This window comes from Nannobrachium achirus, assembly GCF_963921795.1.
Source record: "Nannobrachium achirus genome assembly, chromosome: 14".
NCBI lineage: Eukaryota > Metazoa > Chordata > Actinopteri > Myctophiformes > Myctophidae > Nannobrachium > Nannobrachium achirus.
This window is the reverse complement of record NC_137821.1, coordinates 38,310,273-38,414,852: the sequence shown is the minus strand read 5'-3', so window position 1 is coordinate 38,414,852 and position 104,580 is coordinate 38,310,273. Positions and strand designations below refer to the sequence as shown.

Sequence of the window (104,580 nt, the reverse complement as noted above, 5' to 3'; positions counted from 1 at the left end):
TTGTTGGGTTGGAAGCGAGCCCACACTGTTTCGAAGGAACAGTATTTCTAGTTAGCATTTGTTTTTAGTTTTTTTTTTTTGAAACTTTTTTTCTTTACGGATTATATTGTTTTTTCTAGATAGATATTCATTTGCATTTGTTATATTGCTGTTGATGTACTGACATTTAACCTTGTTTATTATTGTGCTGTTTTATCTGCTTATTGTAAGTCGCTTTGGATTAAAAGCGACTGCTAAATGCCTAAACTTTAAACCATAGGAAGCACCATAGATCTGTGGTTCTCAACCTTTTTAGGCCGTGACCCCCAAAATTATCATATTTGAACTGGGGAGCCCATTACATTTTGTATAACACGGTTCTATTGTGAAAATAGCAGATCTACATGCTCACAACGCCTCTCGTTGCGAGGCGTTGTGAGCATGTAGATCGGCTATTTTCATCATTTCTTCCTCTAATATTTGACAATTTGGCCAATGAAGGAAGCATGTTCGTCCAAGTGTCATGAAGTTATTATGGGTAGGAAGTCAGAGCTTTTGGCAGGTTCCCCACATCTATTCAGCCTCCATGAATGACAAAGAATGCACATGAAAGTATTCCATATGAATAACCAGCTGTTTATTCTTTAATTAGATAAATGTACCTAGGCTACTATCTGTGTACATTAGGCCTAGCTGACCACAATGGAAACATGTCCCCAGGGCTTTTTATATAGCCTAATGTACATCTGACTGTACCTCGTGCTGTTTACATTTCTGACTAATTTAAGTATTCAATCAATCAGTCAAACAAACACATGTATGTGTAACTGCAACTGTTAGTATAATAAGGGACATTTTATTGTATCCTTCCTGCTACAGTTTAAAGATGACCCTTTCCTTTGATAGTGTGTTTTTTCATCCCATCTTAATTAACCCTACATGACTAACTATGTTGTAAATGGCAGAGGGACAGAGCTTTTCCTAACTCTTTGACACCTTTCCTTGACCTAAAATAGTCTTCCATGGCAGTAACATAAACGTGGGGTGAAGGCCATTCATTTTATTAATTCTAATGCAGTGGTTCCCCAACTTTTTCATGTCAAGGATGTTAGGACCCCCACATTGACATCTATTAGCGCACGGACCCCCATTTGAAAAGATATTCCAGGGACTGCAGAGTGAAGATGTTTGGCCACAGTGATTCTGTGATTCCCAACCATTTTGATTTCAAGGACCCTATCAGTTTGACATGCATTAGGCTACATTCGGACCATAGGTTCGGACCCCCATTAATGGCATTTCTATCTCCCTAATTTATAGAGTAGGCCCTAGGCTAAAATCAATGTTAATTCTACTCTAGTGTACAAATGGACCCGGTTCCATTTGCACACTCTCTGAGTTACATAATCTTGGGTCAATTTTGGTTCCTAACTGTCATTTAGCTGGGGACCCACTGGAACTCTCTCAAGAACCCCTGGGAGTCCCCAGACCCCATTTTGAGAACCAACATTATAATGACTTATTTTAACTTTTCACGTGCACACTCAACCACACGTGTCGAAAAACACACGCGCACACGGCTCACACACCATAGGGCACACACGCATGCATTTATACTTTGTCGTACGACAGTGTCGCGAGCCACAGATCTACAAGCCCACAACGCGTCGCCTCCGCCGCGCGCCGTGGGCTTGTAGATCTGCTACGTTGCCGCGCGACGCCGTCGTACGGCGAAGCGTACTCCATCACGGGAAGCGATATGGTCCCGCCTACCCCGCTCTAGGCATCCTCTGATTGGTTCATCGCGCTGTCTGTCAATCATACCGGTCGGTGTTGCTGATGAGAGGGGAGTTGAAACCGGGTGAAACTCAACTTTTTTCTCACGCACTTTTAAAGTCAATATCGAACACAACACACACATATTAACAAAACCCCACACCGACGGTCAGTAACGACTCAGCACGAACCCAAACGTTGGTAAGTGTTTATTTTTTGGCATTTTCAAGTGAACTAAGTCAACTTAAACGTGCATTCTCTCACTGATAATGTCACCTGTGTGTCATGCATGCTAGCTAACCTGACTAGTTGGTTTTAGATGGTGCAACCTAAATGGGTAGATTGAACTCATCACTAAAACCCCAACTGGACTGGTTGGTTTATTTAATCCTCATTTTAGTAGTCTATACTGTAAGTTATGGCTGTTATACCCAAACTAATGCACCAGTCTTAATGATCAATAATGATTACCTGCATATAGTGCATAATACCATTATCACAGAGTTGGTTGTATGGATCAATGGTTCTCAACCTTTTTTAATTTCAAGGATTTGGTTCCGTTTGTACGCTCCAAGAGTTACAAACCTGTAATGGTCCATTTGGTTCAATTTGTAGACTCTCATACAGTAGTTACAGAGAGACCTCTATAAGGGTCCATTTGGTTTGTATGTTCCCAAAGTTACAAATCTGCAAGGGTCCATTTGGTTCCATTTGTACACTCTCAGAGTTAGATTGGTAAGGGTCCATCCATTTGGTTGCTAACTATCTTTAATTTAGCTAGGAACCTAACCCAGCTGGAACCCCTTCAAGGACCCCTGGGGGTCCCCAGATTCCGCTTTGTGAACCACTGTGCATGTGACATTAAACTCATGGCTGCATGAGCTAAAACTAGAGTTTGACAATACCCTGTAAAAATAGGCTACTCTGATATGCCCTGTGTTAAATACTGTGACAATGCTGTTAATAAGCTTTTACAGTAACATGAAAAAAATAAAAATAAAAAAAAAACTCTTATGCCTCATTCACACTACAGATATATAGTTGAACGTTTAGCTTGGTAATTCAATGTAATCTCAATGGAAACCAGCTTTAAAGATACAGGAGACGCTCCAAGCAAAGCTTTGAAAGCTTTAAAGCTGGTTTCCATTGAGATTACATTGAATTACCAAGCTAAACGTTCAACTATATATCTGTAGTGTGAATGAGGCATTAAGCGTTATTCCCACCGGGAACAATAAAGATAACTATAAAGATAATAATTCTTCCAAGCGGTCCTTGGAAAAATGGGGGCTAGTGGGTTTTGGGGCGAGGATTCTGCCTAAAATGCTGTTGTCGGTATCGGTGAGTATGCCAGTCTATGCCATTCCCATACTGTATCTCACAATTTATCACATGACGATATGTCATTTACAGTAATCAATCATTTTGTATTTTGAATGCTTTAGTTGATTTTACATTACTGTTTTATGTGTTTATTATACATTTTTATTTTGTCCTAGATGGGTGGTTCTCAAAAACATTTTAATTTCAAGGACCCCCACAACTCTGAGAGTGTACAGTCGCTAAGAGTTTGGTTGCATTTGTACACTCTCAGAGTCACAGACCTGTAAAGGGTCCATTTGGAAACCCCAGGAACCCAGAGAGTCTCCTTTGAGAACCACTGTCCTAGATTATCTTTGAATTACACACTGGTAGCAGATCGGTGCTCTGTATCGACCTATACGCAAGTTAAGGGTATCGGGAAGGAAATAATCGGTATATACATAGGCCTGTCACAATTATTACATAATCGTCTAAATCGCAATTATTTCATTTATTTGACATAATCGTAATTATTTTGTCATAATCGTCATTAATACTTGTTCACATGTTGAAAATGTTTAATATGTTTTCAAACATTTTCAAAAATAGTGGAAATAGCAGATCTACAAGCTCACAACGCGTCGCATCGCTTGTAGTTCAATGTCCTTTTTTAAGTATAAAGTTGTCAAATACTGTATGCCAGTAATTTCTTTGTGTATTTACTAGGTTATGTGTCATATCTGCCATGAGCAACTTCAAAGCCTACAAGCCTAACAGAAATGTAATTGTCAACGACCGAAACACAATGACATCGTTAATCGCAATTATTTGAGTGACAATTAATGGTCATCATGTAAAATGTCATAATCGTGTTCAGGGACATGCTGGGCCCCTGATTCAGCCCGGGAAAAAGAGTTGTAGAGGCCCTCATTGCGCGCTATAGAGAGAGATTAAAACTAAATGACATTTTATTCAAAAGACTATGACTAAAACTAAATCAAAACTTGCTGTCAAAAACAACACTGTTTCACAGCCAGTTTGAATCATTTTATTGGCTTTACACACTTCGCTAATATTTATTTTAGCATCATCTTCTGCCTACTGTCATGTTATTTTCCAGTGACTGTAGCAGCTGACATTTTGATTGGACAGAGCCATGGACACGTCCACCAATGAGGAGGCTCTCCTGGCCCTGATGGAGAAGACTGGCTACAGCATGTTACAGGAGAACGGCCAGAGGAAGTTTGGTGGTCCACCCCCAGGTGTGTGTGTGTGTGTGTGTGTGTGTGTGTGTGTGTGTGTGTGTGTGTGTGTGTGCGTGTGTGCGTGCGTGCGTGCGTGCGTGCGTGCGTAATTTAAGCAGTGATTCTCAAACTTTTTTCATTGCAAGGACCTCCGGTTTACTAGTCTGGGATCACTTCACTTTTCGGGCTTGTAACCGGTCTGGAGAGGAAACCACAACACGTCATGTTATAGTACTCAAAGACTACAATTTGGCCGGAACTATCCACCGGAAACAGTTTTAACCCCAAATAATTCCCATGCGCTCAAGGACATACTTTTAGGGCCTACCTAATAAACTCCTTGATGCAGAGTAGTTTTGCTTTTTAAAAATTCGTTTGGTATATGCATCTTTTAGTCCAACTCGTAGCGACTGGAAAGACTACACTAGGCTACTCAAGCATTAATAGGGATTGGGGAAACAAACGGAGGGAACCAAATCAAAGCGACGCCGCTTCTTCTAGTGGTTTCCGCGTTGGGCGGAAACCAAACGGCCTGTTGTGAACAAACACCAGGCTTTCCTCCAGAAAGCCTGGTAGGCGAGGTTACCGGTTTACTAAAGCAATAAGCCACAAGAGGCGAGTGGTTACCGGGGTAGTATACACCGGCTGAGAGGCGTTGGGAAACACGAGGCGTCAGCCGAGTCTTTAGAAGCGCTTAGTGCCTAGAAGCACCCGCACGGCAGGATTTCTCTAGTTCTAACGCACCTGGCTTTGATATAAACTGATTCAAGGTGTGGGTTATTATAGTCTCATATACCACAGTAACCAACCAGCCAATCAGAATCAAGGAATGGAACTAGCCGTTTTAGAATGCATTAGGCCAGAGGTCTTCAACAGGGGGTCCTGCTCACAACGTCTCGCGCTGCGAGGCGTTGTGAGCTTGTAGATCGGCACATTTTTGGAACAGAAGTTTTGTGTAGAGGGAAAAGAAGAGCAGACTAATAGTAGGTATTGACAGTTCAAGTGGTTAAATATGAAAATACACATTAATCCAACCTACACAGATGATAGTGCTGTCAAGTCTAAACTGTAATAATCCATGTACATTTTTAATCTGCAACACAATTTTATACAATATGTAGTGGGGGTCCCTGCTTCATCTCTCTCAGAGCTAAGGGGTCCTTGGCCTCAAAACGTCGAAGACCCCTGCATTAGGCCAAGGAACCAAATTAACCAAAAACCCTTTCGGGTCCATTTGGTTCCATTTGTACATTCTTAATCATTCAGCCGCACCCCACTTTGGAAACCACTGGTGCAAAGCATTATGCTAAATAGGAATATTTAAACCTCTGGAAAAGTGGATTCAAGTAGTACAGCTAACTAACTGACTTCCTTATTCTGGGCCTTTCATAATAGAAACAAACATTCTGCGACGATAGCAGATCTATGAGCTCACAGCGTGTCGCAATTGTGAGCTTTTCAAACAACTTTTTTCGTGATATTTGGTGCAGAGGGGAAGAAAAAAGGAGGGGGCCAAATATAGACCCCTGGGGGACACTAATATCGTCTCTGTCGGGTGGAAACCTCATATGTCCAAAACAGTTACTTTTCAGTATTCAAATAAAAAAGAAATAGCAGTACAACCAAGTAAGGAGTTAATTTATCTCTAGTTTAATTTATCTCTAGCTCCATCTCTAGCGAGATGGAGCAGGGACGTCCCATTACATATTGTATAAAATTGTGCTGCAGATTAAACTTTTTCATTGATTTCATAGATCGTTTCATCCACTTGTTTGACAGCACTATCAATTTGGATTCATGTTAATGTGTATTTCCAGTTAAACTTTACTTTTCGTTGTGAGCTTATAATCTTATCACACAATGATTTTGCGGCACACCTGTAGTAACTCAGAGGACCCACCGAGGGGTCCCGGACCCCCTGTTGAAGACCCCTGTACGTTAATGTTTTGACCATAGACTGTAAAAAAAAAATATGGATGGTGTTAAGCCATTGGTTTCTATGCTGCGAAAATGACGCTTTTTTGTCCGTTATACGGGTGCCGCCATCATTGTATAAATCAACGTTCATTGGTAGAAATGGTACCATCTCGAATGCTATTGGCTGCCAACGGTCACATGCAACCGCAGGGATTCTTGGGAGAATGTGATGTCGAGCTTGCCAGATAAAGCACACAAAGAAGAACCATCACAAGCCTATGACCACAAGCCCCTCCTAGCATACCCTGCTTTAACATCAAATATAAGATAATTTGCGCCATACTTTCACAAAACGCATATCATGGTGATATGGCATGTTGGCTTTAAACTAGCAACAGAAACCATACATTATTTATGACAATGTTTATTAAGGTGAGAAAATCAAATGTAAAAGTTTGGGGGAATAGAATGGAATCCAATGGAGAACATATTGCTTCTGGTACGAGAACAGCGCAACTAGCGGCCAATCATAGGAACTTTCAGTTCTATGTTGCTTCATTTTAACCCATTTAGGCCTAGAATTATTGAATGCTTTAATCAGTGAAAAATAGCAGATATACAAGCTCTATTTTTGAAAATGTGTGCAAATCTTTGAATATATTATGTATTTTCAAAGTAACTCAAATTTTGCTTCTGGCTGGTCCCTGGAACTAAATATTTTGAGATGGGGGTCCGTGGCCAAATACTTATCATTTTGGGGGTCCTTCACATGAAAAGGTTTGAGAACCACTGACATAGTAGTCTCTCTAGAACAGACTAACTGAGCTCAGGGGCGTCACCACCATTCATTATGAGTACGACGGAACACCCCCACTTTCATAAAAACGTGAACTCATCCCCCCCACCTTTTTTGCCGGCCGAGCTACTTTCTTTTTTTTTTCTCCACTGCAAACTGGCTCTCTCATCAACACAAACGCAACCTCTCGTTACCGAAACTACAGCCAAGCGCTCCCAAACTCCTTGCCCATGTTGTATATTTTGAGATGAATTAGACTGAAAATGAATGACTAATCAGTACAGGCTGCCTGTCAACTAATTATTAGTTGAATACTCATGGCAAATATACCTCAGTTGACACAGTCGTTCAAATTACATTCTTTAGTTACATAATCAAACATTCCTCTTATTGTCAACTTTACACTAATTAGTCATCGTGATAATTTGTTTAGCTAAAAATCAACAACACATAAACTTCAACAAATATATGTTGACTTAAACAAACATACAATGAAACTGATTCACTGAGGCACTGTTAAACAAAAGAGGTGTTATCTCACCCTCTCTAGCAGAAGACCAATGAATATCAGCCTGGTTCCCATCACTGTCTCCATACATTCATTAGCCTACAGTGACATTAGAAATATGGGGTTATTAATATTGCCAGGCCCACTGGCCCCCACCATTGTGCTTACATTCCTTCCGGAAGCAGTCTCCCAGTTTCAATATAGAACCGCGAGGCTCCAGGCATATGTAAACAACATTGCATGCAACATTGACATCATGACAGTTTGTGCGGATAAAGTTTTTTTTTAAAAAGGTCTCTCTCTCTCCCTCCTTCCCCCTTGGAGACATATATTTCTTACAATGCTGCCGCTGTGTATGCAAAAAGCATGACTTATTTGCAAAACCGCTGTGCATTATTTTCTGTCAGTAATAGCCTATTGAATCTAACGTGGGAACAGAACAATCTTTGTAGTGTGTGTGTGTGTGTGTGTGTGTGTGTGAGACGTGTGTGTGTGTGTGTGAGACGTGCGTGCGTTAGGGCTGCACGATTTTGGGAAAAAACCTAATTGCGATTTTTCTGACTAATATTGCGATTGTGATTTTATTCGCGATATTTACAGGGGCTAAAGCAAAAAAAAAAATCCTAAGACGGAAATTTATTTTGACTTGACTAGCAAGTATTATGCTGCATTTTGACGATTTTGGTCATGTTATTAACATCACGGCCATGGCTACACCCCCCCACCCCCATTTTTTGTTTTCTCTTTTTTGGCAAATCTGCCCCGATCTCATAAATGGCCCCTAGGGACTCCTCAGGACGGAAATCCATCCCCAGGACGGAGAACCTTAACCCCTGTATTTATATATTTATTTCAAGGTAGGATAAGTGATAGTTTTTTTTTTGTTAAAAGGATGATATAATAAATTATTTTAACCATAGGAAAATCATTTCACTACCTTAGGTCAAGCTTCCGTTGAATATTTATTGTGTAATACATTTAAAAAATAAATTGATTATTATTAACTAGGCTAATTGGCAATCATGTAAATGGTTTGATTCAGTTCAGTTATATTTCCAAAAGATAACCTTTTATTTTGCTTTAGCAATATAAAACGTTTTTATATTCAGAAAAATCTCAGTAATAATGCCTCTCATTGTCAAGGAAATTATTTAACCAAAGAACATCATTTAAGCTTCCTTGAATATTTATTGTGTGTTTACATTTAAAAATGAATTGATTATCACTAACTAGGCAAATTGGCAAATGGTTTGATTCAGTTTAATTATATTTCCAAAAGATTCCCTTTTACTTTGCTTATTAGCAATATAAAACGTTTTTATATTCAGCAAAATGTCAGTAATGGTTTTGTCTGCCTCTCATTATTGTCAAGGAAGAAAGTAGCCTACTGTATGTCGCTGCCTTGCTTAAGTTTTATCAAGGCAAAAGAATGCACCCTAAGACACACACCATAAGTTTCACATGTGTGCGGGGGACAGAGGAGGGGCCGCCGCAGCAGTTGCACAGAAATTACTTTCACTTTCAGCTTACGACAAACGGGAGCATTTAATCTATGCACAAGGATTTAAGGATGTTATATTTATAATCATTACCAGAACATTCACTACCTGTGGCCATGGAGTAGACCTACTCCTCCGTTGGAAGGGATCATACACTGTTACGTGCTGTTAGACAGTGTCATGCCTTGGCTTGGCTCCTCTCCTCTGAGGATGATTGGAGCAACCCGTAATGCTAATCCTCGGTGCGGCGATGCGCGGGTATTTAGGAAGCATGATTTGATCATTGATTAGTCAGTCAATTATGAACGGATTTCTAAAATTAAAACGTCTGCATAATGCTTGGGAAGTCAACTTCGCAGAAAATCGCCAAAACCGCGGCCTTTGCGATTCGCTAATCGCGAGATTTCACATCGCGATTTCGGTTTGAAAACGATTAACCGTGCAGCTCTAGCGTGCGTGTGCTGTGTGCTAACTATGGAGCTGTTTGCTGCTCCTGGCTTGCTATACCATTGTGTGGGGAAAAATCACCCAAAACCCCAATGAAAATCGCCCGAAACCGCAATAAAAACACTCGAAACCGGATAAAAACCGCAATATTTCAATCATCCCCCCCCACTATCTAAAGTGGCGTTTCCATAAACTTATTCGAATTAGGGAAGCGAGTTATCAGAAATACGCATTAAGACAAAGCGAATTTAGCATGTTTCCATTTGCGGGTGTCATTCGAATTAGCGACGGTCGCAAGAGTTGATCAGGCTGATTTTTTTCAGACCGAACCTGAGCACTGCACCGTCTGCACGTCTGACTGCTGTGACTCGGTCGCTGTCTAGTAGTGGGAAGAAGGGATTATCAGTAATCATCATGGCCCCAAATAACTTTTAAATATTACAATTGGCGACGAGTCTCTTACGAAATTGGCAAGAGTTCCTCTCAATACATAAAGCTACCGATTCACCGGGAAAACCGCGGTCGCGTCGCTGCACAGTGCAAGTTTCAGCGTCCTCTGGAAGGTCAGGTGGCCGATCTGCAAGCTCACAACGCGGCGCGGAGACGTGGATGCGAGCTGCTGTGCCTGTGAGTTTGTAGATTGGGCACTTAAGGCACGCAACACCGTGGGATGAGGAAGGGTTCGCTCGCCACCGATGGCTTGAGGTGAAAACGGGAGGAATTTACACATGGTCCGTGTCACTCCGTGTGTAACAAACAACAGGTTTGTTTTGTGGGCTAACGCTATACCATGGACAAAGCGGCAGGGGAAATGGACCTAGAACGTCATAATCTATTCGCATTTATTGTCTGACCCGTTTCCATTCACTTAAGCGCATTTATTTTACTCGATAAAGGCTCAAAATCCTCCTCCTCCAAGCGGATAACTTTTTTTGCGGATAATGAAAGTTTATTCGCATTTTGAAGTGTTTCCATAAAAACATTTTGCGAATAAGCCGTTAATGCGCAAAAAGTGGCTTTATGGAAACGCCACTTAAGACCCTGTGACGCCCCTGACTGAGCTCCAGTTAAGTGAAAAGGACCTTTTCTTTGACGATGGCAAGCCAGATTTCTGACATAGATTTTTTTTTTTTTTTTTTAATCTTAGAAGGATTCAAAAGACACGTATAGAATCGGGTCAAAATTGAAATTTCCGCGATTTTTCAAAAATAGCAGATATACAAGCTCACAGCGCGGCACTCGGTGCCGCGCTGTGAGCTTGTATATCTGCTATTTTTCAATAGTTAAAGCATAAAATAATGATACACAACAGTGTGAATAATAATGACTTTTTCCACCCCCTTCTTGGGATTGCGGAGAGGGGCATTCATGTGCGCTTTTTTTGGTTGGGACTCTTAGCACTGGTCACTTCTTGACACTGACTTTTTGGACACTTTTTTTGGCTCTGCACTTTTTAGGTTTTTTAGGCTAAGCATTATTATTATTGTCTTGGTGCAGACACTTACTGTATGTATATATGTGTATATTTTTTGGCACTGCGTTGATAAGTAATTCCTTATGTTTGAATGAACTAGTCCTTACCCGTTCAAAGATATGAGCTCCGAAATGATGTGCAGTGTGTGGGTTATGGGGTGTGCACTGTGCACACAGTATATGAGGGATGGAAAGTAACTTTCTGGTGCTTGCATGATAATATGTAGGAGCATCAATGTAAGAAATACCCGTTTCGTTTAAAGGCTACAGAGATACTGTGTACCGATCTACATGACAACATCTGAAAGAGGGCCAGCCAACACCCCCCCCCCCCCCCCCCACCCACACACACACACACACACACGCACGCACGCACGCACGCACGCACGCACGCACGCACGCACGCACGCACACGCACGCACACACAGAGCTGGTTAAACATGTTGCCCCATGCTAGATGCAGAATAGATATGCCTCATGCTAGATGCAGAATAGGTGCTTGCATGCTAATATGTAGGAGCATCAATCTAAGAAATACCCGTTCCATTTAACGGCTACAGAGATACTGTGTACCGATCTGCATGATTTTTGGACAACATCTGTAACAGGGCCAGAACCCCCCCCCCCCCCCCCCCCCCCTGCACACACACACACACTCCCCCCCCCCCCGTGTGTGTGTGTGTGTGTGTGTGTGGGGGTTTGTGTGTGATTGTGCTAATGGCCTGAACAACAGCGCCCCTCCCTTAACATGTGTGGTCACAAAAGGTACTGTAGGCTAAATAGATATAGATCCACCATAAAAATGCTAATATACAGCATACGATTTGTGAAAGTGACAAACGGGCTTCACAGTTATGTCAGGTGTGTTCATATGCTAATGGTGATGCGATTTCAGATCAATTGCTCCAGCCACCGAGGAGAAACGCTGAGACAGACAGACAGACACTCACTCACTCACTCACTCAGACATTCGCAAAATTATAGTATAGATGGACAATTGTAAGTTCTTTGAGTTTGCAATATGCTTAGGAAAGCGCTTTAAAATTGCAATCCATTATGGAAACTTTAGGTACTACTATTCTTTTGTTGTGTTTTGTCTTTTTCTACTGATCTCAACACTTTATTTGTATATATTTTTTAACTTATAGTTGCTCTGTATGGTTGCTTCTCCTGTATTGTTGATTCACTTCTTTCTTGTTTGATTTTTTGTCGCTCGGCTGTACACAACAGTCCTTTTTCTTTTTCTTACTGTCCTGTAACTTGTAACCTTAACTGCTGTGTGACTCTGGGTGACTGAATTTCCCCCTTGGGATAATAAAGGTATCTATCTATCTATCTATCTATGTGTTCCCGTTTTAAATGGGTTAAATCCTGACGCCTGCCTGCCCCTCTGGGTGTGACTCTACTTCCAGGCTGGAAGGGGGGTCCTCCTCCGCGCGGCTGCGAGGTGTTCGTGGGGAAGCTTCCCAGGGACCTGTACGAGGACGAACTGGTGCCGCTGTTCGGCCAGGCGGGACACATCTACGAGTTCCGGCTCATGATGGAGTTCAGCGGGGAGAACCGCGGCTACGCCTTCGTCACATACACCACCAAGTAAGGGAGGGAGGGGGTGTGCAGGGTTCCCACGGTCATGAAATTCCTGGAAATATTTTGAATTTAGAAAAATATTTTTCCAGTACTGGAAAAGTTTTGGAATTGATCAAGGGTCCTGGAAGGTCCTGGAGAAAATAGCTATGCATTGTCTTTGGTTATTGATTTTGTTAATACCTCTGAAATGACAAATTAAACATTGGCCAAATTGTCAAATATTAGAGGCAGAAATTGTGAAAATAGCCGATCCACATCCTCGCAACACGAGGCGTTGTGAGCATGTAGATCTGCTATTTTCACAATAGAAACGTGTTATACAAAATTCCTCAATTCTTAGTGCTCGTCAGGGTGCCGGGTCCCCAGTTAAAATATGATTATTTCAGGGGTCACAGCCTGAAAAGGTTGAGAACCACTGGCATACACTACCTGTCTTTGGGCATTGCGCATAGGAGTAAGCGACTAGTTATTGAGCTGAATTATTGTTATATAGTCCTGGAAATCGGGTTAAATATTCTGGAAAAGTTTTGGAAAAGTTTTGGAAATTAATTGGTAAAAATGTGTGGGAACCCTGGGTGTGTGTGTGAGAGAGAGAAAGACAGAGACTAGGGACGGGACGATACGCGATATGATTATTTATCGTGATGAAAAAACACTCACGATAATCGTATCGTTGGAGATTTCATTTATCGCGTCGCGACGCGTTGTGAGCTTGTAGATCAGCTATTTTTTGGCAAATGTACCGCCCCAGGATAATGGATTTTGATTATCGCGATAATATCGTAAATCGTGATTTCTTTTGTCACAATAATCGTGATATGACATTTTCATATCGTCCCATCCCTAACAGAGACATTGTTACCGGTATGTAATCCGTTATCCGTAGGGCCTGGGCGATCGACAAAATCAACTATAACAATATTCAACGTATATTTCACCACTGAGTCTGTGTGTGTGTGTGTGTGTGTGTGTGTCTTTCACAGGGAGGCGGCTCAGAGGGCGATCCAGTTGTTGGACAACTACGAGGTCCGCCCGGGGAAGACCATCGGAGTGTGTGTGAGTCTGGACAACTGTCGTCTGTTCATCGGCTCCATCCCCAGGGACAAGAGGAAGGAGGAGATCCTGGAGGAGATGAGGAAGGTAGGGGACCATAACGTGAGCAGGTGAAAACACTCTAGTTTTTGAGTTTTTGATGATGGATGGATGGATGATGGATGGATGGATGGATGGATGGATGGATGGATGGATGGATGATGGATGGATGGAGGATGGATGGATGGATGGATGATGGAGGATGGATGGATGGATGGATGGATGGATGATGGATGGATGGATGGATGGATGGATGGATGGATGGATGGATGGATGGATGATGGATGGATGGAGGATGGATGGATGGATGGATGATGGATGGATGGATGGAGGATGGATGGATGGATGGATGGATGGATGGATGGATGATGGATGGATAGATGGAGGATGGATGGATGGATGGATGGATGGATGGATGGATGATGGATGGATGATGGATGATGGATGATGGATGGATGGATGAATTGATGATGGATGGATGGATGATGGATGGATGGATGGATGGATGGATTGATGATGGATGGATGGATGATGGATGGATGGATGGATGATGGTTGGATGGATGGATGGATGGATGGATGGATGGATGGATGGATGGATGATGGATGGATGATGGATGGATGGATGATGGATGGATGGATGAATTGATGATGGATGGATGGATGATGGATGGATGGATGGATGGATGGATGGATGATGGATGGATGGATGGATGGATGGATGGATGGATGATGGATGGATGGATGGATGATGGATGGATGGATGATGGATGATGGATGGATGGATGGATGGATGGATGGATGATGGATGGAGGGGGTCCTTCGCGATGTGGTCGCACAGGGCTTATCTTCCATTTAATCCGTCCCTGTTATATATACACTCATGTTTATGTGTGTGTGTGCGTGCTTGCGTGTGTGTGTGTGTGTGTGTGTGTGTGCGCGCGTGTGTGTGTGTGTTCCAGGTGACAGAGGGAGTGTTGGACGTCATCGTCTATCCTGGTGCATCAGACAAGTCCAAGCACCGAGGCTTTGCCTTCATCGAGTACGAGTCTCACAAAGCTGCAGCCATGGCCAGGAGGAAACTCATCCCTGGTAAACACTCACTGATATTCATTTACTATCTGCAAGGTTCTTACGGTCATGAAATTCCTGGAAATATTTTGAAATTAGAAAAATATTTTTCCAGTACTGGAAAAGTTTTGGAATTGATCAAATTGGAATTGAAAAATAGCTATGCATTGTCTTTGGTTATTGATTTTGTTAATACGTCCGAAATGACAAATTAAACATTGGCCAAATTGTCAAATATTAGAGGCAGAAATTGTGAAAATAGCAGATCTACATGCTCACAACGCCTCGCAACGCCGTTGCGAGGCGTTGTGAGCATGTAGATCGGCTATTTTCACAATAAACTTGTGTTATACAAAATTCCTCTACTCTTAGTGCTCGTCAGGATGCCGGGGTCCCCAGTTCAAATATGATTATTTTGTGGGTCACGGCCAGAAAAGGTTGAGAACCACTGCCATACACTACGTGTCTTTGGGCATTGCGCATAGGAGTAAGCGACCTGTTATTGAGCTGAATTATTGTTATATAGTCCTGGAAATCGGGTTAAATATTCTAGAAAAGTTTTGGAAAAGTTTTGGAAATGAATTGGTAAAGATGTGTGGGAACCCTGTATCTGTCTCTCTACTCTTTCTCCCTCTGTCATTCTGTCTTAATCACACGACAGTTCTCAAACCTTTTCATGTCAGGACCCCCCGAATTAATATGTATTTGTGCCACGGACCCCCATCTGAAAACGTTTTGAGATTCCAGAATACCAGATTTTTGCTAAATAGTTTTTAAATACCCATATGATTAAAGTTGTTGAACAGATTTTTATACTAAATTGAGTAAATTAACAACTGATTTTCATACCTAATTGAGTAATTTAACTGAGGACCCCCTGGAACCCCCCCAAGGTCTCTGGACCCCGTCTTTGAGAACCACTGCTTTGAACAACTAACTCTAGTCTGTCCATGTCCATCTCCCTGCAGTTGTTGTTAATGTCCACTAGGGAGCAGCACAATGCAGCTTTAACGTCCAGCAGCGTATGTGTGGGCTTTGGGAACTATTTATATAAAACAAAACTCTGTGGGGAAGGAAATGAGAAGCGAGAGTGTATAAATGAAAAGAACGAGAGACGCTGCCAGAGGGAGTGTAAAGGGAGAGAGAACTTGGAAGCGATGCGTATTATTGTGTGTGAGAGATTAGAGGATGAATGAGTTCCAAGTGTAAGAAACACTGGACAAAAGCATCAGAATGAGAGAGAGGGGGAGGGAGATGGAGTGTGTGTTGTTTGAACCAGTCTTTGCCACATGAAACCAAACATGCTGGGATGGATTGAGCCTCATTAAAACATGCCAGTGTTTTAATCATCTCGTGTGATGAACCTGATACGCACGTGCACGCGCACAAGCACACACACGCGCACACACGCACGCACGCACGCACGCACGCACGCACGCACGCACGCACGCACGCACGCACGCACACACGCACACACACACACACACACACACACACACACACACACACGACACACTTTAAGAGTCATTAGACAGTCACTTGCTTCCCTATACCAAGAGGTCACATGCTCATTAATTAAGGGCCATATGAAATATGTTTTATTATCAACCAAATTACCTTTAATCTTTTGGGGATTTGGAATGTATTCATTTATTCATTATATTTAATTATATTTACTTTTGGGGCTTTCCGATCCCATTTAGTCACTTAAGTCAATTAATTCCTCCCCACACACATTTCTGTTTGTGTCACTGCTCATGTATCCTACTGACTCACCTGCAGTGTTAATTTTGGCAGCAGATTTTTGATTTAGTTTTAGTTGCAGTCTTTTGAATAAAATGCAATTTCATATTTTAGTCATCTGAAATGTTTTAGTTTTAGTCGAGTTTCAGTCGACTAAATATCATAATATTTTAGTCGACTAAATGTACAGTTGATTTTGTCGACAAAACATTTTTGGCTGGCTTTGATGGTGTCGTAATGGCTGATTTTAGAACACTTGGTTATAGATCTGCTATTTTCAGAGTGCAACATCCGAGTGCAACCAAACATAAAAATGTCTTTTAGTTCTACTGGATCTCTTCTCCACTGGTCCCTACTGTGAAATTTCATAGTTTTAGTCATCATAGCTTAGTTTTTATTTTTTTATTTTGTAAACGAAAGTGTGAAGGACCCATTTCAGGGATTTGAACAAATTGTTCACGGGTCTTGCTAATGATTAGATTCTTAAGAACGAATCACTCATGAACAACACATCACTACTAGTAGCAGGGCTTGACATTAGGGAGCGTGTCGCTGTTACTACATGTCATCTTTTCGACACCCGACTCTAACGCTCACCCTAACCTCCATGGAGTGAGTCGCTAACCCTCCGGTCGAAATGATGGTCGTTTGAAAGAGCACGGTTTCCCCTGACATTAACCTTTTGAGGCACATTGTCCCCCGTTTGGAAATCAGTTCAGGCATTCATGTGATAGCAGCCATAATTGTTTTCTTCAAATGTAAACAAACACGGCTGCCATGTTTGAAAGATGGGGTTGGTCTGGGGGTCAAACATGCAATTTCGCGATCACGATCATGCCTAGTAGATAGTAGGAAGTAAAAAAAAAAGAAAACTACAGGAATAACTCAGGAAACTCGGGAGGGGGCAGCAAATGGGTTAATTGTTTGGGGGACCCCAGGCCCCCACCTTTTCCCCCTCTACACCAAATCTCTTTGCCAAAAATAAGCGATCTACAACCAGTCTTGTTCGTCGAGTGTTCACCCCTGAATAGGGTGGTCCATGTGGTTGGATCCAACGCTTTGTTTTAGTTCTTAGACCATACATAGGCAACTGGCGGCCCGGGGGCTACATGCGGCCCCCACCATTGCTTAATGCGGCCCGTGGGTTAATACCGGAATACTGATATATTATTGATTTCACCTGTTACACTTCCAAACATAACCTGCTTTAATTCCTTCAGTCTATATAGTATAGTATAGTAGTATTAAAGTGTCCTTTTTTATGTCCAATGTATTTGTATTTAAGTTCATAAAGTTAACATTACATGCATGAGTATATAACTAAATGCGTTTGAAATTAAATCAAAATGTTACATTTCAGGATTCCAATTTAAAAAAATTACAAAAAAATTAATAAATCAGGATTTCAATTCAAAAGAAGCAAAAATAGCCGATCTACAAGCTCAAGTAGAGCTTGTAGATCTGCTATTTTTGCTTCTTTTGTATGAGATACTAGAATGACAAAGTAGGACGTAGCAATATGCAATGTGGCCCTCTGGAGTGAAGGTGGAAATATAGTGGCCCTCGCCATCATCAAAGTTGGCCCACCCCTGTCTTAGACAATGGAGGCGTGGACGTTTTTTCTGTCTGTAACTCTAAAACAATTTCACTTGTGAACTGTGATGGCACCAGCTCCAGGTTCATTGATAAAGCAATTATGTGTTAAATATAGTGACGGCTGACGGGAAACGCTTTTGTCAAATAGATAATAGAGGTATTGATTTCTCCCGCTGTTGTTCTACCTGGTTGTAATTACTTTTCTGTACTGTCCCTCACCGCTTTCATTGAGTTTATAGTTCATTCATGCACTCAAAGCATTGGAAAATGTACCCTAAATGATCCACTCCAGTGGTTTTCCTTTAGTCCATTAAGAAACGAATGTTTCTGTATTAGGTGTGCGTGCGTGCGTGCGTGCATGCGTGTGTGTGTGTGTGTGCGTGTGCGTGTGCGTGTGCGTGCGCGTGTGTGTGTGTGCATGTGCATGCGTGCGTGTGGCAAAAAGAAGTGCTCTTCCTTCTAGACAGTATTAAGAGCCAATACACAAGTGCAAAAGTCTTTATTTGCAGCCCCCCTGCTACTTAGTACTTACTGTGTCCAACACTGTTGTTTACTGTCATTTCAATTCAATTCATCCCCTGCAACTCCAAATCTTGCTAATCAATGAGGAGGACAACACCAAATGCACCGAAATGAGCAATGTTGTATAGGCTACAAAGAAATATGAACACATACATAATCACCTTACTTCATTGCCAGTGAAAATAATCACCAAATGTTGATGTTATATATATTTTTTTATTGCAGCACAACTGCCAACTATCTCTCCCACTATTGGTAGTGTTGCTGCTTTCATTTCAAAGTATGATGTACGGTGGTTCCTTTTTTTGCTTATCATGTAGATTCAAAATTATCGTAAAGTTTTAACAACACTGTCTATCATTGCACTCCTCCATAGGTTAAACACATCTACTATTGCTTGCATGTCCATTGTCAATTCCCCAAACACACCCTGACAACACAGAAAGGCTACTTTTTTTTTTATTTTGTTTTTATTACATTACATATTGCTGCTCCTACATTTTTCCTGATGCTCCTACATGCAATGCAACACTCTGCACGACTGCTACACCAATGGGTCTCTAAATGGAAGAGAGACTTAATTAGTGTCATTGGTAAGACCTGTGAAGGAAGTAAGGAAGTGGTCCAGTTTCTTTCCTTTGGCTGCTACGGTAGCTCCCAAACGGTGTCCAACAAGTGTTGGATCTTCCAGAAATCTGCTCCATTCCCATTGAAATGCATTGGAGGAATCCACTCTCATAGGTAGCAGTGTTAATTTTGATGCAAAACGCATCACTAGTACATGCTGAAATACTAAAATATCTCAAAACACAGATTGAACACAAAAAATAACTAAATAAGGATTGTGTTGATCGTCTCCCAAACAACAATAAAATAAGATTGGGTTGTTCCAGAGGTGAAATGGCCCTTTAATTATACCTAAGTAAACAAATCGGAGCATTTTCTTTCCACTACTGCATATCCCTTGGCAGAGTCAATCACTGTCAAAGCCTATGCAAATGGCACCCACTACCCGGTGCCTCTGTGCTTAGCACTCAGCATCAAGGGATGGATTGGGGTTAAGTGCCTGTGCGACATACTGTACGAGAGTCATGTTCTTGTGCATCAAGCTGCCTCTCTCTCCGCTCTACAGACAGCAGATACGGCAGGCTCTTGACCTAATGGGCAACATGGCTCCAGAACTGCCGGCTCCCAAGGCCACTCACTTTGACTTACGCCTGTGTCATTAAATAATGGAAAGTCGTAACTGGGAATGGTAATCTAGCGACGGACTGTGAAAAGAGCATGGCACAAAGCAAGGTTGTTGTGTGTGTATGTGCGTTAGAGAGGTCGTATTTGTTGTTCGTTGAGGAAACACCTACAGTAAGCAGCTTCAAATGAATGATTAATGCAGCAGCTAAATGTTTCACGTATTAGCTCAATTATTTATGTATTAGCTGAATTATTCACCCATTAGCCAAACGATTCATGCACATGTATATTCCTCTGTGTGTGTGTGTGTGTGTGTGTGTGTGTGTGTGTGTGTGTGTGTTTGTGTGTGTGTGTGTGTGTGTGTGTGTGTGTGTGTGTGTGTGTGTGTGTGTGTGTGTGTGTGTGTGTGTGTGTGTGTGTGTGTGTGTGTGTGTGTGCGTGCGTGCGTGCGTGCGTGCGTGCGTGCGTGCGTGCGTGCGTGCGTCTGTGTGTGCGTGTGTGTGTGCGTGTGTGTGTGTGTGTGAGAGTGTTTCTTGGCTGGCGTGTTCTGTTTGTATTTGTTTTTCTCTGCTGAGATTAATGTATGTATGTCGTCTCTTGTTGGGGGGACACCATTATAAACTCTAACTTTTCAGGATTCAGCAAAAAAAAACAAAAAGTAGCAGATCTACAAGCTCAAAGCGTGGCATGAAGCGTCACGTTTCTAAGATCCAAGAAAGCCTTTCGGCTTGTTTACATAGGAAACCTTGATTATGTTTCTCATATAACATTGAATGACAGGTAGATAAAAAAAAAAGAAAAAAAAAGTGTTCATTAAAAATATATAAAATAAATCAAATCAAACTAAATTGGAATATGGAGGATAAGACGTTTCTGCCCGACAGCAACGATGTATTAACTGTATGCGTGCATGCGTGCGTGTGTTGACGTAGAAATCCTACTTAATTTATGGACTCCACAGCGGCATTGAAACTCTCAAAGGATCAGCAAACCTTGACTCAGAAACGATGTTAAAAGATAATAGAAAATATGTATTTACAGCGCTGTAACAGTCACACACATGTACATACGTCCTACACCAAGACACAGACAAGACAGACTGCCTTGCCCTCTCTCTCACAGACTGTTCATTATTAATTTGCCAAAACAAAAACATCACTATTCCTTCTCTCTCCTGAGCTCATTAAACTCCAAGAACGTATCTCTTTCTCACAGCCATAAAACAAGGAGGCACTGACTGGCTGCCAGCTGTGACCTTCCATGCTACTGTATACTCCCCTGCCATAATAATATAATTGCACCTCATCAGTGTGTGTGTGTGTGTGTGTGTGTGTGTGTGTGTGTGTGTGTGTGTGTGTGTGTGTGTGTGTGTGTGTGTGTGTGTGTGTGTGTGTGTGTGTGTGTGTGTGTGTGTGTGTGCGTGCGTGTGTGTGTGTGGTTCCAGGGGCCTTCCAGCTGTGGGGTCACACCATCCAGGTGGACTGGGCGGAGCCGGAGAGAGACGTGGATGAGGAGACCATGCAGCGCGTCAAAGTGCTCTACGTACGTCCACCAGCATTACATGTACAGTATTATCCTTACTGTCGGGCAGAGACCTCGTATCTCCAAGTTTAGAATTTGTACGTTTTTCTTTTCGCAAAGTAAAGCCCTGCTTCATCATACAGGGCCGTCGCACAAAAGTAATGAAAACAGCTGATCTACAAGCACACAACGCCTTGTGTGCTTGTAGATCGTCTGTTTTCACCAGTTTAGATAATTTAAAAAAAAATGATAAATACAAAACGAACGGTTTTGGACATACAAGGTTTCCATCCGACTACGACGATATGCACGACATGCACTGTGTCATGCATACATTCCTTCTAAATCCCATGCTTGATGTTCCAATGTCTGTGCTTTTGTGTGTCTCTGATTGTGCGTGTGCGTGCACTGTTTGTCACAGTCTAGTGAATTCCAGACAGCAGGGAGAATCAATGTGAGAATCAATTATTACACACACAAGACACATGCGCGCATCCAACCAGCAGGACACTTACATAGATTAAGGGATTTAGATTGGGTATGCATTATTGCGTATTATTATTTTATGCTTTAACTATTGAAAAATAGCAGATATACAAGCTCACAGCTGCGAGCTGGTAGATCTGCTATTTTTGAAAAATCGTGAAAATTTGATTTTTTTTTTGATTTTTTGTCTTTTGAATCTTTCTAAGGTTTTTTTTGAAAAACCTATGTTTCTATGTCAGTGGTTCTCAAACTCATTCATGTCAAGGACCCCTAGAATTATATGTACTGACCCCCGTCTCAAAATATTTTGTATCAGGGACCCTCCAGAAGCAAATATTTGAGTTACAAATGTTCACTTTAAAAATTAGATATTCAAAGATTTGCACTCGGTGCCGCGCTGTGAGCCTGTATATCTGCTATGTTTCAATAGTTCAAGCATTGAATAATTCTAGGCCTAAATGGGTTAAGGGATTATATCTGATTGCGTGCATGGTGAGCAACTGTGGCGTTTTCTGGTGTAATGCCTCCTTTAAATGCTTAATGAATTAACCGAGGGAGGGTGTTTGCCGACTGACTCGTAAAAAATGAAAATGCCAAGTCATTCTCTGCCCTCTGCACCTAAAAACGAATGGTATAAATATGCCAGATTGTGTAGTCGTATTCTATATCAGTAGTTCTCAAACCTTTGTGTGCCTAGGATCCCCAAATTGATGTGTATTTGGCCATGGATCCCCCCATTATCAAATGGATAATGTTTTGTGAAGCATTTTTCAAACAGTTCCAGGATTTCTTTCAAAAATACTCAAAAACAGCAAATGTACAAGTTTGCTGCGTTGCATGAAGCGACACGCTGTGAGCTTGTACATCTGCTATTTTTGAGAGTTTTCTGAAAAAAAGCTGGCGTTTACATTTAGAGTTTTCTGGAAAAAAAATGATTTGAGCTCTATATATAAATCTCCCGGTTCTATTGGGCTAATGGCCATCAGTTCAGTTCATGTCATCGACATGCTGTTTGTACCTCTGGCTTTGATTGCTGTGTCTCAACATTGGCAGTTTCCCAAAGCGATTTTAGCCCATTGTAGCTCACGCATGGTCGTAGAGTTGTTCCCATGTTCCCTTGTTTACATGGGTTCGGGCAGAGCGACTTATTTAGTCCCCTACAACTACACCAACATTCAGATTTCACAAAGTGCTTAATAAAGTCTCACTCCTGTCTAAATACGGTACGGCATTCTATAATTACCCGTATCCTCCAAGGTTCTTTAATAAGAAGCATTTTTATCCGATCACGTTCTGTTTTCCCATGTATTTCCTGGCGTTCCCCAATGCGCACCAACCTCATTGAGATAAACAGACGATCGGATAAAAAGGCTTCTTATTAAAGAAAACGGGGGATACGGGTAATTATAGAAAGCCCTACCGTATTTAGACAGGTGTGAGACTTTATTAAGCACTTTGTTTGTGAAATCTGAATGATGGTGTAGTTGTAGGGGGCTAAATAAGTCGCTCTGCCCAGAGCATGAGCGGAGTGGAGTGCGAGCGGTGCGGGGAGCGGAGCGTTCCGTTTTTTAGTTGAGCGTAAGCGAGCGACTTTTATAATGGGTCTGAGCGCCGACCCTCCTCCGCTCCGAGCCGATCCTGTTGGGGCCGCGCGCCGCATGTTTCCAACAAAACAGTGGCGAGTGGAAAGCTCTCCACTTCTCCATCAAAGCCGAGGCTCACGTTAGCGCAGCCATTTGTGTTGGGAACACACTGGCAAAGGAGAAAGTGTTTCGGACTTGGTAGCAAACTACTTTTTTGACTCTGATTGGCGGCCCTGAGTGGAGCGTGGAGCGAGCGCGGAGCGAGAGATGCGAAAATCAAGTTGAGCGACGGAGCGGTGGGGAGCGGAGCGGCCCAGTGGCCGACCAGAGCAACGAGCGAGTGGGACAAGAGCCCTTTGGAGTGCGGAGCGACTTTTGTCATCGCTCCACTCTGCGCGTGTGCTCTGCTGCCCGAACCCATGTAAACACGGGAACATGACGGTCGGGGCTTGGTCTCTACGACCATGTGTGAGCTACGATGGGCTTACGATGGGCTAAAATCGCTTTGGGAAACCCGGACAAAATCTGTGCAGCGGTTCTCAACCTGTGGGTCGGCCGGTCGGGACCCCCAGGGGGTCCCCAAATTATTTTGGGGGGGTCCCCAGATGATTAACCTAATGTGCAACATTGTTTTCTCGCTCAACAGTAAACAAACCATCATAAAGTTTAAGTGTATAGAGGGTATCTGCACATTTCTAAAGTGACAATTTAAGGACGTTTTAATATCTCTGAAATGACAAATTATACATTGGCCAAACTGTCAAATATTAGAGTCAGAAATTGTGAAAATAGCAGATCTACATGCTCACAACGCCTCGCAACACGAGGCGTTGTGAGCATGTAGATCGGCTATTTTCACAATAGAACCCTGTTATACAAAATGTAATGTCTCAACTCTTAGTGGTCGTCAGGGTGGGGGGTCCCCGGTTAAAAATATGATCATTTTGGGGGTTGCGGCCTGAAAAGGTTGAGAACCACTGTGTTAGTGGAGGCTGCTGGCTGAATGCTTTACAACAGGTCACGACAGGTCATTACCTTAGCTTTTTTTATCAATTTGACACATAGACCGCTGTCCTTTTTATTTGATTACTTTTTTTGGTCTATCGATTTTTTTATCACTTTTTTGCACCCCTTGATGGTATTTCTCATCTCTTTATTATCACTGGTGGAAGGTCAGCTTCGGTAGAATATCAGTTAAGGACCCCACGACACAGGCCAAGAAATCTTCATTATTTGATCCCACTTACCACGTTACTCCTGGGAAAATGGTATACGCTGAGGACCGTCGACCAATCGATATCACAGATATGGATTGGCGTTTACAGTTGACCCAGTGGGACTACGTTATCAGTGAAAGCTTGAGACGGTCTTGCCATCGACTCGAGGAGGTGATGAAGAAACAGGCTGTGGGAAGTAGTGCATTTTGAAAACTGAAGATTTAAACTATAGCGGCTGTACAGTAGATTAGGGGTCTTCAACGTTTTCAGGCCAGGGACCCCTTAGCTGAGAGAACGACGAGGCAGGGACCCCCACTACATATTGTATAAATGTGTGATGCAGATTTTCATTGATTTCAAAGATTCCTAGACTTGTTTGACAGCACTGTTATCAGTCGATGTTGGATTCGTGTTAATGTGTATTTTCAGACATTTAATCACTTAAATTGTCGATACTTTGTAAACTTGACCTTTCACTCGGTGCTTGGTCTGCTTTTTTTTACCTCCACACCCAACCTATTTTCCTAAAATAGCCGATCTACAAGCTCTCAACGCCTCGCAGCGCGAGGCGTTGAGAGCTTGTACTGTAGATCTGCTATTTTAGGCCAAAGTTCTCCTCAGAATAGGGATGCGAGGGTTCAAGTTGTTAATCTAAAATAATGATCCTATCACATAAAGATTTGGCGGTCCCCCTGTAGTAACTCTGAGGACCCCCTGTTGAAGACACCTGCTGTAGATGTAATACTAATATACATATACAAATATATATAATACAAATATCAATATTGAACAACAACATGACTTATTTATATGCAAAAAAGATTAGTTTGTTTTGCAATTTAGCTTGCGAGAGTCAACAGGTTTGTCTCCATTTCTCCCCCAGCCACCAGTGAGAGCCACCTGCTGCATTGGTTCTCAAAGCCTCCTTGCGGGGGCTGTTAATACTGCATCACAATAATTTAAACCCCTTTATCCATATGTTCGACAAATACCTTTTTTAACACAAATCCTCTCTTCTAGGGGGTCCCTGTTACATAACCTTTTCAAATGGGTGGTCTGCGGCCAAATATATCAATTTGATATATACACATACACACTTTTTGTCATTCTTGGGGCAGATACTGTAGATATGTTCGGAAACGCACAAGAATTAAGTGATAAAAAACTAAAACTAAACGCTAACGTTGATTTCTGGTACCAGTATGTCACGCACGCACGCACGCACGCACACATGCACGCACACACACACACACACACAGAACGGTTCTCGAGATACGCGGATTACATACACGCACACAGGCACGCTCACAGAGACTTCTCGCATTTATTGTAAGATTAAACATGGATCAGTATTCCACATACAGTATTAAACATGGATCAGTATTCCACATACAGTATTAAACATGGATCAGTGATGAAAATAGACTAAGATAGCTCATCCAACATCCTGAGGCGTACTGATGACTTCCAAGTGACTTCATACACTAACAGCTATATTTTTGTCCATGCCTTACCCCTTATCCCTAAACTTCTTTGCCTTTTTTTTTTATTTTTTTTTTACAATTTTCAACTTCAAATAGCCAATCTAATTTACATCGACATGGTGTGAGCTTGTAGATCAGCTATTTGAACTCCCTCCCCTCCCCTCTCGTTTATGGGCTATGGAAAGGCTATGGGGAAATATAATGCATTAACAACAAAGTTATTTTCCATCAGACAACTAGAGTGGAGTAGAGTAAAGAGAATAGAATAGAGCAGAACAAAACAAAACAGAATAGAAGAGATAACCAGAGCAGAGTTGAAAGGAATGGAACAGATAAACAGAAATGGAGCCTTTACAGTGCCGCTTTTGGTCTCAAGACTTCGACTTTCATACTTGAGTTCTTCAAAACAATAAAATATAAAGTTCGAGTTCTTTAAAATTCTAAAATATAAAGTTCTTTGATACGAGTAAGCTTAAACAGGATGTAGCTATCAGCTATGCCTAAAGCACTCTCTCGTCCTCTCTGTCTAAAATATGGAGATACTGTACAGTATAGGGGTGTAACGATTCAGGTACCTGACGATTCGATTCGATTACGATTCAGAGGGCTACGATTCGATTAAATAGCGATTATTGATTATCACGATTCATCACGATTCCAATACGTGATTTATTTCACCCGTTCAACGACACACGCTCGTCAGAGCAGCACTACTACAGCTGAGTGGAGTGAGTGAGAGAGAGAGAGCGGGGAGAGCAGAGGAGAGGATGTTACGCATGGGAACCCAGAGGCTAGAATGAGCGCAGAATTATGATGTGGAGGAGGCAAGGGGTGCGTTTATATGCACATTCAGAATGGCATTCAGAATGAACTTATTCTGAATAGAGCTTCATACCCAAACGTTTACATGGGACCTGAATACAAGTATCCCTCATTCCACTGCCGTTTACATGACCAAAGGATTCATTCGGAATAGAACTTTGGGCATGCGCGAAGTAGGCCTACTTCAGGTCGGAGAAGGGGGGGGGGGGGGGGCAGTTCAGACAGCAGTTCATTCCGAATGGAGCGTTTATATGACAAATGTACCACTTATATTCTGAATGACTGCTCATTCAGAATAGAAATGCTCATATAAACGTTTAGGAATGGCCATTCCGGTCTGACCGGAATGAATTTTCATTCTGGTCTGAAGAGGTGGTTTATGCCGTTTCAATCGGGATACATTTGTCATATATATTCATTGACTTCAGCTCAGCTTTCAATACTATCTCCCCAAATAAACTGTTTTTCAAATTGCAGGACATGAACATCAACCCGGCAATAAACTACTGGATCCTAGACTTCCTCAGAAACAGAACCCAAACTGTCAAAATACATAACCGGATGTCCCACCCACTGACCCTAAGCACTGGCGCACCCCAGGGGTGCGTCCTTTCCCCCTGGTTCTTCTCCCTTTTCACAAACCAACTTACCTCCCTGGACAACTCAGTTAAAATATATAAATACGCGGACGACACTACTATTCTTGGCCTCATCAAGAATAACGACGAATCAACATACAGACGAGAAGTGGAGAGAGTAGCAACATGGTGCTCTATCAACAACCTCCTGCTCAATACCTCCAAAACCACTGAAATAGCCATAGACTTCAGGACTGCAAACATGACCCTCAAATCTCCACTGACAATATCCAATCAACCCATTACCCTCGCAGACTCTTTCAAATTTCTCGGAACCCACATCAGCAATAAACTAAAATGGGACCTCAACATCACCACCATCACCAAGAAAGCTCAGCAGCGACTGTACTTCCTCAGGCAACTGAGGAAGTACAGGGTGAACCAACAACTGTTGCTCCGCTTTTACTCTGCCATTATACAAAGCATCATCACCTCATCTATCACTGTCTGGTATGGTTCAGCTGATCAATTCTCAAAATCCAACCTACAGCGTATTATTAACAAGGCAGCAAAAATCATTGGTTGTGACCTCCCCACTCTGGACTCTATATATACTTCCCGAACCATCACTCGTGCCAGTAAGATAATTAAGGACCCCTCCCACCCAGCCCACCGTCTGTTTTATCTCCTACCATCAGGGAAACGCTACGGATCAATCCATGCCAAGACCTCCCGCTTCAAAAACAGTTTTTACCCTACAGCCATACGAACTCTAAACTCCCTCAGTACCCCACTCCCTCTCCCTCCTCACACTAGCTAAATGGTTGTCTGTCCCTTTTCTGTTTTTCATGTTTTTATTGTTGGTTGTGGTAATGGTGCAAATGTCTACATGTATTTGTTTTTGTTCCTTGTTTTTGTCAGAGCTGCAACGTTATATGTACTGAAACTAAATACCACCAACCTGGTTGTGTGGCAATAAAAGTAACTTGAACTTGAACTTGATATAAACGCTCCATTCGGAATGAACTGCTGTCTGAACTGCCCCCCCCCCCCCCTCTCCGACCTGAAATAGGCCTACTTTGCGCATGCCCAAAGTTCTATTCCGAATGAATCCTTTGGTCATGTAAACGACAGTGGAATGAGGGATACTTGTATTCAGGTCCCATGTAAACGTTTGGGTATGAAGCTCTATTCGGAATAAGTTCATTCTGAATGCCATTCTGAATGTGCATATAAACTCACCCAATGAGTAGTAAACAAAATAAACTTTACTGAGTAAGGTGGCACAAAACAGAGTACAACAAAAAGCGGAGCACTTACAGTACGGAAACTCAGGACCGTAAAACAACAAAACGAGGTACGCCTCACAGGGCAGGAGAAACAACAACTCAAAGCCTCGCAGGGCAAAAACGGCAGGAGGAACCCGGGGAGCTAGGAGAGCGAGTTCAAATGCAAAAGTCCAACAGAGCAAGTCGAAAACAGAGTAGCGTCTTAACACGGTTAATGCAAGCGTGAAGAGTGATTCACACAGGCCAACTTAAGTAGCAGCACAGAAACAATAATCAGAGAACCAGGTACAGCTGTGTGTAACAATCAGTCAATGAGCCAAAAACAAGTCAGAGGAGGGGGAAAAACGACAGGGGGCGCTGAGGGACAGTGCAGGGCACAACAGAGGAGGCTTTATATGCCGATGGAGCCGGTCGAATTCGTCTTTTCTGTCGTCTTCATGTGTTTGTTTTGATTCAGTGAGTGCGTAGACCAGTGTGTTACACCGTAAAGTAAACGGTCCGGTACGGCGCTGCAGGCTAAGATTAGTTCCACCCAAAAAAAAATGTCCACCCTCGATTTTTGAAATGTGTGAATCGATTCGAATCGATTCGGTTCGCGATTAATTGGTGAATCGATAATTTTTTTCCACCCTTACTGTACAGTAGGAGCTTTCTGCCCGACAGCAACGAAATAAAGCTTTCGCCTGTCTCTCTCTCTCTCTGTGTGTGTGTGTGTGTGTGTGTGTGTGTGTGTGTGTGTGCGTGCGTGCGCGCTGCAGGTGCGCAACCTGATGCTGGCCACCACGGAGGAGACCCTGCGTCAGCAGTTCTCCAGGCTGAAGCCCGGCTCGGTGGAGCGCGTCAAGAAGCTGAGCGACTACGCCTTCGTCCACTACCGCGACAGAGAGGACGCCCTGAGGGCCCTGCACCTCATGGACCGCCACAACATAGACGGAGCCTGCATACAGGTCAGCGACTATTAGTCACAACTATTACTTAACTGTCTAATCGCAATGATTTGACATAATTGTCTTAATTGTTTCCATGTTGAAAAATGTTCATGTATTTTCAAACATTTTCAAAAATAGTGGAAATAGCAGACCTACAAGCTCACAACGTGTCACATCGCGACTCATTGTGAGCTTGTAGATCGGCTATTTCCACTATCAATGTCCTTTTTTTTAAGAGCAAAGTTAGTCAAATATGTAATTTCTTTGTATATTTAGGTTATGTCACATCTGCCATGTGCAACTTCAAAGCCTCCAAGCCAAACAGGAATGCAATTGTCAGCAACAAAAACTTGAGTGACAATTAATCGTCATGTAAAATGTCATAATCGTGACAGCCCTAGCGAGCACCGTTGCCCCTATCCATGCCAAACTTTGCAAACACACTCCTTGGCTGCCAAACCACAACCTGCACCCCTCATTTCTTACATGGCCCTCTTCTAGCGCCACCATGAGGCCGATTCTTGCAAAATATATTTTTGGACACTGCTCCTAAAAGTTTTGCCCTAAAATCACGCAAATCGGTACAGTCTACAGTCATGTCATCAACATGGATCTGTCCCATTTAGCGCCACCATCAGGCCGATTTTTTCAAACACATTTTTGGACACTGCTCCTACACATTTTGCCCTAAAATCACACAAAGCAGTACACAGTATGTCTAGAGTCATGTCTAGAGTCATCAGGCGATTTTTATCTCCCGATTAGGGAGTCTTACTGGTATTCTGATCTGTTTGCTAATCCAGGTCAGCCTGGCCAAACCGGCCAATAGCAACAAGGGTGAAGGAGGCGGAGCCAGGAGCTGGGGGGGGCGGGGCTACCTGGGCAACCGTACATCAGCAGGTCAGTGTTGCCATGTCTGCTTGTTATAAGACACCTTGGGCTTGTTTTAGTTTTTCATTTCTTCCGTGTAAAAATTGATTCATTAAACCCCATTAAGACCTGGAACAACTTTAACCGTTATTTTACGCTTTAACTACTGAAAAAATAGCAGATCTACAAGCTCACAGCACGGCACCGAGTGCCGCGCTGCAAGCTTGTAGATCTTGTAGATCTGTTTTTTTTTTTTTTTTTTTTTATGGTTTTTCTCTGAATATATGTTTTTTTTAAAACATATCAAATGAATGCATATGTCCACTTGGTCCAGGAGGAGGAGGTGCCTCACGGGGAGAAGATGGAGGGATGACGGGAGGAGGTCAAGGAGACAGACCACGGAGGCCGCAGTCCCTGCCGCCGCGTCTGGGGGGCTCTGTGTGCTACGGAGCAGAAGGTGAGGAGGGAGGTGGGTGTGTGTGTGTGTGTGTGTGAGTGTGTGTGTGTGTGTGTGTGTGAGTGTGAGTGTGAGTGTGAGTGTGTGTGATTTAGAGTAGTGGCTTTCCTTTTTTCTTTTTGAGCGGTGGAACACCGTCTCCAATGTGCAAGAGAGAGAGAAGAATTTGCCTGAAAAATTGCAGCTGACTTCAAAGCAGTGTGTTGGGTTTAGCAGCACAGCATATCGTCTCGGTCGGATGGAAACCTCATATGTCCAAAACTGTTACTTTTAAGGATTCAAATTCAAACGCATCAAAAAGGTTGCCGATCGACACGCTTGAAACGCGCCGCCTATGGATCTGCTACGTTTGATGCTTTTGTGTGACAATAATAATAATCTTTATTGTCCCAGAAGGGAAATGTGTCTTCACAAGTCTGTTCAAACAAAAAAACAACACACAACCATATAACATAACACAAACATATCACAAAGACAGATCATCAGGTCCCCACTAGGGCTGTCACAATTATTACATAATCGTCTAATCGCTATCATTTGACATAATCGCGATTATTTTTCATAATCGTCATAATCGTTTCCATGTTGAAAAATGTCATATATTTTTTTAAGTAAAAAAATAGTGGAAATAGCAGATCTACAAGCTCACATGTGAGCTTGTAGATCGGCTATTTCCACCATCAACGTTACTTTTTTTAAGTATAAAGTTGTCAAATATGTCAGTAATTTCTTTGTATATTTAGGTTGTGTGTCATATCTGCCATGTGCAACTTCAAAGCCTTCAAAGCCAAACAGAAATGTAATTGTCAACGACAAAAACACAATTAAATCGTTAATCGCAATTATTTGAGAGAAAATTAATCGTCATGTAAAATGTCATAATCATGACAGCCCTAGTCCCCACTATGCACATAAAACCGCCCTAGCGGGGGCGAGGCAGTTTGTTTAGTGCAGCAATTATCTCCTGCTAAACCGAACCTTGGTTCTGTATCTTCGCCCAGTGGCATGAGGTCGAAGTAGCGATACAGAGGATGATCAGTGTCATTTATTATTGAGAGTGCTAAGCGGGTGATGGCCTTATTGTTCATATCAGCCAGTGTGGGAGTGGGAAGAAATGATCTTGGAAGCAATATGGGTAATACTGTATAGTAGGACAATCATTTACAAAACTTTGGAGATAAGAGGATTCTGCAGGACAGCAATGATATGCCTGTTAAACCAACTGCTATCAGAATGTTTACTAAAGTGCACAACCAGCAGAAGTCTATGCAGGCAAACTAATCAAGCGTACAGTATAGTGTTCAGTTCATTCAGTTCCTTCAGCGGACTGGGACCACGGCCAGGGACCATAGTTCTTGTCGTTGAAATTGTAATGTAATATTAGGAAGACAGGTTTGGCACAGTTGTGCTGCTGACGCTGACTGATGGTAATAACTGAAAAAATTGTTCCCATCAAAGTGTTTCTCTGAAGCTTCTCTGATGTCTCAGCAATAATCTAAGCAAACGGTTTTCCCAGACACTGGGTCGGGAAACATGCTTTTACATTGCCAAAGCAAGTGTCACAATATAATGTAAAGATTTGAAAATGGGGAACGTATACAGTACAGTATTCAGTTGGTACAGCATTGTGTAAACATCTGTCTATAGCTATGTCACATTGTGGGTTTTTTATACAGTACATCTTATACAGTATATACTTGTTGAAACAAATAGCAGCAATATTTTGCAGGCGCTTTCACGCTACAGCATCACACAATATATTTTTGTATCCACAAGTTTCCCCGGGGGTTTACTGGAGACTATCAGGACCAAACTTCCGGGTTTAACAGCAGACATACAAGCTCACGTCGCGTCGCAGATGCAACCCGTTGTGAGCTTGTAAATCGGCGGCGGAACCTCGATGCAGACGTTTGCGCAATGCACTATGGGGCGTTGGAAACTCGTGGATAGTACAGTAGGTAGACAGGAAACAGAGAGAGAGAGAGAGAGAAACGGGGAGTGACATGCAGCAAAGGTTGTCGGGATCGGGATTCAAACCCGCGACCTGCTGTCAGGCATTAGATCCATTGTGGTATGCACCTCGACCGCTAGGCCTGCGGGCGCCCCTTGAGCTCTGTTTCTGAACTGTTTAGTTTGAGTACTTGATCATACTACAGTCACACAAAGTAGATCTGCTTCTATAGTGTTCATCCTGAGAAGTACCGGTAACAGTTTTGGTTTAGAGCCGACAGAGATAATAATACTGTATACTGTATATAATTTCATATATGAATCATCCAGAAGAGAAAGGGGTGGGTTTAAAAGCGATACTAAAAACAACACACAATATCCCTGCAAGGCCCGAATTAATTTCTACTGGCCATTTTTTTTTTTTAAATCAGATGGTGTTGTAGGAGTCCTAATCACAGGAAAATGTAATTTAAAAAAATGTATAATGTTTTTGTAAGGTTTTATAGCCATAAATCATAAATCATAAATCATGCTCTAATTTGCATTTTGGGGATATTTTTCACAATATTAACATATGCACGTGTTCTAGACATTCTAATGATCACGAAAAAAAATATTACAGGCATTTTACTTATGTTTTTGTGAGGAATAGCTTCAGTTAAAAAGTGAGATGTTGTTCGTCCAGACGCTGGAATTCCAACTTCTCTGGGAGGTGTGAATGTCAGTCTCTGTGGGGGGTATTTATATGCAAATATCGTGGCCAATGGCATTGTAATACTAAACAATAGGATTTAATGGTGATGTTAATGTGAAAAAAGAACAGGAAAACTAATTATAACATTTTTTAAAAAATGATTTAAAAAACGTTGCCAAAAAGCAACGCTGGGCCTTGCAGGGATATATAGAGTTGCGTGAGTTGAGAGAGATTCCAAGGCGGAGGTTCAAACCCATTAATCTAGGTCTGAGTGCCGACAGAATGAACAAACGTGCGGACCTACGATTGTTTGGGGGCAGCCCTATATTATAATGATATACACTAGCTGTGTGTCATATCTGGTAATGTCCTGGAAAAGGATTCACTGAAGAGCGTGGGGACAGTGAACATGCCCACAACCGCTATATCAATTCAGCAAAGGACTGAGCAAAAAGAACAAAACAAACACTAAATCCATGTCGTTTAGAAAAATACAATACAGCAAGGGAAAAAACAAACACTATTTATATCCCACAACCGGAGGGCCTGCACTGGCTGGGCAACAGCTGAGGGAGTGGGATACTTGCATAGAATCAATGCATGCCGTTTCAAAGGGGGAAACCTGCTCATCTAAAACAATATTGAATGGAACCTGCATTGATGTTGATAAATTATAGTACAGAGCAACTTGGTTCACATGCTGCACACCTATTTACTTACCTGACTATTGAGACGATTGGACAGGAACGGCCACACAGTAACTGTAGACGTGTTTCTTAAACCTCTCTGATTTCTCTTAATAGACATTCATTCATTCATTCATTCATTCATTCAAATGGATTTGGATCCCCATCCAGAATAAATGGGGGTACATTTATTGTAATCAAATTATTGTCTTAGGAATGTGACAAATACAACACAATATTATTGAACTCAAGTCTCCATGGCGTGAGTAATCAATAGAAAAAAAGTCATTTTGGGGGTGAACTACTCCTGTAAGGATATTTCAGAGTGACAACACCTAGTAGTTCATTTTCAATGAAAGGCACCCTGGTTTAGATGAAGAGGTAGGAGTAGCCGTCTGACACACACGCATACATGCTCCTCACACATACTCTCTCTCTCTCTCTCTCTCTCACACACTCACACACACACGCGCACGCACGCACGCACGCACGCACGCACGCACACACACACACACACACACACACACACACACACACACACACACACGTCCCGTGCCAACCCGAGTTGAACTGGGTGGGTTTCAACAAGTTGACAACCCCACGACCTGCAAAGAAACAGAGTGTGCTGTTTTCTTTATTTTTTTTTTAACCTCGTACAGTTTCAGTTCCCGCACCAGTTGAGTTGGATGACATGTAACGCAGTAACGCAGCCATTTACATCACAGCAACTATAACAGCGTTACTGAATCGGAAAAGCTTACGTGTTACCATAGGCGATTTTAAGGGGTGTCCTAGGGTGCACGTGCACCGCCAGGCGGCCATTTTGATTTTTTTTTTTTGAAAAATAATTTATTTTTATTTATTTTTTTAAATAAAAAAAAAATATATATATATATTTTTTTTTGTAATGTAACTTTATTTTATAATTATTAAATAAAACAGTGATCGTGATTTGTAAAATGTGCGCAAAAAGAGAGGTGGAGGGGCAAGTATTTCAGCTTGCTTGCTTGCAATGTAAGACCTATCAGCTTGCTTGGCGACGGCGCTGTTGGCAGACTTGGCAGGCACTGTGGGTGGGCTGTGAGATTAACACCTGTGCTGGCCGGCTCTGATATGATGACCCACAATTCCTTGATTTCCTTATCTGTTTCCGCCCGCCTAAAACAATATGGATACAGCGGCAGAGCAGCAATAATGGCGAAACGAACTATAAATACAAAGACAATTGACCAATTCTTTATAAAAAAGAGCAAACCCAGTGCCACAACCGATAATTCATCATCAGGAAATGTGAACACGGGTTCACTCGACACTGACAGTAATGCTAATGAACGCGAACCAGAGGAGGTGGACGGAGCTTGCAGCAGCAGTGATCCAGCCACCGACATCACTGTGGAAGGCTCGCCGTTGCCGGAGGCCGGGGCCCCGGTTCCTCCACAGCAAGCAAGCCCCACTCCAGACTCAACTGTTGTTACCCCAGGCCCAGACCCAGAGGAGCCAAATGAAGCCAACTTTGTTCATGAAAGAGACCCTTGCCATGGCCCGGATAAAGCTAAGCAGTTTTTGGCTTTGGGTCCATATCAGCCAGAAGATGTAGAATGTCCATTAAAGACCGCTGGCGAAAAACAACGCAAATTCAGAAAGGAGTGGTTTAAAGATTTTGCCTGGCTGGAGTATAGCGTGCGCCATGACCGGGCGTTCTGCTTTCCATGTCGGGCCTTTGGTTCTGAGAACACCGAGCAAGCTTTCAGGAGGACAGGTAAATAAAGACACATCTCTGTTTACACAATGCTGTTGTACTCCCTCCAAGTGCATAGTCTATTATGTTCCCTTTTTTCAACTGTTTCGTTATATTGCTTTAATGCTTTGGCAATGTAATCTATGTTTTCTCATGCCAATGAAGCTAATTTAATTTGAATTGAATTTAACAGGGTTTTACAGGGTTTCAGGGCTAAACAAACTTTTCGTGACCATTCTACAAGAGAGAACCACATTGATGCCTCGGGCAGATGGCAGGGATACCTGGCGTCGCTGGAGAAGGGAAGCGTCGCGTCAAAATTGGATACCCAGAGACGGGCATTATTAGAAGACAACCGTGACTATTTACAAGCCGTCATTCAGACGGTTTTATTCTGTGCTCACCAGGGAATACCTCTAAGAGGACATGATGAAGGCGAGGACTCTTTAAACCAAGGAAATGTGAGAGAACTCATGCAACTGCGTTCAAATGACAGTGAACTAATTAGACGGATGTTTACCCTGAGAGAGAAGCGCTACACCTACGTCAACAGTGAGTCTCAAAACGAAATTCTTGATTTAATGGCTAAACAAGTGCTAGAAAAAATTGTATCTGAAGTTAAGAATGCAGGTGTGTTTTCCATAATTGCAGATGAAACAATGGATTTGTCAAAACATGAATAAGTTGCTCTCATTCTCCGTTATGTATCTGAATCACTAGAGATTAATGAACGCTTCATTGGGTTTTATCGTACAGAGCTGACTGATGGTGCTTCACTTGCTGCTTTAATTAAAAACACACTGGAAAAATTGGACTTAGATATAAACGCTCTGAGGGGCCAGTGTTATGATGGGGCAGCCAGTATGCGTGGTCCTTATAAAGGGGTTGCATCCCGTATCCTAAAAGAAAATCCCCTTGCTTTCTATGTTCATTGTCATGCGCATATATTGAATTTATGTGTTGTTGACATGGTTTCTAATGTGCCTACAGTCCGAAATGCTTTTGGTACACTTCAGACACTAAGGAATTTCATTGAGGGCAGTGCTAAGCGCCACGCTGTATTCGAACGAATGACAGCTAGTAAACCATTCGCAGGCGGGGCTGAAACACTCAAGTCGCTCAGTGACACCCGGTGGAATTGTCGTTTGGAGGCTATAAAAGGAGTGTTAGATAACTATGATGAACTCGTTAATACTCTAGAAGAAATAGCCGAATCCAATGATAAAGCAGGTGTAGAAGCAAATTCACTGCTTAAAAATATCCACGATTTCAGCTTTATTTACTGTATGGTCTTCATGCGCAGGGTTTTAACTCAGACAGATAGTCTAAATAAACTGTTGCAGACAAGAAACTACAAATATGACACTGCATTTGCAACAGTAAAAGCGACTGTTAAAACCATTAAGGATATTAGAGGGGGAGAGTTTGCTTCTCAGGTTTTCCAGTATGTTAGTCAGATCTGTGAAAGAAATGGTTTTGCTGGTCCTAGTGTGCCACGCAAATCAGTGTTTAACACAGCAGCGGATTATTACCGATGTGATATTCTGTATAGAACACTGGACACACTCATACAACAGCTTGAGGGGCGCTTTTCTGAAAACGATGTTCATATCCTCCAGTGTCTTGCTGATGTTGTAACCTCAGATAGCCCTCCAGAAAAAAGTGTGACAGACGTATGTCAAACATACACTCTTGATGCAGATGTTCTGAAAGCTGAAATCTCTGTAATGACTTCCATGTACAGGGAAGAGAATGTGCGCAAAAAAAAAGAAATGGAGGACACGACACTGTTTGAAAAGAAACTTGCTTTTTTTCAAGAGAAGGGAATGCATAATTCTGATTCATTTGGTACATTAAAACACGTCTACACACTGTACCTCACCATACCAGTTACGAGTGCTTCAGCTGAGCGCAGCTTCTCTACTTTGAGACAACTAAAAACGTATTTACGGACAACCATGACTGATAAAAGAGTGTCAGATATAGGCATTTTACAGATTGAGAAAATACACGAAATTAAAGTGCAGAAAATAATTGAAAGGTTTGCAAGTGCCAAAACCCGGAGGCTGCAGTTCATTGTGTAATAAGGATGTGTCTACTATTTGTTTTTGTGAAATGCTTATTTGACACTGTAAATGACTGCTTGATTGCTTGATGAATGATGATTAACTTGATGTTTGGCTTTGCTGCCTCTGTCTGCAAAATAAGTAAATAAATCCTATACTAGACATGCTCATGGTGTCTAGAAAAAGAAGCACCTGTTTTACACTTTTTTTGTTTATATTGTGTTACATTTGGGTACAAAATTAACTGCAGAAATCCGCTAAAACAACATTACAAAACCGCTAATATCCGCAATTTTTTTCGCGTGCGCGCTTAACGTCGTGCACGCGCGCTGTGCGCGCGTGCATGAGGTAATAGAGGTCGTGCACCCCCTGCTGGAAGAGGCTAGAATCGCCTATGCGTGTTACGTTATTGGTTACAGAGAAAAGTACACAACACCCAACACTGCTAGAAAGACATAATTAGCCACTTGTACGCCCTGCCTCCTCAAGACAAAATGCTGTAAAAAAACAAAACACATTTATTTTCCCTTTGCTCTAAGTACTATCTGAAATATGAACCCTTGTTGTAAAAAAAACTAAGTTGTCCTTTAGCGGTTTAAGCCTTATTAATACCTGAAGCAGATTCTACAAATGTCACAGGAACTCTGAACATTAAGATTCATGGACATTTGCACCTTAAACTTTCATGTCCATGAATCCTAATCGTCAGAGTTCCTCTTGAGGATGTCCTTGACACATCCTGGAGCCTCTGCTGATTATCTCCGTTCGGCGGTGTCCTGTGGGGTCCTCTTAGTGGGATATCGCTGGCTATGCGCTACATGCTATTCCCTCCTGGCTGGTTTTGGCCTTGGGCCCGGTAAATCATTCCTTCTGCCATGCCGTGTTTGTTTGTGAATTGGTGGGTGGTAGTGATGTTTAGTTTCCTCCCAACGCTTTTCCTTTCCCTCTCCTAGGATTGTTATATTCGTTATCTCCATGGAGTGGTTATTCATTATTAGGACAATCCAGTGGTGTAAACTAGCTAAGTACATTCACACAAGTACTGTACTTACAATCTTGAGGTATTTTGGGGGTGGCGGCTTTGAGGTGCGAGTGAGTTCCAAAGCGTTGGTGGCTGCAACTGATAAAGCCCTGTCACCCCAGGTATGTTTTATGAGCGGTGGTTCACCGTCTCCTTAGCGTGAGTGTGCGTGTAGGTTTGTTACAATGCGTGTATGTAGCCTGAGCGTGAGCTGCAATACCGCTGGTGACCAAGTGGCGCTGTTGCATCACATATGCACTCACGCGCATAGACACACACACCCACACGCAATCCTGAAATGAACTGCTACACACACATGGCCGCGCGCGCGCGCGCACACACACACACACACACACACACACACACACACACACACACACACACACACACACACACACACACACGCACCACCGCTCACTTCAAACTTGGTTTGATTTTTTTAATTTTTTTATGGGTGAATTCTAGGAGGTTTGATGAGGTCAGAGAGGTATTGAGGAGCCTGGTTGTTAGGGGCCTTGTACAGTAGGTGGTGATCAGTATTTTGAAGTCGATTCTGTGTTTTTTCCTGGGAGCCAGTGAAGGTTGTGGAGGACTGGTGTGATGTGGTCTCTGGATCGGGTTTTGGTGAGGAGGCAAGCTGCAGTTTTGCACATATTGAAGTTTTTTGAGAATGTTGGAGGTGGCATCGTAGAGGAGGTATTGCAGTAGTCGAGAGTTTGGATGTGATAAAGGCATGGATGAGTGTCTCTGACTCTCTGCAGCAGTTTGAGATAGTAGGCTATTTTAGCTTAGTACGGCGACGGCAAATGACAACGGCAACCGGAAATGATCGGTGATCGATAGATCAACCTGCCGCCGTCTGTACTACGCCAGAAGGTCCCTTTCCACGTTGCGCCTACTACGCCTGCTGCGTTGACGCGTCACAAGAAGGCTGTTTTGGTCATATGGTTGACGTGGGATTGGAAGGAGAGAGTGGGATCCAGGATGACACCAAGGTTGCGGACTTTGGTTGAGGGAGTGATAGTGGAGCCCATCAATGTTTAGGGAGAGATTTTGACACTTTTACTTAAGTAAAACAAATGGAGTACTTTCCCCTCCACTGGGATTGTTATATTTGTTATCTCCATGGAGCGGTTGTTCATTATTATGACAAATTGACATGCCACTATTGGGGGTGCTCCCTCCCCCTTTGCAGCAGGCGGGGGAGGCATTCTATCACATGCTGCCAACTTTGGGGGAGTTTAGTAATTGAAAGCCTTGGGGTCTCCTAGGGAAGCGACCCTTTTGACCTCTTCCTGCACTACCCCCTCTGCTTTCCTGGATGCTCGGAATCCCGCGTAGAAACCATTTCTTCCTCAGTTTCTTGGGATCGGTTTTCCCAAGACCATTTAATAGAGCTAACTGACCCCCAGGCTTATATAAAAACAATAAACACATTCACAATGAGGAACATGAGATGGAGAGTTGGAGACCTAAAACGTTGATATTGTGTCTTCTCCCAGGCTTCATTCTTTTCAAGATTTGTTTTTGGGGCTTTTTATGCCTTTATTGACAGGACAGTAGACTGACAGGAAATGAGGGGAGAGATGGGGAGTGACACGCGGCAAAGGTCGTCCGGATCGGGAATCGAACCGGCGACGCCAGGCATCCATGCCTATGTGGCAATGCCTAAGTGGTATGTGCCTGGACCAGTAGGCCAGGCTTCATTCTATTAGTGTGTGTTTAGTTTGTATGTGTGTGTGTGTGTGTGTGTGTGTGTGTGTGTGTGTGTGTGTGTGTGTGTGTGTGTGTGTGTGTGTGTGTGTGTGTGTGTGTGTGTGTGTGTGTGTGTGTGTGTGTGTGTGTGTGTGTACTCTTTTGTGTTGAATCCATCACATGAACACATTATTACTTGCGCCAGTCAGCAAAGCGAGGAGCAAGTATTGGTACAAGGATTCACTGCGGGCCCCCCATGAATGTTCTTCATAGGGGGAGGGGGTTTAACCCATTTAGACTGGGAAAGCATTATTATGCGTTATTTTGTGCTTCAACTATTGAAAAATAGCAGACAAGCTCACACGCGGCATCTGCTATTTTTGAAAAATCTTGAAAATGTGCGCAAGTCTTTGAATATTTCAAATCCTTCTATGTTTCTATGTCAGTGGTGCTCAAACCTTTTCATGTGAAGGACCCCCATCTCAAAATATTTAGTTCCAGGGACCCCCCAGAAGCAAAATTTGAGTTAAAAATGTTCACTTAAAATATACGTATATTCAAAGTTTTACCCATTTTCACGACTTTTCAAAAATAGCAGACCTACAAGCTCACAGTGTGGCACAGAGTGCCACGCTGTGAGCTTGTAGGTCTGTGATCTTGTAGGTTTGTGAGCGTGTAGCTTGTAGATCTGCTATTTTTCAATAGCTAAAGTATAGAATAATTACAGTAAGGCCCCTCCAACTTGGGCCCTAGTAACTCAGTCCCACTTTCCCCCCCCTTGTGACACCCCTGATTCAGAGTGTCGTGTGTATATTAGTGACAGGACCGACTGGAACTCCTCTGGAATGTCCAAATGATCCTGAAAACAGAGGCAGAGCAGCTGGACATGCATATAACCTGTGACATCATCAATGGGGAATCCAAGCTAACAGAAACTGCGGGCTTTCTATTCCTGAAAAAAGTTGCAATGTTAAAGTGGAAGCCATTTCCAATTTTCAGAGGCAGATCTCAGAGGCAAATATTGTACTTTAACTCCAATGATTTGAACAAATATTTCTTACTAGTTACTTGGTTTACCTTGATTATTACAAAACATACATTAACCACTTCAGCCCTATTTAAACTTTGGCTATTTGAAAATAGCTGCTCTACAAGCTCACAAACAACGCACCGCAATGCGACATGTTGTGAACTTGTAGATCTTCTATTTTCAAGCAAGATTTTCAACTTTTTAAACTTGTGTAACGGGACATTATGCATGATGAGTAGCCTACTTTGTACTTGAAGTATACCACACTTTTACTTGCAGTATTGATACTTGAGTGAGTAGTTTTTCCACCACTGAATACAACCATACCTTGCACACATACCAGCTCAGTGGCCTTGTGATTAGAGTGCCCCCCCACATCCCGAAGTTGTGGATTGAATTCCCACGGGGTGTACTACTACTTGCTACCTCACGCTACGGCCCCCACCTTCACTAAATGCGGCCCTCAGGTTAATATCTGAATACTGATATATTATTGTTTTCAGGTGTTGCAATTCCAAACATGCAAACATGACCTGCTTTACTTCAGTCTATATTAGTAGCCTAGTACAGTAGTATTAAAATGTATTTTTTTTTTATGTCCAAAGTTTTTGTATTTAAGTTCATGAAGTTAACATGAGTATAACTAAATGCATTTGACGTTAAATCAAAATGTTACATTTCAGGATTCCAATTCAAAAGAAGCAAAAATAGGGTTAGGGTTAGCTCAATAGGGTTAGCTCAAAACGTGTCGCGCTGCGACGCTGTTTTGAGCTTGTTTGAGATCTGCTATTTTTGTGTCTTTTGTATGACATGTAGTAGAATGACAAAGTACGACATATGCAGCAATATGCATGTGGCCCTCTGGAGTGAATGTGGAAATATGGTGGCCCTCTCCATCATTAAAGTTGCCCACCCCTGCGCCACGGAAACAAGAAGATGACCTCTGTCGCAACCTGGCTCATTAGCCGTCGGTTCCCAAACCTATACTCACTTTGAATGAATAATATTTGTGTGCGTCTCTCTCTTCCAGGAGCAGCGGACAACGAGCACTTTATGTTCCCCTGCCTGCCCGGCACACCGCTCTCCTCCACCAGCCTCTGCTACCTGAAACCCAGCCAGCTGTCCACTGCTGTCAGCCTGCTGGAGCTGTACTGCAACAAGAACAACTGGCCACTGCCCGAGTACCACCTGTACTCTGCACCAGGACCCAACAACCAGCTGTTTCTCATATACAAGGTTAGAACAACCAGCTGTTTCTCATATACAAGGTTAGAACAACCAGCTGTATTCTCATATACAAGGTTAGAACAACTGTATTCTCATATACAAGGTTAGAACAACTGTATTCTCATATACAAGGTTAGAACAACCAGCTGTATTCTCATATACAAGGTTAGAACAACCAGCTGTTTCTCATATACAAGGTTAGAACAACCAGCTGTATTCTCATATACAAGGTTAGAACAACTGTATTCTCATATACAAGGTTAGAACAACCAGCTGTATTCTCATATACAAGGTTAGAACAACTGTATTCTCATATACAAGGTTAGAACAACTGTATTCTCATATACAAGGTTAGAACAACTGTATTCTCATATACAAGGTTAGAACAACTGTATTCTCATATACAAGGTTAGAACAACTGTATTCTCATATACAAGGTTAGAACAACTGTATTCTCATATACAAGGTTAGAACAACCAGCTGTATTCTCATATACAAGGTTAGAACAACTGTATTCTCATATACAAGGTTAGAACAACCAACTGTTTCTCATATACAAGGTTAGAACAACTGTATTCTCATATACAAGGTTAGAACAACTGTATTCTCATATACAAGGTTAGAACAACTGTATTCTCATATACAAGGTTAGAACAACTGTATTCTCATATACAAGGTTAGAACAACCAACTGTTTCTCATATACAAGGTTAGAACAACTGTTTCTCATATACAAGGTTAGAACAACCAGCTGTATTCTCATATACAAGGTTAGAACAACTGTTTCTCATATACAAGGTTAGAACAACCAGCTGTATTCTCATATACAAGGTTAGAACAACTGTTTCTCATATACAAGGTTAGAACAACCAGCTGTATTCTCATATACAAGGTTAGAACAACCAGCTGTATTCTCATATACAAGGTTAGAACAGCCGACTGTATTCTCATATACAAGGTTAGAACAACCGACTGTATTCTCATATACAAGGTTAGAACAACTGTATTCTCATATACAAGGTTAGAACAACCAGCTGTATTCTCATATACAAGGTTAGAACAACAACTGTATTCTCATATACAAGGTTAGAACAACCAACTGTATTCTCATATACAAGGTTAAGCCCTTTGCACACAGGCGCGTTTATCCGCACGGATAAAACGGACACTTTCATTTTTTTTAAGAAAACAAAGATTCTATACGACCTCATGCACACCGGATCCGAATTTGCCGTGCGACGAGTGGCTGCGGCCGTGCGTCTTTTTCTCGATTGAACCCAGTTCGATTTGTGCGTCTTGTCGCATGCGGTAAAAAACTCATCACTCCTTTTATGACTCCTTTTGGGATCCGCAGCGCCGATTCCGCACAGCATTGCACACCAAATCCAATGCGTTTTATTCATAAAGCAAACGAAAAAAAACGCAACGGTCCTGTGTGCAAAGGGCTTTAGAACAACCAACTGTATTCTCATATACAAGGTTAGAACAACCAACTGTATCTCATATCATCGCTGTTCAGGTGGAAACCTTGTATGTCCAAAACCATTCCTTTTTATTTTTATATTATTATTTTAAAAACGAGTTAAAGTAGTGATGATATCGATGCGAGGCGTTGTGTGCTTGTAGATTGTCTATTTTCACTGGTTTTGTGCGACAGTATTGTATGGTGAAGCAGGGCTTTACTTACGAAAAGACACTACAAATTGTAAACTTGGAGATGCGGGGTTTCTGCCCGACAGCAACGTTATATAAAAGTTGTGTGTGTGTGTGTGTGTGTGTGTTTGTATGTGTGTGTGTAGGTGTGTATCGCGTCCATCAATAGCAGCTTCATGCCAGACAAGCTGTGCATGCTGGTGGAGAATGCCAAGGAACTGGCTGCTCAGAACGCACTGTGGAGCCTGGGTACGTTCACACATGCAGCGCACACCCCACGCCTTGCCTCCCTTTTGTTGCCAATGATATGCTACTTAAACACACACCAATCACACACACACGCACGCACGCACGCACGCACGCACGCACACACACACACACACGCACGCACGCACACACACACACACACACACACACACACACACACACACACACACACACACACACACACACACACACACACACACGCAAGCTCTTGCTTGCAAATGCTACTGTATCCCCATTCGTTAGGGCTCACACAAATCTCTTAGCGTCATGTGACACACTTAAGTAGTGGAACTGTATCTCTCTCCATGCACACGCGTGCGCACACACACACACATGCGCACACACACATGCGCACGCACGCACGCACGCACGCACGCACGCACGCACGCACGCACGCACACACACACACACACACACACACACACACACACACACACACACACACAGACATACTTGGTATACTAACTTCATTCACATGCATGAAAAAGTAAACGCTCACATATTAATTTTCTCCTCTCTCTGGCTCACACAGACACAGACACAGACACACACACACACACACACACACACACACACACACACACACACACACACACACACACACACACACACACACACACACACACACACACATACATGCTGGCAGCTAGGAGCATTCTGCCTTTGTGTGCCAACAGTGGCCACGGGGCCAAGTACATTGGCGAGCCTTCTAGCCTATTACATGCCAATTTATCCCATTCCCTTTAGTCCTCCATCCATACCAAATAATCATATTCAAAGAACAAACAATGGTGCTTATTGACATAAGCATTTGTTGCAGCCCATATTTTGGATATCGTCTCTGTCGGCTGAAAACCTCATGTGTCCAAAACTGTTACTTTTCAGGATTCAGATTCAAAAACAGCAAATGTAGCAGATCTACAAGCTCATGCAGTAAAAGCATTCACTGTGTGTAACAAGATTTTCACCATTTCAAGGCCAACAGAATTTGTAATGAAACGAGAACCCATTCTGACAATAGTGATTCTCAACCTTTTTAATTTCACAGACCCACCCCAAGTGACAATGTATTGGGCCATGGGATTTAATACGATAATCTAAGGACATTTATTGTTACTCTGATATTGTCTATCATATAGTCCAGAATTAGTGTACGGTTCAAGGTTTGTGCTTTATTGTTACATCTGGTGTACAGGGGCAGGTTGCACCACCAGAACGTAAGTTCTGCCCTAAGTTAGGGAGTAAAGTCCTTACTAGAGGCTTAGTAAGTACTAGTTAGTTTGTAACTAAGTGAGTTACTAACAGGTGTTGCACCACGACTGCTTAAGGCATAACGTAACTAGTAATGCGTAGACTGTTCCTAAAGTAAAGTATAGACGCATAAAATGACGTCATAGCTCCCGAATCCAATGAAAACTAACTGTTTCTAGTAAAGTAACGCTTGTATCGTCTTTTGTCAACAGACAGAGAGCTCCGTCTCTCCACTGGCATGTACACAAAGTCATATTGGTACGCGTGCTCATGGCGAGCGCATCCCTGCACACGGATTGTATCACAAATTATATTGTCCCCTCATACATTTTGCCCTGTTGTGAAGTAACGCAGGGCAGTGCATATTTGGAGGGGGAAGAGCACCGTTCAAGTCGCTGTTGTGTCTGCCGCGGCTATATGCAGTGGTTGAAAAAGTACTCAAATGAATTAAAAAAGTATCAATCCTGCAATATAGATATACTCTATTAATAGCAAACACATTGTGAGCTTGTAGATCGGCTATTTTCAAATGGCCGAAATGTATATAGGGCTTAATGTATGTTTTAAACAGATGGGTTGTTTCATTGTTGAATTAATTAAATAGCCGATATAATGATGTCTGCCACGTTAGTAGTGTAGTTGCTCTACTCCCATAGAGATTGGTTACTTAGTAAGGACTTAGTGCTGCGGCTGCTGCCCAAAGGCTGGTGTAAATATTTAGTAGTTACTTAGAGATACGTTAGAGTGGTGCAACAGCTGAAATTTTAGTAATGCGTAAGTCTTGACTTAGAAGCCATTTACATTATAACTAGGCTTAGAACTTAGTGTGAGGTGGTGCAACCCAAGCCTGGCGGGGCCCGACGTCATACTGCGTTCACTCACTCATTCCTTCCACAGTATAACGTCTGGCCTTCGGCCTATTGGCAGCTTGAAAAGTGGGCGGGAGTACTTGCCTTGACAGACAGACTCCTCTAACCAATCAGCGTAGCATAACATCTCTCAGCCAGTCGGAAGAACGTCGAACAAACACGTCTTTTCGGCCGATAAACTCCACTAGCGCATCCCCCGTGTTCCTTTTTAATTGTTGTAATTGATTCCAACTCTGAAATAACTGCACTTATTGCTTGTTTTATGGTTAGAGCGTTAACTGTTGCATCGCGAGGGCAGCCATTGTTGTTTTGAAAATGCTGCAGGCTGCAGCATGCATCTACGTCACCGTCTACACATGGACCAATCAGGGAAATCTTTTCACTTGTTGTCAGGAAAGACAGCTACGTTTGTTGTGCGGAAGCAGTCACTGATTGGCTCCGATCAGAAAATAATCATAATACTCGCTGCCAATACCTGGAAGTCCAGACGTTATACTGTGGAAGGAATGAGTGAGTGAACGCAGTATGACGTCGGGCCCCGCCAGGCTAGTGCAACCCTAGCCTGACTGCAAGCGTCAGACTCTATCACACACTTCGACACCACCACTACCAACAGGGGGTGGTGTTGTGCAGTCTGGTTTATTAACCAGGCTAGTGCAACCCCGCCCAGGTACATAAGAGTAAAACATATTTTTGTTTGGCTTCCTTCAGACAATGCACCAGCATAGGTATTAATAACACATTGACTTGGACTGTATTTGATTAATTAATTCAGCAGCCTCTGCCACAGTTTGTCAGTGATTTACCTTACAGTATTTTCGTCAGGAACGCACCATGTGACCAGATGTAAACAGAAGCAGTCGGGAGCTGTTTTTTTCACCCGGAAAAGAAAAATTATAACCGTGATCATCCGTGCTTTAGTCACGGTCCGTAGAAAAGGGCTTGTTTTGACCAAGAACGCAATCTGGGAAGGGAATCCGAGATAAGTTACATTGATTTTTCGGAACATTGGTCTGGACGGAATTGCAATAATTGTAGTCCTTGCATCGCTCACGGATGCGGTAGAGCGCAGTCTAGGGTAAACCACCGGAAAAGCTGTTTGACGACTTAATCGATTGTCCAATCAGAATCAAGCATTCAACCAAGCCGTGTAATCACATGTATTAACCCTCGTAGGGTCTTCGGGTCACTTTGACCCGGTTTTCAATTTTCAACATCAAGAAAAAGTATGTTAAAATATGTTTTTTTCCATGAAACTTCTTCTGCTTGGCTAATTTACTGTATTAGACATGTGATATGAAAATGGTACATGTCATGCATTTGCAACACCCCCCTGTATCAACATATAACACCCAGGGTCTTCGGGTCACTTTGACCCGGCCATTGAAAGTGTATGCTAAATGGCTAATATTTAGACCATTTCTTTCTGAAAAAACATTGGACATATGGATTTTCGAGTACATAATTTGCTCACCATTACAAACTACATTGATAACAATTCAATCAATATTATCTCCGCCAGGCCGGGATGTCCAAAGGTGAGGGATTATGTTTTCGTTGCTTCTGTCTGTGAACAGCTAATCTCAGTCACCAGTCAGCGTGAAACTTTACATGTACTCCCCCGGGAAGCCTAGGAAGATATTCAACCCCAAATCGTCCTGTTATAGCGCCACCATGAGGCAGAATTGAGCAAAACAAGTTTTGGGGGATATTTACAATACCGATTTTCTCTGGTCATTTGATCAATGTCATGACCTACACAGTATGTGTCACATTTTCTATTCAGATTGGCCACGATTCCAAAGATGCTTACGATTTTTGCGGGAGTGGCACATTTTGCTACCAAATGGGAACTTCATCCCTATGTCACTTTACAAATTCCAAGTTTCACAGCATTCCGACGTGATTTGTAGCATTTATTTTATTTTATTTTGAGTAGCCAATTATGGTTTACCCTCTTTTTCTCCCCAATCCAGACCTTATGCTAATTGATTCCCCCCCTATGTTGTCACTGCTGTTGTATCGTACTGAATCACCTGACAGTGAGGAGCCCCCACCGAGAGGACGTAGGGCATTCGCCCTTCGTCCTACTCCTCCCTCCCAAAACCAGCTGCCGCCGAGTCTGGCTGTAGGAATACATGTAGTGACAATCATCACCCTCTCCGCCCAGCTTCCCTTCCCTCGAACAACAATTGTGTTTGCATAGATGCCCCACAATTGTTTCAAATCCACAACCTCTGTGGTGGTGGCAGGGACACTGTGCCACCCGAGTACCTGTAGCACTTTGTGCAAATCAGAATGGGACAAGAAATATTTGACATATAGTTCTTGATCAAATGACAATAGGGATAATATGTACCAATTGGTGTGAGGTTTGGACAAAGTCTAAATGGTAATACCAACAAGATATTTTGCAAAGATCAGTCTCATGGTGGTGCTATAAAAGACAGATGGGAAAGATTTCTAGTGGAGTTTCTTTCTAGGTCTCCTGGGCGTATGTGTGCCAAGTTTGATGCTGAAGTGGTGCCTGAGATTAGATGTTCACACAACGGCCTGATGGTGGCGCTATAAGAGGCCAATGTGAAGAATTTAGGGAGGAGCTTCTTCCTAGGCCTCCCGGGAGTGTGTGTGTGTAGTTTCACACTAATTGGTCCAACTTGCCTGAGATTAGCTGTCCACAGACAGGAGTGAAAACATAATCCCTCACCTTTGGCCATCCCGGCCTGGCGGGGATAATAAAAAATATTGATTGAATTGTTAGTAAAGTAGTTAGTAATGACAATCAAATTGTGTTTAATATGATTTTTGGGGGATTTCTAACTACTTTAGAATGGTTTAATATGAGCCGGGTCAAAGTGACCCGAAGGCCCTGGGTGTGACTAAAACACGAGGATCCTACGAGGGTTAAGGCATATAAGGCTTAATTAGCCATGGATCCTTTTAAGAAAAAGATGAGGCACCACTGCTGCTGTGTTTTCAACCTTAATGTTGTCTATTTTCCTAATTAAACAGACACAGGCTCTGTGAAGCTTTAATTTAGTTTAGCATAAATTAGCGTCTTTTTAAGTGGATAAAAGATTACATTTCCTTCATCACAGCTATTTTGAATGATCCACCTGGTTCCTTTTGCCTGTCTTTGTTCACTGTGAACAAGAAGAAGCCTTCTTTAGATGTATAAGGCTGATTGTCGGGTGTTTTGTTCATAAGGGATATTATAGCCCGTGAGGCCAGAGATTTGCTCTGTCACATAGACATTAAAGTACACATGCTGTGTACTTTAATGGTACTTTAATTTAATTTGAAAAGCACATTTGAAACCCGCAGAGAGGGGATGTAATTAGCAATGGCGATCAGCCAAAAGACGGTCAATTATACAGGCGCTGTCGTGTCGGCTGTTCCTGATAAACCGAGATGTTCTAAATGCAATCCATTCCTCTAAACAACCACGGCTGACACATAATCAGTCGCGGAGGAATACTCATGTTTTTTTTACTTAAAGGAATATCGCACAACCCAAAATGAAGGATTTTCCATCAGTTACTCTTGATAGTTTGAATTCATTTAGAATCTTTGTTTTTGTGGCATGGCTTCACAGGCAATGAAACATCCCCAAACAAAATCATACAGCATATATGATAGTCCTAACACTTCCAGGATAAAGATTCTCATGCACGGACGAGGAGTGCACCTGGGAGAGTGCCTGCGTGTGAACTCATGTGTTGAAACCAGGGTCGGGTATCGATACCGAAATTCTGTTCAAAGTAAGTAGTTAGGGCATGAGTTCCTAGATGTGCTAATATCCACTCATGATTGCAAACAAAGGCGTTGTTAGCTGCAAAGATGTACGTATACCGTTGTTCCCTATTGAGCTTGGCACATTTCCTGCGGCAAGCTGCCCAGATTACACGTCACACGTGTCTTCTTATTTTTTCACTCTCACAAAACGCCTGCAATGTAGTGCATTTGAAACTACATTGCAGTGCACGTCATGGGGTGATCATGACGTGGCCAATGTTTAATTTGTCATTTTAGAGGCATTCAATTGTCACTCTAGAAATGTGCAGATAGGCTACCTCTACACACTGAAACCTTGTGTTGGTTTGTTTACTGTTTTAGTGAGAAAACAATGTTGCATCTGGGGACCCCCCAAAATTATTTGGGGACCCTCCTGGGGGTCCCGACCCACAGGTTGAGAACCACTGTGCTACATAACGTCACACAAAAACACAAAACAATCAATAGGATACTCATTGTGTCCTTTTGTAAAGCCATGACCTCCACTGGGGCATGCCATCCCTTAGTTCAGCGGTGGCCAACTTTGATGATGGCGAGGGAGGGCCACTATATTTCCACCTTCACTCCAGAGGGCCACATTGCATATTGCTACGTCCTACTTTGTCATTCTAGTAACTCATACAAAAGAAGCAAAAATAGCAGATCTACAAGCTCAAAACGCATCGCGCTGCGATGCGTTTATGAGCTTGTAGATCGGCTATTTTTGCTTCTTTTGAATTGGAATCCTTTTTTTTCTTTTTTTTTTTTTCTTTTTTAATTGGAATCCTGAAATGTAACAATTTGATTTAATTTCAAACGCATTTAGTTATATACTCATGTTAACTTTATGAACCTAAATACAAATACATTGGACATAAAAAAATACATTTTATTACTACTATACTAGTCATTAAGCTACTATTATAGACTGACGGAATTAAAGCAGCTCATGTTTGGAATTGTAACAGCTGAAATCAATAATATATCAGTATTCCTGTATTAACCTGCGGGCCGCATTAAGTGAAGGTGGGCCGCCAGTTGCCCATGTATGCCTTAGTTACACCAGGTTGCTGAATGCCTTCCATCCCATCTATTATGGTCTGTAGCCATGGCAATCTCTCTCTAACTGTAGAACTACCTGTAACAGCTTCACATTCTGAAAGGTCTCTGTCCAAACTTTAACCCATTAGGGCCTGAGGCTGATCATACACATGTCCTCTATATCAGTAGTTCTCAAACCTTTTCGAGAAGGCTTCCTCAGACCTTATCAAACCTTTTTGAGAACTACTCAAGGACCCCCAAAATGATATGTATTTGGTTGTGGACACACATATATCACACGCACGCACGCACGCACGCACGCACGCACGCACGCACGCACGCACGCACGCACGCACGCACGCACGCACGCACGCACGCACACACACACACACACACACACACACACACACACACTTAGATTTTCAACAATGATCAACAATTGGTAAACACAACACCATTTCACACACCCATGTGTTGAATAGAATAACTGCTATAAAGGTGTCCAGACTCTAGGTTGTGTTTCTTTAGTAACTTTAGTAAAGAAATGTCCAATTTACAACTAATGTAGGTATTTAGCAGATGCCCTTCATCCAGTGACTTAAAGGACAACTCTGCCCTAAATCACTTCTAGGCTCATGTTCCTACTTATATTGATCCCATAAGACTGTCCATGGGATCTATTAGGCAGAAATGCTGTTGTCCAGTTTCCCCAGCAGAACCCAGCAGCTCTCATGGCATAGAGTGGAGCCTAATAAGCCTATCGCTTTTACACTATTTGTTGTGGTCAAAAGTGTTTTTATTTTTCATGAATGTGGTACTAGTTGTCATTACAAAGTTAACACATCCATGTCATCGTTGTCCCACACAAGCCATCACACTCTGCTAAACAGATGTTATGCTTTTATGTGTTTTGCCAAGTCCTGGAAAAGATGCCCTGTGATTGGCCAGTGCAGTCACTTTGATTGGCACTTGTGCTGAATGATCACCCCAAAACATTATTTATGAGATTGTGGTGGCTTGTGTGGGACAACCAAGGCATGGATGTGTTTGTAATGACAACTAGTACCACATTCATGAAAAAGAAAATCACTTTTGAACACAACAAATAGTGTAAAAGTGATAGGCTTATAGGCTCCACTCTATGCTATGACAGCTGCTGCGTTCTGAAGGGGAAACTGGACAACAAGGGCATTTCTGCCTAATAGACCCCGTGGACAGTCTTTTTGGATCAATGTAAGTAGGAAAATTAGCCTAGAAGTGATTTAGGGCGGAGTTGTCCTTTAAGCGCCTTTCAGATGGGGGACTATTACTGTAACACAGGCATTCTGGCTTGATCAGCGGGGATCGCGGCCACGGTGGAGACACAAACACACTCACTCTGTGTGTAAACGGCGGGCGATATTTACAAAGCTGTACCACAATCCAGCTCTTGCCACCCGCGAGCGCATGCATGAGCAAGCATGTGTGCGAGAATTTCACGGGACCGCGATCGCTCGCCTCTCCGTCCCTCAACTTCTCTGCGCGTCCCAAATAAACGCCCGTCTCTCATTCAAAACGAATGACTACGGTGTGTCACCGCCCTCCGTCCGAAAGGTGCTTTACAATAAGCAAGGTAAACAAATACATACTGTACATCAAACGTAGAGATGCAGCGTAGTGCCTCAATAAAGTAGGGCAGGGTTCCCCAATAGGCGGCCCGCGGGCCATTTGCGGCCCGCGGGCCGCCCACACCAACCCCAGTAATAATGGTGGTATAAGAGCAGCAACAACACTAGTATATCGTCGTTGTCAGGTGGAAATCTCGTATCAACAAATGTGTACGTTCTTTCACAAATCATAGAAGGCCGTCGCACAAAAGTAGTGAAAACAGCAGACAGCCGACCTACAAGCACACAGCGAGGCATTGTGTGCTTGTAGGTCGGCTGTTTTCACTAGTTTAAACAATTTTTTAAAATGATAAATGCAAAACGAATGGTTTTGGACATACAAGATTTTCACCCGACAACGACGATATCTGAACTGTCGCAGTCGCTGGAGTAGCGGGAACGCCGCCGTCGCCCCCTGCAATGCTGTGGCCCTCGGCTTGGTACCCTAGACATAATTCGGCCCTCGGGGAAAACTAATTGGGGAACCCTAGCTGAAGTAGGATCACAGTTAATGGTAAATGGTTTATTTATATGGTGCCTTTATCCAAGGCGCTTTAACTGATTGTGCATTACAATTCACTCATAGGCCATACACTCACACATTCATATACCGATGGTGGAGGAAACCATGCAAGGCACCAACCTGCTCATCTGGAGCAATTAGGGGTTCAGCTCTTGCTCAAGGACACTTTGACACTTGGGAACCGGAGGGTTCCCAAGCAGAAAGCCTCTACCTCCTGAGCCACTGCCGCCCGTAAAAAATATTTGATCATTCTGAAGTTAAAGGAGCTATAGTCAACTTTTTCTTGAAAAACGGATGCTAAAATAAAAATAATGTTTCGAAAATATTTTATGAAAAAATAAGCTTCATATATGTGTTTCTATTCAAAAATGACCACAAAAAGCATAAAATAATGATAAAATAATCATTTTGGCCATTGTCAGACCGACACTTTGTTTACATTCTAGTCTATAGACTTGGATGTAAACAAAGTGTCGGCCCTACAATGAAAACGTTGACTATAGCTCCTTTAACAATATACTATTATAAAAGGTTGAAAATATGGGCGTGCCATGTACTCAGTTTAACAAAGGCAAGATTATGTTTTAATAAAATTCCCCATCCACTGTCTGTCTGTAAAATATGAAACCCATAATGTAGTAGCAAATGAATTATACAGTTTGTAATGTAAGATCAGCTTTCACTAGAGGGAGGAGTATTGCATATCGTCTCTGCCGGCTGGAAACCTCTCATGTCCAAAACTCTTCACTTTTCAGGATTCAAATATGGCAAAAGTAGCAGATCTACAAGCTCAAAGCGTGATTACGCGAAGCTTCGCGCCGCGTTTCCAGCTTGCGGACCTGCTACTTTTGATGCTTTATTTGTGTGACGCTGTAGAATGATAAAGATCAAATTTAGCAAGAAAAAATGTAATAAAAATGTAGAGATAAGAGGTTTCTACCCGACAGAAATCGTACTTAGTTGCCTGCCAAAGAGGAGGTCCACAGTTCAGCTCTGTCTTCAACACTATGGATTATTATGGGCTGAATTTGATTTAAAGGTCAAAATGGAGTTTATGTAAAACCCTATACTTTGTAGTTGATGAGGCATGTTTTTCCATTTCCATACCATTTCCATAACACGCAGAGTTCACATCATTGCAACCCACAAGTTGCAATTTCCACAATTTCCAAAACAAATTCTGATTTCTTTCAACCCCACTGTCGGCTCTTATTTCATGGGTTGCGTTGTGTTGTGTGTAAATTCATTCCAAGGGCACTGGAGCGCTCTCTTGTCTTTTGGGCATTTAGAGTGTTGTGGTGGGTCCCGTTAACACATCATGACCTGAGGCCCATTCTACAAATGTCTTCTAAAATCATATGTTTTTCCATGTCAGTGGTTCTCAAACCTTTTCATGTAAAAATAAATATATATATCTGTATTTGTCCGTGGATCATGAACATATCTTCTGCCAGAGACCCCCAGAAGCAAGGATTTGAGTTGAAAATGTTTAAAAGATGAGCATTTTTTGGACTATTTGACATCTAATATACGTCTAAACGCTAGTCTAAAATTGGTCTAAACTTTTACGTTTTTTTAGACGTCTCAGCTTAGATGAGACATTGATTAGACATCTAACAGACGTCTATATATAGACTGTGTATATATAGCCGTTGACATAACGCCTAATCAACGTCTAGTCTAAGCTTAGACGTCACTTTTAGACCAATTTTAGACAGAGTCTAATAGCCGACTATTGCTCACTGGGGAACATGCATTCAAAGATTTGCACAAATGTACAAGATTTAAATCAGATCTACAAGCCAGCAGTGTGGCACTAATATGCTATTGAGCGTGTATGCTGATGAGCTGATGAGCTTGTATATCTGCTATTTTTCAACAGCCAAAGTTTTAAATAGTATCGTTAAAGTAGTTAAAATCTAAGATGACCCAGATGCTTCCCCGGTCTTAATACTTTAAGAAATTCAGAGCACCGCCGACGGCACAACTTAACACCCGCACCATGTCGTCTCCATGTCCCAGAACCATGGCCTTAGCAAAAAAAGAACTGCTTATTAAATGGGTGATCTGGTTTCAAGCCTCGCGTCACGGCAGGGATTTATTCAACAGAGGTGCTGAGGGTGCTCCCACTGTTCTGTTCCAGTGCGTACCCATGGGCACTGTGCTGCCTGATTTAAGTCGGTCAACAATATGAAGAGGTTTTTATTATTTCTTTTTCTATGAGTGCTACTTGTTAATCACTGTCTGATTCACATTTTAAAGGAGTAGTTCACCCCCAAAATGTTTTTTTTTTCTATTGATTGCTCACACCATGGAGACTTGTAATATTTTAATATTCTTTAGTTTTTGTGGCATTCCTAAGACAAAAATGTCATTACAATAAATGTACCCCCATTGATTCCGGATGAGGACCCGGATGGGCAGTAATGCAATGGGGGTACATTTATTTTAATATATATATTATTTTGTCTTAGGAATGCAACAAAAACAAAAACGTATTATTGAACTCAAGTCTCCATGGTGTGAGTAATCGATGGAAAAAAGTCATTTTGGGGGTGAACTAATCTATAAGCCATTAAAACCAGCATCTGTGTTATTTTAGATTTTAGCATTGGCTGGTAAAAAAATAGCAGATCTACAAGCTTGCAGCTTGTACATATGCTATTTTTGAACCTTTTTGACAAATCTACTTGTTTAGAAGGTATTTGTAGATTGGGCACAGGTCCTGATGGGTTAAGCCTGCCGTTGAGGTTTTGAGTGTGTCATTTCCCAAAAAGGAACGGTTTTGGAGCTTTCTATGTAAAATGTTCTGTGCACGAGCAAATGTGGTGCGGGGGTCCCTGGCACAAAGCGTTTTCAGATGGGGTTACGCAGACAGTTAGATTAATTTGGGGGTCCTTGACATGAAAAGGTTTGAGAACCACTGGTTTAATCAACATTAGGAAGCAAGCCCAAAAAAGCAACTACATTTTAGAAACATAATAAATACAACTAAAAATAAAAACCTGCAACCCTCAACTACCAATATTCACAGCGACTTACAGAAAAACTAGCCCAAAGGTAGCCCAAAAACTAGCCCTACTGTGTCTATCTACAGTATAACACTCTGAATATATGCATGCAGCCACTAATGCAATGCTTTAGGTCGTCATTTAAATGTATTTTCTTACTCTATATAAACAGCTTTCCAATATTCTCATGGGCATTTGGGGATTTTGTTCGCCGGAGTTAATTTAATATGAAACCGTTTTCAATACAACAGCACGCCCCGACTGCACGCACGCACGCACACACATCGAAATGTACACACCATGAGCTTGTGCTACATTTGCTATAGATTTCAAAGAGGTTAAGTTTAGAGGGGGGAAAAAGGAGCATATCATGCAAGGAGCCCTGGGGGACTCCTGGCCCACTAAGTACTGTATATATGGTTTTATGTGGTTAACTTGCCTTAAATCTGTAGCGTGTTCAATCGATGAACACTGCAGCAGCGACTTCCTGTTTGGTAACTGGTGTACTTTGTGGGGAGGGTTTTTTTGCACGTCTTTCAGTCCCAGGGGCATAGTTCCTCCGATTTAAAACGAATCCAATACGGAACTAAAACTTCCTATGTTTGGCCGCTAGTTGCGCTGTTTTTCCCCCGCGAGGTACCAAAAATAATTTGTCTACATTGGACCCCATTCGTTTTCCCCTCTGATTTTCTAACGTTAATAAACGTTGTCATAAATATTTTATGGTTCCTGTCACTAGTGAAAAACTCCCTTTCAATCACCATGATATGCGTTTTGTGCAAATATGGTCCCATTTATGTTAAAATTGATGATAAAGTTGCGGGGGGAGTGGCCAACTAAACTGATACTAGCCTGCTGTGTTCTTCTTTGTGTGCTTTATTTCGGGAGGCTCAACACCACATTCTCCCATGTATCCCTGCGGTTTCATGTGACCGTTGGCAGCCAATAGCATTCCTTGTGATTCCTAGGGTACCATTCAAACAATGATGGCGACACCCATACAAGGGGAAAAAAAAACATAATTCTCGCAGCATAGAAACCAATGGCTTCGCATCGTCCATATTTTTTTACAATCTATGTTCAGTCCGAGTGTATCAAAAAAACAACTGGGTTAAGGCAGCGGAAGCTTGTAATTGGCTGCGTGGATGTGACGAAAGTCTGGGGGACGGAGAAACACCTAAACCTAACCTTAACCCTAACCCTAACCTCAGTAAAACTAACGCTGGTGAATGCTAACCTGGTGAATGCTAACCTTCCGACGCTGGTGAATGCTAACCTGGTGAAATGCTAACCTGGTGAAATGCTAACCTGCCGACGCCTGTGAATGCTAACCTGGTGAATGTTAAACTGGTCGGACCAACGGTGCTTAACCCAGTTGCTTTTTTGATACACTCGGACTGAAAGACCTGCAAAGAAATACTCTCCCGTAGTTTGTGGGTGAATGAAACAATGAAACAGAACAACACATCCATCTAAATGTAGAGCACTCTTTCCCAACCGGTGGTTTGGGAGTGGGACCCATTTTTATGGACTGAATATCCTTTTTCTTGTCTTTTTTTTCTTTTCCTTTATTATACTAATAATAATAAAACAATCAGAGAGTAGCAGCAGTATGGGAAACAGCTTGACCGTTGGTACTAGCTCTTGAACCCTATAGCGTTTCTATCCTGTGGGGGGGCGAACATACTAAGCTCAGAATAATGGTTAGTGATGACCTTGTAGATCGGCTATTTTCAGCGCAGCAAAGGGATCTGTTGTAGAGGTTCAACCAGAGCCCTGGGGGACCCCACATGCCATACAGTAGTATGTATACATATATCTTTTAAGTGGCTCTTTGGCGCTTGGAGGTGCTGTGTGTGTGTATTACTGCGTAAGGTTCTTATATAATTTAAGTGGCTAAGGCGCTTAAAGGTGCCGCGTGTAAGGTTCTTACTCATAAGTTATAAACATCGATCTGTTCCAGTCAGTGTTGCCATGTCTGCCTATTATAAGCGACCTTAGGCTATAGTTTTAAAGTAAGTGCTCGCGTAGCCTAGTCCAGGGGTTCCCAAACTTTTTTGTCTCAGGGCACCCCATGAATATTCTTTTAATCCGAGGCACCCCTACATTATAATTTTCACTCCCAACACCTTATATTTATAGCATATCGTCATTGTCGGGTGGAAACCTTGTATGTCCAAAACCGTTTTGTATTTATCATCTATAAAATGTACTAGTGAAAACAACAGATCTACAAGCACACAACTTTGTAGATCGGCTGTTTTCACTCGTTTTGTGCGACAGTCTTGTATGATGAAGCAGGGCTTTGCTTTACCAAAAGACGTACACACTTGGAGATTCTGCCCGACGGTGACGATATTTTTGTGATTATGTTGCGAGGAAAACGTTGAGATGATAGCCATTTTGGTTAGAACTGACTGAAAATAACTGTGTACTTCAAGTTTAAAATGATACTAAATCTTTTTTCAAGTGTCCAAATAAATCCCAAATATTATCAAATGATCTCTCGGCACTCCTGGACTGCCGTCGCGGTACCCCTGGACTGCCGTCGCGGCACCCCAGGGTGCCCCGTCACCCACTTTGAAAACCCCTGGCCTAGTCGCTTCTTTTGGGCTCGTTTTCCTAGACGTGGCTGCTTATGTCGCTCACAAAATCTGGCAACCCGTGGTTCCAGTGTCCTTGGTGGTGGTGTGTAACAGCACTTCAGGCTGCACATATCGTCGTTGTCGGGTGGAAACCTCGTATCTCCAAGTTTCAAATTTGCACGTTCTTTCGCAAAGCAACGCCCTGCTTCATCACACAAGGCCGTCGCACAAAAGTAGTGAAAACAGCCGATCTACAAGCACACAACGCCTCGCGGTGCGAGGCGTTGTGTGCTTGTAGATCGGCTGTTTTTACTAGTTTGAATCATTTTTAAATGATAAATGCAAAATGAACGATTTTGGACATACGAGGTTTTCACCCCGACAACGACAATATATGAAAGTAGTGTTGAGCGGGAGATGTGGGAGAAGAGAGCGGCAAAGCAGGATGAGCCACCAGGCACAATAAATCCCTGGGCATGATGAGGGTGTTACTGTATGTAGGTTTGTCACTGATCACCGCCTCGCCATCGTTCTGCTCTCATGCTTCACGCTTCCATTTGACCAGTGGTGGTAGCAAAAGTACTCACGCTTTTTCACTCAATTACTGGTAATGACGTCAAGATCATCCCCATATGGGCTGTGATCTGGCCTAGTTGAAGTCTTACTTTTTAATGTGAACATTTTAAAGGAGCTATAGTCAACTTTTTCTTGAAAAACGGATGCTAAAATAAAAACAATGTTTCGAAAATATTTTATAAAAAAATAAGCTTCATACATGTTTCTATTCAAAAATGACCACAAAAAGCGTAACATAATGATAAAATAATCATTTTGGCCATTGTCGGACCGACACTTTGTTTCTAGTCTATTCTTTGATAGTGATAGACTAGGAAATATTTTCGAAACATTATTTTTATTTTAGCATCCGTTTTTCAAGAAAAAAGTTGACTATAGCTCCTTTTAACTAAAATCTTTGCTTATCTGGTAATCTTTGCTTCTCAGGTCCCTGGAACAAAATATTTTGAGATTGGGGCTCCGCTGCAAAATATCATTTATCATATCATTTTGGGGGTTCCTTGACATGAAAACCCATTTAGACGTGGAACCCCATTTTGTAACCTTCCAAGACGTGAACCCCTTTTGGGATTCTTGTTGCTTTGTACAGTATAAAGCAACATATCGTCGTTGTAGGGTGAGAACCTTGTATGTCCAAAGCCGTTCGTTTTGCATTCATCCTTTTAAAAATGATTTAAACTAGTGAAAACAGCCGATCTACAAACACACAACGCCTCGCGGTGCGAGGCATTGTGTGCTTGTAGATCTGCTGTTTCAGCCCATTCTCACCCCCTCTGCTTCACCCTCCCGACGCGTTCCCAACTTGCTATCTGCTTCACCCGTGCGACGCTTTGGAACGTTTACAGCGTCTACGGTCGGACGAGAACGGAGAGTCTTAGGACGAGAACGGAGAGTCTTAGTACGCATGCGCCGACATGTGTTTACTGGAATATTTTCCACTCACGGGGAATCAAACCCGGGTCTCTGGTTTAGCTGTCATCATGCTCTACCGACTGTGCTTTTATCTTTGACAACGTGGATGATAACGTAGTCCCTTCTTTGAGCCGTATTCGGACGCGGAAGCAGTCCCCTGGTCAAAATGTACTATTCTGTCCATAACGGCACATCATTCGGTAACGCCGCTGAGTCGGCTCATGCGCCGTTCACACCGTTCGCCGCAGCGACTCGGTCGCTACCGCTCCCTCGGCGGCGGCTCTCGGCGCTCATCGGCTCCTGTGACGGCGCAGCTCCGTCGTTTATAGTGGCGTGAACGGTAGCGTCGGGTGGCTGGTAAACCCTTCATAGCGGTATCGAATCTCGCTTCGGGAACTACTTTTTTTTCTTTCTTCTTAGACCACTGGCCATACCCAATTCGTCCAACCCTTGACACAGTAGGCAATCCCAAAGCGTCCCATCGTCCGACGCAGTACAGTACTTGACAAGGCGTTGGTTGCTACTGGTAGGTCCTAATCCTAAAAGGGATGAACTATTAAAATCACTAGGACATCTAGCAGTGTGGGTTAAACCACAGGTAACCAGTCTTGGAGTCATACTGGACTCAGATCTTAACTTCACAGCACATATCAATAAAGTAACCAAAGTTTCATTCTTTCATCTCAGAAATATAGCAAAAGTACGACCATTCCTATCACAACAAGATGCAGAACAAATCATCCATGCCTTCATCACCAGCCGCCTAGATTATTGTAACGCTTTATTCACAGGACTCCCAAAACATGCAATAGATAGACTACAACATATCCAAAACTCAGCTGCTAGATTATTAACCAAAACCAAGAAAAGAGAACACATCACACCAGTCCTGTATACCCTCCATTGGTCTCCCATAGAATAGATTTCAAGGTCCTACTATTAATATACAAAGCACTCAATAGCCAAGGCCCTGCATACATAACAGACTCTCTACCACCATACACTCCAGCCAGAACACTCAGATCCTCCACAGCACTATTACTCGACACCACCAAAAGAAAGCAACCACATAAGAAAATTGGAGAGGCAGCGTTTTTCTTTTATGCAATAAAACTATGGAACACCCTCCCGCTGGAACTAAGACAAGCAAACTCCACAGAGAGCTTCAAAAATGGTATAAAAACACACCTTTTCAGATTAGCCTTTGCACATCATCTCATAGACTAGCACCCTCAGCACCTTAAATAATGTTTCCTGTCCATGGTCACAATTTAATGAATGCCACTTTTATCTTTCTACCTGTATCTTTGAATGTTTAACCTGCTTTTATTAACGTTAATACTTATTTTATTATATTTCGTACTACTGCACTTTTTTGTCTTTTATTGCCTGTTGCTTATTTTATTGACTGTCGCGTATTTTAATTAACATGTGATGTTTGAGTTACCATATTGTATATCTGCATAATGTTGTGTGAAGCACTTTGATCTGCAAACACTGTATGAAAGGTGCTATACAAATAAAGTTTATTATTATTATTAATCCATGTGAAGGAAAACCTGAGCTTATAGATCGGCTATTTTCAGAATGTTTGTTTATTCAATGATTTTAACAAATCCCTAATTGCAATTAGGCCTAATTGTATCCTTTTCATAAAGGTTTTTACTTGATTATTAAAACAAAATCAAATTTTGCTTAATAACTGGAATATTAACTATTAAGCCGCGGAACCAAGAATTGTTTTCCGCAGAATCAGGATTGTTCGCAGAATCAAGACTTGTTCTTTGCAGATTCCTGGCGGGGCTAAAAATACATTCTGTATGATTATAATTTTTTGGGTTAGCAGTAAGACAAATTGACTAGATTAGATTTCCATGTCATGGCTTTAAATTAAGCCCTGGAATTTGAAAGAACAAAACAAAACCAAAAAACGTGTATAAGCACTAAGCAGTTGTGTTTTAGTGAAGGGATTGATATTGGTGCAGTGTCTCTGCTACTGTACTCAGGACAAGGGAAAAATAAGATTTTTGGCTTGCCTGTTCCCTTTGGTGTACTTAATGGAGAGACAGACAGACAGACAGACAGACAGACAGACAGACAGACAGACAGACAGACAGACAGACAGACAGACATACGGAGAGACAGGCAGACAGAGGCAGTGAGTCAAGTCAAATTTATTTATAAAGCACATAAAAAAAACTAAAAGGAGCGAGATCATTTAGCGACCTACAACCGGGTCGCAAAGTGGTCGGTAGTTTTCAGCGACCGGGCCGCTAAATCGACTGACCGGGTCTCTAAATCTACCGACATGCCTGCAGTTTTAGGTCGGTAGATTTAGCGACCCGGTTGGTAGATCTAGCGACCCGGTCGGAAGATTTTGTGCCCTGGTCGTTCGATTTAGCGACCCGGACGGTCGCTTTAGCGGCACGGTCGGTGATTTAGCGACCCGGTCGGGAGGTTGCGTCGGCAGGTTAGTTACTGAGGTAAGGTTACTGAGGTTAGGTTTAGGGTTAGGGTTAGGGTTAGTAGCCCGGTGGTCGGTGGATAAGCGACCACCGGTCGGTGGATTTACCTACCCAGTCGGTGGATTTAGCGTCCCGGTCGGGGGATTTAGTGACCCGGTCCGTGGATTTAGCGTCCCGGTTGGTGGATTTAGCGACCCGGTCCGTGGATTTAGCGTCCCGGTCGGTCGATTTAGCGACCCGGTCGGTGATTTAGCGACCCGGACGGTCGCTTTAGCGGCACGGTCGGTTATTTACCGGCCCGGTCGGTTGATTTAGCGACCCGGTCGCTGAAAACTACCGACCACGTTGCGACCCGGTTGTAGGTCGCTAAATGATCTCACTCTCTCTCAAACTAAAGGCCGACCACAGCATGAACATTCCAGCACACCAGACATCCAAGTTAAAACACAAAAAGCATCTAATACAGAGCACACAATCAGGGATGGGACGATATGAACATCTCATATCACAATTATTGTGACAAGAGAAATGGCCATTTACGATATTATCGCGATAATAAAAATCCATTATCCTGGGGTGGAACATATGCCAAAAAATATGCGACATGTTGTGAGCTTGTAGATCGGCTATTTTTTTGGCAAAGACATTTGATAGAGAGTGAAAAAAAGATTGTATCAAGTATGTATATTATAAGTACCTTTTACCAATAGAGGATTTACTGTAAATGGTACCGGATATGCAGCTCGGCAAATAAAAGGTGAATTGATCCCAGTGCATGACGGAGGACGATACCACGATAAATTAAATTTCCACGATAAGATTATCGTGAGTGTTTTTTATCACGATAAACGATAATATCGCGTATCGTCCCATCCCTACACAATATATACACATTTCTCCATGAAGGCAGGAGAGAGAGAGAGAGAGAGAGAGAGAGAGAGAGAGAGAGAGAGAGAGAGAGAGAGAGAGAGAGAGAGAGAGAGAGAGAGGTCAGAGCCAGCATATTGAATGTGTCCTCCAGGGTGTACCATGTGTGTGTGTGTGTGCGTGCGTGCGTGCGTGCGTGTGTGTGTGCGTGCGTGTGTGTGTGTGTGTGTCTTGTCACAAGTTAACACACTGCATTACAGTGTGCTTCCATGCATATTCATTACATTACTGTATTGCCACCAAAGGTGATATGACATTTCAAGCATGTATAGATCTTCCTCACGTAAGGAAAAGCCATTGACCCGTAACCTGTCTTTTACAGGCTATTCCTCCGGGGAACTGAAACATGTCTCTCTCACTGCACACAATGGCAGTTTAAAGTGCCATTCCCACCGGGCCCCATATCTATAAAGATAACTATCGTTATGTTCTTTTTTTTTTTTGTAATAGTCGGTGTGAACACTGCCATCGACTTGACTTGGATTGGATTGCAAAAACCTTTTTTATTGCACCTGAGTGCCTCTGTATGCTATACTTTAAATACATGCTTGTGTCTCTTGGCCACACACATGCACAGAGAGAGAGGGAGAGAGAGAGAGAGAGAGAGAGAGAGAGAGAGAGAGAGAGAGAGAGAGAGAGAGAGAGAGAGAGAGAGAGAGAGAGAGAAGACAGCGTTGCCATCTCAGCTGACTATAAGCGACTTTGGGCTTGTTTCTCTGTAGTCGCTTGTAAATATTGGTATATGGATTTGCTAGTTTCTCTCGACAAAAATCTGGCAACACCCGAACACCGGATGGTAGAGAGAGACAGATGGTGTGGACCACTGGCACAGAGACCCCCATACGAGAGGAAAGAGTGAACTCCTCAACTCAACTAAAAGCTGTTTTTTGGGGGGCAGGGGCCTCACAAGCTGATGGGGGAAAGTGGGACTGAGTATACAAGCTCACAGCGCGGCACAGAGTGCCGCGTTGCGAGCTTGTAGATCTGCTATTTTTGAAAAGTCGTGAAAATGTGTGCAAATCTTTGAATGCATGTATTTGTAAGCGAACATTTGTATCTCAAAATGTGCTTCTCGGCAGGGGGGGGGGGGAACTAAATATGTTGAGATGGGGGTCCGTGGCCAAATACATATGATTCTTGGGGTCCTTCACATGAAAAAGTTTGAGCACCACTGACATTTAAAAAAAAAAAAACCTTCAAAGACTTGCACACATTTTTCACGATTTTTCAAAAATAGCAGATCTACAAGCTCGCAGCGCGGCACTCGGTGCCGCGCTGTGAGCTTGTATATCTGCTATTTTTCAATAGTTAAAGCACATACATAACGCAGTGAATCCTTGTACCCAGGGCCCAGAATTTGGTGTGACATCCCTGTTTGGGGGGGGGGGGGGGGGGGGTGGTCTCGGCTCAAGGAGGGTGTCATACTACTGTAGCTACTACATGATTAAAGAATGAAGGACATATGGTCCAGATGTATGTGCCCTCTGGTGAGGGGGCTACAAATCAGACCACCACCCTTCCCTTGAAGTCCTGTAGTGCTCTCTCTGGTATCTCCTAAAGCCCTGGCACTGTCTCTGATATTTCGGCTAATTAAAACGGTCACGCCGGACCAGTGGAGCATTCTGAAATAGACATCTGTGTGAGTGTGCACGTGTGTGTGTGTGTGTGTGTGTGTGTGTGTGTGTGTGTGTGTGTGTGTGTGTGTGTGTGTGTGTGTGTGTGTGTGTGTGTGTGTGTGCGTGCGTGCGTGCGTGCACGTGCGTGCGTGCATGTGTGTGCACGTATACGGCTGTGTGCATGTTTTTATCTTTCTTAGATTTTCCCAGAGTGAGTGAGTGTGCTCTCTCTCTCTCTCTCTCTGTCTCTCACTCTCTTTCTCCACATACTGGGAACAGTTTTCTTTGAAAAGTGTCCATAAAAATATGAACATTAAAATGCAAAGCAGTTAAATGTACAAGCCTGTGTGTGTGCGTACGCATGCGTGCGTGCGCGCGATTGAACAGCTGGCCATTAGGGGTGCAACATATCGAACCGAATATCGAATGCCGATCCGAAAGACCCTGAACTGAACCGAATGACCCTGTACCAAACAATACAATACAATACCACTCCACATCCACATTCCCCTGGAACCCCCTCCGCAGAGCCCACTTATAGAGAACCACTACCCTAGAGGTTGGGTACCATATTGTTCGAAGTAAAAAAAAATATATATATACGTAGTTTTACAAATAAATGTATAAATCAAAGACATTTCTGTTTATTTTTTGTATCGAAAAAGTATCGAACCGTGACACCAAAATATCAAACCGAACCGTACATTTTGTAAACCGTTGCACATATACTGGCCATGTGTGTGTGTGTGTGTGTGTGTGTGTGTGTGTGTGTGTGTGTGTGTGTGCATCAGAGTGCAATATATGTAGCAAAAACATTGTATATCTTATATTTCTCTTTTTTTTTTCTACATCCGTGATGTTAACCCATTTAGGCCTAGAATTATTGAATGCTTTAACAATTGAAAAATAGCAGATATACAAGCGCGCTGCGAGCTTGTAGATCTGCTACTTTTGAAAAAGTTGTGAAAATGTGTGTGTCTGGAACTAGATATTTTGAGATGGGGGTCCGTGGCCAAATAAATATCAGTTTGGGGGTCTTAAGGGGATTCCAGACGGTACGCGGTCACCGCCTGCTAGTAATTCATTTTCAATGAGCGGCGGGCGGCTATTTCGTCCGCGCAGCGAAGTTTAGAGGCGGCGAGGCGAGCGGGCGCAGTCCCGTGAAAATCCCCGTGAGCGTGCTCGTTTGTGCATGCGTACGCGGGCGGTGAGAGATGGATTGTGTTCATCTTTGTGAAATACCGCGCAGCGTTTACTCAAAGAGCGAGTGTGTTAGTGTATCACCGCGGCGCGGTCCTCGCAGATCCAAGCGGGAGCCCCGGCGGCAACCGCTGTCCGTCTGTAGAGCGCCATAGAAGGAAAAATCTTAGAAGGATTCAAAAGACACTTATAGAATCGGGTCAAAATTCTAATTTTCACGATTTTCAAAAATAGCAGATCTACGAGCTGTGAGCTTGTATATCTGCTATTTTTCAATCGTTAAAGCATAAAATAATGATACACAATAATGTGTACCCGTTCTATTAAATTAAACAACGCTCGTTGGAGGAGAGCAGACAAACCAGGCTTTGTGGATTTAGTGCTATTGTACCTGTGTGACATTGACAAAATGTCGCAGTAAAATGCTGACTGTGTTGCAAGTGCTGTGCAACAGGGATATATGGATTAATGCTTTCCATTATGATTTATGAAGACCTCTGCCAGAGTCTGATATATCTGCTTCCAGAGGTCACTATCCCCTTGGGTCACGGATTCTTTTCAAAAATTGAAAATCCCCCTTAGAGAAATCTCAGATCGCGTCATTTAAGAACTGTTTCCCCCCCAAAAAAAATAAGAATCACTCCGGCGATGTGTCTCATATGCATATGAAGCATCAACTGGCGGTGGACAATCTATTATTGTGCCCAAAGAAAGATATAAAACAATACAACAGAAATAAAATAAATTTTCTCCCAACACAGAAAGACATCAAATGCTACCCAATTCATTAACCAGTGGTTCTCAACCTGTGGGTCGGCAAATTATTTTGGGGGGTCCCCAGATGATTAACTTAACTAGCCCCCGAAATGATGTGCAGTGTGTGGGTTATGGGATGTGCATTGTGCACACAGTATATGAGGGATGGAAAGTAACTTTAACTGGTGCTTGCATGATAATATGTAGGAGCATCAATGTAAGAAATACCCGTTTCGTTTAATGGCTATAGAGATACTGTGTACCGATCTGCATGATTTTTGGACAAATCTGTAACAGGGCCAGACACTCACTCAACAGTAAACAAACCAACATAATGTTTAACTGTTTAGAAGGTATCTGCACATTTCTAAACTGACAATTTAAGGACTTTTTAATACCTCTAAAATGAAAAATTAAACACTGGTCAAATTGTCAAATATTACTGTAGAAGCAGAAATTATGAAAATAGACGATCTACTTGCTCACAACGCCTTGCGAGGCATGTAGACCTGCTATTTTCACAATAGAACTGTGTTATACAAAATGTAATGCCTCAACTCTTAGTGCTCGTCAGGGTCGGGGGGTCAGATAGAATATGATTAATTTGGAGGTCACAGCCTGAAAAGGTTGAGAACCACGGTTTTAGACCAGAATCAGCCTGTGTTAGGGCAGGCTACTTTCAGGGTAGTTTTCTGTATTCAACGATGCACCTCTGAGGTATGAGACACTCTTTATTATCTCACTATGTCCAGGACTCGGTCAAGTAGGCCCCCGGGTGGAGGAGGTACTGTATTAGTAAAGGTTATCAGTCTGCCAGCACCTCTGCTTCTGCTGAGGATCAGTATTTCTCAGTGGTGGTAAAGGTACTCACTTGAAGAAAAGTATCAATAGGCTACTGCAGGGGTCTTCAACGTTTTCAGGCCGGGGACCCCCAAACTGATGGGGAGATGGAGCAGGGACCCCCTACCACCTCGTAGGGTGGGTGGGTCGGGGCTACGACATATTTTTTATTTTAAACATGTACAAGTTACAGCGAGCAGGGTGGGCCGTACCACTACCATTTCTAAACATACTACTTATTAACTGAGAACCAATGTCAATAATATCAACAATCTGTCAATTGCATAGTAATCATGTATTCAAGCTATTTAAAATGGATAGAATCATGATTTATTTTTTAACATAAATGTGAAAAATGAAAAAAAAAAAGAAAAAAAAAAAACATTTTTTGAAATCATTTTTTTTAAAGTTGTACCATGTAACTTTTTTTATAAAACAAATCTTAAAATTGTCCTAACTGTTAAATCGCTAAAGTTTTAGAACACCCACTCCGTTATTTTCAGCTTCTGAAGCCTTCTCTTTATATGTTTTCTATGATCCTGGCCGTGGACCGGATTTTGCGCCAAAATGACGTAATCTGCATCATCTGTATACGTTGTGTATACGTTGCCCAATCACATCGCCGATCATGCACACATGGTACACTACCGGCCAATCACAGCGCATCTTGAAGTGGGGTCGCCATATTTGTAGTCGCCCGTGTGTCTCTTTACTCAAAAGGTAATCTCGCCTACCAGGCAGGGTGAAGTAGTCCGTTTCTCCGGAATGCCTGAACGCACAGGAACCAGGGACCCCTCTAAAGATAGCTCTCGGCGTTGTGGAGGCAGACGCGGCGGTGTGAAGGTACGAAAAACGGGCGAAAGACGCGAACGCGACCGCGGTTTGCTATAGGGCTACTGACCACTAGTTGAGCATCTTACACAGTATAGCTTTAAGGCAATAATTTCGCGGACCCCCTGCAGTACCTCCGCGGACCCCCTGTTGAAGACCCATGGGCTACTGCAATGTAATGCCTCATTCACACTACGAAAAGCCAAGCTAATGGTTTGCTTGCTAATTCAATGTATTCTCTATGCAAACCATTTGTTTTAAACATGTCTTTATTGATATTCACATTGAGAAATAAATTGTACATATATAGATCTTTTTTTTTCTCATCCCAAACACACTCATGGCAGTACAAAGTTAACATAGTTTAAAAAGAACAACAAATTACAGAAAAACAATAAAATAAATACCAACTAAAATACAGAAAAATACAAATGAAATAAAATGCATTGTACGATATCTATTCTACAGTTCCAACTCCCCTACCCTACAACTAATGTATCGACCTATTGTTCCAAAGCTTCTTCAATGTTTCCTTTATGCATGAAATCTAAGAACCTCTCCCAAATCTTATAGAATGCAGCAGGTTTCTTCTTAATTACATATGTTAGTTTCTCGTATGCTAGACTGGAAGATAAATTCCTCAACCAAAATCCAATCATGGGGGCATTGACATTCTTCCAACATAATGCTATTGAGCGTCTGGCTTCAAGTTGACAGAATACAAACCAGCTTCAAAAAATTCCAAGCTTCTTTTTTTTTTCCAGCTTGGAAATGTTAAAAGCTGGTTTGCATAGAGAATACATTGAATTATCAAGCAAACCATTAGCTTGGCTTTTCGTAGTGTGAATGAGGCATTAGAACTACTCTGTGACAAGGAAAAGCTGAAGCGGTTAATGCATCCCTGCAAGCCAAATGGCGTCATGATGACGTTATGATAACGTCCTCCGGTGACACCGGTGACGCTCAGGACTAGGCCAGATCACAGCCCATATGGGGATGATGTTAAAGTCATTACCAGGACGTCATATGGACTATAGGATTATTGTTATTTTTTGTAATGTTTAGTTGAAATATGAGCATATATAAGGTTATATTCTGGGACATATCTGACTAGTTATGATATTTATCTGGCCTCGATCGGACCCTCTCTGATTAATCCAGGACGTCCGTTTTCGTGGGCAGGATTTATGTTGGTTAAAATCAGGTGATATTCTAGGCCAGTCGAGACGTCACTGATTGGTCCGGGTCCTGACCGTGCTTGCTGGGATGTTTTGTAATAATAATACAAATCCACAAAGTAACAAGTAACTCAAGCGTTCTAATAAATGTAGTGGAGTAAAAGTACAATATTTGACTCTGAGATGTGGCACATCAAAGTAAAAGTATACTCCAGTAAAGTAAGAAATACCTCAAAATTGTACTTAAGTACATTTAGGATCAGTATTTGTTTTCAAGCAAACGTTTGTAACTCAAATTTTGCTTCTGGGGGGTCCCTGGAACTACATATTTTGAGATGGGGGCCCGTGGCCACTGGCCAAATACATATCATTTTAGGGGTCTTTCACATGAAAACCACTGACATAGTAGTCTCTCAAGAACAGACTAACTGAGCTCCAGTTAAGTGAAAAGGACCTTTTCTTTGACGATGGCTAGCCAGATTGCTGACATAGAAACATAGGTTTTTCAAAAAACCTTGGAAGGATTCAAAAAGACACTTATAGAATCGGGTCAAAATTTGAATTTTCAAGATTGTTCCTAAAATGGCAGATCTACAAGCTCGCAGCACGCCACGGCACTCGGTGCATGCAGCTATGAATAATTCTCTCTCTCGCTCTCTCTTTCCAGAATGTTCCTTTCTCGGCGGTGCGGGTTCACAAGGCTCGCCTGGTGGTACTCTTTCCCCTCCGCCCATGGTGTCTCCTCCTCCAGCGGTCAGCTCCTCCGGCGGGGGCGGTGGTGGGGGTTTGCAGATGTTCGGTGGGGGTCGGCCCATCTCCTGCCTCTCCCCTCTCCCCCCTCCTCTGGAACCCATGTCTCCTCGCCTCCTTCCCAGTGCCCAGAGGCACTACAACACCGCCCCCTTCTACTGACGGTGAGACATGGCATTAACGACTTGTGATTTTTGCAAGTCGACTCGACTCAGTAAAAAGTTGAGTTGAAGTCGACTTTATCTTTTAAGGTCGTCATCACATCAAACACGACCCCCCAATTATTTTTGGGGGGTCCCCAGATGATTAACTTAATGTGCAACCTTGTTTTCTCACTCAACTGTAAACAAACCAACATAAAGTTTAAGTATATAGAGGGTATCTTCACATTTCTAAAGTGCCAATTTAAGGACCTTTTAATACCTCTAAAATGACAAATTAACTCATCCAGTGCCAAAACCGAACATGTTCGGTTTTTTAAAACGTATTACATATGCCAAAACCGAACATGTTCGGTTTTTAAAAAAAAAAAAAAAAAAAAAAAATGTTTTTTTGAAAAATTTAAAAAATATTTTTTTTTTTGGACCCCATCAAATCTAGTGAACATGATTTCAATCGCGATTTTGCATGTTCCACCCCCATACAACCCCATCTAACATACAGGGCAGCCATGTTTGTTTACATAACATGTAAAACATAATGGCGATTATCTCAAGAATGCCTGAACGGATTTCCAATCGGATTTTTTTGTTTGAAAGCTGTGAACAAACTGCACAAATCCACTCCAATGCAATCCAGGATTGCATTGGATTTTTTAGAGCTCATTCTTCTCTGTTTTTATCTGGTGGAAACCAGATCAGTAATCACCTCACTTTCTTTGACGACCATTGATTACCTCTTCTGGATAGGCTATTCATGTCACATGGTAGAGCTAAGGGCCAATCGCAGGACAGTACCCCAGGAGTGCCCTTCTAGACAATGGGGCGCTCCTCCAGGCTATGGGGAAAATTAGCTGTTGGAAAAAGTACTCAAATGTTTTACTTAAGTAAAAGTATCATAAAAGTATCAATACTGCACTGTAGATGTACTCAGTTACAGAGATGGGAAGTAACGAAGTACAAATACTTTGTTACTGTAACAAAGTACTTTTTTCAGTACTTTGTACTTTACTGAGTAGTTATTTGTCTGAGTACTTTTTACTTTTATCCGTTACATTTTAACACAAGTATCTGTACTTTTACTCTGCTACATTTTCAAAACAGGCTCGTTACTTTGGTTTTAATGGTATATAGCCTATTAATGTTGCGCCGGAGCATATCTGAATTATCTGATGCGCATCTGATAGGCACACACAGTCTCACGCACGCACGCACGCACGCACACACACAGGCACAAGCGCAGAGCCCCTCGTCTCCTCCGCTCAGCAGCAGCAGCAGCAGCAGCAAGCAAGTTCCCAAAAGTTCTTTTTTCGCCAACAGACAACTCTCTCTGCTTTCCTCTTACCTGCAGCCTGCAGGACATCCTCGACATGTTCCCAAATAAATAAGTCCTTATTTAAACAGTAGGCCTACACAGCTTCCAATTCCAAACACAGCCTTTGTGATCATTAATCCACCCGTACCGCTGGATTAAGAATTGACGTCTTTTCTCTTTTTGTCTTTCCAGGTGTAGCCTATTACAACTCGTTAAGCCTCGTCCGAACGTTTTAAAGTGCACTGATCAATAGAGAGAAGTGTAACATTGTAAGTCTCTGTAGAGAGGTTAAAACGAATCAAAACAACTTGAAGCAGTAACATGGGGTAATTTTTTTGCTTTGCATATACTTGAAGGCATCAGACTAATGACATAAGGTACATTTCTCACCTTAAACAATGAAATGCAGACATGCACGTACTGCTATGTGTTTGAATAGGGAAACCTTTGAATAGGGAAAATTCTCGTTCTGACCACCGCAAAAACGAGACTGAGTACACTGTCAAAAATATTTTGTGAATTACGTTTTTTTTTTTTTTTATAAATAAATAGGCTACAAATAAAATAAACATGCAGCTGTTAATATTATGGACTCATTGGGCTGTTTGCAGACAAATACATTTACTGCACCCAGCATTTAGCTTGTCAGAGTGGTCTTGTTGGAGCGCCTCAGCCTCGGCTGCAGAGATCATGTGCAACTTCTTCCAGAGAGATTGATTGATTGATTGATTGATTGAAGACTTTATTAGAAGTTTGCATAGGAAAAAGTAGTTTCATGACAGTACAGTTCACTGGTACAAGATCAACTAAAAGGAGATCCTAGTAAGCTTTTCGCCTTATATACCCAGGAAACCTTTATGTACCTCATATAACATTGAATGACAGACGGACAGAACTCCATCATCATTTGAAAAAGGGCTCCTGCCCCCATCCTTGCAGGGGGGCCCGCAATTTTCAGGGACGCCACTAATTTTGAATGCCTTCGGCAGACTTAAAATTAGCCATTTTAATCGCGATTAATCGCGATTAACTCCAGGATTGAGTGCGATTAATCGCGATTAAAAAAAAATAATCGTTGCCCACCTCTAGTTTCAACCGTTTCAATTGAAACGGGCCGCGGCCGTCAGGGGGGCCTCCGACTGCCGGTCAGTCTAAGTCCAAATCACGGTCAATGCCAATGACAGTCCATCGGAAACCCCCTCTCACATTGGGGCCCCCTTTCTGTAACGCGCTGCCTAATGTCCTGTGGCCAGGGGGGACTCCGACTGCCGGTAAATCTCAGTCCAAATAAATGACACTCAATGCAAACGACCCTCCATCGGAAGCTCCCCTCAATGGGCCCCCCTCTGCACAGCGTCGTTCAGCTTGACTTTGGAATACGACCCAGGCACGCGGTTTAGTTGTACAGTGTACTGTGAATGGATGGACTGTCAAAACAAGTTGTTATTAGTTAGAATCAAACGAGAGGGCACTTGTGAGTAAAGTTAAGTTGTTCAACCACTAATTAACAACAACGCACGCTCGTTGGGCTGCTTTTATACGGACCTGCCCTGGTTGTCATTAATGCATACAGATATCTATGAAAGGTCTTTTTATTAGATGTCTGGTAGATTTTAATCGTGCCAGGTCATGCTGACTGGCAGTTTAAAATACTAGCGCGATCTCTGGTAGACCTGCCGGTATATACAGTATATTTTTTGAAAAAAAAAAAAAAAAAAAACAACATTTATTTTTTTCGGGGTTGGGGGGGGGGGGCTCCAAATTAGATCTTGAAACGGGCCTCCCAATTCTTGCTTGTAGATCGGCTATTTTCAAACAGCCTAGGTATGAATTAGGGCTAAAGTGGTTTATGTTAGTAATGCCTTTTTAGTATTATGAACAAATGTCCATTTATATCAATGATTCACATTATAAATGGGCAGTGACATACAGAGACTCTTCGTGAATGCAATGTAGGCTACAGTAGACATAATCTGCACTTGCTGCAAACTACCAAGAGTTATAATGTTGTGACATTAAAGTCACAGCTCACTCTTCATGGAAATCCCCAAAACTGACAACATAGAAAAACACACTTTACTGTTTAATGTAGCATCACAGGCCATGCTAGCAACTGTTGCTAAATCATTAGCTTTGTGTTGCAAAATGAAGTCACACTTCCATAGATTGTTTATACGAATATATAGGCTACTTAATGTCTACCATTTCACACAATGTACACAAAAGAATAATTGTAACAATTGGAATCCATATGTTAATATATTCAATTCGTTAATTTTGTGTGTGAATGGATGTCTCAGACTACCTTGGCATGTATCAAAGAGATGCCACTTGCAGCAATTCACAGCCGTCCACTGCAGATTTCATCCCACAATATAGTCAGTCAGTTATATGTTCACTTTGTCACGCTCATTCAAACATTATGGGAACATTGAGCAGTCATCATCATCGTCATCTCAATATACTTTTACAAATACAAATGTGTTTAAAAGCATTACGTTAGCCAAAAACATCCGAAAACACCATCCATGGCGTTTGTTGTTGTGAGGGCTGACTGGGCGGTCAGCTGAATATGCGACCAATTGAGAAACTACGTCAACTGTATAATCACTCAGTCCTAACGTCTTTCGCATTTTATACAGAGGACATGTATAGCTAGGTGTATGGTAACATACAGATGTAAACAAGTTGTGATGACAAAGAACCAATAAGAATTCATTATGAAACAGACTATTATACGACACACTGCAGTGAAAAAACGGCAAACATGACCACAGATACAATACATTTACGACTCAGCTTTCAAAATGAAGTCCAATTGCCGGAGGAGAAAGATTAATTTTAACCGTGTATCTGCTTTTTTTGTTGTTGTGGCAAACGGTTCAGACATGTAGCAAACAACAAATACCAACTAAAGCGATCGTCTTCCTGGTTGCTGCCTAAAGGCCCTCTTACATCTAACAACTTTGAAAAGATTTCTCAATCGTAATAAAATCGGGGCTATTTGCGGCGCGCTCCCGTGACTCAGTCGTTACTCAATCGTTAAATGTGAGGTAGTGGTCCGACTCGATTTTTACCCCGATTTGAGACCCAGATTATGTTACGAGAATATCAAACTGGTTTAATATTTTCACAAATCGGGGCTGAGTGAATGAATACAATGACGTAGCCTATAGCCTACAACCAAAACAGAACAAGCCAAAAGCCAAGCCATTCATTCCCCAAAAGACGCTGCCTGAGCTGCCAGCCTGGTCGTTGTTGGTGCGGCTACTACAACAGCCCTTTATTAGTTATTTCTCCGCATTTCCATTATTCCAAACATTCAACGTCGTTGATAATAGTTGATGGGATCGATCTGCGCCGGCTGAGACGAGAAAACTAGAGAGGAGAGGCACAGAGCTGAGCTGGGTCTGAGGGAGGGAGGCGGAGCTCGGTGTGTGTGTGCGTGCGTGCGTGCGTGTGTGTGTGCACATGTGGAAAAAGTAATCAAGTAAAAGTATCAATACTGCAATACTGTGATGCGACGCGCTGTGACTGAGCTTGTAGATCGGCTATTTTCATTTATGGTTAGCCTTTTGCTTTATAATAATATTATAATTTATTTAGGAACACAAGGCTATATAGGCATATTTCAGCAAATAAAAGGGAATCTTGAACCAGTCTTTACAAAATCTTTAGAGGCATACACATCTAACAACTGAAATCTTTGAAAAATCATCCTACAGTCTTTGGGGAGTCTTTTTCAAATCTTATAGTGTGAGGGGTAGTCTTTAAGAAATCTTTCCCAAATCTGTCCACAATCTTACCAAAGTTGTTAGGTGTAAGGCTAGCTTAAGGTTGCTGCAAGGGTTGCTGCTTCTTTTCTTTGGGGTTTATTGGTGGTTGGTGTAACCTTAAAGGTGCATTACCGCCACCGACTGGACTGTATTGTAGGTAGGTCAGGTCTCAAAGTAGTAAAATATGAAAGACTGCTATATTTAGCTAAGTGCATCGCTCTTATGTGATAACAAAATGATATAGGCCTACGTTGCCTTTTCCTAAGATACCTGACATTGTGAAGTCATGATGCTTGAACTTTGTCAATGGCTGAAATAATTCCAGTCCCCTCTCAATGGCGACCTGTTGTTTTCCAACCTCCACACCATTCCAACATGCCTGACATACTCACTGTGTGTGTTCTACTAAGTGTTTTGACCTGATTGCTGCTTAATGGCACATGAACATTTACCTGCTCAATGCTGTGTTACGTAATAGTACCTAATAATTAAAATGTACTCGAGTAAATGTATCCAAGCGTACGTAAAGTACAAAAAGTAAAAGTACTCATCAGTACCTCCCCCACATATTGACACACAGACAGAACACATTAGGCAACTGTAATTGAAATGCAAATACGACCGTGGTGCCTTTTTGTATTTCCTGTGAAGGAAAAGCATGGCAGAATATGTCTTGGTGTTTAGAAAGAGAGGAACAGTGAATTTGATTATTAGCATATCTGTTCCAACAGGCCAGGCTCTATTGTCTTGTAATGTAGCCTACCTTTTGTTACAGTGATCAAGTGATTCTGAGGGATATGGCATTCATTTGAGGAGTTCATTGAACTTGCGTGAAGTTGGCACCCCATATGATGAAAATGGTGTCATTATTTAGTGCTGAATTTGTGCTGAATTGTGCCGTAAATTTTATAATTTGTGCTGGTAGAATTTTTGAGATATTCAAGTTATAGTTTTGCTGAGCCTTGCCCCCAATGTTTTGTCTCCAAATCGTGGAAAAAGGGTCTCGTGCTTTAGTGCTGGATGTGCTGTAATTTGTGCAATGGTGTTTTTATAATTATATATTTATATATATAAATATTTATATGGTTATGAATTAGCAGATTTAGCAGCATTATAGTGGTATGGCCAGCAGAGGGCGATAGAGATAATGGTAGAACATAGGAGCACAACAGTGGTGTTTTGTAGAATAACTAAAAAGTGATACCAGCACAAATTTTAAAATTTCAGCACCAAAGAATGACACCATTTTTGAGTGGTGGTCTCACCACTCCTGTGATTCGCTTTCACAATGTTACTGGCTGGCTGGCCGTGTATGTCTGTCGCCTGCCATACCTCTCCTGACCACACACACAGACCACAAACACACACAGACGTAAAAGGAGGGGCGCTATTGAGCAGGCAGACTCAACACTCTCTCTCTCACACACACACACACACACACACACACACACACACACACACACACACACACACACACACACACACACACACACTGTCTTACTTTTTATATGTAGCTGTGTTGTGAACACAAAAGCAGAGGGGTACACACAACATGTTTTGTTTCACCCCTAACCCTAACGAATTTATGTGAGAACTATATAGATACTATTTGGCAGACATAAACTAGAATATTCTAAAACATGCATTAAAGACTGTATCCTTATTGCAACTTTATAGTGTTTTTGACCAGCTCTTGCCATTCTCTATCCCACGTTTCCTCACAAGGTGGGAAACGCCACCCGTGTATTACAGTAAACATTAGCCGTGGAGCACGGGCCACGTATGTTGTAAATGGTAAATACTTATCAATTTATTGAAAAGGTTTAGCTACTTTCACATAAAGCCGACAGTGAATTCTAATATTATGCAACATCGATGATAGGAAACACCACCAGTAACTTCAAATGTGCAATTTATTACAAAGGAACAAATCACCCAAAATACTTCAATAAAAGGCTGAGTGAATCTAAGCAAACAATGTATCGCACAGTTATTTGTAGGCTAGATAAAACCCAACTATGAAAAACAACTATGCAACATTACTTATAATATTACTCCGTTCACGCCCCACTCATTATCATTATGGATAGACTGTTCAAAGTCCCCGACTTTTCACCACACCATTCCACCAGATTTTATATTGACTGTGTCAATTCTTGTTTTCCCATGCATGAGGTGTGCAAGGTTTAATCATGGCTAAGTTCACGAAAATAAGGCTTCTAAAATGCTTGGTAGCCAATAGCTAACTTCAAGCTAACTTCATCCTCTTCCTGTACATGCACAAAGGAAAGTGTTCAGGCAAGTCATGGCTGCAGGGCTTCTGCATATACCAGCATATCTCTATGGGATTTTCTATGGCACCTGGGGCGCCCTCTAGTGGTGAACGGGTGGCACTAAAAGAGTTAAACATCGTCCAAATTGTCAAATATATAGAGACAGAAATTGTGAAAATAGCCGATCTACTTGCTCACAACGCCTCGCGATTTCAAATCCGCCATGTTTCTATATATCCGGTCCAGAAATGCTAACGTAAATGAATCAAATGAATGCTATTGGCTGCAACCGCAAGCCAATAGCTGTAAACGCATATCATGATGATTTAAAAAAGACTTTAAACTAGATTGAAAACATGATGTGATTGTGTTCATTAAATGGTTTACTAAGGTAATAAAGTCAAATGTAAAGTTGGCCCAAAACCTCATTGCCTCCTGTTGAGATTATAATGTCTTGCCACCAGTAGAAGGTGAAAGCAGTTATCTGATAGATCAGCCTGTTTGTCGTACAGTAAGCTCACAACACGTCGCAAGGTGGCGCGTTTTCAATATTCAAGATGTTTATTGTCACAAGGATGTACAAGTACATGCACTGAGAAAAGCTTGGGTTGGTGGTGCTCCATAATACACATAATTAAAAACAGTACATAAATAACAATAATAAATGTATCTAAAAGTTAAAAAACAGTTTAAAAGAACCATGGGCAACATACAAGGCTGTAACACCACAAAAATGTTCATTTCATGTTTAGCTTGTCTTCTTACAGCCTGGGGTAGGAAACTGTTCTACTAGGGCAGTGTTTCTCAACCACTGTGCCTGGGGACCTTTGGTGTGCCCCTGAGAAGGGTCAAGTGTGCCCCTTGAAACTGCTTGAAAGCCAGTATTGTATTTATCATTTTAAAAATGATTTAAACTAGTGAAAACAGCCGCTCTACAAGCACACAACGCCTCGCGGTGCGAGGAGTTGTGTGCTTGTAGATCTGCTGTTTTCACTACTGTTGTGCGACAGCCTTGTAGGATGAAGCAGGGCTTTACTTTGCGAAGAAACGTACACATTTGAAACTTGGAGATACAAGGTTTCTTCCCGACAGTGACGATATTTACACCCCCGTATTATGTTGGTGTGCCCATGGATTCTTGGAACATGAAAAGTGTGCCCATGCAGAAAAAAGGTTGAGAAACACAGTACTAGTGCTCGCTTTCATGCTTTGATATGAGCTGCTATTTCCGATATGCAACAACACCGTCATATACGGAGAAGCACAAATCAAGCTTAACACAGCTGCGGCTCCTACTAATCAGCTGTGAGTAGTACGGGTCTGGTTTGCTCGGGTGACAAACAGAACCGGGGTCCCAAGGTGATGGAATCTGAACCAAACCGGGTCCAATTGACGACAATAAAAAAGGGACCCAAACTATATGGGTTGTGGATATTTTTCAAGCTTAAGCACAGTGACTCTGTCTGCAATGGATAAAGTGGCAAACGTTGCAAAAGGTTGGTGACACATACATTCCAGGCCAGTAATCAATTCCTTGCGCCATCATCATTCATGACATAATTAAGAAATTGCCTAGCGGAAACCCTGATAGCAACATACTGTAGTTTTCCAGAAAATATTTAGAACAGGGGTCTTCAACAGGGGGTCCGGGACCCCTAGGGGGTCCTCAGAGTTAATACAGGGGGGTCCTCCAAATTTTCCAATCCTTTTAATATTAGCAACTTGAACCCTAGTGTCCATATTCTGAGAATTTTCTGAGCCAGAAATAGCAGATACAAGCTCACAATGCCTCGCAGCGCGAGGCGTTGTGAGCTTGTAGATCGGCTATTTCCGGCAAAGAGGTTTGGTTTAGAGGGGAAAAAGAGCAGACTAAATACAGAGTGAAAAGTCAAGTTTATTAAGTATTGACGGTTCAAGTGGTTAAATATCTGAAAACACAAATTGACATGAATCAAAAATACAATGATGTTTGTGCTGTCAAACGATGAAAGTATATGGAATCTATGAAAAGGTTTTGGGGGACCCTGTTTCGTCTCTCTCTCTCAACTAAGGGGTCCTTGGCCTGAAAACGTTGAAGACCCCTGATTCAGAACATTGGCATAATCAATCATTGTGGTGAACTTGGGAGTTATCAGGACAGAGATCCAAGGAGCTCTCGCCCCAACACTTCATGTGTTCCAGGAATAAGTACCATGGGCCAATTCATCACTATGATGAATTGCATTGACCACAGCAACAGCACAGCTCTGGGACTTGTTTCTGGACCTACAGTACCTACCGGGCCCGGGCGATACGACTTTGACTTTTGCCTTGATTACGATTGATCACAAGTTCACAACGTGTCCCGATGCGCCCTTGATTGGAACAGAAGGATAAGGAGATAGCGAGAACGGAACGGACTATGGAGGGTGTATTCGTTTGTCTGTTTTGTGTTCTGTGCTGTCTGCCGGTAAGAAGTATAAGTCAGTTCAAATAAAATAAAATCTGCCGTGTTATCATGGTGAGTTTTATTATTTATTAAGTTCTGCTCCCCCAGCTCCATGAACCTATTCATGTTGTTGGCCAAGTTCTTCTGTCAGAAATCCTTGAGGGAGACTTCTCACTAGGCAATGGATTTTAAGCTGTGGGCTCGCTCTCTTTTTTGACTGTTTACCTAGCCTATTATGATGACTGGTGAGTCTTTATATCATGTCCGTTCATGGATGTTTGTTTTTCATGTGTCCCCTGAATGTTTGTGGCTTCCGTTGTCCACGGTCTACCCACCCTCTAGGCCAGGGGTCTTCAACAGGGGGTGCGGGACCCCTAGGGGTCCTCAGAGTTACTACAGGGGGACCTCCAAATCTTCCAATCCTTTAAGTTTTTATATTAACAACTTGAACCTTAGTGTCCATATTCTGAGCACTTTAGCCAAAAATAGCAGTTCTACAAGCTCACAACGCTGCGAGGCGTTGTGAGCTTGTAGATCGGCTATTTTCGGCAAAGAGGTTTGGTGTAGAGGGGAAAAAGAGCAGACCAAGTACAGAGTGAAAGGTCAAGTTTATTAAGTATTGACGGTTCAAGTGGTTAAATATCTGAAAACACAAATCGACTCAAATCCAAAATACAATGACTATTGTGCTGTCAAACAATTAAACTAAATGGAATCTATGAACAGGTTGTGGGGGTCCCTGCTTCATCTCTCTCTCTCAACTAAGGGGTCCTTGGCCTGAAAACGTTGAAGACCCCTGCTCTAGGCAATTTGAATATAGGATGAGAGAGGGAGAGAGAGAGGTAGAGGGAGAGAGAGAGAGGTAGAGGGAGAGAGAGATTGAGGGGGACATCTCTGTGAACATAGCACAGAGATGTCTGCAGCTGCAGTCCATGGTCCTGAAGTAAATGTAGTTGCTGTCCATGGTCCTGAAGTAAATGTAGTTGCTGTCCATGGTCCTGAAGTAAATGTAGTTGCTGTCCATGGTGCTGAAGTAACTGTAGCTGCTGATCAGCAGCGACTCACCGCTACAACAGTGAAGTGATTGAGGGTGGCTTGCACCAAGAGGGATTAAATAAATCTTAGTTTAGGGTTAATCAAGGGTTTGTTGATTTAGGTTTTATTTTAAATCGAGGTGCGTTGCACCACTTAAATTTAAGCATTGCTTAACAAATCTGTGATTAAACCCTTAACCTGTGATTAAAACCATAAACTGTGATTAATTCATGGATTAAATGTCCTCCATCTTGGATTTCGATATAAACAAACTGGAATATGCTATTCTCTTGAGCCTAATATCATTAGCGTTACTCTTTTATTCACTTCTAGGAGAATGTGGGCAGGCCTATGTTAAGAAGAGCGCCTGCAGCCAAAACAAAACAAAACAAAAATATAACGCTCCCCGTCATACGACGGTGACGCTCGGACGCTACAGTGAGGCTTACTGCAATTGAAATTAAAAAGTGTGTGTGTGTGTGTGTGTGTGTGTGTGTGTGTGTGTGTGTGTGTGTGTGTGTGTCTCTCTCACTCACACACACACGCACACACACGCACACACGCGCGCGCACACGCACGCACGCACGCACGCACGCACGCACGCACGCGCGCGCGCGCACACACACACACACACACACACACACACACACACACACACACACACACACACACACACACCAGGGTTAGATGTGAATGTGTGAGAGACAGGCTAATACTCCTCAAGCATACTGTCACCACCTTGTCCTACAATACCCCAACCCTTCTAATTAAGGGGTTGGTTCTGGGCTGGATGTTTTTGTATTCTCGACACGGTTGGGTCTCTGAGTAAACTAAATGGAGAGCCCTGCTGTGCAGACTATGACAACCAATGAACTGCCGTGTACCTTTCAATGCAGTCCCTTCCAGGAAATATAACGTCGTTGTCGGGCAGAAACCTCGCGTCTCCAAGTTACAAATTTGTACATTTTTTTCCGCAAAGCAAAGCCCTGCTTCACCATACAAGGCCGTCGCACAAAAGTAGTGAAAACAGCAGATCTACAAGCACACAACGCCTCGCACCGCGAGGCGTTGTGTGCTTGTAGATCGGCTGTTTTCACTAGTTTAAATCATTTTTAAAATGATAAATACAAAACAAACGGTCTTGGACATATAAGGTTTCCACCCGACAATGACGATAAACATTCTTTTCTTTTTTTTTTTGTTAGAGTAGCCTCTTTTTTTCCTCCCAATTTATTTAGTTTTGCCAATGAATTCCTCCCTACAAATTTCTGCTATTGTACCCTACTTGCTCAGCTGCCAGTGAGGAGCCCCCACCGGGAGGATGTCCGTAGCACCTCTGTCCTACTCCTCCTGTTCGTATACTTTTGTGGGACATAATTTGCTATATACTGTAGTTGTTCAATTGCTTTAATGAAACATCATTTACTAGTCTTGTTGTCTGAATGATGCAATCACTCACCATCTTCAATCTGTCTGAACAACACATAAAGACTTAGACTTATACATATTTCTACTTGCATACGAATACGTACACGTACACACGCGCGCACGCACACACACGCACGCACGTACGCACGCACGCACACACACACACACACACACACGCACACGGTACACTGATCACACGTGGCACCCTGAAGCATGTCATCTCTGTCTCTTGTCCAAAAACATGTACCGCTGTCTTCTTCTTTTCCATTTTTTGGAGCGGTGGTCACACCGTCTCCATAGCGTGGCCGTGTGTGTATCCGTGTATGTGTGTCTGTCTGTCTGTATGTAGCCTGAGGTGTATGTAGCCTGAGTACCTCTATTTGGCCAGAGAGGTGCTGTTGAGTCTAGCGTGCCCTGAGCATCAACTGCAATGCCAGTGGTGGCCTGAGTGAGCAAATATGGCTCACTCTCTCTCTCTCTCACACACACACACACACACACACACACACACACACACAAACACACACACACACACACACACACACACACACACACATGCACCACCACTCACTTCAAACTTGAGTTTGATTTTTTACCTCAGACAAAACACACACACACACACACACACACACACACACACACACACACACACACACACATGCACCACCGCTCACTTCAAACTTGGGTTTGATTTTTTACCTCAGACAAAACACACACACACACACACACACACACACACACACATGCACACGCACACCACTCAACCCACACACGTTGGCACAAAGCCAGCCGAGAACTTTTCCGATTGCAAGACGGCCGCTCTCTTTCTCTCCTGAGCCATCGATGTGTCTTGTGTTTAAACTGCCCCAGGAGAGCAGAGAGCGGAAGAACAGGCGAGAGAGAAAAAGAGAGAGAGAGAGGAGAAGAATAGAAAAAAAAGAAGAGAAAACTGACTTGACGTTATCGACAAGCCATCACTCTGCTGTCTGTAGACGCCTCCTTATGCTGTCGTTGCTTTTTGACGGGGAGAGAGATGAGAATCTGAACATGTACTGTAGTTCCCCTCCTCCTCCTCCTCCTCCTCCTCCTCCTCCAACCTCTGTCATGGACCGTCATTCCATTCTTTTCCATCTCATTCCAGTCCCTCTTCCTCCTGTCATACCAGATATCAATCTGTAGGCCTCGGGACAACATGGAGGAGAGACGGAAAGACAATAGAGATTACGTTGGAGGTTTTCATTGTCTTTTTATAAAAGCGACAGATTCTTCCTGGAGGTGAAAGGAAGGGGTCTTGGTGGTGCTTGTGGGGGGGGGGGGGGGGGGGGGCGGGGGGGGGGCGGTGTTCTTATCGATGGTTGTCCTATTTGGACGCTTTGTTTTCTAATACGGTACACATAGTAGGGCATTCACAAATAGTGATTTTTAGTATTCGAATTATTCGACCTCAAAGTATTCGAATAGTCAAATATTCGGCAGGACTTGCCAAACTGTCAAATATTAAGTAAGCAAGAGGCGAACATTGTGAAAATAGCAGATCTACATGCTGAGCATGTTGTAGGCCGGCTATTTTCACAATATTTATCTGCGGAACCGAGTCACATTAAATATAATACCTACAATTCCAAGTGCTTGTCAGGGTGGAGGTCCCCAGTTCAAATATGTTTATTTTGGAAGTCACGGCCTAAAAAGGTTTGAGAACCCCTGGTATAGAACATTAAAAAATGCATCCACCAGGGGCATTGACAACTCATTCTTATGACTTCCTATCTAGCCAAGCTTTATAAACTATGTATTAATTAACTCTTATACTGCTTTGGACGTTCCTGTTCGCCCCAATTCTAGAGAGTGAGGCGCGCCAATACGGCCGTTCGTTCGTTTACCTTGTTGATGTCCTTAAGCTGATGAGGGGTCGCGCCGCCGTGTACTGTAATCACATGGCGAGCAGTGATGGTCTTAAAAATCCATTATGCGTTAACATCAACGGAGACCAATTCTCTTCCGTGTTGATTTTCTCTGGCCCTGGGGCTTTGTGTACAATGTCTGTTCCCAATCTATGGCAAGACGGAACGGCCAAATTCACATTAATGGCATTACGCCGCCCTCTGCTGCCTGGTCTGTGAAAGTGCAGACCAGGCAGGCATGAAAGGCAAAAAAAGAAAAAAAATCTATCAATCTACTATAACATTGCAAAGGTAAGCCGCTTTTTGATGGCACCAGACCCAATAAATAAATAAATAATCTGGCAGGATAAGAGTTAAAGAGAAAACAATACAAAAATTTAAATAAGCGAATATTCGACTTCGGTGAACAACATCGAATAGTGACTTTGATATTAGAATATTCAAATATTCGAATAGTTGGTGAATGCCCTAACACGTACTTATCCAGTTTTATCTAAAACCGAGTATGGAGGGAGATGAAGAAAAGACAAGACGCTTGGAGGAGGTGGATTTTGGGGCTTTATCGAAAAAAAACTAAATGCGCATCAGTGCAATGGAAACGGGTCAGCCTACTCTGTTCTAGTCGAGGAGGGTGTCTGAAACACACAGCGCGCATTTTATCAGCCCTCCGCTGTCCCGGAGAGGCAGGAGGGGCGGTGTGCTCAGTGCTGTAGTAGAGCGAGAAGATAACCAGTCTCACTCAAAGTAATGGTGAAAATAAGCATCGGACACAGTAGGCTACAGGTCTAAAGTCCCAGCCAGATTGGGTCCGTTTTATGATCGGATCCAATATGAAGTCCAGATATCCTTGGCCCCCAATTTTTGGACCTTTGCTACCCTCTCTAACTTGCAGACCAATAGCCTACCTAGGCTACAAAGCTGTGAGTCTGTATAATATTTTTGTATAAAAAGTAAAATGCATGTCCAATAATATGTCTTACTTGACTGGAAAAATACCGACTGCTTATTCCCAAGAATCACATTTTATCACATTGAATGGAAAAAGGCAAAATGCCAAGTCAATTTTTGACTTAATGCTGATTCGCTTACTATTTTCGAAAAAGCTTAATGGAAACGCAGCTATTGTCTGTAGAAAAAGTTGTCTGTAGGAAATTATAATGAAAACACATGCACGCACGCACGCACGCACGCACGTACGCACGCTTGCACGCGCGCACACACACCTGGTTGCTTATTCATCTTGCAGAATCTGGCAGCACTGGCCTTGAGGCCGTCACTTGTCCTAGTGCGAGCGCGACAGGCTCGCACATCCACTTGCAGGGCACGCTCGACATATTTATTTCCCATTTAAAAATGACTGCTCCTGGCCCGGACTGCTGGCCTTGCGGTTCGGGCATCTAGGCTGCAACGGCTCCGGCGACCTTTGCTGCATGTCACTCCCCATCTCTCTCTCTCCCCATTTCCTCAAAAAAACTGGCAGCTCTTTCTCAAATTGACTAACCCACCAGTTTGCAAACTTACTTGCAAACTTGACTAACCTCTCTCTCTCTCTCTTTCTCTCTCTCTCTCTGTCTAAGACGCTGTTTACTTACAGAGAGAGACAATTGAGTTCAGGTGATGAGTGTGAGAGAGGGATGTCTTGCATAACATGTCGCTTGAGGAAAGTAAGGAGTATGTTGAAGAAGGAGAGGTCACACAGAGCACGTATAAGGAGCAACGGAGAAGGAAGTTTGGAATGCGTTGAAGTCAAAGTTAGCTGGGTGGACAAGGGCATGAATAAATGCAATGTATGACTTATTGTGACCCTCTGTCAGATAGTCGGTTCAGGAAAATAAAAGGAGACGTAACATATATAGTATTCAACGTGTTCACTATGTTATTTTATCCAAGATATCATCAATGAGCTTGTAGAGTCGGGCCAGACGACCAAAGCTGGCTTACGCCCTGCAAATGCCAGACAGGTGACATTTTAAGATCGATTATAAACAGAATGACTGGGAAATAAAAACAATTCCAAGATAAGCTGTTACTTTTCGATATCAGTAGGTGGTGCTAGAGCCATAATAGTGATACTTTCTAATTACAGGTCAAGACATACTGGTCCAGACACATACTACTTCAATTCAATTCAATTCAATTCAATTCAATTCAATTCAAAGGAGCTTTATTGGCATGAGAAAATATACGTTTACATTGCCAAAGCAAGTATCACAAATACAATAAAACTGTTGAAAATGGGGAACATATATACGGTTGGAGGGGGTACAGCATTGTGTAAACAGAGCTATGTCGCATTGTGACATTTTATATACAGGGTACAAATAGCAGCATTATTTTCCTCAAAATGCATTTAGGCTATGCCACATGGGCATGGATGCCTGGCGGCGGCGCCGGTTCGATTCCCGATCCGCACGACCTTTGCCGCGTGTCACTCCCCATCTCTCCCCTCATTTCCTGTCAGTCTACTGTCTTATCCACTAAAGGCAAAAAGCCCAGAAGCAAATCTTTAAAAAAGTACCCCTGCAAATTATAGCTGGTAAGCTACTTTGTTGCTTGTTAATCAATATCTCCCTATGCTGTCAGCAGGAGTTGACGGGCTTTCACTAATATTGACAGTGTATCGCTGAAGGACCCTGCATGCTGCCCAGTCAGACATGTACGCTGTGCTTTTTAAATACCTCATTAAAGACCACATCTGATTATATGACCCGTAATCATTCAGAGATAGTGTTTTTATTCAGGAACGGAGCATTACAAGCGGAGTGGAGCGGGAGGGAAATGCTCGCTCCAGGGGGCTGTTGTTGCGCTCGATATCTGCTCATGTTGACAGTTTTTTAGAGCAAGAGAGCGGTATTTTGAAATTGATTATTTGATGCACCGCGAGCCTGTGTAAAGATTTAAGAACTGGAGTGACGTGCTTAACTTTCTTGGTATTATAGCAGGGGTTCCCAAACTTTTTTGTCTCAGGGCACCCCGTGAATATTTGTTTCAATCCGAGGCACCCCTACATTATAATTTTCACTCCCAGCACCTTGTCGGGTGGAAACCTTGTATGTCCAAAACTGTTAGTTTTGTATTTATCATCTATAAAATTAACTAATCTAGTGAAAACAGCAGATCTACAAGCACACAACGCCTCGCATCGCGAGGCGTTGTGTGCTTAGATCGGGCAGTCTTGTATGATGAAGCAGGGCTTTGCTTTACCAAAAGACGTACACATTTGAAACTTGGAGATATGAGGTTTCTGCCCGACAGTGACAATACTCTAGTGATTATGTTGCAAGGAAAACGTTGAGATAATAGCCATTTTGGTTAGAACTGACTGAAAATAACTTTGAAAACCCCTGTATTATAGTAAGGAGTCGAGCAGCAGCGTTTTGAATCAACTGCATGATGTTTTTAGGAAGACCTTTAACTCTTTTTCAGCCACAGGGAAGCCACTTAATATTAAAACCGGATTAAACCGTACTTCTTCAGTACGTAAATTAGCCGGACCTTAAATGACACAATCTAAGATTCTTTTATATGGGGAAAATAATCTGTGACCCACAGAGACAGTGCCCTCTAGCGGCGGTGAAGTCAAACTTCGGTGCTCTATTTCAATTTCAGCGCTGTCTGCTGACCATATACATTAACAGACTCGATTCTGACTCCCATCAAATCTATCCACTTGTTTCCGCGGGAATTAACTGTAGAATTATGTGTGTGGTACACATCCGGGTATTCTGGGACCGTCAATGACGGTCGGGATTACGATTACGCCACACTCGGCTCGGCTCGTCTGCGCCGCTGCTGCGAGCCGGAACTGCCGCCCACCTTCTGTCCAATGCACAATGTGACGCTGGAAACTTGTGGATACACAGTTTTATTCCCTGTGGACACTGGTATCAGGAACTGGTCAAGATATGGTTTCATTTATGTGCACCATTTATTTGACTCTGAACGATATTAAAATCCCACAAATTAGACAATTTCTTAACAAACATAGACATCTTGAAAAGTTAAAATCACCTTCCCCAATTCAACAATATTGATGTTCATATGGTCATATCTAACGTATATTACACATATTAATACAAATGGAAACACACAATTCACTATTATCAAGAGAAGTCTGAACTTCAGAAAAGAAATTCAAGTGGAAGTTTGGGAGTCAGTCTGTCTGAGTGGACCTGCTCCAACACTTGGAGGGAATTCAAGTGGAAAGCTTCTGTCTCGATATTTCAGAACAACCCCGCATTATGGTGAAAATGGGCTCTTGGCCAGCTGGTAACGGTTGGAGGAACTGTGGAGAACTGGATTCCATTCATATTCATACCTACATACCTTTTGGTCTTGTCCAAAAGTTAAGAAAATACCGGGATATTTTTAAGCTGTCAGTGCTTTATTCCATAACACAAATCCCTCAGGATCCGTTAATAGGCCTAGTGGGAGTTTCCCAGATGATCCAGAGAGCAGAAATCAAATATGCCTTCTACAATTAATGCTCACAGCAGCTATAAAAGGCTCTGCTTTAAATTGGCTTAAACCCAGCTCTCCAACATTACTGGGTGCAAAGCCCATTACTGTAGTGTATATACGGTAGTGTGGAAGAAATCACACATAAGTTAAAGATCACAGAAAGAAAAATTAATAAAGATAGCCCCCTGCTATGCAAATAATGATCTACAAAGAAAAAAAGATTAAAGGAGGACTTCACACATTTTCAACCTATCTTCATGTAATTGGTCCTCACTCGTGCTGATTATAACGTGGTACCATATTTTACTACTCGGTCGGTGTCTCAGAGGAGAGCTGTGGACAGTTCAGAAAACCTTTTCTTTTTCTGTCTTTTTGAGCGGTGGTAAACCGCTCCTAAGAGTGGCTATGCGTGTCTGTAGCCTTTTTCCTCAGCATTTTGCCATAGTAAAATGTGTGTACGTAGCATCATGTTTGTCTAGTGATGTCATATGTCGTATGTCTGTAGCCTTTTTCCTCAGCGTTTTGCCATAGCAAAACGTGTGTGTGTGTGTGTAGCATACCCTGTACATCCTAGACTCGAATCCTAGTCTGAAGACGTTATGCAAGCACGACCACCGCTCACTTCACATTGGGTTTGATTGTTTTACAATAACTCAAACTTATTAATTTACTGTATTTTGTGTTAACACTAGAACAATGGCTTCCATTTTAGCATGCTAACTTTCCAATTGGCTTAGATGCCCCATCGATGTCCCAAAATCGTACCGTATGTGAGGAACAATATAAGGTTGAAAATGGGTGACAGCATCCTTTTAGATATAGCTAATGTGCCCAAGCTTGCCAAACATCTTAGCTCAGTGTGAGCACACTAGTAAGACACCTCAGGGTGACATGCGGCCTCGTCCTAAAGGGCGAGGTCGCGCCAGTTCTTGGCCATCTGGCCAGTGATATATATTGGACCAGTTACCCATATATGGAGACCCCTAGCCTGGTACCCTGTATAAGGAGATATGCTGTGAGAGCCCAAACATGCTTACTCAGTTTTTCGTTATGAAAGTCCTGTGATGTCTATGACATCTGACATCATACCCTTTATGCCCATACATGGAAATCCCTGTCTGTGTGCTGTTAATGTGGTATGTGGCCTCCATATATGGGCATTCCCATATGAAGTCCTGTTAGATATGGGCTTAATATTGATGACATCAGGGAACTCCATATATGGGCATAAAAGGGATTCTGTTAGTGTGACATCATCGCCTTGGGAAACAAGGAAGTGCTGATTAGATAGAAAAATCCATTTTCTGATACTGCATCGTCTATTTCTCGCTTAAAATATTTTTAAAAACATTCTTGAGAGCAACGTTTAGTAAATGTCGCTGTGTGTTTGTTTACATGGCTGACATGTTGGATACAGTACAAGATTCACGCAGTGCAGCTTGACTGCAGCAGGTGCTCTGAGTCTTTGATTAGCAGCGATCTGTTATAGAGCGGAGCGTTCGGTTGTCCAGAAATGTCAGACCTCTGATTTCAGCGATTGACCAATCAGAATCAAGCATTCAAACAAGCCGGGTAATAAATAAAAAATAACAGATATGCAAGCTCACAGCGTGTCACTCCGTGCCACACTGCAAGCTTGTAAATCTGCTATTTTTCTTGAAATAACTACTGGTTTAGAAGGCATTGTGTGCAGTCGGCCCCTAAGGATGGTTTAGTACAAAGTGAAACAGTGAGCGAACATGTGTTTTACTTCACTGGCCTGTTTGGTGTTTAGTCTACGTTTAATGGACCGGGACAGAGTGATGGTTTGTACCATTTAGTACAAGAGCTGAGAAAGAGAGAGAGAGAGAGAGAGAGAGAGAGAGAGAGAGAAAGAGAGAGAGAGAGAGAGAAAACGATTACAGCCCTGCTCTCTGGCTGTTTGTTTTAATGATTTAAACAGCCTCTCTCTCTCTCTCTCTCTCTCTCTCTCTCTCTCTCTCTCTCTCTCTCTATCCATGAAGCTAGCACTTTCCCACTTTCTCTCTGTCATTGTCTCTGCCCTTCTCCCATTATCGGTCTCTATCTGTCTATCTCTGTCTGTCTCTGTCTCGCTCTCTAACCCAGTTCAGATATACAAGATTTGCAGGCAACCTGCTGTCAGCATATTTCATTCTGGTGTCACGTGTGAACGAGCAGCACATTTTCAGTGTCTGCAATCTTGTTTGGGCTTTCCTGCTTGTGGAAAGCAAGCATGAACACCATGCTGGCAGCGTCACAATGAGCTAATTCATGTGAAGACGGTTTGGTTATGTTTTTAAATGTTTCATGTTACCTTTACAATACATTGGTCTCTGCAAAAAGAAGTCCAACTCGACCACGAATGGCCATGCTCTTCCTCCCTCTCTCTGTCCTTGGGGAGAGCAAGCATGCTTTAATTGTGGGAGGGAGAGAGAGAGAGAGAGAGAGAGAGAGAGAGAGAGAGAGAGAGAGCCAACAAACAGGTGTAGCTACAGTACTTACTGCTCTAATTAAAGGGCCATTAAAAAAGAACAAGCAAGTTGATCTTTCAAGATACTGTAGGTTTGTAGTGGAATGAAGAGATTGTAGGCTGGAGCAGCAGTCCACCTCTCTTAACCCCCGCATCCCTGTGATAATGAGTGATCCTATCACATCCCATTATTAGCCCTGCCTCTAAATGGTCGCTTTCATTGCCCGTACTCAGTAGAAAACCATTCATTCTCCCCCTTTTTTTAAATTTCAATGGATTAAAAGTTACAGCCGTCTGCCAGCCTGCAGATGGATGGATAGTCATGGATGCTATATTGATAATTTTCATCACCCAATGCCTAGTCTGCTATACTGTCATATCTCACATAAGTATTACGCCAAGAATGAGAACGGAACACACCGCAAACTGTACAGGAAAATAGGGCATGTGAGAATGCCTCTCCTACTGTCTATGCGGGCGGCAGAGGCTCAGGGGTAGAGAAACCGTCAATAGAACACAGGGTTCCCGAACGGTTCCCAGTTCGGTCCCGGGCTCCCCCAGGGGCCTTTTCCACCGGCAAAGAACCGGTTCTGGTTCTTTCTCCCGCCTATGGGATGAACCAGAGGTGTGCTTTTCCACCGAGAACCAGAGTTGGTTCAGAACTGTAAAAGTTGGTTCCGAACGGGAACCACAAAATCCTTGGTTCCTCTGGTTCAATCTGGGCAAGCCGGTTCGCAAGAACGAACCAAGGTTCCAAGAAAGTTGAACCGGCACTGGTTCTGGAACCAAGGTTCTGGAACCCCAGAGTTAGTATCTAAGGGGCCTTTTCCACAGGCAAAGAACCGGTTTGGGTTCTTTCTTCCGCCTATGGGATGAACCAGAGGTGAGTTTTTCCACCGAGAACCGAGTTGGTTCCGAACCGTAAAAGTTGGTTCGCGGCCAGTTCACAAGAACAAACTAAGGTTCCAAGAAAGTTGCCATCCCACAGCGGGGAGGAAGAACCTTTTGAACATTCTTTGCCGGTGGAAAAGGCCCCTTAACACATTATTCAACGTTTAATTTGCTGGTGCCCATGGCAACCCGCCATTTTACCTACCTTCGAAGTACTGGCGAGAAAAGTAATCCGAGTAAATGTAATCCAAGTATGTCCTGTTTATTTCGCGAAAATCTTTTCTTTCAGTCAGGACCGTTTTTTATCAATTCTAAGCCACAGTGTTTGTGTTACGGCCGGTAGAAGAGGCTGCCGTTTTGAGAAAAAAAAGAAAAAAGGAAGAGAATCCGGAGAAAACAGCATTTTTGTGCAGCCGCTAAACAGGAAGTCAACGAGACAGACAGCACGTCCGGGTGACGTAATTTCGCGCTGTATGTTGGGAAATGGAGTTTGTTTCATCACCGCGGTAGCCAAGTGCAGTAGCTACAGTACAGTATAGTTTACTGTACAACGCGTTGAACGTGTCGTGGGCACACGTAAACATCAAAGAGATTGGCGCGTGTGCACCACGTGGGCGTTAAATGTGTTAAGAGTCCTTGAGCAAGACTCTGAACCCCTAGTTGCTCCCGGTGAGCAGGTTGGTGCCTTGCATGGTTCCCTCTGCCATCGGTGTATGAATGTGTGTGTGAATGGGTGAATTTAATGCACAATATCTTAAAGGACAACTTTGTTTTTTTACAACAAGGGTTCATATTTTAGATTGTAATCAGAGAAAAGAAAAAGTGAGTGTTAAAATGTTTTCATTTGCTTCGTTCTATTGTTTTATTGCGTTTACCGTGCTAAAATGTGGGGCATGCGTACGCATTGGGGCATGCGTACAATTTGCTAAATATGTCTTTTTAGACACAATAAGCCAGCAGTTTCTTTATTGCTATTTTCAGTAACACTTCTAGCCCCCATAATAGCTCAGTTGCTTATCGCTGGTTTTTGACATTACCGAAACGAAGCGGATAAAAGCGCAGAACTTTTTTTTAGGCTTCTTTAGGACCTAACGATGGATTTTATAAGGGTAAACATCATGGATTTTTTATGTTTACCCATATAATATCGATATCAAGTTATCAAGTTCTATACAGGAGGAAAATACCAAGAAAAGAAATCTGCTTTAAGTAGGATGTGAGGGGTCTAACTAGGGGTTTAGCATGATTCTGAATCCATTGCAAGCATTTGTTTTGCACAAAAATCTAGCCCAATGAAAGTTTGTTGTGCAAAACAAATGCTTGCAATGGATTCAGAATCGTGACAAACCCCTAGTTAGACCCCTCACATCCTACTTAAAGCAGATTTTCTTTCTGGGTATTTTCCTCCTGTATAGAAAGTCTATGGGAGCCCAACTTGATAAGGATATTATATGGGTAAACATCAAAAATCCATGATGTTTACCCTTATAAAATCCATCGTTAGGTCCTAAAGAAGCCTAAAAAAAGTTCTGTGCTTTTATCCGCTCCGTAACGGTAATTTCACTAAGCCATTGCACTATAAGTCACATCCAACCATGAAAGGTTGCGTTGTATCTTGGGAATGGGCTTATTCTGTGTAAATGACATATTTAGCCACTTGTACGCAACACCAACCACTGAAATAAGAATCTCCAAAACAATAGAAAGAAGTAAATGAAATAATTTTAACACTCATCTTTAATATTCTTTAATTACAATCTAAAATATGAACCCTTGTTGTAAAAAAATAAAGTTGTCCTTTAAAAGTGCCTTGGATAAAGGCGCTATATAAAAATGCACCATTAATTAGCTTCCCTGAAAATATAACGGTATCCATGTGTCTGTCTCTCTATCTGTCTGTCTGTCTATCTCTCTCTCTCTGTGTCTCTGTCTGTCTCTCTCTCACTAATTAATGACATGTCTCTCTGTTGGACTAAAACAGAGTCAGAGAGACCGTCTCTTCCTTATAACTCGTTCTCTCCTTTTTAAAGGCCAGCCTCTCTTTCATTGCTCTCTCTCTCTCTCTCTCCCCCCATTGTGACACCTCTTCAGGCTCTCTAATTAAATACTTGTGAGACAAGGTTGATAGGTTGTGAATATTAATCGTTTTTTCAAACAAAAGGCCAATAAAAAACATTGTTCAAGACAGACACAGAGAGAGAGAGAGAGAGAGAGAGGGCGAGAGAGAGAGAGAGAGAGGGCGGGTGAGATGAAAGAGAAAGAAAGGGATGGGAAAAAGGGGCCGAAAGAGACAAAGATGAAGAGAGAGCGAGGGGGAGAGAGAGAGAGGTTCAGGGACAACAAAGTCATAGAATTTTGTTATGGCTCTCTCTCTCTCTCTCTCTCTCTCTCTCTCTCTCTCTCTCTCTCTCCTCATTATGGGTTCATTTGATGTGTTTTTTCTCGGTGTAAATGAGGGTCATCTGAGAGAGACAGATAAAACACGGAGCGTGTCCCTAATGGCGTGAACCACCAATCCATATCAGAGAGAGAGAGAGTTTAATCTTTGTTCTCCACGGATCAATATGTATTGATCTCCTTTATTCTTTTTCTCTTCTCCCCCCCCCCCCCCCCCCACACACACTCTTATTAAACTCTTTGATGTTATGTCGGGGCTGGTTAGAAGGCAGGTGACGGGGCGGAGCGGTGTGCTTTAGCAGAGCCTTGTTTTACCAACGACAGGGGAAAAAAACACATTAAATGTCGTGCTTAATGTATGCTCTAGAGCAGGGGTTCTCAACCTTCTGTCTGTGATTTTCTTTTTGGAGGGGACACACCAGATGACAGTGAAGTGACAATGTAAGGACTTTTAAGGCGATGTTAATAAGAAAACATGACCATGGCTGCATCAAAAATAATCCACAAACTATAGAATAAAAACTGGTCAAACATTGGCCATAATTGTAAAAGAATCCGAAATAAATGCACTAATTTCTAAATCTGTTAACATGGAGGTGGACGGAACATTTTGGGAAAAAAAGATCCGGTTGAATTCTGGGATTTGTAGTCCTGGGATCACTCATGGGTGCGGGAAAGCGGCATCAAGCCTAAACCACGGAAAAAAACGTAACGACGACTTTAGTCGTTCTTGGTGGTGAACCGTTGGATTTGAAAGGACAACTTAGCGCTGTGTTTTTAAAATAATTTAAAACAGGGGTCTTCAACAGGGGGTCCTCAGAGTTACTACAGGGGGTCCTTCAAATCTTTGTGTGATAGAAACCTTTTTTCTCCTTTTTTTATATTAACCACTTGAACCCTAGTGTCCAAATTCTGAGAAATTTGTGTGTCCAATTCCTCGTGCTGCGAGGCGTTGTGAGCTTGTAGATTGGCTATTTTTTGGCAAAGAGGTTTGGTGTAGAGGGGAAAAAGAGCAAACTAAGTAGAGTGAAAGGTCAAGTTTATTAAGTATTGTCTGTTCAAGTGGTTAAATGTCTGAAAACACAAATTGACATGAATCCAAAATACATCAATGATTGTGCTGTCAAATGATGAAACTACCCGTATTTTCCGGACTATAAGGCGCACTTAAAAGCCTTTAATTTTCTCAAAAGACTACAGTGCGACTTATAGTCCAGTGCGCCTTATATATGGATCATTCATTGACATTGACATTCCCTTTAGCACAGCTCCATCTGTTGCAACGATGTGCGCCTTATAGTCCGGTGCGCCTTATATATGAAAACAGTTCGAAAATAGACCATTCATTGACAGTGCGCCTTATAGTCCGGTGCGCCTTATAGTCCGGTGCGCCTTATACTGTATATGAAAACAGTTCGAAAATAGACCATTCATTGACAGTGCGCCTTATAGTCCGGTGCGCCTTATAGTCCGGAAAATACGGTATATGGAATCTAAGAGAAGGTAGTGGGGGTCCCCACTTCATCTCTCTTTCAATTAAGGGGTCCTTGGCCTGAAAACGTTGAAGACCACTGATTTAAAAGATAAACTCCTGTGTTTTGTTTTGTGTTTGTTTGTGTGTTTGTGTGTCTGTAGGTGCTGCCCCACCCAGAGATGGAGTGAACGGGGGAACACATTTGACCTGCCGTCGTCTCTCACATCATTGTGTGTTATTTTAATGTGCCTTGTTGTTCCGGCACATGTTTAATGTTTATGATGCAAGAGAAGGACACGGAACGCCAGATTTTTACAAGTTGTCGAGCGCCCTCGTGCCTAAAATAGCCGGTCTACAAGCTTGTAGATCGGCTATATAAGTGTGTTCAATTCTGTGTGTTGTTCTGCTGTCAATCAAAAAGTTGTGATTGTCAGTTGGTGTGTGTGTGTGTTTGGGTTCAACCGTGTGTCCGTGTCTCATACCCGCGACGGCTAACGGCTGGTTAGATTACCAGATGGCAACATGTGACACCCGCCATGTCGCACTCCAACGGGTGACCTGACGATTGACGCCGGGCGCGGCGACTCGCTCGCTCTGCTGTGCCTCTCATGGCTTACGGCCGCTTCAGACGGCACGCCTCCGTCAAATTAAACGTGTTTTTTTGAGAGTGCTACCTCTGCGTTCATGTTTGTCGGGGCTTGAGAGTGAGACGGCGTTGTCGGTTTTTGAAAAGCGTTCAGCCTTTAACGCTACCTTTAACGGAGCCTCAAATTGTTTGTGTTCCAAACAATGTTTTCAGTCCCGTCTCTCTAATCAAATGAAATAAAACAACAATCCATTAGTAATTTTCCCCTTGTGTTATAGACAATTAAAAAGAATAAAATCTAAATTTATAAATACAATTCTAAATCTAAATATTTATGAATCAAACATCTGATCAACTCAATCACGTTCAAACAATGTAAAGGCTTTATTTATTAAAAATAAATTTGTACATTAATTGACTCCAATAGATCAAACCATACAAATCTAAAAATGAATCTAATCCAAAAATACAGGTATGTAGTGATTTGTAGTGATCACCTTTAAATATATACCAGTTTTTCAGTAATATGATTACTGTAAGTTTTTTCCCTTCTTTTTATTTGTTGTGGAGACAAATATTATTCTTTCTTTTTTTTCTCTTTTTCTTTTTTTTGGGGGGGGGGACATTTGTACAAAGAATATTCTGTATTTGTATTGTTATTGTTATTTGTCCCCTTAGTTAACATGATTTACAGTTTGTTTCTCCAGTTGGAGATTTATATGAAGTTGTTGATTTTGTGTTGATCCAACGTTATGTTGAATTGAATAAAATACAGCAAACTTTTTTTTCCTCTGTTTTTTTTTTTTTGCTGTGTGTGTGTGTGTGTGTGTGTGTGTGTGTGTGTGTCTGTGCACGCACGCCTGCACACACATGGAAAGCACGCTCGATAGAGCTTAAATTTGTCAGGAGATTACAGGTTATTTCAGCTAGTTTAGGAAAACGTGTGTGTGTGTGTGTGTGTGTGTGTGTGTGTGTGTGTGTGTGTGTGTGTGTGTGTGTGTGTGTGTGTGTGTGTGTGTGTGTATGTATCTAGAAATATATAATTGAGTGTGCAGGTGCTGGTGGGATACAGTGTCTATCTGTCTTTGATAGTGTGCCAGTAATCGAGTGTCTGTGTGTGCAAAGATACTGGTAATTGCGATTGTGTGAGATTGTGTGTGTGTGTGCGTGCGTGCGTGCGTGCGTGCGTGCGTGTGTGGATGTGTGCCAGAACATCAGTCTTTCTGTGCTGCAAAAGCTATTTACACACACGCGCGCACACACACACACACACACACACACACACACACACACACACACACACAAGGAAACTTAAACACTCAGGTTTGGGAGGTCTACAGTGCATTGCTTTCTTATCGTAATCCTTTACAAAGTACCGCTGATAATCTTAATCCATGAAAACTAAAAGAGAACGCTCGCTCACTGTGGGCTCCGGTTGTAGGATTTATTTATTGCACCTGAGTGCTGCTGTGATAATCTTAATCCAACCACATCAGTGATCATACCGGGACTGTCATTGGATTGTACTCGGGCCGCACTGGATCGAGTAATCCTTCAATTGTACAGTAAATATTTTTACTTTATGACTTAAAGTGCGGGTGCCATGATTTATTTCCCCTCTAAAACATGATTATCAACTATTATGATTATACTAGGAGGAAGATTTTTTTCCAAAAAAGTGTACAGAAAGAGTTAAAATGATGTTTTTATGTGGCCACACCCCCAGTTCATTAAGTATGCTTGGTTGTCATGGTAGTTGGTGACCCAGCTGAAGTTAGCCACACCCCACAATGTTGGGTGAATGGGAATTAGGGGAGGAGTTGATTGTGTGATGTAATAAGTATGGGTGTTTTTGGAACGGCACATCTGACCCAGCAGGTGGCATCTTCCAGCTAAAAACCCAAATAAAAAGAGAATGCATAATTTCTCATAACAACCACACCAGGGGGTCTAATGAAGAACTGTCAACCTCCTAGACACATGAAAACCAGAAAAAGTACAAAACTATGGCACCACCTCTTTAAAGGAAGACTGTCCATTTTTCAACCTACTGTATTCTTAACCACACGTCGCCAGTCTTTCCACCCAGGAGGAAAGCCTGGTATTCGTGTTTAAACGGGCCGTGTGACCCGGTCTAGTCGTGGCCTAAACCGGCAACAGGCAGAAGAAGCCACGTCGCTTTGTTTTGGTCCCCCCTGTTTGTTTCCCCAATCCCTATTTAACCCATTTAGGCCTAGAATTATTGACTGCTTTAACTGTTGAAAAATAGCAGATATACAAGCTCACAGCGCGGCACCGAGTGCCACGCTGCGAGCTTGTAGATCTGCTATTTTTTTTGAAAAAGTCGTGAAAATGTGTGCAAATCTTTGAATATATGTATTTTTAGAGCAAACGTTTGTACTCAAATTTTGCTTCTGGGGGGTCCCTGGAACTAAATATTTTGAGATGGGGGTCCGTAACCAAATAAATATCATTTTGGGGGTCCTTCACATGAATTGAGAACCACTCACTGACATAGTGGTCTCTCAAGAACAGATTAACTGAGCTCCAGTTCAAGTGAAATGGACCTTTTCTTTGATGATGGCTATAGCCAGATTGCTGACATAGAAACACAGGTTTTTCAAAAAACCTTAGAAGGATTCAAAAGACACTTATAGAATCGGGTCAAAATTCAAATGTTCACGATTTTTCAAAAATAGCAGATCTACAAGCTCGTTTTTCAATAGTTAAAGCAGTCAATGCCAGTCGCTGCTCGAAACTACATTTTCAAAAAATAAGCGAAACTACGCCACATCAAGGGTTTCATTGGGTAGGCCATAAAAGTTATATCGTTGTTGTCGGGTGGACACCTTGTCCAAAAACATCCTTTTTTTGTTATTATTTTAAAAACTATAAAAAATTTGAGGCATCGTGTGCTTGTAGATCGGCTATTTTCACTACTTTTGTGTGACACTTTTGTATGGTAAAGTGGGGCTTTAATTTACCAAAGAACATACACATTTGAAACATGGAGATACAAACTTTCTGTCTGAGTGACGGTATCCTTGAGCATGGGGAATTGTTTTGGGTTAAAACTGATTCCGCTTTTAGTCCAGTTCTATTTGTATTTTCGTTCAAATTTTCTGGAGATTAGGAAAACTATATATTTTTGGAAACTTCAGAGTGTAACAAATCAGAAAATCCATGATTCCATTTGCGCTGAAGCCAATATGGTGGTCATCTTGGACTTTGAAAAATGGCGACCTTTGAATATTCGTTTTTCAATATCTCGACTTCTAGATTATGTAGGATCATGATTCTAGTGGCTAAATCAACATTTTTAGGGTTAGGAAATCCAATGGTGCTAATTAGAAATATTCACAAATGATCAATGGCACAGATTTGTGTCATCATCCTTAATTTTGGGGGCAAAAGGTAACATTTTAATATTCGTTTTTCCACTATTTTGAACTACAGTACATAGGATCATGATTCCAGTGGTTAATCTAAAATGTTAAGGAAATCAATATATTATCTGAGGAGACAGAGACAGATAATTTCTCTCATTGACACAAAATCGTGTCATTTATTTACACCCAACATAAAACTGAATCGATTAGGTTTTAAACTATCAAGTACAAACTGGTATATTTCTGCTGTCAGGGTGGAAACCTTGTATGAACAAAGCAGTTACTTCTCAAAAAATGGAAACAATAACCTGTTCCAATGGATCCATTGAAAATATTATTTAGTCATATGCTTTTGTTAATACTTTTTGTTCTTTCAATATTCATAAACCCACAGAAAAACACTTTCAGTGAGGGGGAAGCAAAGGGACCAGGTGGAGATTGACGTAGTCAAAGGGGCAGCATGGGTCAGAGTTCTGAGTGGGCAATCTGCATGGCGCCTGGTTCTAGAGGGTAAGGCTAGTCATAGTCTGTGGGTCCTGTCCTGTCTAAACAGGCTAACCCAGGGGTCAAAAACTGCCACAAATACAGGTTATAGTAAACTAGAATAAATCAGCAGGCAGAGAATAGTGGAATAAGTGAGGCAATAAATGATCTGGCTACTCAGTGGAAACAGGCAAGCTTAACTGTAGAAATAGCAAGAACACAGTAATCTATACATCATCCTCATTATCATCATTGCTGTCACTAGTCAATGTATCTTGACAGTCTTCATTGTGACATCAATAAATGCAAAGACAGTGACATTGACCATCTCAATGATTGCCTCTGGTACTGTGAGGTAACTGATTTCAGCTGGCCATCCTCATCCTTGAAATAGCCATTGTTGAGTGGGTCAAGGAACTCCTACTGAGCTACGTGTGCCTGACTCCACACTCTGGCCTCGATATGGACTCTATGCTGCGTAAGAGCACCAAGTGTGGGTGGAAGCTTGTCCCCTTCTGCCATGTGTTTGCAAATAGATGCCATCTCAGTTCAGGGGTGTTTCCCCTTTGGTAAGTATGCAGTGCATACAAACTTAAGCCCCCTTTCCACTGCAAGGTGGAACCAGAACTTTCCAGAACCTGAACCTATTTTTTTGGTTCTGGTGTTGTTTCCATTGCACACAGCCTGGTTCCAGACAAGGTTCCTGGAAAAATGTTTCGGTTCTGCTCCTGAAGTAGAACTAAACTTGAGTTCTGGGAACCTATGGGCGGGGCCAGCAGCGCTGCTGCTCGGAGCCCGGTTAGTTCTAGTTATATGGAAACAAAAGCAGAAGTTCTGGTTCTAGTTCTGGGTCGGCCCTACAGTGGAAATTTTAGTTACTGTAGTTTGAAGATCCTGTTACATGGTTTAAGAAAGCATCTTCAGAGCCTTGAGGACAACACATCTGTGTCTGGGGAGAAGAACATTAGCTATGCATCAAAGAGTTTGCTATATGAAGCCAGAACTGTAAGGTGGATCAACAAGGTGTCTGCTTCTTCATAGTTGTTGGCTTTAAAGTGCAGTTCACTGTTAATCTTTGTGTGTCCTAATAGCGGACCCAATGACAAGCATGGGGGAGTCTTTACTGTATTCAATGGTCTTTGATTTCATGCCTTTACAGGAGCAGACAACACTGGGAACACTGAGATTTTCGATAGGCAAATCTACATGGTGGAACAGCTACCTCAAAGCTGGTGATGAAGTCTTCAAGGCACTGAAGATGCTTTCTCAAACCAGTGATGTAACAGAGGATCTATTAACTACAGTAGCTAAGTTTGTATGCACTGCACTTACCGAAGGTAAGCTGAGAAGGCATCTATTCTGCAAACACTTGGCAGAAGGGGTCAAGCTTCCACTCACACTTGGTGCTCTTAAGCAGCATGTCCTAAAAGTCCATATCGAGGCCAGAGTGAGGAGTCAGGCACACATAGCTCAGCAGGAGTTCCTTAACCCACTCAACAATGGATATTACAAGGACGAGGATGGCCAGCTGAAACAAATGAGTCTCTCCCAGCAATCATTGAGATGCTCAGATGTCACTGCAAAAAGCAGACTGTCACATAGATGTTCTTGCAGATCAGTGGAGCTACCCTCTATGGAATTATGTCAGTGTAGTACTGACTTCCAAAACGATGAAGGCTGTCAACATAAATCAGCTAGTGACAGCAATTATAACATTGAAGATGATGTATAGACAACCGTGTTCTTGCTATATTGCTACAGGTAAGCATGACTGTTTCCACTGAGTGTATTTATTGCCTCACTTATGCCACTATTCTCTGCCTGCTGATCTATTCTTGCTTGCTATAACCTGTATTTATGCCCGTTTTTGACCCCTGCCTGTATCTGGATTTGACCCTTGCCTAAAGCCCTTGTATTCCAGCCTGTTTGGACAGATCCCCAGTGTTTGGACCAGGACCGGACCCACAGACTACGATTAGCCTTATCCCTCTTGGACCAGGCGCCACGCGGATTGCCCACTCAGAACTATGAACTATGCTGCCCCTTTGACTCTCTCCACCTGGTCCCTTTGTAGTCTGGGAGCCAAAGGGTGATTTTTGGCTGAACGTGGATTCGCCTGTAAAAGTTTAGCTAGGGCGCCCGAGTCGGCGACCTTCGGGGTCACCACAGCACCCACAAAACTCTGAAAAGTGATGACTCATCACTAAAGTCAATGGGAGCCCAACTTGATTTGGCCGCTGTGGCGACCCCGAATGTCGCAGACTCGGGTGCCCTAGCTAAATCATTAGAGCATGCCCTGAGCTACATCTGTGCTAAATTCTGCACTTTTAGACTGATTAGCACGAGAAAAAAAACCCTAA

The 104,580-nt window shown here is 42.4% G+C and overlaps 1 protein-coding gene across 1 annotated transcript; it reads left to right on the top strand.

The window, feature by feature from the left end:
* Positions 1–4,213: 4,213 nt before the first annotated feature.
* rbm46 (RNA binding motif protein 46) lies at positions 4,214–71,917 on the top strand (the record flags this gene model as incomplete). The annotated part of the gene is made up of 11 exons (XM_080741582.1): positions 4,214–4,319; positions 12,354–12,534; positions 13,512–13,668; positions 14,582–14,711; positions 21,187–21,284; positions 29,481–29,669; positions 30,455–30,551; positions 30,856–30,978; positions 42,889–43,094; positions 44,884–44,986; positions 71,673–71,917. The coding sequence occupies 11 exons, from the start codon at positions 4,214–4,216 to the stop codon at positions 71,915–71,917; spliced, it is 1,635 nt and encodes a 544-aa protein (XP_080597708.1).
* Positions 71,918–104,580: the final 32,663 nt, after the last annotated feature.